This window comes from Pistacia vera, unplaced genomic scaffold (genome assembly GCF_008641045.1).
Source record: "Pistacia vera cultivar Batoury unplaced genomic scaffold, PisVer_v2 Contig256, whole genome shotgun sequence".
In the NCBI taxonomy this organism is placed as follows: Eukaryota; Viridiplantae; Streptophyta; class Magnoliopsida; order Sapindales; family Anacardiaceae; genus Pistacia; species Pistacia vera.
The window spans coordinates 16,335-158,419 of NW_022196064.1; the positions used below are offsets into that span (position 1 = coordinate 16,335).

At 35.8% G+C, this 142,085-nt stretch overlaps 16 protein-coding genes and 2 pseudogenes across 24 annotated transcripts in view; 14 read left to right on the forward strand and 4 right to left on the reverse strand.

Annotated features, from left to right (window-relative positions):
• LOC116132586 overlaps positions 1–416 on the reverse strand; it is a 4,239-nt gene extending 3,823 nt beyond the window's left edge. Inside the window, exon 1 of the mRNA XM_031418247.1 lies at positions 134–416. Coding sequence (XP_031274107.1) covers positions 134–391 — 258 coding nt within the window. The 5' untranslated portion in view covers positions 392–416. The remainder of the gene's footprint in view (positions 1–133) is intronic.
• A 7,894-nt stretch (positions 417–8,310) lies between these two features.
• Positions 8,311–19,840, forward strand: LOC116132604 (nodal modulator 1). The gene is made up of 27 exons (XM_031418266.1): positions 8,311–8,491; positions 8,746–8,811; positions 8,978–9,064; positions 9,965–10,021; positions 10,139–10,203; positions 10,324–10,493; positions 10,574–10,635; positions 10,794–10,877; positions 11,210–11,369; positions 12,130–12,245; positions 12,557–12,685; positions 13,198–13,269; positions 13,426–13,521; positions 13,616–13,693; positions 14,130–14,258; positions 14,739–14,921; positions 15,111–15,314; positions 15,419–15,532; positions 15,649–15,899; positions 16,052–16,097; positions 16,189–16,437; positions 17,036–17,266; positions 17,576–17,667; positions 18,190–18,418; positions 18,667–19,023; positions 19,266–19,339; positions 19,455–19,840. Exons 1-27 carry the CDS (start codon positions 8,393–8,395, stop codon positions 19,558–19,560), a joined length of 3,606 nt encoding a protein of 1,201 aa, XP_031274126.1. The 5' UTR covers positions 8,311–8,392; the 3' UTR covers positions 19,561–19,840.
• A 2,056-nt stretch (positions 19,841–21,896) lies between these two features.
• Positions 21,897–26,149, forward strand: LOC116132605 (pentatricopeptide repeat-containing protein At2g31400, chloroplastic). The gene is made up of 4 exons (XM_031418267.1): positions 21,897–24,111; positions 25,048–25,264; positions 25,385–25,569; positions 25,649–26,149. The coding sequence occupies exons 1-4, from the start codon at positions 22,145–22,147 to the stop codon at positions 25,911–25,913; spliced, it is 2,634 nt and encodes an 877-aa protein (XP_031274127.1). The 5' UTR covers positions 21,897–22,144; the 3' UTR covers positions 25,914–26,149.
• Positions 26,150–27,475: 1,326 nt separating this feature from the next.
• LOC116132617 (glycine-rich cell wall structural protein-like) lies at positions 27,476–29,159 on the forward strand. Its single transcript, XM_031418281.1, has one exon. The coding sequence runs from the start codon at positions 27,642–27,644 to the stop codon at positions 28,911–28,913; it is 1,272 nt and encodes a 423-aa protein (XP_031274141.1). The 5' UTR covers positions 27,476–27,641; the 3' UTR covers positions 28,914–29,159.
• A 389-nt stretch (positions 29,160–29,548) lies between these two features.
• On the reverse strand, positions 29,549–31,049 carry LOC116132611 (probable pectinesterase 66). Its single transcript, XM_031418274.1, has 5 exons — positions 30,814–31,049; positions 30,549–30,708; positions 30,194–30,409; positions 29,854–30,101; positions 29,549–29,711 (listed from the first exon to the last, which is right to left on the reverse strand). Exons 1-5 carry the CDS (start codon positions 31,047–31,049, stop codon positions 29,549–29,551), a joined length of 1,023 nt encoding a protein of 340 aa, XP_031274134.1.
• Positions 31,050–33,620: 2,571 nt separating this feature from the next.
• On the forward strand, positions 33,621–37,103 carry LOC116132615 (stachyose synthase). The gene is made up of 4 exons (XM_031418279.1): positions 33,621–35,504; positions 35,606–35,783; positions 35,891–36,258; positions 36,345–37,103. Exons 1-4 carry the CDS (start codon positions 34,026–34,028, stop codon positions 36,918–36,920), a joined length of 2,601 nt encoding a protein of 866 aa, XP_031274139.1. The 5' UTR covers positions 33,621–34,025; the 3' UTR covers positions 36,921–37,103.
• Positions 37,104–45,833: 8,730 nt separating this feature from the next.
• LOC116132585 (transcription factor UPBEAT1-like) lies at positions 45,834–46,478 on the forward strand. Its single transcript, XM_031418246.1, has one exon. It carries the CDS (start codon positions 45,914–45,916, stop codon positions 46,316–46,318), a length of 405 nt encoding a protein of 134 aa, XP_031274106.1. The 5' UTR covers positions 45,834–45,913; the 3' UTR covers positions 46,319–46,478.
• Positions 46,479–53,053: 6,575 nt separating this feature from the next.
• LOC116132608 (WRKY transcription factor 23-like) lies at positions 53,054–54,704 on the forward strand. Its single transcript, XM_031418271.1, has 3 exons — positions 53,054–53,597; positions 53,830–53,973; positions 54,111–54,704. Exons 1-3 carry the CDS (start codon positions 53,227–53,229, stop codon positions 54,499–54,501), a joined length of 906 nt encoding a protein of 301 aa, XP_031274131.1. The 5' UTR covers positions 53,054–53,226; the 3' UTR covers positions 54,502–54,704.
• A 1,333-nt stretch (positions 54,705–56,037) lies between these two features.
• On the reverse strand, positions 56,038–63,790 carry LOC116132589 (flowering time control protein FCA-like). Its single transcript, XM_031418249.1, has 13 exons — positions 63,509–63,790; positions 63,097–63,167; positions 62,864–62,942; positions 62,380–62,462; positions 62,238–62,289; positions 61,258–61,325; positions 60,488–60,624; positions 59,465–59,554; positions 59,034–59,370; positions 58,229–58,396; positions 57,956–58,129; positions 56,927–56,992; positions 56,038–56,447 (listed from the first exon to the last, which is right to left on the reverse strand). Exons 1-12 carry the CDS (start codon positions 63,738–63,740, stop codon positions 56,930–56,932), a joined length of 1,554 nt encoding a protein of 517 aa, XP_031274109.1. The 5' UTR covers positions 63,741–63,790; the 3' UTR covers positions 56,038–56,447; positions 56,927–56,929.
• A 9,204-nt stretch (positions 63,791–72,994) lies between these two features.
• LOC116132607 lies at positions 72,995–91,211 on the forward strand. 3 transcript variants are annotated; one of them, XM_031418268.1, is made up of 8 exons: positions 72,995–73,070; positions 86,898–86,929; positions 87,594–87,929; positions 88,519–88,966; positions 89,127–89,132; positions 89,356–89,654; positions 90,257–90,616; positions 90,923–91,211. In XM_031418268.1, the coding sequence occupies exons 3-7, from the start codon at positions 87,627–87,629 to the stop codon at positions 90,602–90,604; spliced, it is 1,404 nt and encodes a 467-aa protein (XP_031274128.1). In that variant the 5' UTR covers positions 72,995–73,070; positions 86,898–86,929; positions 87,594–87,626; the 3' UTR covers positions 90,605–90,616; positions 90,923–91,211. The 3 variants fall into 3 exon arrangements, with proteins under 3 accessions (XP_031274128.1, XP_031274130.1, XP_031274129.1); XM_031418269.1 differs by having other exon boundaries at positions 73,004–73,070; positions 87,599–87,929; XM_031418270.1 differs by lacking the exon at positions 89,127–89,132.
• A 2,141-nt stretch (positions 91,212–93,352) lies between these two features.
• On the forward strand, positions 93,353–96,486 carry LOC116132584. Its single transcript, XM_031418245.1, has 4 exons — positions 93,353–93,503; positions 94,199–94,894; positions 95,846–95,990; positions 96,154–96,486. Exons 2-4 carry the CDS (start codon positions 94,345–94,347, stop codon positions 96,212–96,214), a joined length of 756 nt encoding a protein of 251 aa, XP_031274105.1. The 5' UTR covers positions 93,353–93,503; positions 94,199–94,344; the 3' UTR covers positions 96,215–96,486.
• An 11,663-nt stretch (positions 96,487–108,149) lies between these two features.
• On the forward strand, positions 108,150–115,737 carry LOC116132590 (probable glycerol-3-phosphate acyltransferase 3). The gene is made up of 2 exons (XM_031418250.1): positions 108,150–108,457; positions 115,146–115,737. The coding sequence occupies exons 1-2, from the start codon at positions 108,150–108,152 to the stop codon at positions 115,735–115,737; spliced, it is 900 nt and encodes a 299-aa protein (XP_031274110.1).
• A 1,696-nt stretch (positions 115,738–117,433) lies between these two features.
• On the forward strand, positions 117,434–119,477 carry LOC116132588 (probable glycerol-3-phosphate acyltransferase 3). The gene is made up of 2 exons (XM_031418248.1): positions 117,434–118,120; positions 118,402–119,477. The coding sequence occupies exons 1-2, from the start codon at positions 117,434–117,436 to the stop codon at positions 119,284–119,286; spliced, it is 1,572 nt and encodes a 523-aa protein (XP_031274108.1). The 3' UTR covers positions 119,287–119,477.
• Positions 119,478–121,941: 2,464 nt separating this feature from the next.
• Positions 121,942–125,815, forward strand: LOC116132600 (probable pre-mRNA-splicing factor ATP-dependent RNA helicase DEAH2). 4 transcript variants are annotated; one of them, XM_031418259.1, is made up of 7 exons: positions 121,942–122,267; positions 122,716–122,918; positions 123,056–124,140; positions 124,550–124,675; positions 124,772–125,010; positions 125,187–125,305; positions 125,482–125,815. In XM_031418259.1, exons 1-7 carry the CDS (start codon positions 121,983–121,985, stop codon positions 125,597–125,599), a joined length of 2,175 nt encoding a protein of 724 aa, XP_031274119.1. In that variant the 5' UTR covers positions 121,942–121,982; the 3' UTR covers positions 125,600–125,815. The 4 variants fall into 4 exon arrangements, 2 of the variants coding, with proteins under 2 accessions (XP_031274119.1, XP_031274121.1); XR_004128434.1 differs by lacking the exons at positions 125,187–125,305; positions 125,482–125,815 and having other exon boundaries at positions 124,438–124,675; positions 124,772–124,913; XR_004128435.1 differs by lacking the exons at positions 125,187–125,305; positions 125,482–125,815 and having other exon boundaries at positions 124,456–124,675; positions 124,772–124,913.
• An 81-nt stretch (positions 125,816–125,896) lies between these two features.
• On the reverse strand, positions 125,897–126,837 carry LOC116132603 (pentatricopeptide repeat-containing protein At4g02750-like). The gene has a single exon (XM_031418265.1). It carries the CDS (start codon positions 126,598–126,600, stop codon positions 126,028–126,030), a length of 573 nt encoding a protein of 190 aa, XP_031274125.1. The 5' UTR covers positions 126,601–126,837; the 3' UTR covers positions 125,897–126,027.
• Positions 126,838–135,933: 9,096 nt separating this feature from the next.
• On the forward strand, positions 135,934–137,827 carry LOC116132591 (annotated as a pseudogene).
• A 2,613-nt stretch (positions 137,828–140,440) lies between these two features.
• LOC116132599 (probable pre-mRNA-splicing factor ATP-dependent RNA helicase DEAH2) overlaps positions 140,441–142,085 on the forward strand; it is a 22,651-nt gene continuing 21,006 nt past the window's right edge. For 3 of the 4 annotated variants that reach the window (XR_004128432.1, XR_004128433.1, XM_031418258.1), the window contains exon 1: positions 140,441–140,462. The gene's annotated coding sequence lies outside the window, so the exon portion shown is untranslated. The remainder of the gene's footprint in view (positions 140,463–142,085) is intronic. The other variant, XM_031418257.1, reaches the window with a different exon arrangement.
• Positions 140,601–142,085, forward strand: part of LOC116132592 — a 2,113-nt pseudogene continuing 628 nt past the window's right edge.

Here is a 142,085-nt window from a genome sequence, read left to right on the forward strand (position 1 = left end):
CGAAATTAAATGGTTAAATCCGTTCAAAATTGATTGAACATGCGTTAGCATATCATGAAACTAGGAAAGGGAACATTAAACAAACACTTCTACTACATGAATGTGTTATGGTTTGGATAGAACAAAAGTATACCTTAACGGTCATTTTTCCACCTTTGTACTCGTGGTCATCGTCAGGGTCAAGAGCCGGTAGAAGAGAGAATTCGAAGCCATCAATGTCTTTCCAATCATCGGCGTGACCATCAAGCGTGACAAGTCCTGGCTTGAACTCGGCCTGGACTCGGATCTCAGAGTCAGAATCGCAACTCCACTCACCTGATTCTTCGTGCGAGTTAACCCATCCGATGAACACCGAGCTTAATACTAAAAGTACTAGCGAGACTCGAAGCATAGTAAAGCACGAAATTTCCAAGCTTGTTTTCTTTCAGTTGCGTTGTTTGTTCTCTTATTTAGTCTGCATTTCTTAGCCGACTCAGAATAAATTCGAACTTGACTTTTATTTATGTAGTACAATGGTTTCTGTCTTTGTGATGTTGTAATTAGCAGAAGATAGTACAATAACTACTATTCTTCTGCACGAAACATTCAAATATTTAGTCTAAATAATACAAATGGTGGACCCAACGTATAACGGGTCTTGGACCCGACAACAGCTTATCGATGTGAATGCTTATTTTATCAATAATGATATGTTTACTCACGAATTTATTAACCATCTATAATCTTCGTAAATATAAATATTGTATAAGTGCTATATATATAATACGAATACCATATATAATTTTAATAAAGATTAATTTATAATATAAAATATAATATGAGTACCATATATATAATACGAGTACTATATATAATTTTAACAAAGATAAAAAAAATGGTTAGTAAGTTGTGAGTAAGTATATATCACTCATCTAATAAACGAAGATGTGTCACGTGATCTTATTATCGGATAAAAAAATATGTTTCTACTGAATAGATGTGTTTGTTTGAAACCAGATCTATTTTTCCAATACTAAAATTAAAATATAATTTTTATGTATTGAAATAATTGAATTATCATTTCGCGCGCTTAAACATCTAAGACTGAATATCCTCTTTTTATTATCGTATTTATTAGGGGTGTTAAAACTAGTTAACTAATTTTGTAAACTGAATCGATTTTTCGGTTCAAGAATTTTAAACCAAAACCAAACCAGTTTAATTTATATTTATACATTTTTATAATAAACAGATATTTTTATTTTATTTTTAATTTATAATTTTTATAATTAATCGATTAGTAAAATTAGTTTTGGTTAATCGGTTTCCATATTCTTTCATATCGATAATCAAACCGAAAAATCGGTTCGTTTCAATTTTTGCATTTTTTTTTTTTAACGCCCCTATATTTACTAAATTTCTTTAAGCAGAAATGAATCTAAGACTAATACGTATATGCAGCTGTTTAACTTTCATATTGCTGCCTTTATTCGACCAATCACAGGTTGTATAATATAAGTACACCTTGCATATCCAATAACTTCATATCCAGTTACCAAGAGATGTTATTAGTTGTTGGCTGCATTAATTAATTAGGATGTGATTAGCAAGAGATTTATTGAAGCATGGATTAATTAAAACATCCCACCTCAGAAAAATCAAATCCATCAACATCCAAAGTGAAATAATAAAGAATATCCAAAGTTACCATCTCTGTATGTTATAAGTTAAATTAAAGTAATGTACTATTTGTTAAAACTTTACATATGACTTTATTTATTTTTTTAGATTTATCACGTAATTATATTTGATGATACATAATCTTTATCGATTTATTAAGGATAAAATAAATATGGTGAATGTTATTTTTGCGCTTTGATTTAATTATCCGATACTAAATCGTATCTCAAAATTAATTAAGGTTTCCTTTAGAAAAACCTCTACTGCATTGCTCTTTTTTTTTTTCTTTAGAAAACCACTTAAAAGATGTTTTTTTTTCTTTTGATAAGTTAAGATATGATATTTTAGATAAAACTTTCTTCTATTTTTACCATCTCAATTTTCATGTTTTCGCTCTTGCAATTTTAGTACCAAGGTGACTTTAGCACAAAATCCACGTGACTCTAGAAGACTAGAGTAACTAGAATTTTTATTTTTTTACAAATTATTCTCTCAATTAGCGTTAAAAAATAAATATCAAAATTTCTTTAAACTAACAAATAAATAACCTAATTATATTTTATTAACAAAATTAAAAAACAAAATATATTGTTTTTAAAAATAAATAATGAATGTATATAAGAATTTTTTTAATTTTCTAAAAATAAAAATGAAAAAAAATAGATTTTTTTTACTCTAGAGTTGATTAAACTCTACTGACTTGAGTAATAAAATGGTTTTTCTTAACTGCTGGAGTGAATAAGGTAAAAATGGAAAGAAATTATATGAAAAGTCTTAATTACCAAGTCAATTAAAAATAAATCAAATTTCAATTTGACTTTTTTTTTAAAGTTTTTAAGTAATTATGTTTTTTTTTTTCCTCAGACAATACAACTCTTTTTAAATTTGTTCCCCCTTTTTTTTTTTTTTTAATGAGGTCCTAAATCGTATTGATTATTATATTTTCATATTGCATTATTACAATACTTTTTTTCCTGATATAATATCAATATTAATTGGATCTTGTTGTGCGTGATTTTTTCACCAAGCTCGGGATATCGCAAGGATATAGCTCGACTCGGTATCAGTTCGATTTCACCGGTTATCTGACCCAGCATAAGCTCGTCGACATTCAGTTCGACCCAGCACAAGTTAGTCGACATTCAGTTCGACCTAGCACAAGTTAGTCGCAAACAACCCAAATGATCACTCAATCAATTCCCAAATAACTTCAGATCCCAGATATTGTAGAGAATACTAGATCAACAGCAATCTCTACGCAATCATAGCGCCCAATCACGAGAATATCGGAATTGTATTTCGAATCAATTGTAATCCATTTATTTTCGCTCTTTCATTTTTACAAATCTTATATATAAACCCCCTACAACAAAAGGGGTTACAAAATTTTCATTATAACTCTAATTGTAAGCTCTTACAACAAATACAAACACAATGAACGTAGACTCAAAAGTTTATCTCGTCGAACCACTTTAAAAATCTCTTTGTTATTTACATTATTGCATTCATTTTTTTTCATCGTTGATTACCCGTAATCACGCCCATATCGGTTATGATCCTGCCAAGGTCGATCAGATCACTCTAGTTGGTGCAGATTTCTATATCAACATTTTGGCGCTAGAAGGAGGGCGCCCTCCATCAACATCTCAAGTATTCCGACGAACAGTCACAACACCCAACCCAATCTAGGCGTACAATGGTGCACACCATATCAAAGACTATAACGCCCCACTTGAGGTACGTAGCTAACGTTTCTTCCTTTGCTCTTATTTGAGTTGGTTTATTAGTATTATTGTTTGGTTGGCCTTTGATTGAGTGTTATGTTGAACTTTTGCCTTGAATTGGTTAAAATAAAGGAAGTTTTGTGTTCCAGGCTTCGCCGGGGCGAAGAAGAATCTTCGCTGCGACGAAGAAGTGTTGTAGCCACGGGAAAGCTGCTGGACAGTTTTGCTGTGGCGACAGAGGATTCCTCGCCGCGGCGACGTGCCAACCAAAATGTTTGTTAAGTTTTAGATATTTTCTTCCCTAAGGGCAATTTGACCAATCTACCCCTAATTAGCAGGAAAAGTGGGGAGTAAAATGTAAGGAATTTTCATGGAGAATATGTTGTTATGGGGGTGTGTTTGTAATGAATCAAAGGATATAGATAGAATTCCCAAAGAAGAGTAAGGGCAAAATGGGAATGCTTGTGTATAAATTTCATTAAAAGGAATTAAGTCATTGCAAACCCTTCATTCTTCTTCTCCATCGCCACTCTCCTCTCTTGCTTCCTCTCAATTTCTCTTTCTTTTGATCAAGGAGTTTTAAAGGGCTTTTGGAGTGATTTGGGGTAGAAAATCAACCTAAGGCATCCTAAGGTAAGGATTCTTGCTTTGGTTGTGAAGCTTTGTGAGTTTTTGTATATATTGAATATTGAGGGTTTTTGTTCTTTTGTTTAAGAGTAGAGAAAAAGTCAAGCAAACCAAGTGAAAGGAAGAGTTAGTGAAATCTCTCCATAACAAGGTAAGTAAACCCCAACCCAAGTTGAGATTTGGGAATTTTCTTGATTAGGGTTTTGATAGCACTTATGTATGTATGTTATATACATGTTATATGCCATGTTATTGAGGCTTAAATAGAGATTTCTAGTGCTTTGTGATTGTTTATACATTGCAAATATAAGAAGTGAGATGTGGGTTGGAAAGGTAGTTTGAGATGGAATTGAAGGATATTGAGGAATCCTTTTTGGAAGTGTCTTTCTTTGGCAGGATTTATGGCTATGTGAGGGGGTTTCTCCCCATTTTGGATGGTTAGAGAAAGACTTAGAATTATTGCTATAGTAGAGTTTTATTATGCACTTGAGTTGTTTGATGAAATGCCTAATAGAGGTTTGAGTATGAGTAGTGAACCTTAATTCTTGCAACATTGCATGTTGGCATTTCATAAGTGCATTAGTGGAGATGAACCATCCATAGGCATTAATTGTGCATTGAGAAGTGACCTAAGAAAGAGTAGGAAACTTTGTGTATGCACTTGCTCTATGAGTAGAGAACTTTGTGGATGCAACTACTCTAAGGGTAGAGAGAATGAGAAGTGCTAGAATAGAGTGAATGAGAAGAGTATTAGAAATGGGTGGATGCTTTGTGATCATCACCCGACAGTTATGAGAATCGGGTTGATGCTTTGTGATCACCACCCGAATAGCCATTAGAAATGGGTTGATGCTTTGTGATCATCACCCGATAGTTATTAGAAACGGGTGGATGCTTTGTGACCATCACCCGGTTAGTTATTAGAAAAGGGGTTGATGCTTTGTGATCATCACCCGATATTTATTAGAGATGGGTTGATGCTTTGTGATCATCACCCGACAGTTATTAGGAACGGGTTAATGCTTGGTGATCGTTACCCGAAAGTCATGAGGAACGGGTAGGTGCTATGTGGTCTCCACCCAATAGTTACGAAAACCGGGTAGGTGCTTCGTGATCCCCACTCGGTAGTCACTAAGAACGGGTTGGTGCTGTGTGAATTCCACCCGATAGTCATGAAGAGTGAGATGGTGCTGTGTGAACGCCATCCGGCCATACCTCCGGTAAGATGAGGCCATGACGTTTAGTAGGAAACAACAGAAAGTGTGAGGAAAGAATTAAGAGTAATACATACGGGGATAGACAGATAGAGGGTTTTACTTACTGAGCATTATTTTGTGCTCACCCCGTTATTTTCCTTTGTGGATGCAGGATCTAGGTGATGATGCAGTCGGAGGGGCGTCGGCAAGCGAGGAGCAATAGCTACACTGTTTCCCCTGTTTTTGTCTTTTAAAATGGCTTTTTTGTAAATGATGCTATTTGTGTATAAAAGACGTATTACTTATAATAAAAAGAAACGTTTTGGGCCCATTTTCTATTGTTATTATGCATGCATTGTACTAGTTTACAGTAGTTGTTACAAAGACCACCATCGGAAACCTTGAAAATATGGAAACCACCCACCAAGAAGTGTAACAGGACGTCGTTGGATATCAATTGCCCATGTCGCCAATTGAACACGTCACAAACCACCAGGGGGCAAGGACATCAAACCCTGAGAATAGCCAGCTGGTGGAAATGATCAGAATAATGGTTGCACAGGTGGTATAACAAAACGTGGCTGAGTTGAGGAACCAGCAACCAACTGCCCATAATCTCAACTAGCCACGCTTCACCAACACCACCCCAACAGATATGAATTCTGCAGGTGGTCGATCTGCTTTGTCGATGTTGAGAGGCGACCAACACCCCTTACATTGCAAAGTGCACTCCATTCACAAGCGTGAATCCCGCGGGCAGACTAACCCCGGAAGGCAATTGCTAGGGGAAAGCGAAGACAACGGACACCCCTGAGCGCTCAACGAAATCCCCAGCGTCAGCGTGCTGGTATTAACCGACGCCCAAGACAAGATCGATATTCGTAGGCTTGCGAGATGAGCCAAGTGCATCAATCTGGCAATTATCGACGTTTCGGTTATAACCGACGTCACGAGCAACACATTGACAAGCATGGTAGCACTTATTAGCCCAGTCATCATGACTCGACCTCACGCATCAACGCGCACACTGGAGGGACCTCGCAAGCAACAGATTTGCGAACTCATTTGCTCAAAGTGAGGCTGAATAGAGCCCACTAGGGCAACCACAACGAAGACTTAGATCGCGTGCAGAAAATGCTCAACAATCTGAGAGCCCTCTAAAATGGCACGACAGAGGAAATAGTAAGTTCCCCCTTCACAGAGGAAGTTCGCCAGACCCCGCTTCCACAAGAATTCAAGGCGTTGGAGAGCAAGTTTGATGGGAGAAGGGACCCTAGAGATCACCTCGACAACTTCAATGACCTGATGGAGCTACACCAAGTCAATGACTTAGCAAAATGTCAATGCTTCGCAGTCACATTGGTAGGGGACGCCAAGAGGTGATATAAGAGGCTCAAGACGAACTCCATCAACTCTTGGCAATAATTCTCCTCGCTGTATGTGCCACACTACGAAAACACATGACCTACTCAAGGTCCCGGCGGCTACCACGTTAAACCCTCCTTAAAGCCAAGACTGTCGGAGACGTATCTAAAAACCCTAAAACGCTCAATAGGCCACTACAGTGACCACCCTTTGACGCGAAAACCAGAAAAACAGGAAAAGAAAGGGAAAAAAACCTTACCATAGTGAGAGAAGCGTAGAGGATCGCCGTGATAACGATAAAACAACAAAGGAATGCACAAAAATGCCAGAAAACTTTCATGGACTGAATGAGGATTTTGACGACTTCGCCACCTTTTATAGTAGCTTGCATGGGACATGAAAGGGCAGGGTTTGATCGCAGCCGTTGAGTTGTAGTGAATCTTGACCCTTCATTCGTTGAGCAATCTCAGCCTTTAGGCGTGGCCACGTGTTTACCATCTGCTGGGGGCAACAAATCGTCAAACTGTTACACTGATAACTGTCGCCACACGTCGCCTCGACTTCACGCATGGACAGCTACAGTCTCCCACGTGCAACGAAACGTGACTGACAAAGGTTGTCGCATTTAATGCAACATGACCGCATAGAAATTACATGTTTGCCCTAACTTTTGATATTCTAAGTTTGACAGGTGTCATTGGAAGTAAACAAGTGTGAAGCACGTCGATCGGACATGAGCTCGACCAAACCCACATCCAAGGACCAGTTATCATTCCGAGCTTGGCATCAAATCGGGTAGTAATATTCGAAGCTCAGAACGAGCCTCGAACACTGCGGGGCAGATGTTGTGTATGATTTTTCCACCAAGCTCAAGATATCGCGAGGATATAGCTCGACCCGGTATCAGCTCGATTTCACCGGTTGTCTGACCTAGCATAAGCTCGTTGACATTCAGCTTGACCCAGCACAAACTAGTCACGAACAACTCGAATGATCACTCAATCAATTCCCGATAACTTCAGATCCCAGATATTGCAGGGAAGACTAGGTCAACAGTAATCTCTGCTCAATCACAGTGCCCAATTACGAGAATATCGGAATTGCATTTCGAATCAATTGTAATCCCTTTATTTTCACTATTTCCTTTCTACAAATCTTGTATATAAATCCCCTACAACGATGGAAAATGAGTTATAAAATTTTCATATAACTCTAATTGTAAGCTCTCACAACAAATACAAACACAATAGACGTAAGTTCTAGAGTTTATCTCGTCGAACCACTTTAAAAATATATTTGTTATTTACATTATTGCATTCATTGTTTTTCATCGCTAATTACCTGTAATCACGCATATATTGATTTTGATCCCGTCAAAGTCGATCGAATCACTCTAGTTAGTGTAGAGTGATGTATCAATAGATCTAAATAACATTATCTATTTAGCAAATATCATCAATCGGCTCAAAGTTCATGATCATCGTATTGAAACTATTGCTTGCCTGTCTCCATAACTTTATTATAATGATAATTAATTGTCGAGCATCCGCCTGTACCGTTATACCCGACCCGACCCGAACCATCCAGCCCGTCTTATTATTTGTTCGGAGTCTTCGGACTATGCTTAGGTGAGACTCGGGCGCAAGCTCATTCAAAACCCATGTAAAGCCTTTAATTAAAACAAACAAGCCAAGACGAGAGTAGTGCCTTTACCGAGTGATTATTTTATAAATCTTATGTAAAGCACTGGATCCGCTCTCTCACCAATTCATAACACTCTTGTCAAGCAACAAACATCACTTCGCAAAGAAAACTCAAGAAATGAAGATCAGGGACGTTCTAATATATTCCCTGATCGTCATTTACACTATCTCAGCCGTCTCCGCTGATTCGATTCACGGTTGTGGTGGCTTCGTCGAGGTGAATCTTTACCCTAATTGCGTCCTCCACTTGTTCTGCACATTGTTATCAAGAATACGCAAGAAAGGCAATCAAGAATCTTTAACCAAGATTCTTGGAGTGGAAATTGTTAATTCACATCTTTTTGGTTTACTGAAGCTTAATTAAACCGAACAAGAGACTGCGGATCTAACTTTCTTGATCTCATTTTTTAATTTTATTTATGTTCACTGTACGGACCACTACTCTTCTAATCAAGAATTGCTGTTTTATAGGCGAGTTCGTCACTGATAAAGTCGAGGAAGGCGACTGATTCAAGGTTGGATTATTCTCGTGTCACTGTAAGTATCACTACTGTTTATTACTAATCAAATGTTATCTATTGAATTTCCGATTCTACTCCGTGTAGAAGAATCTTGAAACTCTTCTACAGGAATCTTGAAACTCTACAACATGGATCTTGAAACTCATTGTTAGGATATGATAATCTGTCTTTTCAATCTTTAGGTTGAACTACGCACGGTTGATGGATTGGTGAAGGACAGTACGCAGTGTGCTCCCAATGGTTATTACTTCATTCCCGTGTATGATAAGGTATTTTTCAACAATGTTTATTCTTGCATTAATGGATGGAGCGATGTTATTTAAGTAATTATTGTTTCGCCATGGTCTTTTTCAAACAAGCTTTTGAACACAATAGAACGACTAGTCTGCCTTGCAGATTGTAAAGTATGAGTTTAACACCAATAGTTGGTTAAGTGGTAAAGTTTTCGACAAAGAGGTCCATGGTTCAGATCCCTTTGTGCCACCTGCTTAGGACATGGTATCCCACAAGTTATCTAATTACCGAGGTTGTAGTATGGACCTATTGAGCATGTTTGAAAGTTCAAAGGATTTCTAGGTATTAAAGAAAAAAATAAATCAGAATACAAATTCATTAGGTTGTTTTAGCATGGTTCTTTCGGACATAAATGAGTGTACTTTCAGATTTTCCACTCATCCAAATTGGTTGGTTTGTAATTTGAATTGGGAGGGATTATTGTAAGTTTGCATTTCACTTACTGGAAGATGCTGGTTAATATCTCTTGCTGTCCATGTGCGGTTTTTCAGGAGCCTTTCACTTGTGTTCTCTTTGATTGCGTATAATCTTTGAGCATCTGTTTTGTAAATATTGGAGTCTGACTTAACACAATCAAGTGCCTCCTACAATCTTGCTATGCTATGGCAAGAAGATTTGCGAATTGCACGGGTAGTTTATGTGAAATGATATTTTGTAAATGCAATATGCTTGATTTCATGAGCTTATTTTGTGGTTTAGATCTGCTTTGTTTATCTTTATCATGCTTTGGCTTACAGCTCTGTAAACTTTGCTCTTGATTTATTGAAATTTCCTTTTTAAAACTTAACAGGCATATCTGCTTTATGTTTGTGTGACACATCCAGTTTCTGCTTATATTGCTTGGTTCACCTGATCACTTCTATTTCTATTTGCAGGGTTCATTTGTAATTAAAGTCAATGGACCAGAAGGATGGTCATGGGACCCAGATAAAGTTAGTAATTTCATTGATATTTACGCAAACTTCTTATGCATTGTGCTTCTCTTCTGACACATCTTTTATATTATTTAATTTGCTTGATTTTTAACCCCACAGAAAATTAATTTGTAGGTGCCAGTCACTGTTGATGATACTGGTTGCAATGGTAACGAAGACATTAATTTTCGTTTCACAGGGTTCGTTAAGCATTATTCATAATTTGATCTCAGTTTCATTTTATGTTCAACTGGAGTTCAGTGCTCATGCTCATGCCAGATATATTTGTAATTCACTGTTCACATGTTTATGTATTGTAGCTTTACCATCTCTGGTAGAGTTGTGGGAGCTGTTGGTGGAGAGAGCTGTTTGGTAAAAGATGGTGGTCCTTCAAATGTGAATGTTGAACTTCTCTCTCATGATGGTGATCTCATATCATCAGCTGTAACATCATCTGGAGGCAGTTACTTGTTCAAAAATATTATTCCTGGTATAAAGGGCCTGTGTTGTTATTTTTGGCACACACGGCCGTACACATATTCTAACAACAACATGGCTCTTTTGGTGCAGGAAAATACAAACTACATGCGTCACATCCTGATTTGAGAGTTGAAGTTAGAGGTTCCACGGAGGTTGGATGCTATGTTTCAGTTTTATTTTTCCCTTTTGGGCATTTAAACCACTTCTTCTTCTTCCTTCTCTCCTTTGCCACTCATAAATTTGCATGCCATGTTTTTTCTGGTAAATATACAGAATTTTGAAATTGAATCATATGTACATGTTCTTGCAGGTGCAACTGGGGTTTGAAAATGGTGTAGTTGATGATATTTTCTTTGTCCCTGGGTATGACATTCGTGGGTTTGTTGTTGCTCAGGTATTTGGAGGCAGCAGTTGCATGAAACTGCATTTTTATCTGTATTTCTTATAAGTTTTGTTTGAATTTTTGCTTATTTTTAATGTATTCTTATATATGAACACCTTTCTCCTTTATTTTTAATATGGTAATTCTCTTTGGAGATAGGTCATTTTTTGGTAAATGATTTAAGAATATAATTTTTATCATCAATTCCTATATATTCTGCATAGAAAGTTTTATTTATTCAAATTTGGAATTGTTAAGTTTGGTTATAGACCAATTGTCATCTGAAAATGTGTTATGTTGTGGTTTTTATTGATAACTGGATGCCACTTTTATTGTCCTGATAGGGAAATCCAATCTTGGGAGTTCATTTATATTTATATTCAGATGATGTCGTTGAGGTAGACTGTCCCCTAGGTTCTGGTAATTCCTCGGGACAAAGAAAAGCTCTCTGTCATGCCATATCTGATGCAGATGGAAAGTTCACCTTTAAATCAATACCTTGCGGTAATTCTATTCCTAATGTTAATTCTGTTTATGCTGTTTATATAATAACAAGCAAGTTAAAAATGCATTCTGGAAAGCTTTGAATTGCTTCAAATTTAGTCATTTTGGTCACTGTTGAATTTGTTTCATTTACATCCGTGCTTCCAGTGTCTTGCATCACATTATTTTTTCTTTGCTTGAACTAGTTCTAGCGTAAACTGTCTTTAGCAAAAGGTGCAGAAGTTTAACTGTTTCTTTTTTCTGGTTTGGCAAATATAAAGAGGATAGAGATGATGTCCATGAATGAAAATGTTTTAGTTTTCTGACGAGACATTAAGAACTTGAATAGGTTTTTTGTTGTTTTGGGATTCAGGGTTCCTGTAACTCAGAGCTTTAAGTCACATTGTTTTATTTTTTAGCTGCTTGACTTTCTCATATGCTATTGAAGGAACGTGAATTAAATTGAAAACAATATGTGATCTTCATATCTAACATAATTACAGAATCTGATGTTTCCATGGATGAAAAGAAATAATAAAGATTAAAGCAACTTATAACATCCTGGATTAGATGGTTAGATTCACATTTATGTTCAATGGATGTTTTTATTTCCCACTTATGGAACCATCTACTTTATTACCGTTTCTGTAGGTGACACACCAAAATTAGCTGGATTCATATATTTTTTTAAGCAGAAATTAAATGGGAGCATTATCTTGCATATTGGCAATTATTTTGTGTTTCTATTGATTTATTGCCTTATGATGTTGATTACTTACAGGAGTTTACGAACTTGTACCCTACTACAAGGGTGAGAATACCGTATTTGATGTTTCTCCTTCTCGCATCTCAGTTTCTGTTAAGCATCAACATGTAACTGTTCCTGAAAAGTGCCAGGTAAGATGGTTAATTGCTCATATGAAGGATTCATAATGTGCATTCTTCTTACATGAGCCTGTTTCTATCTGGTTAGTCCTTGTATGCTACTGCTTGGTATGAGTTAGTCATCCATCTTATGATATTGGAATGTGGATATCGTAAATTGTGCCCTAAGCGTGGAATTTCTTATATCTTTGATGGGGAGCCACTTTTTTCCTTCTCTTTTTAAATTCTTCAGCATTATTGACAATGTTTTTTAGTCCTTAATTCCACCTGATTATATGAATTAAATCAGTTATGTATTTTTTTGTTCTTTTAAATTTTTGAAGGTCACAGGATTTTCTGTTGGAGGTCGCGTAGTTGATGAAAATGACATGGGAGTGGAGGGAGTTAAAATATTAGTTGATGGTCATGAGAGGTCTATCACGGACAAGGAAGGCTATTACAAGCTTGATCAGGTACTGTGGATAATGCTTGATGATTAATTTGCTTATGTGGTAATAAGATGGACTTTGTGTAATAATTATTCATGATTAGTTTTGATTTACCTTTTCTTTAGGCCACAATTTGTTTATTTATAGAACTGGGGATACTAGATGTGTGTTTTATCCAGTCAAAACATCAAATTTGCCGTTTCTTATCTGCTCTCAGTTGTTTGTTTGGTAATTTTTTTTTGAAATCAAATTGAAGTTTGCCTGATGGAAGAGCATAAGTTATTTATTTCAGTTTGTTCTTGACTGATTTTAGTTAGATTCTACTGTAGTTTGTGGAACAAATGCAAACTCTGGATATAAGTCTTATCCTTGGTTTATTTTATTGTATCTCACTTTCATAAAGAGTGACTGTTTGTTTGCTTTTTGCAAAGAAAAGTTAGAAATGGTCACTGAGACCAGATCAGTATGGTTGTATTATTGTTTTTTAATTCTATAGAGTTTGCCTTGTATGTTGCTAAGGTGTTGAATATTTTTAGGTTACATCAAATCACTATACAATAGAGGCTGTGAAGGAGCACTATAAGTTCAACAAATTGAAGGACTACATGGTAAACGTCTCTGAATGCCCTTCATCTCTGTATTTTGGAAATTTGACATGGTTATTCTCTTTTTAATGATTCAAAGGGCCAATAATCATTTCCATTGTCAATTTAAGAATACGTTACTTGTTTTTTTTTCCCCTATTCTAACTGTTTGTTTGTCAGGTTTTGCCAAATATGGCCTCAGTTGCTGATATAAAAGCCATTTCCTATAATGTTTGTGGTGTAGTTCAGATGGTTAATCCTGGTCACAAGGTTAAGGTAAATCTTGTTCTAACATTTGACTTGCATGTTATTTGCTAATCAATACTATGATAAGAATAAGTTAATACTTTTTGCCACATTAAAATTCCAGGTAGCACTGGCACATGGCCCAGAGAAAGTCAAACCTCAAGTGAAACAAACTGATGAAAATGGAAATTTTTGCTTTGAGGTATGTTGCACCAAACAATAATTTTGCACCTTTGGTTATTGAATTACATGATTGCTTGTTATCTGATTGTGTTATTTGCATTTGATAAATCTGTTGGAAAGTGTAGATCAAAGGTGTAATTCTATGTTTAATTACTATAGATAGATGAGGTTCTAGTTTGGCAGCTTTCACCTTGCAAACTAAACGGCAGGCAACTTTGAGTTTGAGGGTTTTCTCCTGTTTTCACTTAAGCATCTTGCGTTTTGTTTGTGCTGCAGTTCTGTGAATTAAATGTCTTTGTAGCCTGAAATCTGGATATGTTTAAGTTTAATATATGATAAATTTACTGGTCTATTCAATCTTACATGGAAAACATCATTAAGTACTTTTAAGTTTATTATTTGATGAGTCACGTCTCTCTCTCTCTCTCTCTTTTGGTATCTTCAATATGGTTCAGGTTTCATCAGGTGAATATCGCTTATCTGCTCTGGATACTACACCTGAGAGCGCTTCAGGACTTCTATTTTTGCCACCTTATGTTGATATTGCAGTCAAAAGTCCAATAGTAAATATTGAATTTTCTCAGGTAATATTTCACACAATTCATAAGTGTTACCTTTTCATTTTATTTATTGGAAGTCAATTTGTTATATTGGATAATCCATCTTAGATGCTCAGGTTCCGCCACTACATTAGGCATTGCAACTTGGCATAAGGGTTATTCTGGCTAATTCTTTAGGTTATAAAAATTGCCAAGCATTATATAGATGGAGATAATGTATAATTACTTTAAATGATAACCAAATCAATAACTTGGGATTTAGATCTTCTCTTTTTGAAGAAAAATTCGAAGCTGTAAATAGGCTTTTTTAGTATCTATTCTACTTTTCCTTTATTTTATTTTATTTTTTTAATATCACTGAAATCAGCATGGGTGATGGAAGGACCTTTTTGTTTTATCATTAAAAACATCATGGGTAATGGAAGGACCTTATATGCTTAAAAATACTGTTCAGTAAGTGTTGGTAATACTTTTTACTGATGCCTTCTTTTGTGCATTATTAAGGCACTGGTGAATGTCCTTGGTACTGTGGCTTGCAAGGAGAGATGTGGTCCGCTTGTGACTGTTACTCTCATGAGATTGGGTCAAAAACAAAATGAAGAGAAAGATAGAAAGACTGTCAGTTTGACTGATGATAGCAATCAATTTCTCTTTCGGGATATTCTTCCAGGAAAATACAGGCTTGAGGTACAGTTGTTGTTGCTGTTGGTTTTTTTTTTTTTTTTGTCTTCTACATTATTAGTTCTACAAATAAATAAATTATGTTGAGATGCCATTTTATTTATGTATTTTCCAATTGCTGCTAATTCTTACGTGCGCTTTGAAGTTTTTGGAATTTGCTGATGCCATGTCCTTTAATGTTGGTTGTCTTTTAAGGTCAAACATACTTCTTCTGAAGCTACATTCAGAAAAGATAATTGGTGCTGGGAGCAGAGCTCCATTGATGTGGATGTTGGCGCTGAAGATGTTAAAGGTGTTGAATTTGTTCAAAAAGGTTATTGGGTTAATGTAATCTCCTCCCACAATGTAGATGCTTACATGAGTCAACCTGATGGCTCACCTGTTACTTTGAAAATTAAGGTAGTTTCTCTGTTCATTAAGAATTCCCATGTGGAAATTGACATGATCATCAGAATTTTATGTCTCATCATGTGAATTCTTACCACTTTCTATATGAGATGCAGAAAGGTTCACAGCATATATGTGTGGAATCTCCTGGAGTGCATGAACTTCACTTTGTTAATTCTTGTGTATTCTTTGGAAATTCAGTAACGAAGATTGATACCACAAACCCATTAGTAAGAATACATACGGTTTTCGTTCTCTTCTTTTGACATGGATATTACTTTCATTATCTTTTGTTTTCAGTTCTTCTGATATTCTTTTTATCACATCATTTGTTTTATTTCTGAAGCCTATCTATCTAAAAGGGGAGAAATATCAACTTAAAGGACAGATCAGTGTGGAGTCAACCTCAACTGATGGTGGATGTGTGTTACCTGAGAATGTCATTGTGAATATTTTCAATAGTGACGTTATTTTAGTTGATAAAACTACAGCTGTACTCACATCCAATGCAAATGATCAAACAAGCAATGTTGTGTATGAGTATTCTGTGTGGGCTAATCTTGGAGAAAAACTCACATTTGTTCCGTTGGACCCAAGGTACATGCCTCTAGATCTTTTTTCAGTTTTTCTTTACTGTGAAATTAATGTCATTATGGTTTCTATATATCTTGATGCTAGGATACTCGTTGAAAGCACTTCAATGTTGCAACTTACTAAACTTTATTATCTTTAACTGTCATGCATTGCAGGAATAGTGAGGAAAGGATACTTTTGTTTTATCCTAGACAACATCATGTAAGCATTATTGATGGAATCCATGTGCAAAATCTGTATTGCAATTTGTATTCAAACTTGATTTCATAGTTCTCTTTCTTTTCTTTATTAGGTCTCAGTGACAAATGATGGGTGTCAAGCTCCAATCCCTCCATTCACCGGCCGACCAGGGTTGTACTTAGAAGGATCAGTTTCTCCGCCTCTCTCTGATGTGCATGTAAGGATTGTTGCTGCACAAGATAGCCAAATTGCTCCACTGAAGAAAGGTGATTTAGTTCTTGAAACTAGCACTGGGGAAGATGGTTCCTTTGTTGGGGGCCCTCTCTATGACGATATAACTTACAGCATTGAGGCTACAAAGGTCTGAAACACATCTTTTTGCGTTGTCACTGTAGTGATATGAATCATGTTAAGCTACTAAAGAGGTTCAAATGACATGCTTTCAGTGATTATCTTAATTGCTGATGCTATTGAATTATATTTTCTTAATTAAAAGGCAGTGCATCTATTAATGTCTCAATTCTTTTCGCCTTTTTTATTTTTTTTCGTTTAGATTCTTATTATTCTTCCAAATTTGCTACTTATGTGATTAATAAAATGATTTATTGTCATTAATCTGTGTATCTAAGTTTCCTATCAAAAAAAAAAAAAAAAAAAGGAATTAATGATTTATTGTCATTCTAGAAGAGGTCCATCACTTGGTAAACAAGTTAAATGTTTTTTTATTGTCTGACTTGGTGCTTTCTAGGTTATTATCTATGTATACGTCACATCTTGCATGCCTTATATTTAGTTTGTGGTGTTTTTTGATCACTAAATTAACTAATTTAGAGGACAGTTTAAAGCAAGAACCACTAAATTTGTTATTTAACTGGACAATTTGAAGTACAGGGTATGCTTAATTTTTCCTTGTTTGTGATCATTGCCAAATTCCTTGATGTTTCTCTTAATTTGTGCAGCCTGGCTATCATCTGAAACAAGTAGGTTCAAATTCCTTTTCATGTCAGAAACTTGGACAAATTTCTGTACGCATATATTCTAAAGATGATGCTGAAGAACCTATCCCTTCTGTGCTATTATCATTGAGTGGCGATGATGGTTATAGGAATAACTCGGTATCTGGGGCTGGCGGACTCTTTCTCTTTGATAACTTATTTCCTGGAAATTTCTACCTGCGTCCTCTGCTGAAGGTACTCTATAACATGGGCTGTCTTAATGACATTACATCCACTCCCCCCTTCCCTGAAACCTCTATATTTTCACCCTGTTATTTTCAGTTTGATGATCTGCTGGCATTCATTAGGATAATTTGTTATTAAAATTGAAGTTGGGTGAATCCATGAAACCATGAGTTAGTTTGCTCTTTCTTTAGGATTTATTATTTTGTCTTTGACAGCATAAAACTATATGTCACAAGTCTAACTTCAGATGTGATACAATGTATTTATGTTTTTAGTAAATGCTGAAGCTATTGTCAACTACCTCATCCATTTTTGTAGGAGTATGCTTTCTCACCTCCTGCACAGGCAATAGAACTTGGTTCGGGGGAGTCCAAAGAACTAATTTTCCAGGCGACTCGCGTTGCTTACAGGTCTTTTATGGTCTCATTTCCTTGCATTTATCATTTCTTTTGTTTATTTTTATGAAAAACTAATAATTTTGCCCTAGAACTAATTTATGCTAAACTACTAGATGCTTTGTCTGATTAAGAAGTCTGATATTTCCTGTCTGATAAATCTAATTTAAATATACTTGAACTCCATTTCAAGTTGAATTAGGATCTGTATATTGACCTTGCATCTTATCTTATCCATTGCTGGTATTAAATGCAGTTTGCTAAATTTGTAACTTAAATTATGTTCCCATGATTTTCTTGACATTGTTTCTTTTTTCTCTTATTGAAAAACTACTGAAACCAGAATGATCTGTTAGTTGATTTTTAATTGTAAGCAGGATTTAAATATGGTTGTAGACTGAGGGTAATCAATGGTTGCTTTAAGTTATTGAAAGTGAACTTTGAATGATGTATAAAATATATTATGACTTGCTGTGAGGCTTTCATTCACATTAATGTCTTGTTGTGATGGTCTAAGATGGTTAAATATCTTTTCAGTGCTACGGGTTTGATATCCCTGTTGTCTGGCCAGCCTAAAGAGGGTGTGTCGGTTGAAGCACGGTCAGAATCAAAAGGCTACTATGAGGAGACTGTGACAGATTCATCTGGAAATTATCGTCTGAGAGGATTGCATCCTGATACAACTTATGTTATTAAAGTAGTCAAAAAGGATGGGCTGGGCAGCACTAAAATTGAGCGTGCATCTCCTGAATCTGTTACTGTTAAGGTTAATTTTCATGTCATTGCCTGGTTTTAGTTGTATGTGTGTGTGTCCGCCTCTCATTCTTGTGATTAATACATATGTAGTCAGTTATTTAAAAATGAAAAAAGAGAGAAGGGGCTGGGCTGGGCTGGGCTGGGCTGTACTAGGTATCATTTTGTAGTGGGTTTTTTTGGGGATAGGTACTATGTATCATTTTGTTGGTATGCCATGCAATATGTGATCTCTCATTTGCTTGTTTGTTGGTTTTGTAGGTCGGATCTGGGGATACCAAGGGATTGGACTTTCTGGTCTTTGAACAGCCAGAGAAGACTATTTTAAGTGGCCATGTGGAAGGAACTAAAATGGAAGAACTACGTTCACATCTTCTGGTGGAAATCAAGTCAGCTATTGACACATCTAAGGTTGAGTCTGTCTTTCCACTGCCACTATCCAACTTCTTCCAGGTGAAGGACTTGCCTAAGGGTAAGCATCTTCTGCAGCTAAAATCTAGTCTGCCATCAAGCATCCATAAATTTGAATCAGAGGTTATTGAAGTTGACCTGGAGAAAAATTCCCAAATTCATGTGGGTCCACTCAGATACACTGTTAAAGAGGATCATCTTAAACAGGTTTGTTTCATTTTGTTGATAAATGAGTAAGTTTATTTGAACAAAATCTTGCATCTGATAGAAGTAATGAGCTGGAGATTATTTTGCTCTCACCAATATCAAATCTGTTGTTGGTTCATGTCCTTTGGCCTTTTGGAATCTCTTTTGTTTTGAACTTATATATAAAATCCATGAACCGATCTAGCTGGAGTAGATTAGTTACCCCCTTTTCTAACCTTTCTCTTCATTTTCCATGCCTATAGGAATTAACTCCTGCACCGGTATTGCCCCTCATTGTTGGAGTTTCAGTAATTGCACTTTTTATCAGTATCCCAAGGTAAGTTGAATGCAAACTCTATAATCTTTTTGGCTGGTTTATGACATCGCTCTTATGGAATGATGGACTCAAATTGTTATTACATTTTCCTTTTTATTGTATGCCTCATTTGAAGATTGAAGGATCTATATCAATCCACAATGGGAATACCAACACCAGGATTTACTGTGACCGCTAAAAAGGAAGCACGAAGGCCAGTTGTGAGAAAGAAGACATACTGAAAAAATCGTTGTGCACCATCGGGTACAAGTGTTAAAATCAAGTTCTCCATTCAGTTTTGAGAGTTTTTGGCGAATCACGAGCTAACATGAAAGCATTAGCATCTTCACGTAGGAACTGGATTTCTTTCAATGTAGAATTTCAAAGGATTCATATATTCAGTAGAAATAACTAGCAACGGCTGCAGATTTAAATTGTACAATAAATTCTCAATCAGGCAATGAAGTCATGACGGTTGGCACACCGTGAGTGACAAAGTTCTGTTGAATGTTTTCACCAAAATATCCGGAGGCGTTGATGAGTCTATTATTTATAGATCTTTAAGTGAATACTAGTATAACTGGGTACTGTTAATGTTATGGCCCTACAAGAAATTCAATGAGCTCTATTAATTCCTTGGCTAGTATTGACTTGAGAACGCCTTTAGTAATGTTACAATTAGCTATCATGCTATGATTACATGAACGGAGCAGAACTCGAGAAGTTTTATTGCATAACATTTAGTTTTTAGATATTCGAAAAATAATATGTATCTTCCCAAATTATGTTATATTCTAATTTCTATACTTATAATAGATGACCTTCAGTAATGACATTGAAATTAATAGGAATCAGGGTTTTTGTGTCTTTTGAGACAAGATTCGCTGGTTAAATAGAAAAAGGCAACGAGTGATGGTGAATGAGAGTGTACGTGATACAAGGAGTGGTACATAGAATATTATTTTATTTTCCTTGTGTGATTACAGCTTACTATCTATTCTTTTTATTTCGTAAGAAGCTGGTGAGCGGGATACAAATCCCTCCTTTTCGATACTTACTCTCATATTTTGCTTGTCCCAAGAAAGAATCTTAACTAATCCAACGACCATAAATTCAAAGTACTGAGAAACTTGGCCTTCAAGATTCCTAAACTAGCCAAAATAAATTCACAATTTTCCATCTTTTGGGAATGGCCCAACGCCTGCACAACGAACCATTGCATCATAATTTTTGAGTTTGTGACATAAATCTTATATTAAAATGGGAGAACGACATGTTCGCACCCAAGGTTTAGAAAAACGATACTTTTTCACCTTTCAAGTTTAAAAATGACACTTTCTCACCCTTCGTTAAGTTCTATTATGTTTTTTGTTAATATTTTATTGAAAAGACGAAAATATTCTTAAGTATTTTACTTTATAAATTTTTTGTTATTTTTTAATTAGCAAAAAATTCAAATATTAAAAATTCAAAAAAGAAAAAATGGTTAACCCCACCTAAAAAGTTAGGAGTAATGCTATAAAATTGATTAAAGTTAAATAATCTTAATATTTATTTATAATGTCATCAATATCACATCACTATTATTTATAATATTTTTCATTTTTACTAATTAACATAAAAAATCAATATTCTTAATTAATTAAATAAATATAGGAAAAAATGTATCTTTATACTTGGACTAATAAATAATCGAATAAAGACTTTGAATTAACTAAGTTCAATTTATAATAAACTAATTAAGAAATAAATTATTTAAGGGTATTTTCGTATTTTTAATCAAATATTAACTGAAAATACTAACCGAACCTAACGAAGGGTGGGAAAGTGTCATTTTGAAACTTGACAGGTGGGAAAGTGTCGTTTCATCAAACCTTGGGTGGGAAAATGTCGTTCTCCCTATTAAAATAGATTAAAAAAATCAATAGTGAAATGTCATCTTTTAAAACAAATGTTAAAACTTAAAATGCGAATGGAATAGCTCATAAATCTATTTATAGATTGTACTCTGCTACATATATTAAAAATATAATTTTTACAAAGTGATATGATGAACAAATTTTATATGAATATTGAATGGTACTAAATTAATGTAAAATTTAAATTATTAGTTATTGAAATATTAATTCTCTATGCTCTAGTATCTTACGAATAAAAAGCAAGCATATACCTTTTCTCTTTGTAAATTCAGGTGTTGAATTGTCACTATTCAATATTAATTAAAATGAAAAGGTTTAGACGTACAGCCTTTCCGTGGAAACAGCACAACTGATATACTCACCGCTTGGTGACAACAATTCGGCAGTTATCCAATCAAAAGTCAAGACAAAAATATCTAATCCATAAAATCTCGTTTTGTACTTTGTTGCCGGTTAATCTGACCGTTCATTACACATACAAAATTTTACTACGATGGCTTGGTGATCCTGTGAATCTATTATCTGCATCTGATTAATCCAAGTAAGCAATTAGTGGGTCCAAGAGTTGTGGACGGTTGTGATGTGAATGGAGCGATTGGAAGGCCGAAATTGTACAAAAAGGTCAAAAAAAGGTGAAGATTCCAATGTCTGAACTAATACCTCACCAACTCAGCTAAGATTTCACTGTACACAAAACTCTCCCTCCTCTCTCCAAATCTTATCTATTCAACTTCACCTGCTCTCTATCTCTGTCGCTCTCTCACTCAAAGGTCTCCTAAACTATGGCCTCCTCATCTCCATCTCTTCCCTCCCTAGCCAAATTCTACCAAAACCCCTTTTGACCTCCCCCAACACGCTATCGTTTCGTATCTATTTCTGTAAACAGACATATTTATTCTGTTTCTGAATGGCGTCAACGCCGCCACACTGCTCAATCACGGCTACAAAGCCCTACCAAAATCACCCCTACCCACAAAACCAACTGAAAAACAATCATCATAGACAAACCCATCACCAGAATCCTCAGCCTCACTGGACCACTCATAAGGTCTCCCTCACCAAACCCCCTCTCTCTCCCTCACCACGCAATGCTCCAAAACCGGCTGCTACCTCCACTACCACCACCCAAAACCCAAAACCATTTCATTCGCTCTCTCCTCTCCCCTCTTCAAAGTCCGAACTTGCTCCTAATTTTTCCGGCCGCCGATCCACCCGTTTTGTATCAAAAATGCACTTTGGGCGCCCCAAAATCAATATGAGCACCCGCCATACATCCGTCGCTGAAGAAGCCCTTCAACACGCGATTCACTATGCTAAGGATGACATGTCTCTTGATAGTGTACTTCTAAACTTCGAGACTAAGCTTTGTGGTTCTGATGATTACACGTTCTTGCTTCGAGAGCTTGGAAATAGAGGTGAGTGGTCAAAGGCTATTCACTGTTTTGACTTTGCTATCAAAAGAGAGAGAAAAAAGAATGAACAAGGAAAATTAGCAAGTGCGATGATTAGTATTCTTGGTAGGTTAGGAAAAGTTGATCTTGCTAAGAATATTTTCGAAACTGCTTTAAACGGGGGTTACGGTAACACCGTTTACGCGTTTTCTGCTTTAATTAGTGCTTATGGGAGAAGTGGTTATTGTGATGAGGCTATTAGAGTGTTTGATTCTATGAAAAAATTTAATTTAAAGCCGAATTTAGTCACTTACAATGCTGTGATTGACGCGTGTGGCAAAGGGGGTGTGGAATTTAAGCGTGTGTTGGAAATTTTTGATGATATGTTGAAAAACGGGGTGCAGCCGGATCGAATCACTTTTAATTCATTGCTTGCAGTTTGTAGCAGAGGGGGGCTATGGGAGGCAGCAAGAAATTTGTTTAGTGAGATGGTCAATAGAGGAATTGATCAGGATATTTTCACATATAATACGTTATTAGATGCTGTTTGTAAAGGCGGGCAAATGGATTTGGCTTTTGAGATTATGGCTGAAATGCCCGCCAAGAATATAATGCCTAATGTTGTAACTTATAGTACTATGATTGATGGGTATGCAAAGGCTAGTAGATTAGATGATGCACTCAATTTGTTTAATGAAATGAAGTTTTTGGGAATCACTTTGGATAGGGTTTCATATAATACTGTGCTTTCAATATATGCGAAGCTTGGTAGGTTTGAAGAGGTTATGGATATTTGTAAGGAAATGGAGAGCTCTGGGATTAGGAAGGATGTTGTAACTTTCAATGCACTCTTGGGTGGGTACGGGAAGCAATGGAAATATGATGAAGTTAGAAGAGTTTTTGCGGAGATGAAAGCGGCCCGTGTATCACCTAATTTATTGACTTATTCAACCCTGATTGATGTCTATTCAAAAGGTGGTTTGTATAAGGAGGCAATGGAATTATTCAGAGAGTTCAAGCAGGCAGGACTAAAGGCTGATGTGGTGCTTTATAGTGCACTTATAGATGCCTTGTGTAAGAACGGGTTGGTGGAATCAGCGGTATCATTGCTTGATGAGATGACAAAGGAAGGGATTAGGCCTAATGTTGTCACCTACAATTGTATAATCGATGCCTTTGGTCGGTCTGCAATTGCAGAATGTCCAGTTGAGGATGGTGATAGAGACATTGAGTTGAAAAAGGAATCTTCAAATTTAAATAAAGTGCTTACCATGGATGATAAGGAAGGTCAACTGGTGGGAAGGGCAGATAACCAAATCATACAGTTTTTTGGGCAGCTTGCTGCTGAGAAAGCTGGTCAAGCAAAGAAGGAGAACAGATGTAGACAGGAAATCTTGTGCATTTTGAGTGTCTTTCAGAAGATGCATGAACTGGAAATTAAGCCAAATGTTGTCACATTTTCAGCCATTTTAAATGCTTGCAGGTATAATTCTATATCTGCTTATTACCATCTTTAACTAAATTGACAACCTTGTGATTTGATGCTTGTTGAAAATTTTGATCTTGGAGGAACTATCTTAGAGTTTTATCACTTGGTTGTTAACATAAAAGAATTTAAGCTTCTGAAGCATTGCTTTAGGCAGCCCAGCCGTATGAGGATGTCGGAGGATCTTTGACTTTATATTTGAAACATCCTATTTTAAACTAACAGCATATTTTTCTGCTGTGGAATTTGATGGCAGCATCATGACATCTCCAATATCTAATAGCTAATTGAAATATGATTGGAAATAAGATACTACTGATGAGAAAATATCGCATGGCTCCCTGGAATTTCAGACGTAGGGTTTTTACATTCTTATCAGATTTCAAGATTATAGAAATTGGTGTGATTCCAGTGTCTTTGTCACTAATGTAATGTTGCCAGTTGTTTATGTTACTAGTATCTTGCTCATATGTTAAATATACAGAATCCCAAAGGAACACTGTGATAGCTGAACTTTTAGTTTTTGCACAGGAATGAAAGAACCCATAGTACTAATTTCCCGAAGACTGTGAGGCTAACTTTTTGTCTTCTTCCTCGCACATGATTATGCTCACCTCACCAATCTTCCATCTGCAGCGAAAAACAAAGGAACTTGCTAAATTTCTACCTATAAATATCTGTTATTTCTAAAATTGAGTGAGTTGAATTATGGATCCCTGTTGAGGGAATTCAGTCAAAGTTCCATGAATTAGTAATAAGAAATCAGTGTTCAAAATTAAGTGGTGGCTTCCTTTAATCTGATCTTAAAGCAGTGAAGAAAAGAATTTATATGTTGCTTGTTTCCTGTCAATATTTTCCTTTCATCTTGTCTATATATAGATCTTTGTTGAAAACTTGAGACTAATTTTATTTACTCACTGTCTTTGCATACAGTCGTTGTAATTCATTTGAAGATGCATCAATGTTATTGGAGGAGCTCCGATTATTTGATAATCAGGTCTATGGTGTGGCACATGGACTTCTCATGGGCTGTAGAGAAAATGTTTGGGTTCAAGCCCTGTCCCTCTTTGATGAAGTAAAGCAAATGGACTCTTCAACTGCTTCTGCCTTTTATAATGCTTTGACTGACATGCTATGGCACTTTGGTCAGGTTAGCTTCACTATAACTGCCAAGTTAAAGTACTTTGTTTGGTTGTTTGTGCAATTGAATAACACTATGTTTGTCGGGCTAGAAAAATGTGCTTGTTTAAGTTTTGTCTTTTGTTGACAGAAACGAGGAGCTCAGCTTGTTGTGCTTGAAGGTAAACGTCGGCAAGTATGGGAAAATGTGTGGTCTGATTCATGCTTAGATTTGCATCTTATGTCTTCTGGTGCTGCTCGAGCAATGGTTCATGCATGGTTGCTAAACATTCGTGCAGTTGTGTTTGAAGGCCACGAGTTGCCAAAACTGTTAAGGTACTAAATTGTTTGCATTTGTATTTGCCGTTGCTAAGTGCATGTGTTAAAATTTTATTTCAATCTCTTCTTTGTTTAGCATCTTGACTGGATGGGGCAAACACAGCAAAGTTGTTGGTGATGGTGCAGTAAGGCGAGCTATTGAGGGTCTTCTTACTGGCATGGGTGCACCTTTTTGGGTTGCCAGGTGCAACTTGGGTAGATTTATATCAACAGGACCCATGGTTGCGGCCTGGCTAAGAGAATCTGGCACAATGAAGGTGCTTGTTCTCCATGATGACCGAACTCATTCAGAAAATTCAAGGTTTGATAAAATCCCCGATCTGCAAACTCTTCCTTTGTAGTTGTTTGTAACGTTTACTTTTCCTTTTCATGTTTTCCCCAACATGTTTATAAAAGCATCAGAATTTTAACACATACAGTTTCTCTCTCTCTCTCTCTCTCTCTCTCTTATAGCACAGATGATTCTAGTTTATAATTTGTTAGCTTTTGCTCTGCAAGTACTGCAGTGTTCTATCAGAAGAAATCTTATTGCCGCTAAAGACGACCATAATAGGACGATATGCTATCGATATTTACATCTGATTTTTGCTTTCTCGATCACTCCATGGCAAATTATACCAGTGAACCATGGTATTTCCAAAAGTGTTTTTCTGCAGAGTTCCTTATTGAATTCCAATTTGCGATTTTTCGCTTTATTTAGCAATCATGGATTAATATATATATATATATATCACCACAAAAAGCCTCAATAGGTTTATGCAATTATCAAGATCACATTTGACGTTTGGACGTAACAGTAAGTTCTTTGTATTGGAATGCTGTAGCACAATGCTATCAGCATAGAATAATAAACCGTTTCGGATTTAATTATTTTCAAAGACCGCGCGTAAATAATACCAGGTAAAGATTAGGTAAAGAAGGAAATTGAAAGAGAAGAAGACGTTGTACATTCATTTAACTGATAAATTTTGATATTTTAACCGTTAGATGCTAATTTCAAATTAATTATTTAATTTTATTATGTTTATGTCAAGGTACGTCACGATGGACTCTTCTGAATAAGAATCGTTAATAAAAAAATTAAAAAAAAGTCATTTTATCCTTTAAATTCATCTTGTAAATGGCTTCACTATCGACTGCCTAAATGACTAAATCCTTATAAGTTCGAGGATGGAATGATTACCCCGATCCAAAACAACCTTTGGCGTTATTTCTATTTCTGTTCATTATTTTTTTTTTCATTCCACCATGGCAATATGATAATCTCAGTAAGTCAGTGCGAACCACTAGCTTTAGAAGACTGGCCCAATTCCAAGGAATTTTGACTAGGCCCAATTCAACATTTACCCAATAAAGGTACAAACTAAGCCCAGTAGACCAGTGAACACTAAACATCTTCACGTAATAAAATGTTGTGCTGTATTTCTCTCATTCCCGAAACGAACAAAAATGACACTCATTATTGCCAAATAGTGTGGCTGCGCAATAAACTTTTCCCCCATTTTTTCTCAGTGCCTACTGTTTACCTACCCAAAGAGGTGGGTTGAAGTTTATCACACAAATGGTTCGTGCGCTTCCTTTTACTTCAACTGGAAAACCCGTAATAGAAGCACGTATAATCCACTGACTCACTACAGAACCGTAATGGAGTTAAAAAGATAATCCTGAGATCTAGTCTTCTAGACATATAGGTGCTTCGAGAATTGCCTTCAACTTTTTGGATTGTCATGAGTACAGGAGCTCATATGACACTTCCACGTAGGTTTTCTTTGGGCTGGAAAATGACCGAGCATTATGTTGAGAGTTGCAGATTAGTTACAGGTGTTACCGGCCATGGTCTTTCCTATAAAGAGAAGTAGTTGAAGATTAATCACAGACGTACACGGGGATGAAGCATTGTGCTTTGAACCATACCATTATATATTTATCATTATTCATGATTAAGACCACAGTAATCCTTCCCTATAAATATTGTTTTCATCGGTTATCATTAGCAGCAGTCGCAGCGTTGTATTGTTGAACTTGATCATTGTGTTGCTACTTTTGCCTACGTCGTTCTTGAGAGAAACATGGGAAAGTTTGTAGAAACTTCCATGACATTAGTCATTTTGATTGTAATTGTCGGACTAACACAAGGACGACGAATTGATGAAAAGAACACCGTTATTCATAAAGGCCGGGGTGGTGGTATTGGACGGAGTACCACTGTTGCTAATGCTGATGGTATTGAAAGCAACAAAGTTGGTTGTAGAGGTGCTGGTGGTGCAGGAGCTAGTGGCGGTGTTGGAGGAGGAGTTGGAGGAGGTGGAAGTGGGGGCGTGAGGGCAGGTGGAGGAGTTGGTGGTGGTGCAGGAGCTAGTGGCGATGTTGGCGGAGGAGTTGGTGGTGGTGCAGGAGCTAGTGGCGGTGTTGGCGGAGGAGTTGGTGGTGGTGCAGGAGCTAGTGGTGGCGTTGGAGGAGGAGTTGGTGGTGGTGCAGGAGCTAGTGGTGGCGTTGGAGGAGGAGTTGGTGGTGGCGTAGGAGCTAGTGGTGGTGTTGGTGGTGGTGCAGGAGCTAGTGGTGGCGTTGGAGGAGCAGTTGGTGGTGGTGCAGGAGCTAGTGGTGGCGTTGGGGGAGGAGTTGGAGGAGGTGGAAGTGGAGGTGTGAGGGTAGGCGGTGGTGCAGGAGCCAGCGGTGGCGTTGGGGGAGTAGTTGGCGGTGGTGCAGGAGCTAGCGGTGGCGTTGGGGGAGGAGTTGGCGGTGGTGCCGGAGCTAGTGGTGGCGTTGGGGGAGGAGTTGGTGGTGGTGCAGGAGCTAGTGGTGGCGTTGGTGGAGGAGTTAGTGGTGGTGCAGGAGCTAGTGGAGGAGTTAGTGGTGGCATTGGGGGAGGAGTTGGTGATGGTGCAGGAGCTAGTGGTGGCGTTGGGGGAGGAGTCAGTGGTGGTGCAGGAGCTAGTGGTGGCGTTGGGGTAGGAGTTGGTGGTGGTGCAGGAGCTAGTGGAGGAGTTAGTGGTGGCGTTGGGGGAGGAGTTAGTGGTGGCGCAGGAGCTAGTGGTGGCGTTGGAGGAGGAGTTAGTGGTGGCGCAGGAGCTAGTGGTGGCGTTGGTGGAGGAGTTAGTGGTGGTGCAGGAGCTAGTGGTGGTGTTGGAGGAGGAGTTGGTGGTGGTGCAGGAGCTAGTGGTGGCGTTGGGGGAGGAGTTAGAGGAGGTGCAAGTGGCAGTGTGAGGGCAGGTGGAGGAGCTAGTGGCGGTGTTGGGGGAGGAGTTGGTGGTGGAGCAGGAGCTAGTGGTGGTGTTGGCGGAGGAGTTGGTGGTGGTGCAGGAGCTAGTGGTGGTGTTGGCGGAGGAGTTGGTAGAGGTTAATGTGGGGGTGTGAGGGCAGGTGGTGGTGTCAGAGCTGTTGCTAGTGTTGGTGGTGCTGTAGGAGCTAATGGCAGTGGTGCATGATAGATTTTAATATGCTTTTATTCGAGGAAATCCTTTGTATTGTACACCATATAATACATATTCTACGATAAATATTTGAATAATGATAGATCTTATCAGTTGACATGTATAAGTTAGAAATATATAGATAAATGTTTGAATAATGATACATGTTATCGGTTGACATGTGTATATATATATATATATATATATATTCAGATATTTGAGAGTTGCATTTACTATTCGACATTAATTTGTGGTCTTATATTTTCATCTTAGATATTATAAATCGGTATTTCATTATATTACGTCCATTTATAAGTTCTGAAGTTACAATTGTTGATGCATATTGAGCAAACTCATTGGTCTTGGTTCAGCGTTTACAACGCAACGTTGCATATCACAGAACACGCCACTACGTCTTTCCGCAATTCCATAAGTTTGGAAAGTTTATTACAATAATGCAACACTTAACCATTTAATTTAAACTTTGATTATTAATACCATATGATAAAATGACAATTTTTATAATAATTCACATTCCTATAATAATAATAATAATAATAAATCTGTTAGTTCTCTGGGGATTTGGCAATCCACCCATCTTGGTCTACGTATGAAATTGTTTCAAACTGGCTCATATTAACAGCAGAAGGTTTCTTTTCCCATGGCACGCGCTTGGAAGTGTCTGCACCAGCTCCTCTGCAACCTGCTTCCACATATTCAATATTTTCTCTGCAATTGTAAATTAAGTGTCAATAATAACATTTTTCCAGGATTTTCAGGCTACCCCTTAATTTGGAAAAAAAAATAAAAAATTATGTAAATATACATTTGATAAATTATATTATTATATAAAGATATATAGAAGTCTTACTCATGGCTAACGTAGGACCAAGCATCCCAACCTTCTGGTATCACTACATCTGACAGCATTGAGTTAATAATGATAACCCTTGAATATTCTCCGTAAGCTCTCCCAAGATAAGCTTTACCAGACCCAGTAAATACACAGGCTTTAAACACAAAGCCAGAGGGATCGCTCGAGGAGTTCCTCCCCTGTGCTATTATATAGCCATAACCTATTCTGGACCATATTCCTACTGTAACATTTATCACACATTTCTGCAAATCACAGAAAGAATATTAATTGAAGTTACAAGTATATTTAGTATAGTACTAGAAAATTTAAAAGACGAGCCAGCTGGCATGCACACCTCATACATAGATTGGCCATTGCCAAAGATGAAATCTATTGCACCTCCAATGTGACATTGGTAGAAGTAATGGCGTCCTGTTGAGTCCCACAATGTATCTTGCAGCCCAACAAAAACACAGCGATAGAAAGCTGACTTATCCCCATATATTCTGGCTGCCACAGCTTGTTTAATCGGGGTGTTCTCTATGCTTAATGAAGGTACATTATAGGTATTCTATTAAGAAAAGAATAAAACCTACGTTTAACCAAGCAGGTTATAATTTAGAAATTTATTTATGTATATATACAGATCTAAGGTTATGCATGCTGAATATTATTAATTTAGCAGAAAATATATTTAAGGGAAACTATACCTTGAACGTAATGCCTTCAGCAACGATGTTGTTCGGAAATGAAGTGAAAGTAGCGCTAGTATCTGTGCTTTCATGGTCACCCCATTCAATGCGAGTTAATTTGTTGCCGGCTCCTTGAAGGAAAATGCAAGATTTTTCCACTGGGATTGTAACTTTCTCCCTGCACATACACAAAAAAGAAAAAAACATTATGACAAATTTTATAATTCAGATTCAATAAGTTCATTTGAATGTGTAAGCATGTATATAAAATAAGTTTTATTACTTATATATTCCAGGATAAATTTGGATGCGTATCCAGTGAATGTTGCCAGAAGTAACGAATTCAATGGCTTTCTGAATTTTTGTGAAGTTTTCTCTACCAGAAAGAGATACAGTAATGGTGTACGCGACTTTATGGGAACTGGCTTGTTCATTTAGTTTACAATCCAAAGCTATGCATGCATTAGATGAATATAATAGCAACATTACAAACAATGATAATCGTTGAAGACGCTTCATTTTGTGTTTAGTTTTATAAGCCTTTTAAGAGAATGGTTTCTTAGAAAAAAATCTACTTTGTGAGATATATATATATTATCTATATATTATTAGTATGTTTGGTTGCAAAATAAAAGAAATCAGGTGTAAAAGTATGGTATTTAGCCAGATTGTATTACCATAGATGATTGGTGTTTCATACATTAAATAATGTACATGTTTATTCAAGTTTCAGTAATGTCAAATTTTCATTTTATTTAGAATTTAAAGTACAATTTTTTCATTCTGAAACAGAAAGATAGGCAGTGTAAGAAGTAAAGTACTGTTTATTACACACACTCGAGAGCCCGTAGCAACAAAATGTAATTGATTATTGGTATAATGAACACGATGAGTGCATTAGAATGTATCTGATAGGCTACTTACTGCCAAATTGAATTTATCAAATTCTCATGATTTATTTTATTTTTCTGAAAATGCCTAAGATTTTTGGGTGCATGTATAGAGATTTCATTTTCACTAAGAAAAAAAAAAAAAACGTTTTGATATCCTATCGAAAAAAAAAAAAAAAAAAAAGGCAGATTCTCTTCTTTTTTTGCAATTGGATCAAGAAAGGCTCATTACTTTAAACAGCAAAAGCCCACTTTTTCGTTGCTGAAACAGACAGTATAAACAAGACAAAATGAAGAGAATCTGAGTCCCATACCAAATTGAAATTACGTTACTTCGTACAAATATTAACATCGGAAATAAGTCGAGTTAACAAATTTTTTCCAATGACAACACTTTCTTATCTATACAATTTTAAAATACTATTTTATTATTTAAATTTATATTCTAAAACAAACTCGATATAAACTATTAAATTTTTTAAAAAAAGAAGACCGATAAAACTCTTAGTAATTAAGATTAATCAGAATTTGATTTGGGAGGAACGACTATACAAACCCTAATCATTTGATTGCTGACGATTGACGGAATCAATAGTGATAGAATTTGAGAGGTTTTAATGAGTAATAATAAGAAAAGAGAATGATGATAGTATGGAGTCGCAACGATATCGAAATTAAAAATAGAATACAAATTTAAATAATAAGATTATATTTTAAAAATTTGAGTAAAAAAATAATATTAAACTATTATTTGAGTGGAAAAAAGTGTTTACTCAAATAACTCCGATAAAAAGGCCCCAAAAGATTTATAGTGTTTTTGTTTCCTCGTAATCAGATAAAAGCAAATGTCGCCAGATTAAATGGATGATTCTAGAAGCACCATTATCTTACTCAACAAGTATAATAATATTTGTGAGGTTTTGAGTTCCCGTCCAGTAGGCCCAAATTAATTAAAATTGAATTGGGTCCAATAACCCACTTTTATTAAGTTTCAATTTCATGTGTGATCTACAGTATATATATTGTCCAAATTGGAAGATGAAGAATCATAAAAAAGATTCTATTAATTTATGGTGTGCCTTCTTTAATACTTTAGCTCTATTATTTCTGACCAAGTCTAGCATTAAGAGAAAAAACAACAGTTGTAAATACGGATCTGACTTCAACAAATAAAGAATTAGAACTAGCAACTTCCTAAACTTCCAGATCAATCCACCACCGTCCACCAATCTTCAAGAGGACCCATCAACAATCGACCATTAGTAACCTCTTTCCTTTTTTATTACAATTTCAAATTTAGAAGAAATTTATTTTTCCTGCCTTTTACATTTGGTTCAATTTATATTTTCATAACTCTCGAATATTAATCTTTTTGTTAAGATTAAGATAGGAAAGGGTTAGCTATTCACAACTTGAATTCCACAAGAAAGTTATTGGGTCTTAGCCGACCAAACCAGAAGATTAGTAAATTCCTAACTAAAAACATCTCCCACCACATTACTAATGGTTGTTGGTATAGAAAGAGAAATAAAAATAAATAAATCCATATCAAAGTTAGCTAGCTAGTTTCGACCCACTCACCAATCCCACTTAATTTTTAGAACGAGAAACACCATGAAAATAAATATTTGGATTATCACAAAAATCCATGAATACCGTGGCTTTCAAGTCAAATTAAATAAAAATAACATATAAAGTGTAAGCTCAATCAGAACTTTCCAGTTTCATAATCTGTACCGTATCATCAGGATTCATGTTTCAAACACTCTGTGTATCCCACACGAGCTGAAATTGAATATTCTACCGAGATCTCTGCTGAAATAAATATACAATATTGGTATATGCAAAGAGCCAAATACATGCGTATTGCCATGCATGGATTTTTTAAATGGTAACTATAATCAATCTCATCTTTTAACTCTCTTAAGCGTTTGTATGATGTAAGAATAACTTCCATGGAAACGACTAGTCGATTGCCTTACTTTTTTATGTAAAAGTTGTCGGCAAATAGAAGAAAGAAAGAAAGGAGAAAGCATAAAGTACACAGAGACAAGAGACAATTACCAACAGCAGCCGCCCAAACTTCTTATCTGGATAGCTTACTTGATTCTATTTTTTATTCTATTTTTTGGCGCCCCCACCTGAGTTTCCTCTATAAATGTATGCATGGTTTACCCGTTTCCTCCGTGCAAACCAAACAAACATCTCTTTGATATTATTCTGCTTAACTTCGTTTCAGCCCTTTTGTTCTAGCCAGTGTTATAATTATCCCCTCTTCAGTGCGAATCAGTATATCTAGAATTATTCCTTCTTATTCTGCTTACATATATTCTAAGAGTTATTTTCTGTGATCTACTTTTGTTAAGTGTATCATAAATTGCAATTCCAGAACCCCGAATATCATCTTATTTTAATATATTTGCTTATCACGCCGTATATTTCCTAATCTCTCTGTATCTCAAGATTCATTTTCCAAAGCAGTGTTTCTCAGAGCTTTTTAAAAACCCATTAGGCTTGGATATTTTTCATCTTGAGGTCTTTTTTCTTGTCATATCTTTAGTTGTTTCTCCGTTGTACCTCTGTTCTTTCTCTGTTTTCCTCTGTTATGGCTCCTCCAAATGATCCAGCCAAACCTCTATTTGTCAAACTCGGGTCCAACAGTTCGGAGAAATACTGGAACTTGTCTAATGGCAACCTTAATGTCAAAGGTTTCCCGGTTCTTTCTGACGTTCCTTGCAATGTCACTTTCAGTCCCTTTTCGTCAATCTGCAAAACTTCTAACGCTCCACTTTCCTTACTCCAACGAGTACAGGCCCACTCTCACAAGGGCGGGTTCTTGGGATTCAAATCACAGGAACCGTCCGATAGGTTGATGAACTCCCTGGGTAGATTTAGTGGTAGGAATTTCTTGAGTATCTTTAGGTTCAAAACATGGTGGTCTACCCAGTGGGTTGGGACTTCTGGTTCTGATTTGCAGATGGAAACCCAATGGGTACTCTTAGATGTCCCTGAAATAAGGTCTTATGTCATGATCATACCCATCATTGATGGCAGTTTTAGGTCTGCTTTTCATCCTGGAAAGGATGGTCATGTTATGATTTGTGCTGAGAGTGGTTCTACTCTAGTGAAAGCATCAAAATTTGATGCTATCGCTTATGTTCATGTGTCAGATAATCCTTACAATATCATGAAAGAGGCTTATAGTGCTCTCAGGGTCCATCTCAATACTTTCAGGCTCTTGGAAGAGAAACAAGTGCCTTCTCTTGTTGACAAATTCGGTTGGTGCACTTGGGATGCATTCTACTTAACGGTAGAACCCGCCGGTGTCTGGCACGGAGTGAAAGAATTCGCTGAGGGTGGTCTCTCGCCAAGGTTTCTCATCATCGATGATGGCTGGCAAAGTATCAATCGTGATGATGAAGACCCGAAGCAGGACTCAAAAAATCTTGTTCTGGGCGGTGAACAAATGACCGCCAGGTTGCACAGGCTTGATGAAGGCGAGAAGTTTAGAAAATACAAGGGCGGTTCCTTGTTGAGTTCCAACGCTCCTTCATTTAATCCAAACAAGCCAAAGATGTTGATTGCAAAAGCTATTGAACTGGAGCATGCTAACAAGAATCGTGACAAGGCTATCCAATCTGGAGTAAATGATCTGTCCGAATATGATTCAAAAATTAAAAAGTTGCAAGGAGAACTAGAGAAGCTGTTTGGTGGAGAAGAGAGCAGCAGTCCTGCCAAGGAAGGCTGTGGAAGTTGTTCTTGCAAGGATAAGAATAACGGATTGAAGGCTTTTACAAGAGATTTGAGAACAAAGTTCAAAGGTTTGGATGATATTTGGGTTTGGCACGCTCTTTGTGGTGCTTGGGGTGGTGTTAGGCCACGAACTACTCATCTAAATTCAAAGATAACTCGTTGCAAAGTTTCTCCCGGACTTGATGGGACAATGACTGATCTTGCTGTGGTCAAAATCATTGAAGGTGGGATTGGGCTTGTTCCTCCTTCCCAAGCCCATGATTTTTATAACTCTATGCACTCCTCCCTCGCCGAGTCGGGCATTACCGGGATCAAAGTTGATGTCATTCACGTAACCACCCCCTTTATATTCTATATTTACTTTATTTTTACGTATACAATTCGATATTGAACTCTCCAATTAATCATTTTATTATTGAATTATGAATCCAGACTCTTGAATATGTTTCTGAAGAATACGGAGGCCGGGTTCAGCTTGCGAAGGCTTATTACAATGGACTTTCAGATTCCCTGGTAAACAACTTCAAAGGAACTGGAATCATCTCTAGCATGCAACAGTGCAATGACTTTTTCTTCCTTGGAACACACCAGATATCTATGGGAAGAGTTGGTAAAAAATTCTTAACCAAATAAATGTTTTGGTCTATATTTCTAATCATTTTCACGGAACAAATTTCTTTTCCTGAACCATGGTGATTAATTAATTGATTTGTATAGGTGATGATTTCTGGTTCCAAGATCCAAATGGGGATCCAAATGGAGTGTATTGGCTGCAAGGTGTTCATATGATCCACTGTTCCTACAACAGCTTGTGGATGGGCCAATTCATACAGCCTGATTGGGATATGTTCCAATCTGATCATTGTTGTGCTAAATTTCACGCTGGTTCAAGGGCCATCTGTGGCGGTCCTGTGTACGTGAGTGACTCAGTGGGTGGTCATAATTTCGATCTCCTCAAACAACTTGTTTACCCTGATGGTACCATTCCCAAGTGCCAATACTCTGCCCTCCCAACCCGTGACTGTCTTTTCAAGAACCCACTGTTTGACCATAAGACCATTCTCAAGATTTGGAACTTCAACAAGGTATTTGCACTTCTTTCACTAATTCTTTGATTATTTCTTTATTATGATGGAAGAAAATAACACTCATTTTGATACATATTTTACAGTATGGAGGAGTGATTGGAGCTTTTAACTGTCAAGGAGCTGGATGGGACGGCAAAGAACAGAGGTTCAAGGGCTATCCAGAGTGCTATAAACCAGTTTCAGGCTCTGTGCATGTAACTGACATCGAATGGGACCAAAAGTCAGAAGCTGCACATATGGGTGAGGCTGAAGAGTATATAGTCTATCTCAACCAGGCTGAGAAACTACTCTCTATGACCCCCAACTCTGATGCAATTCAAATAACTATCCAACCATCCACATTTGAGCTTTTCAGCTTTGTACCAATTAAGAAGCTTGGTGCCAGCATCAAATTTGCTCCAATTGGGCTAATTAACTTGTTCAATAGTGGAGGGACAATTAAAGAATTGGAATATTTTGAGTCTGGAGCTGATATCAGTGTTAAGATTGAAGTGAAAGGGGAAGGAAATTTCTTAGCCTATTCAAGTGAATCCCCAAAGAAATGTTTCTTGAATGGTGCCGAGGTATCTTGTGTGTGGTCAACTGATGGCAAACTGACCTTGAATCTTCCTTGGATTGAAGAGGCTGGTGGCATTTCGGATGTGGCTATTTTCTTTTGAAATAAGGACTAGCAGTTTACTTTAAAATTTCATCATGGTGTGGAATATGGAGTGCTCTAGCATTGAGTACTTCTCAATTATGTTGATTTCAGTTATTTGTCAAGAAACTTTATTGCTCAATATAGAGCTTTTTAAAGGTGTAATTCTTGCCTAAATTAACTAAAAACAGTGTTTTACATTTGATTTCTTTCCTCAAATCAAGATAAAATTTGTTGTTCTGTAAAGTAGGCGTTCACTTGCGCATCTAATCCTAAGTAATTTGCTTGCACCCACTTGTCTGGCCTCTATTTAGGGCAAATCTCTATAAAATCAAGCAAAGATGTTCTTGGATGCAGGAGACTGTAAATGGACATGAATTGGGACAACCTTCATATGCTTTACATAAATCTTTCTGATTTGTTATATTCGGCGGGTTCAGTTTTTAGTAAAACAAAACAAAATTAGTATTTTCTCTAGCATGTGCTTGAACAGAGTGAAATGATCTTACGTTAAGACAATTAAAAGGAAAGGAAGTTTGTCTTTAACTAAAGCTAAATGTTGGCGTCATATCAAACCACTGCTTTACAACGGAAAGTCAGGAATTTACATGAAATCCTGTTCAACTAATGATGACTAGTTAGAACTTCAAAAGAGTTACAGATCCAGAATTCGGGTTATCTGCAGTGAACATGCTAGAGAAATCCTGCAACCACAAGGTTCTAACCTTTATTTTTCTAAAACATAGACAGTTACTGCTGATGATACTTGATAGGATGTTGTTTGATCTTTCGTTGACGTGTATTTTTCTTTCTGTTCCAGCACTCTTTCAGTTCACCTTCGACCAATTTAAAAGAATCCATAATTCAGTTACAAAATTTGGCCGCTTATATTGAATTATTGAAGGGGATGAGTTAATAGATGATATGATTCTGAAACGATTAACAGCTTTGCTGGTAGTTGCAGGATGTTTGAGCTCTTAACAGTCAACTCAGAAGTCAGAGGTGGCAGAGCTAAAGAAAGCGTATGACCATTTGGTGACCTAAATCATCTAACCCTTTTGTTTAGTAATTCAACGGTAGGTTTCAATGGATGATTTGATTTTTATGTGCTCTGATTTAGAAGTTTGGATCAAAACCACAGAGGATAACACTTGGCAGGAGGTCGCTGACCCTAAAAGGAAATTAAAATGGATTTTTTTTATATAATGTTTAGTAATAAGAGATTTAGGTAAAGTCAAGAAGAATGCTATTGCAGTTGCTTCTAACTTCCACCAGAGTGATAAGAATAAATATGTTATTGATTATCTGCTTAGCTTTAATATATTTAAGGGAAAATGAGATATTTAACTTTGAATAATAAATTATTTAACAGACCAAAAAGAAGATAAATGAAAAAAGTGGTTCCGGCTGTTGCTTCCTGTCTTCTCAGTTCTACTAATCTTCTGAATTTGAAATAAAAAATTAAGAAAAGTGCTCATTTTAATGACCCACAGAAACTTCTAATTTCCAGCCATATGGCAGTGTGTGAGTTGGGACGTGTGGCTCCAGCGTAGTTGATATAGACGTTGAAACAAGATGCATAAACCTGCCAAACCCTGAGATATAAACACACCAATTCAACGGACAAGGACTACTAACCCATCATTTTCACAAGATCAGATATTAACTTAATTAATTCTTATCTATTTAATGTTTAGGTTTCTTCAGGAAGAAGATATCAGTTATCATACAACAACACCTGTAAACTGGAAGTGGACCATAGTGTACCAAATCAAGAATTGGATAAAACTACTCCCTGTCGTCTTGTACCCCTCCAATTACCAGGACAACATAAATGGCTTCATCAATGAGAGATGTTACCAAGGAAGAAAGAGACATTGTATTAGATAATGTTTTGCTTGCGAAAACGCATTCAAGCATTTCAACAGAATTTATCCGATTCTTTTTGGTCGGCCCAATGGTAACAGAGATCGGCTTCCATCAATCAAGGGAAAAGCAAATATTCACGAAAAGTAAGTCATGTTGCATTAACAACTGCAATTAACTAACAACTAACTGTCTTTCAACGATATTATGTGTCGAGCTCAAAGTTTGACTCCATGAAAATTCAGATAACAATCCAATTATATGTATTATTTTAATTTTTTAAATATTTTTAATAAATCTTATCAAAGTTAAAAATTGCAAAAAATAAAAATAAAAAATAGAAATTAATTTTTTTTTGTAATTTTATACAATCTTTTATAACTATATTCTAAACCCTTTTTTTTCTAATTTCTTTTATTTTTAAAAATTACAAAAAAAAAAATTGCATTTAAGCTACAAACTAAATTGAGAAAGCTAGGTCCCACTTCCCAGTACAATGGGTAAAGGCCTTCTACTCGTCCTTTTTCCCGTTGGTCTGGAGCCCATCTAAAAATATATACGGAGCTTTCTTTTATGGTTCGATATTGGATTGCTTGCCACTTGCAAAGTAAGCCCACAGTAAAGTGAGAGAAGTTGGACCGAATTCTTATATTAAAGTGGACCTGTATGTTTGGATTGTAAATGAGAGTGGAACAGAAACCTTACCATCATCACTTCTGGCATTCTGAAGTAAGAATAGTAAGGGTACGAATGTTCTGCAGTTTTCCTTCAATTTCAAATCTTCAAATGATGGATTCCCTTCTTAGCTTTCTAGATTATGATGGCACCGTGCCACCATACTGCAGTTCAGGCTTCCAATACATTCGCCTCCAAGTTTCAATCTGAAGATTGAAATTGGATCCCTCCAGTCCAGCTACATAACTAGAACCCTATGTTGATGCAATAAAGCGACATCGTGGCAGTGTCAACTGGCGAAACCATCAGTTTTTGTTCTACTCATTTACACACGGTGTACTTTATAGAATTAATATTTTAACGTATAATTTACCGCTAAATATGATTGGAGTTTTATAAGATTCACAATGATCTCATTTTTAGCAGATGGCAAATTCAAGAATCAAGACCATCATATTCATTAAGCAATAATAGTGTCCCGTGCTGTAATCGTATTTCAACTTCAAAATATTTTATTGATTCTTTAATATTGATTTAAGGACGATAGTATCCATATAGATTTACCATTACTCCAACTTAATGAGTCGAATAGGTCAATTCAACACAGTAATTTGTTTCCAATTAGTATTCTGAGTCTTTTCCTTTCGCTCTAATTTGCATTTCTTTTCTAATTCAGTGTTCTAGTCTGATCATGATTCTAATTTATTTTCTCATCAGAATTTGTCTTTCATTTGCTTTTCTATTAGATTATGATTCAAATTTATTCATACTTAGGTAACAGTCATCGCGAATAACTCCCACCTCTAATTGGAGTTGGAGTTTTACTAAAACTATAAACCCAAATCCTCCTAATTTAACCGTCTGGTGAATTAAGTTTCATCAAATCAGATACTCATGGCTAACTTCGGGGAGATTGAAGAGATAATTGACTCAGTTGAGAAAGAGTTTAAAAGTTAAAGAACTTCGATAAGAAGCTATGTCCTCCCTTTGATCATCACTTCATTGACTATAGAACTAAACCCATTGATCCCATTGATCCACAAAGCACACTAGCCGGAAAGATCCGGAAAGAATGGAAAGTTTTAGAGACTTCCCTCTCAAGTTCAATAATTTTTGTCAGACCTTATGAAGAAAGAAATAATCTCATGAGAGCTGCAATAGCTGGTTTGGAAGGTACCCCTTATTGTCATGGTCTGTTCTTCTTTGACATACTCATTCCCAGCAGATATCCAGCCCAGCCTCCAGAAATCTTCTTTTATTCTTATAACTTCGATTTCAACCCACATCTCAACAGTAGTGGTAAAAGGCTCTCACTCGACCTCTTATGGAATTCACGTAAAGAACAGATGTGGGACCAAAGCAACCTGACATATTGCAAGTGCTTGTCACAATTCAACAAGAAGTTTTGAATGGCAAACCTTATTCAGTTATTCTGACGAGTCGAAGTCAAATATGCAAAGGAAATCCGACAAGAGTAACAAAGCGGTTTTCATGCTCAACTGTGAGGCCATGCTTCATACACTTCAGATTCCACCTAGGCATTTTGAAGATCTTGTGCACGGGCATTTCAGAAAGCGGGCTCACCCAATTCTTCTGATTTATAAGAAACAGATAAATGCAAGTAATGATAAAGTTATGAACCAATTATTCTTACGACTTTTTAAGGCATTTGAATGGAATGGAACTTATTGTCGCCACCATTATAATACAGCAATAAAGGAAGAGGAGTGTTCAGGGCCTTCAGAAGAGAAACTTAAAAATACTAGTTTTATCAAGAACTTGAAGAAATTCCTGGAACTAAGCTGAAATTAGTTGTGTTCATCAACAACTGAGGTGCAGTTAGTAATTCCTAATGATCTATTTAGAATTTTTTTTAACTGCTTCAAATCCTTTTAGTCGTGATTTGACCTCAAAATTGGAGTACTCAGTGCAGCCTAGACTGACTTATATGAATCCTGTATTTTTCTTTCTACTTCGATGTGAATGTCACAAATTTCTACATTTTTCTCATTAGTAGATGAATCAAACTTTCTTGTAGATGTTTTGCTGGCCTTCAATTTCACTAGTGGTATCAACATTAATGTTGAAACATGAAACTCAGACAAAATCACGTATCCCATTATGAGAACATTATAGGTTTTTGCTTAAACACATTAGTATACTTAAGTTCAATTCTTAAAGATTTAGAGTGATCTGTCAAAGTTATATATTTTTCCTTGGAAAATAAGTTCAATCCAAAATCCTGTCAGCTACTTAATAAACAAATTATGGTAAAATCACAATCTAACCCAGAACAACACACTGTTGTGACACTACATAAATAATTATAGTTACATGATGGATTTCGATGCTTGAAGGTTAAACATAGATAAACGAAACTGCACATCAATCAATTTGATTACCAATCCAATGTTTTTTTTTAAACAATCAAGCACAAAAACAGAGGATTCAAATCAGAATGAAACAGAAAAGTCTCCGTCCTCTCACCTCGCCTGCTACAACCATTCAGCCTCCTCAAGACAGAAAAATTAAGATGAAATGGCGCCGACGGAAAGAAAGCAGAAATCTTGAAATGGAAAAAGAAAAGACAGATCACGAGTTTGTGCGTGAATCTAACACTATCCGCAGTTAGAATCCAGAAATGGTGAAAAATAAAGGCTATATTAAATTCACGCACAAACCTGAAATATGCCTCTTCTTCGTATGGTCGATGTTTAACAGATAAGAAATACGAGGACAGGATATGGCGGTTTTATGACTACGGAAAGAACTAGCTTCATTAGCATACCCTAATTTAAGTGCAGCATACGCCGGTGAATCACGTTGTCGCAGTGGTCCGTACGATCGGCACGCATGTGGACGTGAGAGTCAGAAAGAGGACATACTGGAGTGAGAATGACGCGCTTATTAATGAGGATATTACTATACCCTATTAATGAATTTCAATTTGTTTTCTGATTAAGTTATCACCATTATTTTATAAAAATCATAACTATAAAAACAAGAACTCAAGTACAGTATTAATGTTACCAAAGTTTTTAAGTTATTTTAAAATATCAATTAGAAAAATGAAAGATAATATAATAATCTTTTATGAGTAATGCTAGTTTTACAAAGACACATACAAATGGGGCATACAAAGACAATCTCCACTCTTGATTTTCATAATTTATCTCCCTCTCTCTCTTTTTTTCCGTTTTTTCTTTGTTTTTTTTTCTTGCTGATGTCACTTTGTAACCCTCTTTGTATGAGTCTTTGTAAGGATACCATTTTTCATCTTTTATTGAAGTTTTGTTAAAATAACTGCTCTGTAAATTAATATATACCCTTAAATTTTAATAATTTTTTTTGAAGCAATGTGTATTAAATTAGTAAAATTCGTATATATACATACAAAATTTAATTTTCTTACATTTTTAAAAGCTTTGTTTTAACCGTCCAAGATTTGAAAATGTCTAAGAGTAAAAACAAGGGCCTAAACTATCACTGAGTGGTTTGATGGTAAAAGAGCAAAAGAATATTCTATGAGTTCTTAAGTTCTGAGTCCCCTTAGACACTAACAGGGATAATCATTCAAACTTTTATTCGATTGACAATTCCAGTATTTCGGAGGATTAATTGAAGTGTGAGCAAGTTAACCTACATCCCGGTGATTAAAAAAAAAAAAAAAAAAAAAAAGGATCTATCTGAATATTATGATGGGTTGTGCTTAGTTTCACAACCTTGTGCTTATAAATTAATACTCCATCTGTTTCACAATAATAATCGTTTTAGGCTTATGCACAATTTTAATAAAGTAATTTTCTCTCTCCTACTCCATTTTTTATTGACTCCTTCCTCTGAAAGTGTAAGTGAGAAATTTTTTGTTTTTCTACTATCTAAAAGTGTTAAAGTGTACTACTCTGAGAAGGGGTTAGAGATAGAGAAAGAGAGAGAGGAGACAAGGGCAAGAGAAAAAGTGGAAGAGGGGAGACAGGGTCATTCCTGGAGAAAGAGAGAGGTTTGAATAACTTTTTGGTTAAACATATTTTATTTTGGAAAAAAAAAAAAAAAAGCTTAAAATAATCTGAAAGGTAGGGAGTATTAATCTTCAATGCATGAACAATTTAACCACATCGTCAGTATTGTCAATAATGAATCAACTTTTTGGAGTGTGAATGTTAGCCACATCAGCTTCTTCAATCCATTCTCAGCAAGATAACTTGGGGCTTTTCACTGGGCTTAATTCCTAAATATTGCAGTCCAAGGAAAGTCCGGCCCAATTGGTTGGACCACCTGGTCTCTCTCAATTTGATGAGCAGCAGAGAACATGTAAGAAAATGATTATTCGCATGTGAACACGTCATTATGCACATGAAGATTAGGAACCCACTTTTGATGAGCCATGTTTGCACGCACATGCCACATCATCCATTTCCCCTTTTCTGTTTGTAAAGTAATAATATGCATCATAGCGATGCAACAAATATTTGCTAAATTTATTTTGTTAAAATTAGAAATGAAAGAATTTAATTAAAGCCACCAGCTTATTCCATATCTATAACTATGCACATGGAGAACGTGCAATCCTTGATATCACCTAATGCGTGCTCTTAACTTTTTAATGGCCCACGATGCTCACAACAACTTATTAGGGTTTCCTAGCTATACATTCACATATGATCATTTCATGACACGTGCTAATCTTGGTCCAATGGGGGACACTTCATATGCTAATAATGACCCACGTCAAAAGTAATAAGGATTGAGGCTAGTTTTATGTTTAAGTGAAGTATTCATTCGAAACTTTAACACAAAGCGCCTCAATATTGAGCCAAAACGCTAAGCCTAAATTACGTAGAGTAGATTACAGGAATGAAAATATAGATTTAAACGTTTGAAAAGAATATATTTTTAATAAATGATCAATAATTAGTGAAGGGATCCATGTGCGATAGCCGTCATGAAATTTGTTTGTTTTGCAATCTAATAGGCTTTATCTACAAGTTTAAAGATACTAAAATGGGTATATGCACCAACAAGAGGATGACAAGGAGAGAACATCTCACATTTCCCACCTACTTGTCCATTAAGTACAGCACAAATAATAGGTGTCAACTGTCGAGCTCGAGAGCACAAAATCCATTATAAAAACATAAACCCTAATCGACATTTACCCACGATTCCATGTTTAACACCATGCGTTTTTTATTATAAGGCTTCAATATTATTGCTTGGCCAGCAAAAATCTGTTAATTTCTTCTATTATCTGGTATATGGGTGTAGGCATAACAAGTGCACGTGCATGCATGTTCTTTAGTTAGTTCCTCATCTTAACAAGGTTGGGATTACACCTTGATTAGTTATCAGTCTGCAGAATCTGCATATGCAAGTAACTGTAACTGTGACAAAATATCGTTACTATGTAACTGTGATCGGTTTATCATATAATAATGATTTTGAGAGATGAAGGTAATTATTTAGAGCATGATTTTCAACTCAAATGAAAAGAGAGAATGTCGTAGTAGTTCTACCAGTTGAAAATTTAAGGTTTATTCTTAATTAATGTGACATGAATTAATATTGCTACGCTTGCTGCCTGAAAACAAGGAAAGAAGAAGATTCCATAATCCATATACACTGAGAATATAGTATCGGCGGCGAATATGCATGAGTCTTTGTCTGTAAGGTTGTCTCTAAAATCAGATGAACTACGTGATGTACTTTTGAACCAAACATGTTAAAACATGATTATAGATACTTCGTATGAAAACGTTCATCATTTGATGGAAAATAGGGTTCATAAATGTCAGAAGAAAATCTAGTTTATCCCAACATAAGAATCTAATATGTCTACTTTTATTGAAACTAATATTGACAAGTAACAATCTGCAAGCACGATAATTTGTTTTATATAGCTTAGAAAAAGGTTTCCTGTTTGGAAACATTAGCTAACCACCATGATCAAAAGCTCTAAATTAAGTTTATTTATATTTGGCAGTGTCATGTTTAATTGAGCTGGAATGAGGAAATTAAGGACCCTCAATTCAGATTATCAATGCATTGAATTTGGAAAGTAGAGAGGAATAATCCAGGGTGTTTTGATGAGAAAAGAGGTGTTAAGGTGGTGGTTTGGGAGGTTGGGGTGGTGGTGAAGAATCATGTGGATGCATGTGCATTGAGTTGGAGAACATGCTCAAGCCAATGCCCAAAATCCTTGGGTACACTTGGCCTTCTCTTATTCATTTGCCCCATCCTCTTGGAGGCCTTCTCTGAAATTGTATTGTGTGGTCCCTACGTTTTTGCTGCCTTAAAATAATTTGCATTATCCTTATTGGCTACCAACCCAGCTCCCAAAATTACCATATAAAAGCACCAACTTGTGTCATTTATACTACAAAGTCTTTCTCTTGGCAACCCAATTCAGAGGTGTATGCTCAAAAAGTTTGTCGAGAGAAGCTAGTCTATTCTTTTTCTGAAAAATATTTTCAAAGTATGGGAGTTTCACAAGCCCTTCTTAATTCTTTTGATTTGAAGAGTATCATTCAAGGAAATGAAGAAGTGTCCAAGACGTCAAGTGAGTCTTTGTGGAACAAAGTTTTGGAAGCTCGATCCAAGAGAAGGTGGATTGTAAGGAAACAAAGGAAAAATGGAGGACACGTCAGAACCAGGAAGCCCAGAAGGATTTTGATGAAGAAGAAAGCACGTCTGGAGGGTTCTAGAAGGTCCGCTAACGGGATCCAACGGAGGGTCAAGACCCTGAAGAAGCTAATTCCAAAGAGCGAGTCCACGGGGTTAGATGGGCTATTCAGAGAGACGGCTGATTACATTTTGGCTTTAGAAATGAGAGTAAAAGTCATGCAGATTATGGTTAAGGTATTGGGAGGTTCAGAGGAGTGAACCTATCCATTTGTAAAGGATGATACCATTTTTTTTTTTATTATCATTTGTGATTCATTGTCATATATAGGTTCTTGTTGGTAAGTTCAGCTGTATGTGTTGATTCTGTCTAGATTTAACCATAGATTGGTCGTTCTATTGTGTGAAGAATGAGTTTGAGATGGACAAGTGAATTGCTTGATTCACTATTATTTCCAAGATTTATTTTACTTACAGTATTTCAATAACTTATATAGCTTATTTCTTGTCTTTTCACCTATCTTCATGGGCTTCATCCATTAATATGTTGAGAAAACACTTTTAGTTATGAAATTTCTGGATTACTAAAACGGTAAAAATAACGTTAACGTTAGGATATTGTATCTACCTCAGAAATTGTAATTTTCGTTTGGAAAGCAAATTTTGGCATCACGGATAGCCTTTCACAGTCTTAATTCAGGTTATTAATTGAATGTGATTGATAGACGTAGGACTTAATTTAGTCACGGAACGAATTCTCATATTATGTGATAAATTATGATAATTTGGTAACTGTGAATTCATTGTAATTCTTGAACCGTGGCAGCTGTTTCAAAACCGGCAGATTTCGGTCGGCTTGTTTCTTCCGACCCAACTCCTTCAAAAATGTATTGACTTTCAATTATCACCATGGCTGAGTTACAAGCCTACTCTCTATCTCAGTTACTTCTGGTTGACATTTATTATTTAATTATTAGCAGTCAGTCATTAACGTAATCTAAGTTAAGTTTTTCAAGCTTTTCATTAAACCTAATAAAATTGGTTGTCAAACTTACTAAATTAGTGGTCGATTGGCTGTCACATTTTTCCTCTGTCGGTTGTCAGACTTGTGACTCTCTTGGATAGGGATGGGCATAAACCCGGCCCGCGGGGACCCACCCTGTCCTGGTCCGAACGGGATAGAGTTTTCCCAAATCATTCAGGATTTGGGTCGAGATCGAACCCAAAATTAGTTCCAAAATTCGGGGACACACCAGGCCCATGATAGATCTTGCCCCGCCCCCGTTTTGTCCTCGGTCCGAAATCCCCGACCTGTCCCGTGTATATATATATATATATTAAAGAGTCAATCATATATATTATATATACCTATATTGATTTTAATATTTGAAAATCATTTATATATTATACAATAACAAATTATAATTGTGTAAGTATTTTATGAAACCATATACAAATAGGTAACAAATAAAATTATATTAAATATAATAAATCATTATAAATATAAGTTATATATATACACACACATATATAATTTATATGTATTATACATTATATATGGTATTTAAGTATAAAGTATATAACATATATATGTTATCTACTATACATAATATGCTATTATCTATAATAATATGTTAATACATAATATATATGTTATCTATGTGTAATATATCATTTGGTGTTTTGATTGATTATAATAGATCAATAAATCATTATAAATTTAACTTCTTTTTTGATGATATGTTATAATTTAGAGAAAATGGTAATAAGGACAAAAAAAAACATAAAACCCTCAAACGGGAAATGGACTTTATTCGGGGATTCCCCGAATTCCCTTAATGGGCCGAGATCGAGGAATCTCCTTTAGCTTTTGGGGCCTCAGAGATAGAGGTCCCCTGCCCGTGCTCATCTCTACTCTTGTAGACTACAAACTTCTCTAAGCTATTGTACATTATGGTACGGAAGTGGGCCGATAAAATTTAAAACCGTTTTGAGTTTAGGCTCCTTGGGCCTATATAAAAGCCCTTTTGGACTCAGTCGATTTTAGCCCAATGAGACTGTATTAGGTCGAAATGGATTTGGGCTGCAGAGTTTCAGTTCAGCATTGGGAAATTTTATGTCTTGAATTGAAACCACAATGAATTTCCTGACGTGGATAAATTCACATCGTAGAAAATTGAACTCAGAAAGCAGCAATAATTATCCTCTAATACATGTGCTGTAATACAAAACTGTTTTTTCTTTCTCGGATTAAATAAAAAATATTGGTTAATTCTTCGTTTGAACGTTACACATTTGTTTTTAAGCGAGAAAACAGGGAAAAAAGAAACATGGTGGACCCAGGAGATTTACCCCATAAAAGATTTTGCTGGACGGCGGAAGTGAATGGTAAAGGCGTCGACAGCATCAACTGTTTCAAGATTTGGAACATTTCCAATACCGAAAGTGGGGCATAGAATTATCTTAGCTTTAACACAGAATCACAAGTCAACTAATCAAAACTATTATAATGGTGTCTCTGTTTAGCACCGCATTGGTTCTCCGATTGATAACCTTCTTGAAAAATCCAAGTATGTCGCTCAAGAATTGATTCAATTGAATCATTATTTGTTACATATGGTAGAAACTATATACGTATGAAACTGAGTGATCGGTTGCGTGCAAGTTTGGTATTTCATAATGATACAATTGACCATGTTTAAAATTGTGTAAAGGCGAAAATATTGAAACATTGCAACAGATACTACTTCGGCTAAGATATTCCAATTTGAGAAAGAAAGGTGTCGGCACCACCAACCGATTAAATTGGTGGGAAGTGGGAACCCTGCAATTTGTGGTGAGCTCTGGGCCTAAATGGTTAATACGTTTCCACCAAATGATGGCTGACCAGCGTATGGGCTGTTGTGCTTTTGCTTTGCAAAATGGAATGCACTGCCTTTTATACTCACTAGTCACCATAAACTTCAAAGGGGACAGCCGAAAGCTCTAGTAGTACAACCTAGTTACATAAATATATAACAGTAAAACCAGTAACTCTTTATATTCAATGTATTCTATTTCCATTTTTCAAATTTTCTCGCATTCTTAGATATCAAACTTTTTTGTCTGTTAACTTGTTTCTTGTGCGGGTTAAACCTTTCTAACTTTTTTAATAATACAGATTTAAACCAAAAACTCTCTCTAGTGGTTTATTTCACAATCTTAAGTAGTTAATACCCACTAATAAATTATCTAATTTCTTTTTAATAAAAAATAAAATGAAATGAAAGGGCTGAAATAGCACCAGTAATATACTAAAATGCCCCATTAGAAAGAAACTGGGTAAACAGACATTCCAAATCTCTATTTGTAATTGACCTCTTCTAAGTAAAATATTTAGAGCCTGTATGGTTATGTTTCTTTACTGATGGAAATAGTTTTTTCAATCTTATAAGCACTTTTATATTTTTTTAAGGTTATTTGGATGCATTTCAAAATTGCTTTTTGGGTTATAAAAGAGCTATATTATGGCTTTTTAAAGAAATTAAATTTTGAACCTTTCTCGTAAACTCTTTTTAAACTTATTAAAAATGTTGAAATTTCAAAAATATCTTTGTTTAATCTCTTAAATTTCTTTTGATCTATTATTATATATCAAAACCCTTTTTAGTAAATTAATATTAAAAAGCCTTTTTACATTTTTTTTAGCCAAAACAATTAACAATATGTTCATAAAAACCTCTAATAACCTCTTTCTTTTTTCAATAAACTCTTTATTGTTAAACTTTATTCGAAGAAGTTGTATTTTAATACTATCATATTGTGCATGGTTTAACAAATATTTTTGGTTTTGACTTGTTCATGTGCAGGTAGTTCACATCCCAAGATTTCGGGTCAATATATTTATCGATTGATAATTACCAGAGCTTACAATGCTCACGGGTAAGGTATGTCAGTGAGTACAATTAAACTAGTCAACCTTCTAGAAAGTCTTATCTTCTGTCTGAAAGAGAGAGATCGAATTGTGATTTGTGAAGGGCTTGACTTCATTTATTAAAATTGATTTCGTTATCTTGAGGATAAGTTTATGAATTCAAGTAGGTGACTTTTAAATTAAAAGTAAGGGGTTAGGTGTGTTAACAAAATCTTGAAAATAAATCACGAGCCAACACCTAGATTAATTTTACCTTATGGATGTCCTACCAATAATGGAGGGTCTACCCAGAGAATTTCGTACGTATCGGCGGTATCTTTAGTAAAATCTAACGCAGATGGCAATGAGCCAAGCTTGGTAAAAGAATAAAACATAAGTTTGTCAGGATTAAATAAAAATCCAGTCAAAATTCAACCATTTCGGCTGACAACAAAACAAAGAGTCAATTTCATGTATCTGGAGACCAACGCATTTAAGAGAGAAAACTATTAATTAGGCAAAAAATGAAGAACAAAAATGGCTAGTTTTAATAACCAGTCTGATGATGCAGATATAGTAAAGGCGTAAAGGGTAGAGCCATAATTATAGATCGGACGTGGTGTCTGTAACAGGAATAATAATTAGCGGAGACTCACTGACCGTAGTCAAAATATTGGCTCGAGTTCCAAAAGTAGGGTGGTAATGGAAAATGGGGACTCACCGGCGGAACAAAACAAAAAACCTTTTAAATAATTATCACAATTTTTGTTTGTCTCTTTTTGAGCTCCCAAACGTATCCAAGAAGCAACAATATTAGTCAAATCAAACAATCGTATACTAATACTTTATTTGTAAATATTTAATCACTACAGCCTCCACTAACATGCAGAGGAAGATGATTAATAATAGAATAATGTAAAGAACAGAAGATCCTGAGAGCGTGTATCAGAAGCAAACCCTAGAATATTCCAAAACCGCGTTGTTAAACCTTTACCTATCTTCATCAGTCTTCTTCAGTCCTGCACTCTCTTATCTCAAATGAGTGGACTCCAGTAACCAAAAATCATTAACCATGTTATTCCTGCATCTCATGTATATTGCTTCTGTCATTGAAAGAGCAAGAAACTGTGAGATTTCATCACAAATTGATCATCATGATGTGATCATGTAGGTCTAGATTGACAAAAAGGTATTTAACTTTTAAATATGTAAAAGATGATTATTGATGAACGTAAGATCCCCAAAAAAAATTATGGATGCTATAATGAGTGAATTATGATCTCATATTGAGTTAGTTTAAAATCATAATCCTATTTAGAGAAATTGTTTTTATATTTGTAGGTTGGAGATTGAACTGTTAAGATCTGGGAAATCTCTTTAGTTGTAATGTAACTAGACAAGGCATGATTCTCATTAGAGCCAAACTCACGGCATAGATAGGGGCACGTACTTGTGATGTCATGTGCACAAAAAAGATGACCGTTTGATCATACACGTGAATGGTGCCGGTGTGTGTGTGGGACCCAATAAAGTATAAAGAAAATAAATATAATAACACGTGTGAGAAAAGGAAAGTGTAATTGCATCGATCATGTGAGGGGATGGGATGGAGACAACGGGCCGTGTATCGTGGCAAGGTTTGGCTGAGGCTAATTACATTGATTCTGGGTAATCTGTGGTTTGGATTTTGCTTGGCATATCTTTTTAGTGTCGCCAAACTCTTGTCTCTTCAGTTTGTAATCAACAATTTAATTAAAACTAGTGCATATAGTCCTGCTTCTGTGGGTATCTTTTGCTTTTCAATTCTGCAAATGACAATGATTTTCAACTTATTTTATCATATTTTGTTATATTTCTTTTTCATATTAGATTGACAACCCATAAACATCTCAATTCCTCAATTAAATCTGTATATCATGTACGGAATTATATGTGATAGTTTGATTTTATATACTAGCATGAAAATAACCATTAGTTGTACAAAATTTTATTCTTTAAGCTGCAGGCCTCCATTTTAAATGACCAACAATCATAATCGTCAATCAGCTGGACAGCTGGTACCACGTAAAATCGTCAATTAGAATTTTTTAATGGATATTAATATAGTATAGGAATTGGAGAGAAAGGGAGAGGGATTAATTAAATATTTTCACTATAAATTAAAAGCGAGAAACCAAATTATTGAGGCTACACGCAAATTATGCCAGCGTGCGATTCATGTCTCTTGGTTAACCACACGTGCGTCAACTTTTCCATACGATTTTCACCGCAATGTTATCTCCACCGATCTTTTTTTCTCCTTTTTCTTTTTTATTTTTCTCTCTACAAATAGAAAGAAGAAAGCATCCATTGAATTGAATCATCTCATTTCACACCTTTAATTTGAATCTTATTCCAACTTCAGGTTCATTGTTTTCCATCGCCTAGCCTATAATTGCCCTTTTATTTTGTTTATCAATTAAAGATCCCTACCCCTCCAATTCCAAATTAAGTTCATCCACTCACTAATCTTAATCCATGCATTTTTATACATTACGTACCCACAGTTTGAATCATTCAAAGTTTCAAACACAAAATTATTTAATTTATGCTATCTACACCTATTTAATTTATGCTCTATATATATATATATATAAAATACATGATTTAGTGCAATTTAGTCCCCACATAATTTAATCTGGAGTCCATTAAATATATAATCGGCTCTGAAGATATCGTGATTCTATATAATTAAAAAAAAGAAAAGTTAAAGAATAAAAAGAAAAGCTAGCGAATATCTTATGAGGATTCATTAACTCCCATGCACACACGACACGAGCGGCTTACAAATTGAAAACCTTTTACGCCGTAAGAATCTCACGTGTACCCCAACTCCGTTCACACTAGAAACTACTTAACGGGTCAAACCATACGTATGAAAGCGTCGACCACTGTATCCGATTGCCACTGAACAATCTGAACTCATGCATTAAGTTTCCCACCGGTACTGTTCATTTCCGTACAGAAATGTTGACCTACAATTACCGGTAAAGTTTTGTTGCCACAGTGCCACTTGCCCAACCCTTCAATTGCCAAGTCTCTTTTGCTTCTATACTAATCTCCCTCACTCTCTCTCTCTCTCTCTCTCTCTCTCTCTCCCCGAACCTACCTTATAAACCAGATCAAACCCTACCATTCTCTCTTTATTCAGCCATTCATAAACCTCACTCTCTCTCTTTCTATCTTTTTTCTCTTCTTTAAGTTCTGTTGATGAAGAGCTTACACTTATAATTAATCCATGGAGAGCAAGGAAGCTAAGGATATTGTCGGAGCCTCATCATTTCCTGATCATCTATCAAGTAGTTTTCCGTTACAAGGCATATTTGACTTCTATGAGGGAGATAAGAACTCATTAGGGTTTATGGAGCTACTGGGTATTCAGGACTTTGGTTCTTCCTCATTTGATACAGATACGGTACCTTTACCGTCCACGGTACCATCCTCATCTCCTAATCCAACTCTTGTTAATAAGGTGGAATCTTCCGAGTTGTTGAATCAACCTGCCACCCCTAACTCTTCCTCTATTTCATCGGCATCGAGTGAGGCTGCGAATGATGAACAATTAAAAGTGGAAGAACAGGAAGAAGATCAACAAAAGTCCAAAAAACTGTGAGTTTTTGTACTGTTTCTCATGCTGATATTGCACTTTAAAGAAAGCCTTTTGAGAATTTTTCAAGTGAGAAAAATGGTTTTCTTTCGGTGTTATGTGTATCTTATTTTCGTTTCTCAAATTTTAAAGAGAAGCACATTTGGTTATAAGGGTTATAAACTATGTGGGGCTTTTGTGATATGTGATTTGAAGATGTAAATTTTGTTTGGTTTTTTGTGTTTGTGGGGCTAGGTTGAAACCCAAGAAGACAAATCAGAAACGACAGAGGGAGCCGAGATTCGCGTTCATGACAAAGAGCGAGGTTGATCATCTGGAAGATGGATACAGATGGAGAAAGTACGGTCAAAAAGCTGTGAAGGACAGCCCCTTTCCTAGGTACTAACTTCTATGTTAACTCATTTTACAATCTTCTATTTTGAATGGTATATTGATTTAGATCAAAATTAGGTAGCTTTTTAGACCAAGTATTGATGGGGTTTGCATTATCTTGTTTGTGGTGGATTTACTTAAAGGAGTTACTATCGTTGCACCAGCGCATCGTGTAATGTGAAGAAAAGAGTAGAGAGATCTTTTAGTGATCCAAGCATTGTGGTGACGACTTATGAGGGGCAACATTCCCATCCAAGCCCGCTCTTACCGCGTCCAAGCCTTGTCGGAGTTCCTCCGGGGAACGGTACTACCTTTGGTATGCCAATGCAGGGAGCATTATCTAATTATCAACATCTTCAACAATCCTTTCTTAATAACTTCTTACCTATGAATTTCGGTTGTAATGGTCCCTCAACAAATGCTGCTGCTTTTCTTCATGATCGGCGTCTATGCGGCGTCCCTGGGCCTTCCTTGCTCAAAGATCATGGGCTTCTTCAGGACATTCTCCCTTCACATATGCTAAAGGAAGATTAATTAGATGATTAGTATATTATTACTGCTATGTAGTTCTCTTACTGACTTTTTTATAAGGTGTAGATTGTAATCCAATAGCCAATGTGTGTAATCTTCTGGTTGAAAGCAAAGCATAGCTCATCTTTTTTACGAAGGAACTCACTGCACCTTATTCTCAAACCCTTAAGAATATCTTTGTAACAAGTGGTTTTTGATTTTATGCAGAGATTAGTTTCTTTCTTTCTTTCTTTGGGTAAATTTTGTTTTCCCTTTTATAAACTTTTTTGTGGTTTGGAGATCGTCGGGATTAATAAATCAGAGTTGGGGCCAACTCCTTTGTCTTATTTCTTTGTTTTTGTCGCCCAAGGAATATGCATTGATTTACTGAGCACCAGAGTCAAGATTTTTAAGGGCTAGGGTTTCCCTCCAAAGAACAATTATTAAGAGCTATCCTTGTCTGGGAATCCACAAAACCAATTCTTTTCTTAAGAAAGGGTCTCTAATTGGGAAAATTTGGTGAGGTGAAATTAATATGCTGTCTGTAGATAGATATGATAGGGAGAGGGAGAGGGATACAATGTGGAAGAATAACAGACCCACTGACTTAAATGCCAGTTCTTTCTCTTGCGTATAAAAACTGCTACCCATTCTTTGACTGAAGAATGGTGGAAATGGTAAAAATTAAAGAAACAATTCAAACCAGGAACATAAAATGCACAGATTTTAGCAGCTGAATGGCCATAGAAACGGTGACACGTAAAATAGTTATTGCTGGGAATACCAATTGGTTGCTCACTCGCAGTAATGAAACCCAAAACTGCTCTCGTTGTTTACGACGTTCAAAGACAAGCTGCTTTAATCTTTTATGCTTGTCGATGAAATTCTTCCAAGTCAACAAATGACGCTGCATCTCAACAATTTGTTCCTTACCGTTCGTTCATACATCCAAGGAGTAGTTTAATATAATATAAATATTTACGTTGACCAAAACTAAATACGATATAACTTGTTGGGAACAAACTAAACAACTGTTACTTAATCAGAAGCTAGGAAAACCAAGTTTCAAAATTTAAACTAGTCTCTGATCATTATTCTCCAAATGAAGGAAAATATATCGCATTAAGCAAATGTACTTTTTTCTTTCTATCAAGACAAGTGATGAATGCGGGCGACCCTCAGCTATTTATCGTAATTAAGCTGCAGCGACATCTCCTCAATCACAGATTTCAAACAACAGGCAGGCCCTTCGTGTTCAGAAAATCTCATGTTTTCTTCTTTAGTTCACACCCAGCAATCATGGAACTGCTTAAAGCAGGTTCGTCTGGAATAGCATACCGTGTGTTTTTAATCTAACTTGGTCGGGCCTCTTTATATACATATACATTGGTGTAAGTATAACTTAATATTCTGCATCCAGCAGGAAAAGATTTGTAAGATAAACTCAAGAAACTGAACTAAACATCGACTTTTACATTCCGAGGTTTTTTAAATCTACCAAAACCTGCACAAGTAAACATCAAAAATCATTTACACAATAATGTCGTTTGCAACTTGCAAGTCCATCATATCATATCACATCTGAAGCAATTAAAAATAGTCATATCACATGATATAATTCTTTATTTACAAATTTTCCTACTTTTAAAATTAAACAGGAAGAATTGTTGACCTGCTTATAAATTTTAGTAACATGGAACAGAGCCTCCATTCATCTACAAAGGTAACTAACCCACTAGCATCAAACATATTTCAAGCTAATAAAAAACCTAAAATCGTTATATTGTACACCTCACAAAATGGAGAACATAAACTCCGGTGAGCCTAAATCACTTATCCTCAAAATAATCAGTTGCAAATCAATGGCAGCTTCAATAATCCACCTGAGTCTGATATGCGTGCTCTTTTACAGCCCATGCTGTAGTTCTTAAGTTAGTATGTTTTACATGGCTTGTTTTACCAGGAATTAACTGCAAATCGAATGGAGAAAAATCTCTTTAATTAGTGATAATTTACAGGTATATAATAAATAGGGGCGGTACATATTTTATGTAACAACAAAGTTAAATGAAAGAGGATAACTGAAGTAGGGCCTGGAAAATATTTCACATATGCTCTAAGAATTCAATCCGATATAGACCCAAAAAAAAAAAAAAAAAAAAAAAGCCGGTACCGATAGACTCCTGAATGGCAAAGAGTGATTAAACTAAAAACTTGGATAACCAATCATTTATGTAATACGTGTATGCAGATTTGACTAACATAATTATATCTTTCCAGATTAAACAATGCAATTTATGATTATAATTAAATTTCTTAAATATGATTAACATAAAAAATTCAAATCCAAGATCAAGCAATCCACATTCACTGTAACAACAACAATAACATATAGGACAAAACTTTAGTCCTGAGTGGAAATAAATTACAAATGTTTAACAATTATTACCTGTTAAACGCAGGTTGGATCAATTACTGGACTTGCTTCGGACTTTACTTGCAGATGATCCAGTTCCTGAAGAATCATAGCAAACATTAATTAAGCTACACAGAATCCCCAAGTAGTCAAAGAAAGTAGCAATTTTTTATACCTGGTCTTAATAAAGATGTTAAAACAGGTAATTAAAGAGCATATGCACCTATCTACAGATATCCATAAATATATCCACTTTTCTACTGTAATAAACAGTTACTGCACATAGACAGGCTCTAATCTCCGTTTGAGAACATGATCATACCAAACCATTATTTTAAACAATCCACAGGCAGTTCAACCAGTTGTGAATAGTTCACAGTTAATACAAAAAATATTGCAAAATTAAAAGATTAATCAATTCATTATTCTAATTTACATGATTTATGGGAACTATATGTCAGGCTATGCACATTTCAATAATCTACCAATAATTAGTATGCACATGAAATTTCTAGTTCATCAATCAGCATGGAAGGCTCAAATTAACTCATGTAAGTGCAGACTTCCAAATAGAGAACAAAAATACGAATTTGAATCCCTGAAAAATGCACGCAATCTAGGCATTAAAACTTGCAGTAGATTAGACAAATCAACAAAGGTTACTTTCTCAATGAACTTCTTTATGTGCTATCAAGCTTCCACAGTAGTAGATCCATTTCATAACATGTAAACAAAATCACCTGGTTAATAGAAAACAATATCTTCAAATCAAAAGATATTTACCCATAAAATTAAGTATCAAAACCTACTCTTCTCATTTTTGCTAGGCAACTCACTTGGTAGTTTCCAGTTTGCATAAGGTGCTCAGCACAATTTGCTAAAATTTCAGCACTATCAGAAATGTATAACTAAAACCATATAATTGTCCCAATCCAAATCGGAACGTCCAAGTCACTTTCTAACTATCGTATCCATGCCTTTGAACGGAAATACCATAAGCATGACTAATAATGCAACAGAATTTGCTCCGTAAACATAAAAGGAAAAGAAATTATTTCTCACAGATGCAGAGATGGAAGGTTGTTGGAGTTGAATTTTCTGATGGAAGTGATGTGACTGAAGCTGCACTTCTTGGGTTTGATCAACTTCTTGGGTCAAAAGCAGGCTTGAATTTTGCAGCTTTTGCTGCTTCTGCAACTTTTGCTCATATAATACATATTCCTCAGGCTTATCCCACTGTTGGTCATTTAAAATAAAATTAAAAAATCAACCACACCCCAAGTAACAAACCACAATAAAAGGGTGCAAGAAAGTTAACAAAGGAAGAAAACTTACTTTACTTTCACAAGTCTCACAGTTGTAATAGTACTTGTATCCATCAGGGCAAGTGTGTTCACTCCAATCACATTCAAGAGAAGCTTCTGTATGTGGACTTGGAGGTACTGCAGGAACTGTTGCCGTGCAAGCACTTGTCTGAGGAGTGTTTCCAGTCCTTGGAGACTGCTGCAGCAAAGTAAAACATTGACAAAGGTATTAGTAGCTCTAAACACCCACATAAATCAATTTAAACTTTCATATAATGAAAAAAGAAAATGATGAGTAATGAACAAAAAGATGGATTTAAGAAGCCATTTCAATAAGTAATTTATTTAGGAATTTAGATGTTTAAAACTTGTTTTAGATTTTTATGTTTCCTTACGTGAGTAGGACTTAATTAGGGCTTGGCCCATACATAAGACTTTAAGTTGTTTTGTAAGAAGAATTGGCTTAAAATTGAAAATGATAAATGTTGGCTTTTCCTCTCAACTTTCTCTAATTCCTCCTATTTTCTCCCATTACTTATTCTTCTAGTTTTCTCCTCTTTCTTCCTCTCACTTTTTGTTCTATCAGTCCTACCAGTAAGTTCAAGCATTACTGGCCCAGTTGCACTAAAACATCAATGTCAAAATGATCAATGTTGGCTTTTCTTTTAGTTCCTCGTATTTTCTTCCATTAATTTTTCTTCTTGTTCTTCCCCTCTCTCACTTTCTGTTCTATCAGTCCTATAAGTTCAAGCATTACCAGCCACACTGCATTAAAACATCAAGGTGTCAAACGAAATGGATAACTGGCATTGCTTACATATCAATCAATGCAGTACCTCAAGCCTGGTAACCTGGGAATTTTGCTGCTGCTCTAAATTTTGAGTTAACAGATGTCTCGGATGCAACTCTTTTTGGATCTCAGAGACCATTTGCTGAGATGACTGAGAACTTTGCTGCAGAGGGTGCACCTGTTGCAATGCCACCTGAGAAAACTGTGAAGGCGCTTGCAGCAGAGAAGAGTGTAATTGTTGTGTGACACTTAGGGCAGCAGCTTCTTGGTTTGCCAAGTGCGAAACAGCTTGTGGCTGTGAATTTGTGGACATATTTAGCAAGGGATATGATACATTAGGGGCTACATGGCCTCCAATTGAATCACCAAGATTGGGTGCTGGCCTAGAACAAGTAAACAAACGAAACACCAAATTAACTAATTATATAAGACATGAAACTGACCAGGCAACGAGATGAATGGCAACAAAAATTATACCTAACCGGTTCTTGAGGATTGAGACCAAAACTTGGACTACCAAATGCATAACTGCCCCTGGAGAGTGAGTGAGAGAGAGAGAAAGGCAGTCAAAAAAATTGGCATAACGGAGTCAAACCTTGATTTACAACCGCTAAGCTTCCAATTTCATACGTATGAAGTCAATATTGAGCTTAAGCAATTTTTTCCCCAAAATAATAATCAAAAGTTAGGTCAAGATTTGATTTCAGCAAATATATATTCATATTGGAAAACACAACTGGGATGTAACAAGGCAGACTCAAATTCTTTCTGACCTAACTAAAGAAAAACCACCAAAAAAATATCACCCAAAACAAGAATTAACTTATTNATCATGGATGAAACAAATATCTTTCTCTCTCTCTCTTTATATATATATATAAACAAATTTTATTTATGGGAGTAAAAACAGGAACAAGAACTGAGGCAAATAGATGGTCTTTGATGCATGAGACAATATCATGGATGAAACAAATATCTTTCTCTCTCTCTCTTTATATATATATATAAACAAATTTTATTTATGGGAGTAAAAACAGGAACAAGAACTGAGGCAAATAGATGGTCTTTGATGCATGAGACAATATCATGGATGAAACAAATATCTTTCTCTCTCTCTCTTTATATATATATATAAACAAATTTTATTTATGGGAGTAAAAACAGGAACAAGAACTGAGGCAAATAGATGGTCTTTGATGCATGAGACAATATCATGGATGAAACAAATATCTTTCTCTCTCTCTCTTTATATATATATATAAACAAATTTTATTTATGGGAGTAAAAACAGGAACAAGAACTGAGGCAAATAGATGGTCTTTGATGCATGAGACAATATCATGGATGAAACAAATATCTTTCTCTCTCTCTCTCTCTTTATATATATATATATATATATATATATATATATATTGCTCCGTGGTTTTTATTTCATCCTTCTAGTAAAGCATACAAGACTGCTAGGGAAGAGGTGCAGAGTGATAATACATTCTGATTTACATGAAACACAAGATTAAACTATCCTTGAAATTAAGTGAAGACATAAAACAAATCAAGAAAGTAGACAAACCACGACTTTGCCTCATCTCATCACGAACAACGTAAATATCTTCAACATGCCCATAAGAGGAAAATATCTGACATAGAAAATAGCCATATATAACTCATAAATGCTTAGAGAGAAAATATAACCAACATTAATTCTGCAAGGCTCACATGCACTGCACACTTTTTGTTCTATGACAAGTACTTTATTCAGTCCTAAGTGTGCAGTAAGGTCAATTCTCTCCTGAAATGATTTATATGCAAACCATTCTTCACCATAAAACAAAAAGTCTAAATTAACTTTGTGTTCATTGCGAACTTTTTTATTTCTGATTCAGTTATAAATACTTATTCCAGAGACAAACATTTAGACCTAATCATGTGCAACATGGCCCATTTCCTAACTGGAAAAGATTTTGTATGCAAACCATTGTTAAACATAGACAAAAAGCCTACGGTTGATTGCTACTATTATTCACGACTTGAACACTGAATTTCAAATCTCAATGATTCTATTGCCATTGAAATCTTCTTTTCATCCCATTCAATGGGTGGTCTACACATGTAAAGGCAATATTTGTCACTTTTACTGTCATGCATACTGCCTGTGACCTATGTACTCTGGCATGTCTGCATATATTGTAATGAAAGTCAGTAAAACCGGGGATAGCAATTAGTTTATTAACTTAGGGACACACATAAATGCTCATGGACAAGAAGCATACTTCCTCTATTTCCTTTTTTGAAGCTTGTTTGCTCAGGCTGCCTACATACAACTTGTCCGGTGGAGCCACTACAATAGCACAAATTAAAAAGTTGACTAGATAAGAACAAATGATAGATATATCATAAAGTAAACATGGAATCTTGAAGTTTTGACGACACAGATGAGCAAAAAAGATGACCTAGAAGCATGGTGCAGAAACAAAATATGGCAGATACAATTTTCCCTCAGAAACAAAGTGACTAATTGCTATTTAGGCCAAATAGCAATCACACATTGTAACAACTCAAACCAGAAGAAGAAAACAAAAATAAAGATATCCAGAGGATATAAGCTACCCTTAGCAGGTGCAACATTAAATGTCAACTGAATTATACTTATATTCCCATTACAATTTAATGAGGTGATGCCAAACTTTCCATGAGCACAGTAAAACAACTTCTGTACTCCCTTCTTAATCACAAAGCCAACAACTAGATGGTCCTAATTCTTAAGAAAAAGCACATCAGCTAAAAGATATTCTATAATTTCCACTGTGTGAAGAAAAATGCTTCTATTTAATAAGTTACAAATATTTTTTTCAGAGGTTTACAAATATAAGCACAGCGCAAACTGCATCCAGTGTACCACTAACCAAGAAGTGTCTAGCTTGCAATCTATTTTCAATAACAAGCAGCATAAATGATTTTAACTTTTGGAGTACTTCTAAGTCATATTCAACTAACTCCACAGATTAGTTTCATCATGTAAGCAGAGAAAGAATCCTTTTCACTTGAATAAGCCTACATGTATAGTAGAGTCCTCTAGCTCTACAGCAAAAGGATAGTAAAATACTGACCAGCATGGGCACAAAAATTGGTCTTGCAAATTTCTCTAAACAGATCTCTTATATATTTAACAGGCAACTGAGAGTTTGACAATTTTAGTCAGAATGTTAAATTCTGAATTAATATACTTGCATATTTAATAACAAACACTTACCAAGGCGTTCTCGTTCTCCATCAGCATATCTGACTTTAATCGCAGCCTGCTCCTGGAAGAAGTAAATTTATTTATTATTACAACATGGAAATGATAGCGTCCAGAGGATTTTAGTTAATATCTTAACAGCTAAATAACTCACCCCAGGAAAAATATACTGGTTGTTTAGAGCTCTAATAGCCCTGTCAGCCTCTTCAAATGTCATATACTTCACAAAGCAATATCCTGTTTGTGATCCACATCCATTTAATTACCAAAAGTACTTCAAGATCATATGCAATGTCAGCAAGATGTTCATTGTAGTACAAACATGTTCTAGGACATAGGGACACGCAAAAAAAGCGTGAAAAAACCAAAATACACAACTAATGATGCTTTAGAACGCACATGAGTATGAATTAGAATAACAATACTCAATTTTTAGAAATCTTGAGCTCTACAAGACTACAACAAATTAAACTCTAAAAGAGTGCATCAAGGTGCAAAAGTAAGAACTCTCAGCTATGCAAACATTAACAAGTCATCCAACGAATTAACATGTAAGATGGATTGTGCAGTTCAGAATTTCAGAAAAATAATACTATTATGAATTAAAATCAAATCAAATTGTTCAATATGGTGCATACCTTGTTGCTGACCAGATCTCTTATCCCTAGGCAGAATAACCTCAACAATATTTCCATGTTCTCCAAACAAGGAGCGGATCTGACATAAAGAAGCATATCTAAAAGTTGAATAGGGTTAATAGATGTAAATAAAAGAGAAGCAATACCGGAAGGTTGTCTACAAGTAAATAGTTAAAGCGTGTACAGATGAACAATCTTACGACACACTGATCACTGCCTATTAAACAACTTACATCTTCTTCAGTTGCTGTTCTTGAAACTGGTGCAACATAAAGTTTTGCAGGAATGACACCATCAACATGATCTAAGAAGCATAAGGTGAAAGAAAAAATATACACCTTAAGTAATCATGACATATACATTCGAAATTTCAGATTCTAGATTGAAAGAATTAACACTGAACCTCCAATCGAAAAAAAAAAATTAACACTGAACCACTTGTGAAAAATGAAGCCATTATAATTTTAAAAAGATATAAAGATAAAATCCCTAGTAGGTAGCTTTATTTTACTCAACGTAAGATCCTAAAAATCCCTGAGAGTTAATTAATTTATGGTTTACTTAACGTAAGTGATTGGGATAAGGTTGTTTAATTTATCAAGAGAAAATTTCATGGCCTAAAGGATAAAATAAAAAGGATAATACCTGTATGAGGAAAGCCTCTCTTCCGACCAGAAAATGGCGTAGGCTGACCACCAAAAAAATGGCAAGGGTCGCCGTTCATTTGGTCGAATTGCTGGTAGCGTCGGCGGTGCTGGTGGTTGTCGGATAAATTAGGTCTATGATCATCAGAGAACCAAGAACAACAATTGCCAGGATGTGAATTGCGATTCGCCTCTGGTTGATCACCGAAACGTTCGCCTCTATGCCTCTCCATTTCAAAACCCTAAAGCCAAAATTTAGCGAGTCAAAAATAAACAAGTTGAAATAAAGCGCGAGAGGAAAAACAGTTATGTAAGGGTAGAAGAGTAAATAAAAATATGGGGAACCCAAGGTTTTCCCTGATGACAAAGTGGTGACAAAGTGGTACCAAAATGTTTGAAAAAAGATAAATAGATACTTTCCGTCCTATATTGATTCATGTTTTGTAATAGTGAAAAGACTGGAATGCCTTTTCAAATTTGATATTTTAGTTTTTTATTAATTTATTACTAGTCAACTTATTCAACTACATAAATACCCACATCATTATGGTGAATTACATTATGCCCTCATGTTATTATGAGTCAGTGAAATGACCATTTTGTCCCTATGAGTTTGTAAAAAATGAGACATAACAAATGACCAATTCATCCATGTTTTGGTAGCAGCAATATAAATATACTCATTTGTGGTTGAAAATTGAAAATTTTCATAATTTAAAAGAAAACATTCATACAAAAAAAAAACTAACCAGTTTAAACAGAAATTCAAAATAAAGCATTCATAATTAACATGAATTCAGTATCAATTAAGTTTTCATGGTTTAAACAGAAACCATGAATTCAGTACATGAAAATGTGTATAGGGAAGATATATAACTGAAACTTCAAACTTCAAATCAGGTTTGAAAAACTAGGCAGTTTTCATATGCACACCAATAGCTACAAAAATAGGCACAAAATTGTCCTCTTCTCCATCCTGCAAATCCACAAATGCACACCCATAACTGTAAAAGCAGGCACAAAATTATCGAAAGACACCTTTTGAGGGGTGGGCCATTGTTAAGAACAATGATATTATTAATTATTCAAGGAAATTTCAACCAAGATTGCTTAATGCTTGATTTTTATACGCATAGAAAAAGAAAAGGGAACAAAAGATGTATACTTGAATCAACTTAGATGTAGTTCTACTGATTTATAATGAATAATGAAGCACAAATTTTACATTTTCAGGAAATTTTTCCAAGCCATCAATGAAAATGTGAAGTCAGATTTACTCAATTGATTAGGCATACAATATGCTCATGTCAAAATATGAATTAACCCTAACAAAATAAAATCAAAAATCAAAGAAGAGCATTGGGCTTCTATCATTTGACGAAACCAAGTGGTCATCAAAATCATATTATTAGATATATATAAAATTAAAAAGTCACTCCTAAATCCTGATGCTAGTTTGAAACCAAATAACAATTTAATCATCTATGACACCAGTACCAAATCTATATTTCCAATGTAATAAACTGTAGATACATACTCTTGTCTCGTACAAACATCATCATTGCAAATCCACTACAATGGGACTGTATCATGCAAACTGGATTCTTTTAAAAGAGACATGAGAATACTGAAAATTTTGTAAAGATAAAATCATGTTCCAGCATTCTACTACAATTAAACCAACGGCGGGGGTTTGAATAGAGAGACTAATCCTTCCTCAGTTCCATGTATTCACAGTGAAGACCTTCTTGATTTAGGACAAAATTTCCAACAATTTTTGTTTTTTTGAAAGAAACAAAAACTACAAGAAAAATTCAAATGTGATACCCTTCTAATACTCAACCCCAAACAATGAAATAATAGTAACCCTTTTAGACAATAACCCACACAATAAGAGCAATCAACAACTAATAAACTAGAGCAATCAGCCAAGAAACCCAGAAAAATATAGCAACCAGCAACCAATAAATCACCCAACCAGCAAGCCAATACAAGGATAATAAACAACAAAATGCAGCCTAATGACACAGATAAAGAGCAGTAAAGCAAAACTAAGACAAAAAGAGATAAAAACAATGCTAGACTTTGAATATCCTCCTTATTTTCCACTCTTCACTTTTTTGAATATCCTCCCCGACTCCTTTTTATCCTATTCAGGATCTCTCCATAACAGAATTCCCAATGTCCCACATAATCCTTCCTTAACATTCACATGCCTAGGAACACTTTTGCCCAATTGCAAATAATCCTCTACTACCAATTCCAACACATCAGGTGTTTCAGCAGATTCCCATAATTCAACTGCTAATAATCTTGTACATGAACATATCACATTGCAGCTAAGTAATAATACACACCTATTTTTTTTAGTTGTTGTGTTGGAGGTTCAAGTGGCAAAAAAGCATTTAGTTGACCAAGCAACATGTTCGAAACAATGGGTTAGAGTAGGATAATCAAAGTACAGAAAAAATAAGTGACAGAAACAAAAACAACCTACTGCTACAACAAACAAAAGAACTTTCCCATTACATTATGGACTTGGTTTACCTATTAAGAGAAGTAAGAATAACGTTAGCGAAGGGAAAAAGTAATTGACATAAATATTATATAGTTTAAAATAGTTGTAAGCACCCCTTGAATTTGAAGTTTGGGACAAGTTTGCTGCAAATCAAGCTCATGAAAAGGGTGCAGTCATTATGGGCACAAAGGTTCGTTGCAAATGAAAAAATAGAAATCAGTATTAAAAGAAAAAATATCATGAAATTGACATTTTTTATATTACTTTCAGCTTCTTCCTTTTATCTGCATTTGCTGGATTTTTTTTGCAGGACCTTTTGTTATGCCCCAAGACACTACACCTAAGTGTAAAGACCTTTTTAGATTTCGGCTCTTCATTTGAATATCTCCTTCTTGATTTCAGAGGTTTGCTAGCCTTGGGCTACCTGTATGGTGGCCAATTATATTCATTATTGACCTCTGGCCAACTGGCCTTGTCGGGGACAAGTTGGACCATGTATGCATAAGTTTGCAGGTACATTGGAGTTCTAAGCTTCTAATCAACATAATGTTCATAGTGGGAAATGTTCTTGTGTAGCAAACAGGCAACTATCAGGAATTCCTTGTGTTCATGTTGTTTTACATGAGTTTACATTCTCATCATCTACAACAAACTCTTCAGATCCAGGGTACCGAACTTTGACATTTCTAGCTGCCTCAATCATCTTGTTTATCTTTCTGTGAATCACTGGTGGAAAAGGTGTAATCCACTATGTACCGGCTTTGAATCTGCATTGTAACTGCTTCGTTACCTACGTCGGTAAAGTTCCAATGGACTTAGTATAGGAAGTTCTCTGTCTTTACCAAGCTATGAGTTGAAGCACTCACTCAAGTTGTTAGTTATGTGATCTGACTTTGTTATTGTGTCAAACACATGTCTGGACCATTAGTCTGGTTCATTTTCAAGCAACCATTTGTATACACCCTCATCTACATCCTTCACACTACCTATGACCTTAACAAAATCCGGTCTATTTGCAGTCTTACTCACAGCCCAAAACAATTTCCTCATGTGAACCCTGGAAATTTTTTTTCTGAAGTTTGCGTACACATGTCAAGCACAAAATCGACTCCTTGCATTTGGCCACTTTACTTGTAATGCATATAGAACACCCTTTTGCCTGTCACTCATGAATGTAACATGCTCTAAATCACCCAAAAAATCATGCAATAGTCCAAGGAAAAAGCCCCACGAGTCATTATTCTCCACCTCATAAACACATATTGCCAAAAGGAATATCCCACTGTTTGCATCCGTAGAGACTACCGATAGAAGTACCCCATCATAGTGACATTTCAAATGACACTCGTCAATTCTTATGAAATGCCTACACCCCTCCAAAATTCCTCTTTTCTGAGCAGCAAAACTTACAAAAAATCTCTTGAATCTAGACTTTGTGGGACTTTTTCTCTAATTGTAAGACTGTTTGGGTCTTCTTCTTTAACCAACCTAAGTTCTATCATGAATCGCTAGTTGGTAACCTGAAGAATGTGGTTGTACTTGAACAACCAGGCAAAAGACTCAGCATGTTGTTTTTGGGTCATTCCAGTGGTCAATCTCCTAGCCCTATACAACTTCCTTTTATGTATCTCCAAAAAATGCACCCTTCCTAATTCAACATCTAAGGGCTTAACACAACTCCCCTTGTGTGACCGAATGAATCCCCCCATTTTCTCGGCAATCCATAAGGCAAAGACATCCGGGTTGTTATATACTCTAAGGCATGTGTGGTTGGTTTCATATTTCCTAATTTGCCACGATTGTTTGTCAACCATTAAGGCTGCATATAGAAAGAATGGGCAACCCTCTTCTTTACATGCCACTTTGATCCTCTTCTTGTCATTATGTACCATTCTCACTGTGAACCCTCTCTGAATTATGTAGTCCTTGAAAATTCCACTAAAATTGATTTTATTTCTAAACACTTGCCCCACCTCAAATTTAATTTTCCCATCTGCCCCATGCTGAAACTCACTTGCCTTCATATGCCTACTCATCCTACTCACTGGAACCTCATCCTCACTAGACCCCCCATGCAATCGTCACTGTTTTTCTCATAATCAGATAGATGCCCCTAAGTTTTAGCCTCTTCCTCTCCCCCATTATCACTAGTTTCAGCCATTTCCTTTCTCCCATTACCTCTATCATTATCACCAGCCTCACCATCAAAATTCCCAGCTGCAACAACAAATCCATCACTGCTTTCATCATCATTGGAGGCATCACTCCAATGGAAGTCATCATCAAAATACTTTTCGGGGGTAATTTCTGTTTGAGTGTCATTGGGTTTAGTATGGTTGGGTTCTGGCAAAGGTTGCAATGGTTCCACACACTATATAGGTAAAGCTTCAACATACAACCTAATGTCCTTTAACCCCTTAGACCCATATTGCTGGAAAAGGAATGCCACATCTTCATCACTATCTATTAAACGTTTCTCCCACGACAATGGTAAAGTAGCCTCCACTTTAAACTTCTCATCAAGATGAAGCTGAATTGCCTCATTCGCTTCTAGAACACATTTTTTCATATCCTTTATCAAAACTATGTAGCTAAATTCATTAGGGCCCACATTCTGCATCTCACAATCAATACCAAACAACTAAAACTTCAAATTAAACAGTTGTCGCTTCATCCTGCAACCCAAAAGTATCCAAACAAACAAACAAAAAACCTTAAAAACAACCAAACATGCAAAACCAAGAACATTCATTACACACTGCTACATACAATAAGATCGGTACGTGACGTTGTTAACCGGGTGGTCAACATGTAAACTTACAGTCCTCTGCACATACAGAGTACTCTTTCCCGCTAGTAGCAGTGCACACCTAGTTTTCCAGCCGATATACCATACCTCATTAACAAAATGTAGTATCAAACATCACAAATGAAGAACAAACCCTAAACCAAACAAACAAATGAAGGACATCATATAATTAACTCTATTGATAACAAACCCTAAACCAAACAAACAAACAAAAACCAAGAAAAACAAACAAACAAACAAACAAACAAAAAACTTTAAAAACAACCAAACATGCAAGTAAAATAAGAAAAAACCGAAGAACAAATATAAGCTTACATCCTTTAAATAAGTTATTGTTAAGAGTTAGATTGAGAATGCTAATTGAGTCTAAATGAAGGCACACGTGGTTCAATGATCATGCATGTAACCTTTACCTTACCTCTTAAAGTAGAAAGAATCGTCTTTGACCATCGAAGCTCTATAACATGGATAAAAAGTTGATAGCTCTTCTTCAACTCAAAGTGTACAACATCCACAATTTTGTTTTAACTTAATTTAATAGTTGAAATAATAAAATATCTGAGCAATAACATGGCATAAATTGAGAAACTAGTTATCATTAAAGCGGTTGAGTAACTAGGATTTGATGTCCACCTCTTCCTCTCTCTCTCTCTCTCTCTCTCTCTCTCTTTATACTTTTGATTGGTATGTTTTATCCACTAACAATCTTTCTCATTATTCTTCTCGTTTATTATGTATTTGTTTCTGCCTTTACAAGCTCAGTCTATGGCTGTTTGGTCTTTTTCATTGTCTTTTGGGATTGCAACAACTCTCTTATGATTTCCTTTCTTCTTCACTTGTTCTTTGCTATTGGTTTAAACAACAATTTTTTTTTTTTTTTCATTTTCTTCTGGATTTGAACATTTTTATTGCTAAAATGTTACCGCACGACCTTAAACCAACCAAACAAACAAAAAACTTTAAAAACAACCAAACATGCAAGTAAGAAAAACCAAGAACAAATAAGAAAAACTAAAAACTTAGAAGTGCACTAAAATAAGAAAAAACCGAAGAACAAACAAGAAAACCAAGAAGAAACTTTCGGCTAACCCTTTCGATTTTCGTTGTTCGGTCATCGTCGACGATTTATACCGTTAATAACGCCGACCTTAGTTCAGTCGTTCTCCAGCTTCGTCATTACCCCACGATTCTCTCCTCAGACGTCGTCGATCGTCTTCGTTTAGAATTCGTTGCCGTTCAGTGAACTCACTCTGCCACCAATTGTCGGTTTCAACTCCTCCATTGTTGCCGATTTCCATTTCACTATCGTTGCTGATGGTCTCCAAATGATGGCAACAACTTCCTTCAAAAACTCCTTTAGAGAGTTAGAGACAAACGAGAAGGAAACGAAGAGGCAAAACTTTTGGTTTATTTGGTTTTTTTTGCATAGTCAACCTAATGGGACATGTGTCCATAAATCAAGGTGATAATTTAAAAGTTAAAAGTTTGACGATGGTACAAAATTATTGTATTGCCCTTTATAAAACGAAAATCACTAATAGCACAGGACATAAAGTACCTGTTTGTTGTTTTCAAACCTCTTGGTACCAATTTTTCGTTGCGGCAAAACTTCTGTACTTGTAAGTTGTTCGGCCATAAAAATGTTAACCCTTGATGCAAAATGAAAATTTGAAAAATTACCATTGAGATAAACATTTATAATTATTATTTTGGAAGATTACATGAATCTGCTACAAGTTTGTTGAAAAGACAAATATCCTAGCACATTTTTAGAAAATAACAACTTACCCATTTGTTAAATATTGATATGTGCAAATTCGAGCATCTTCAAAGGATTCTTTATATAACCCAAACTCTTTATTATATATAGTTTATTCATATAAACAAGAGTTCAACATACTCTTTATTCTTTAAATATAAATTAAAGAATGAGTTTGACTCTCTACGAGTCAAATTTCACTCTCTATCTTAATTTTAAATAATAAATTGCAAGTTTCTATGTATTTTATTTATGATTTATCTCTCTTATTAAGTTTTCTTCTTGGAAAAACATATTTTCTCTCCTAAAATTTAAATAGTTTATTGGATTTGAATAAAAATTTTGTTCTTTATGTTTAAAAATCAATGGAAATGTTTTTTACTTATATGAAATATATGCTCTAAAATAAAGAGCACCATTGAAGATGTTCTTATACGAATATCCTATCCCTTCTTGAAAGAAAAATAAAAATTCTTACAAGAAAGTGATTCGCCCCGCACCCAACCCCAACCTGTAAAACAATTAATAAAATCAACATGTTACATGAACATGGGCTGAAGAGAAAATGTCAAAATTCTAGAATCCGAAATCAATAACCCAAATTAACATAAAAACAACTGTTAAAAAATCTCATGTGGCTGGTAACCCACAGCTAGGTTCTTACAATAAATGACTCAAAGAAGCACTGAGTTGTGACTTGGTGATAACTAGTTGATTGTCTTCAAATTTATTAGACTAGTTGTTGTCGTTGGGTATTTTTTTCCTACGAGAGAATTGAAGGGTGATTTAACTTGTTCTCGTTGATGTCAAAATTTTAATCTTAAATGATTTATTTCTCATATAATTATTGACATGTAAATGAATTGATAATTGGATAAATTATATTAAAAAGCAACCAAATAGGATGATAAATCATGTTGAGATATGGATTTTGAATTATCCATGCGAAATGTTGCGTATGACATTATTGAATTACTTTTAAATTGTTTTTGTAGTATAAATAATTTTGGTTTAGTATAATATTGTGTCTTTCAAGCAAATATCCCATGCTTTGCTTTAAAATGATGTAATGTTTTTTTAAATATTCACATATGTAAATTATTTTAGTAGTTTGTTTATAAGTTAAACACACAAAAAAAATCATATAATTGAACATAAATAAATAATAATATAATAGAACTAACTAGAGAAACATTGGTTTATAATGAGTTGAAAAAATTGGAATTCCTTACAGATAAGTAACCTCTTAAAATGTCCTAAGAGGGCGTTTGGTTGGAGGTTATGTGGGATTACTGGGGTTAAGTCATCTTATATTACTTGATTACCATGTTTGGTTGTCAAGTAGTATAAGATACCGGTACTTTTCAAATACCAATAGTGGTTACCATTGGTAATATTGAAGTTAATCTGATTACCTCAATTTTCTTAGGTATTCTAAGATTACCAGAGTTATCTTTTTTTGTTACAATTTTATCCCTTATTAATAAAATTTTAGGACAATAATGCCCTTATTTTTAAATTTATTTACATGAATATGACTTTTATTATTTCACTTAAATTAATTAACTTTTTGGACAAAATTACCCTTGAATTCAAAACAAATTGCAGCCCACCCAAGCCACCACCCCCACCCACCTACCGCCGCGGCCGTCATCAAAAAGGCACACGGCATGCTGAAAATGGCCGACGTGCGTCGATATGACCATTTTCGACTAGATATTTGGCTGGAAATGGCCAGATTCGTCAATCTGGCTGTTGACTACCAGATCGACGGATCTGGCCATTGACTGCCTGATCCATCATCGATCTGGCTATCGACGACCAGATATGTCACGTGTGGCCATTTCCAGCTAGATCTGTCACGTCTAGCCATTTTCGGCCAGATATTTGGCTAGAAATGGTCTTACGGCGCATGGAGGCCATTTCTTGCCTTTCGTGAGGCGTTACCTTGCCGGCTGCTGGCGGCCTGCGGTGGTTGCCAGCGGGCGGCAGTGGCTGGGTTGGTGGGGGTGCTTGGTTGATTTTCCAAACTTTTTATTATGAGGTTGTTTTTGCTAAGTTTTTAAATATAGGAGGGTTATAATAATCCAAATAATAATCAATATTAAAAAATAATATTTAATTAGAAGATAATTCAGTAATTTACATAACATACCCATTAATTGAGTAATGCTACAGTTACCGAAGGATGCGCACCGAATTCGTGCATTGAATGACATGACGCAATCCTGACCATTGATTCATTATAGGTTAATATTAATCAACGGTCAAGATTTTGCTACGTCATTCGGTGCATAGATTCGTTGTGTAATTTTCGATACTTCTATCATTCTCTAAAAAAAAGTAATTTTCTAAACTTAATATCTAAAAAGAACATTACCCAAAAAGGTACTGAAATAAAGCAAATATGAAAAAATAATAAACGGAGCAAATTGAGAATAAACCAGCCCTAGCTTCTGCCTTCTCGACTTCACTCTGTCTCATCCCATTTGAATATCTCCTTCTTGATTTCGAGGTTTGCTACTTGGGCTCCTGTATGGTGGCCAATATATTCATTATTGACCTCTAGCCACTGGCTTGTCGGGGACAAGGTGGACCATGTATGCATAAGTTTGAGGTACATTGGATTCTGCTTCTATCAACAAATGTTCATAGTGGGAAATGTTCTTGTGTAGCAAACAGGCAACTATCAGGAATTCCCTGTGTTCCATCACATGTTGTTTTACATGAGTTTTACATTCTCATCATTACAACAAACTCTTCAATCCAGGGTACCGACTTTGACATTTCTGCTGCCTCAATCATCTTGTTTATCTTTCTGTGAACATGGTGGAAGGTGTAATCCACTATGTACCGGCTTGAATCTCATTGTAACGCTTCTTTACCCTACTCTAAGTCCAGTGGACTTAGTATAGGAAGTTCTCTTCTTTACCAAGCATGAGTTGAAGCACTCACTGTTGTTAGTTAGTGATCTGACTTTGTTATTGTGTCAAACCATGTCTGGACCATTGTCGGTTTATTTTCAAGCAACCATTTTATCACCCTCATCTACATCTTACACTACCATGCCTTAACAAAATCGTTTTTTGCATCTTACTCACGCCAAAACAATTTCCTCATGTGAACCCTGGAATTTTTTTTCTGAAGTTTGCGTACACATGTCAGCACAAAATCGACTCCTTGCATTTGGCCATTACTTTAATGCTATAGAAACCCTTCCCTGTCACTCATGAATGTACATGCTCAAATCACCCAAAAAATCATGCAATAGTCCAAGGAAAAAGCCCCAGAGTCATTATTCTCCACCTCATAAACACGTATTGCCAAAAGGAATATCCCACTGTTTCATCGTAGAGACTCCGATAGATACCCCACATAGTGACATTTCAAATGACACCTCAATTCTTATGAAATGCCTACACCCTTCCAAAATTCCTCTTTTCTGAGAGCAAAACTTACAAAAAATCTCTTGAATCTAGACTTTGTGGACTTTTTCTCTAATTGTAAGACTGTTTGGGTCTTCTTCTTTAACCAACCTAAGTTCTATCATGGATCGCTGTTGGTACCTGAAGAATGTAGTTGTACTTGAACAACCAGGCAAAAGCTAGCATGTTGTTTTTGGGTCATTCATGCAATCTCTAGCCCTATACAACTTCCTTTTATGTATCTCAAAAAATGCACCCTTCCTAATTCACATCTAAGGGCTTAACACAACTCCCCTTGTGTGACCGAATGAATCCCCCCATTTTCTCGCAATCCATGAGGCAAAGACTCGGGTTGTTATATACTTCAGGCATGTGTGGTTGGTTTCATATTTCCTAATTTGCCAGATTGTTTGTCAACCATTAAGGCTCATATAAAAGAATGGCACCCTTTCTTTCACAGCCACTTTGATCCTCTTCTGTCATTATGCCATCTCACTGTGAACCCTCTCTGAATTATGTAGTCCTTGAAAATCCACTAAAATTGATTTTATTTCTAAACACTTGCCCCACCTCAAATTTAATTTTCCATCGCCCCATGCTGAAACTCACTTGCCTTCATATGCCTACTCATCCTACTCACTGGACCTCATCCTCACTAGACCCCCTATGAATCGCACTGTTTTTCTCATAATCAGATAGATGCCCCTAGTTTAGCCCTCCTCTCCCCCATTATCACTAGCTTTAGCCATTTCCTTCTCCATTACCTCTCATTATCACCAGCCTCACCATCAAAATTCACAGCTGCACAACAAATCATACTGCTTTCATCATTGGAGCATCACTCCAATGGAAGTCATCTCAAATACTTTCAGGGTAATTTCTGTTTGAGTGTCTTGGTTTAGTATGGTTGGGTTCTAGCAAAGGTTGCAATGTTCCACACACTATATAGGTAAAGCTTCACATACAACCTAATGTCCTTTAACCCCTGACCATATTGCTGGAAAAGGAATGCCACATCTTCATCACTTCTATTAAACGTTTCTCCCCCCGACAATGGTAAAGTAGCCTCCACTAAACTTCTCATCAAGATGAAGCTAATGCCCATTCGCTTCTAAACACTTTTTTTTCATATCCTTTATCAACATATGTAGCTAAATTCATAGGCCCACATTTGCATCTCACAATCAATACCAAACAACTAAAACTTCAAATTAAACAGTTGGTGCTTCATCCTGCAACCCAAAGTATCCAACAAACAAACAAAAAACCTTAAAAACAACCAAACATGCAAAACCAACATTCATTCACACTGCTAATACAATGAGATTGGTATGCGTTGTTAACGGGTGGTCAACTGTAAACTTACAGCCTCTGCACATACGAGTACTCTTTCCACTAGTAGCAGTGCAACCTAGTTTTCAGCGATATACCATACCTCTTAACAAAATGTAGTACAAACATCACAAATGAGAACAAACCCTAAACCAAACAAACAAATGAAGGACATCATATAATTAATCTATTAGAACAAACCCTAAACCAAACAACAACAAAAACCAGAAAAACAAACAAAAAACAAACAAACAAAAAACTTTAAAAACAACCAAACATGCAATGAAATAAGAAAAAACCGAAGAAACAATATAAGCTTACATCCCTTAAATAAGTTTATGTTAAGTTAGATTGAGAATGCTAATTAGTCTAAATGAACACACGTGGTTCAATGATCTGCATTAACCTTTACCTACCTCTTAAAGTAGAAAGAATCGTCTTGACCATCGAAGCTCATAACTGGATAAAAGTTGAGCTTTTCTTCAACTCAAAGTGTACAACATCACAATTTTGTTTTAACTTAATTTAATGTTGAAATATAAAATATCTGACGATAACATGACATAAATTGAGAAACAGTTATCTTAAGCGTTGAGTAACTAGGATTGATGCACCTCTCTCTCTCTCTCTATATCTTTTGATGTGGTAGTTTTATCCACTAAACATCTTTCTCATTCTTCTCTCGTTTATTAGTTATTTGTTTCTGCCTTTACAAGCTCAGTTATGGTGTTTGGTCTTTTTCTTGTCTTTTGGGATTGCAACAACTCTCTTATATTCCTTTCTTCTTCACTTGTTCTTGCTATTGGTTTAAAAACTATTTTTTTTTTCATTTCTTCTGAATTTGACTATTTTTATTGCTAAAATGTTACCCCACACCTAAACCAACCAAACAAACAAAAAACTTTAAAAACAACCAAACATGCAAGTAAGAAAAACCAAGAACAAATAAGAAACTAAAAACTTAGAATGCACTAAAATAAGAAAAAACCGAAAACAAACAAGAAAACCAAGAAGAAACTTTCGGCTAACCCTTTGATTTTGTTGTTCGGTCATGTCGACGATTTATACCGTTAATAACACCGACCTTAGTTCAGTCGTTCTCCACTTTCGTCTACCCCACGATTCTCTCCTCAGACGTCGTCGATCGTCTTGTTTAGTTCGTTGCCGTTCAGTGAACTCACTCTGCCACATGTCGTTTCACTCCTCCTATTTGCGTTTCCATTTCACTATCGTGCGATGGTCTCCAAATGATGGCAACAACTTCTTAAAACTCTTTCAGAGAGTTAGAGACAACAAGGAAACGAAGAGGAAAACTTTTGGTTTTTTTGGTTTTTTTGCAAGTCAACCTAATGGGACATGTGTCCAAATCAAGGTGATAATTTAAAGTTAAAAGTTTGACAGTAAAATTATTATTGCCCTTTATAAAACAAAATCACAATAGACAGACAAGTACCGGCAAACTGTACATTCTGATTGTACTTGTAAGTTGTTCGCCATAAAAATGTTAACCTGATGCAAAATGAAAATTTGAAATAACCATTGAGATAAACATTTATAATTATTATTTGGAAGATACATGAATCTGCTACAAGTTTGTTGAAAGACTTATTCAATTCTATAAATACCCACATCATTATGGTGAATAATGATTATGCCCTCATGCTATTATGAGTTAGTGAAATGACCATTTTGCCCCTATGAGTTTGTAAAAAATGAGATACAACAAATGACCAATTCATCCCTGTTTTGGTAGCAACAATATAAATATACTCATTTGTGGCTGAAAATTGAAATTTTTCATAATTTAAAAGAAAACATTCATACAAAAAAACTAAGCAGTTTAAACAGAAATTTAAAATAAAGCATTCATAATTAACATGAATTCAATACATGATATTCAGTATCAATTAAATTTTCAAGGTCTAAATATAAACCATGAATTCAGTACATGAAAATGTGTATAGGGAAGGGAAGATATACAACTGAAACTTCAAACTTCAAATCAGGTTTGAAAAAATTGCCCATATGCACACCTATAGCTGCAAAAACAGGCACAAAATTGTTCTCTTCTCCATCCTGCAAATCCACAAATGCACACCCATAACTGCAAAAACAGGCAAAAAATTGTCAAAAGACACCTTTTGAGGGGTGGATCATTGTTAAGAACAATGATATTACTAATTATTCAAGGAAATTTCAACCAATATTGCTCAATGCTTGATTTTTATACGCATAGAAAAAGAAAAGGGAACAGAAGATGTATATTTGAATCAACTTAGATGTAGTTCTACTGATTTATAATGAATAATGAAGCACAAATTTTACATTTTCAGAAAAATTTTCCAAGCCATCAATGAAAATGTGAATTCAGATTTACTCTATTGATTAGGCATACAATATGCTCATATCAAAATATGAATTAACCCTAACAAAATAAAATCAAAAATCAAAGAAGAGCATGCATCATGCCTACGAGGGCTTCTATCATTTGACGAAACCAGGTGGTCATCAAAATATTATATATATAATTAAAAAGGCACTCCTAAATCCTGATGCTAGTTTGAAACCAAATAGCAATTTAATCATCTATGACACCATTACCAAATCTATATTTCCAATGTAATAAAATGTAGATACATGCTCCTGTCTAGTACAAAAATCATCATTGCAAATCCACTACAATGGGACTGCATCATGCAAACTGGATTCCTTAAAAAGAAAAACCACAATGACATGAGAATACTGAAAATTTTGTAAAGATAAAATCATGTTCCAGCATTCTACTACAATTAAACCAGCGGCAGGGGTTTGAATAGAGAGACTAATCCTTCCTCAGTTCCATGTATTCACAGTGAAGGCCTTCTTGATTTAGGACAACAATTTCCAACAATTTTTTATTTTTTTTGAAAGAAACAGAAACTACAAAAAAAAATGATGTGATACCCTTCTAATACTCAACCCCAAACAATGAAATAGTAGTAACCCTTTTAGACAAGAACTCACACAATAATAGCAATCAACAACCAATAAACCAGAGCAATCATCCAAGAAACCCAAAAAAATATAGCAACCAATAAATCAGCCAACCAGCAAGCCAATACAAGGATAATAAACAACAAAATGCAACCCAATGACACAAATAAAGAGCAACAAAGCAAAACTAAGACAAAAAGAGATAAAAACAATGCTAGACTTCGAATATCCTCCCCTATTTTCCACTCTTCACTTTTTTGAATATCCTTCCCGACTCCTTTTTATCCTATTCAGGATCTCTCTATAACAGAATTCCCACTGTCCCACATAATTCTTCCTTAACATTCACATGCCTAGGAACACTTTTGCCCAACTGCAAATAATCCTCTACTACCAATTCCAACACATCAGATGTTTCATCAGATTCCCATAATTCAACTGCTAATAATCTTGCACATGAACATATCACATTATAGTTAAGTAATAATATACACCTATTCTTTTTAGTTGTTGTGTTGGAGATCCAAGTGGCAAAAAAACATTTAGTTGACCAAGCAACATGTTCGAAACACTGAACAAAGTATAGAAACAATGGGTTAGAGTAGGATAATCAAAGTACAAAAAAAATAAGTGACAGAAACAAAAACAACCTACTGCTACAACAAACAAAAGAACTTCCCCATTGCATTATGGACTTGGTTTACCTATTAAGAGAAGTAAGAATAACGTTAGTGAAGGTAAAAAGCAATTGACATAAATATTATATGGTTTAAAATGGTTGTAAGTACTCCTTGAATTTGAAGTTTGGGACAAGTTTGCTGCAAATCAAGCTCTTAAAAAGGGTGCAGTCATTATGGGCACAAAGGTTCGCTGTAAATGAAAAAATAGAAATCAGTATTAAAAGAAAAAATATCATGAAATTGACATTTTTTGTATTACTTTCAGCTTCTTCCTTTTATCTGCATTTGTTGGATTTTTTTTGCAAGAACTTTTGTTATGCCCCAGGACACTATAGACACTACACCTAAGTGTAAAGACCTTTTTAGATTTCGACTCTTCATTTGGATCTCTCCTTCTTGATTTCGGAGGTTTGCTAAACTTGGGCTGCCTGTATGGTGGCCAAATATATTCATTATTGACCTCTAGCCAGCTGGTCTTGTCGGGGACAAGGTGGACCATGTATGCATAAGTTTGTAGGTACATTGGAATTCTAAGCTTCTTATCAACATAATGTTCATAGTGGGAAATGTTCTTGTGTAGCAAACAGACAATAGCATGAACACAAGGAATTCCCGATAGTTGCCAAATTCCACAATCACACAGTTGCTTACCCAAAACCAGAACATGAGTTTTACATGGGTTTACATTCTCATCATTTACAACAAACTCTTCAAATCCAGGGTACCGGACTTTGACATTTCTAGCTGCCTCAATCATCTTGTTTATCTTTCTGTGAACCATTGGTGGGAGAGGTGTAATCCACTATGTACCGGCTTTGAATCTACATTGTAACCGCTTCGTTACCCTACATCAATAAAGTTCCAGTGGACTTAGTATAGGAAGTTCCCTCTCTTTACCAAGCCATGAGTTGAAGCACTCACTTATGTTGTTAGATATGTGATCTGACTTTGTTATTGTGTCAAACGCATGTCTGGACCATTGGTCCGGTTTATTTTCAAGCAACCATTTATATGCACCCTCATCTACATCTTTGACACTACCCATGGCCTTAACAAAATCTGGTTTGTTTGCAATCTTACTCACTGCCCAATACAATTTCCTCATGTGAACCCTGGGAATTTTTTTTCTGAAGTTTGCGTACACATGTCGAGCACAAAATCGACTCCTTGCATTTGGCCATTCTACTTCTAATGCATATAGAATACCCTTCTGCCTGTCACTCATGAATGTAACATGCTCAAAATCACCCAAAAAATCATGCAATAGTCCAAGGAAGAAGCCCCATGAGTCATTATTCTCCACCTTACAAACACGTATTGCCAAAAGGAATATCCCACTGTTTTCATCTGTAGAGACTGCCGATAGAAGTACCCCACCATAGTGACATTTCAAATGACACCCATCAATTCTTATGAAATGCCTACACCCTTCCAAAATTCCTCTTTTCTGAGTAGCAAAACTTACAAAAAATCTCTTGAATCTAGACTTTGTGAGACTTTTTCTCTAATTGTAAGACTGTTTGGGTCTTCTTCTTTAACCAACCTAAGTTCTATCATGGATCGCTGGTTGGTGACCTGAAGAATGTAGTTGTACTTGAACAACCAGGCAAAAGACTTAGCATGTTGTTTTTGGGTCATTCAAATTGCCAACCTCCTAGCCCTATACAACTTCCTTTTATGTATCTTCAAAAAATGCACCCTTCCTAATTCAGCATCTAAGGGCTTAACACAACTCCCCTTGTGTGACCGAATGAATCCCCCCATTTTCTCGGCAATCCATGAGGCAAAGACATTCGGGTTGTTATATACTTTCAGGCATGTGTGGTTGGTTTCATATTTCCTAATTTGCCATGATTGTTTGTCAACCATTAAGGCTCCATATAAAAAGAATGGGCAACCCTTTTCTTTACACGCCACTTTGATCCTCCGGTTGTCATTATGCACCCTTCTCACTGTGAACCCTCTCTGAATTATGTAGTCCTTGAAAATTCCACTAAAATTGATTTTATTTCTAAACACTTGCCCCACCTCAAATTTAATTTTTCCATCCGCCCCATGCTGAAACTCACTTGCCTTCATATGCCTACTCATCCTACTCACTGCAACCTCATCCTCACTAGACCCCCTATGAAATCGACACTGTTTTTCTCATAATCAGATAGATGCCCCCTAGTTTCAGCCCCCTCCTCTCCCTCATTATCACTAGCTTTAGCCATTTCCTCTCTCCAATTACCTCCATCATTATCACCAGCCTCACCATCAAAATTCACAGCTGCACCAACAAATTCATTACTGCTTTCATTGTCATTGGAGGCATCACTCCAATGGAAGTCATCCTCACAATACTCTTCAGGGGTAATTTCTGTTTGAGTGTCGTTAGGTTTAGTATGGTTGGGTTCTAGCAAAGGTTGCAATAGTTCCACACACTATATAGGTAAAGCTTCAACATACAACCTAATGTCCTTTAACCCCTCGGACCTATATTGCTGGAAAAGGAATGCCACATCCTCATCACTATCTATTAAACGTTTCTCCCCCGACAATGGTAAAGTAGCCTCCACCCTAAACTTCTCATCAAGATGAAGCTAAACTGCCACATTCGCTTCTGCAACACATTTTTTCATATCCTTTATCAACACTATGTAGCTAAATTCATCAAGGCCCACATTATGCATCTCACAATCAATACCAAACAACTAAAACTTCAAATTAAACAGTTGTGGCTTCATCCTGCAACCCAAAAGTATCCAAACAAACAAACAAAAAACCTTAAAAACAACCAAACATGCAAAACCAAGAACATTCATTACACACTGCTATATACAATGAGATTGGTATGTGGCGTTGTTAATCGGGTGGTCAACCTGTAAACTTACAGGCCTCTGCACATACTGAGTACTCTTTCCTACTAGTAGCAGTGCATACCTAGTTTTCTAGCTGATATACCATACCTCATTAACAAAATGTAGTACCAAACATCACAAATGAAGAACAAACCCTAAACCAAACACACAAATGAAGGACATCATATAATTAAGTCTATTAAGAACAAACCCTAAACCAAACAAACAAACAAAGACCAAGAAAACCAAGAAAAACAAACAAACAAAAAACTTTAAAAACAACCAAACATGCAAGTAAAATAAGAAAAAACCGAAGAACAAATATAAGCTTACATCCCTTAAATAAGTTATTGTTAAGAGTTAGATTGAGAATGCTAATTAAGTCTAAATGACGACACACGTGGTTCAATGATCCTGCATGTAACCTTTACCTCACCTCTTAAAGTAGAAAGAATCGTCTCTGACCATCGAAGCTCCATAACATGGATAAAAAGTTGACAGCTCTTCTTCAACTCAAAGTGTACAACATCTACAATTTTGTTTTAACTTAATTTAATAGTTGAAATAATAAAATATCTGAGCGATAACATGACATAAATTGAGAAACCAGTTATCGTTGAAGCAGTTGAGTAACTAGGATTTGATGTCCACCTCTCTCTCTCTCTATACTTTTGATTGGTATGTTTTATCCACTAACAATCTTTCTCATTCTTCTTCTCGTTTATTATGTATTTGTTTCTGCCTTTACAAGCTCAGTTTATGGTTGTTTGGTCTTTTTCCTTGTCTTTTGGGATTGCAACAACTCTCTTATAATTTCCTTTCTTCTTCACTTGTTCTCTGCTATTGGTTTAAGCAACTATTTTTTTTTTCACTTTCTTCTGAATTTGACTATTTTTATTGCTAAAATGTTACCCCATGACCCTAAACCAAACAAACAAACAAAAAACTTTAAAAACAACCAAACATGCAAGTAAGAAAAACCAAGAACAAATAAGAAAAACTAAAAACTTAGAAATGCACTAAAATAAGAAAAAACCGAAGAACAAACAAGAAAACCGAGAAGAAACTTTCGGCTAACCCTTTGATTTTTGTTGTTCGGTCATTGTCGACGATTTATACCGTTAATAACACCGACCTTAGTTCAGTCGTTCTCCACCTTCGTCGTTACCCCACGATTCTCTCCCTCAGACGTCGTCGATCGTCTTTGTTTAGGGTTCGTTGCCGTTCAGTGAACTCACTCTGCCACTATTGTCGATTTAAACTCCTCCACTATTGCTGGTTTCCGTTTCACTATCGTCACCGATGGTCTCCAAATGATGGCAACAACTTCATTAAAAAACTCATTCAGAGAGTTAGAGACAAACGAGAAGGAAACGAAGAGGTAAAACTTTTGGTTTTTTTGCAAAGTCAACCTAATAGGACACGTGTCCATAAATCAAGGTGATAATTTAAAAGTTAAAAGTTTCAAGACAGTACAAAATTACTATATTGCCCTTTATGAAACAAAAATCACTAACAGTATAGGACAGAAAGTACCATATTCTGTACTTGTAAGTTGTTCGACCATAAAAATGTTAACCCTTGATGCAAAATGAAAATTTGAAAAATCACCGTTGAGATAAACATTTATAATTATTATTTTGGAAGATCACATGAATATGCTACAAGTTTGATGAAAAGACAAATATCCTAGCACAGTTTTAGAAAATAACAACTTATCCATTTGTTAAATATTGATCTGTGCAAATTAGAGCATCTCCAAAATATTCTTTATATGACCCAAACTCTTTATTATAAAGAGTTTATCCATAGAAACAAAAGTCCAACAGACTCTTTATTCTTTAAATATAAATTAAATAGTGAGTTTGGCTCTCCACAAGGCAAATTTCACTCTCTATCCTAATTTTAAATAATAAATTGCAAGTTTCTATATATTTTATTTATGATTTATTTCTCTTATTAAGTTTTCTTCTTGGAAAAACACATTCTCTCTCCTAAAATTTAAAGAATTTAAAGAGTCTATTGGATTTGAATAAAAATTTTGTTCTTTATATCTAAAAATCAATAAAGATGTTATTTAATTATATGAAAGATACTCTTTAAAATAAAGAGCACCATGGAGATGCTCTTATATAAATATCCTACCCGTTCTTGAAAGAAAAATAAAAATTCTTACAGGAAAGTGATTCGCCTCGCACCCAACCCCAACCTGTAAAACAATTAATAAAATCAACATGTTACATGACATGGGTTGAAGAGAAAATGTCGAAATTCTAGAATCCGAAATCAATAACAAAAATTAAAATAAAAACAACCGTTAAAAAATCTCATGTGGCTAGTAACCCATAGCTAGGTTCTTACAATAAAGGCCGAACGACTTACGCATACCCAAGGTTTGCTGAAACGATAAGTTGGTACCCAAAAGGTTTTGAAACGACAAACAGGTACCTTCCATCATGTGCTGTTAGTGATTTCTGTTTGTTCATAGTGAAAAAACTAAAATGCCCTTAAAAGTTTGATATTTTAGTTTTTTATAAATTTCTAAAAAAACCCCTAGGTTTGCTAATTTAACTAAACACTCCTGTATATGAAAAGTTTGTTAAATAACAAAAACACCCCCACACCCGCAGTGCCAGATTCCAGCCACCACCGCCGGAATCTGGCCTGAAAATTGCGTTACGACACAGACCCGTCGGATCTGTGTCGTAACGTGTCGATCTGGCCTTCGAGGCAGCAGATGGAGTTTTGCGGCCTCGACGTGTCGATTTGGCCTTTTCCGAAAAAGGCCAGATCTACATCTAGATCTGGTCGTCGTGGTCGCAAAACTCCATCTGCGACGTCGACAGCCAGATCAGCCACGGATCTGGCCGAAAAAGGCCAGATTGACGCGTTACGACACAGATCCGATGGGGTCTGTGTCGTAACGCAATTTTCGGCCACTGGCACTGCAGGTGTGGGGGTGTTTTTTGTCATTTAACAAACTTTTTATATATTGGAGGTGTTTAGTTAAATTAGCAAACCTAGGGGGTTTTTTAGAAATTTATAAAAAAACTAAAATATCAAACTTTTAAGGGCATTTTAGTCTTTTAACTATGAACAAACATAAATCACTAATAGCACATGACGGAAGGTATCTGTTTGTCATTTCAAAATTTTTTGGGTACCAACTTGTTGTTTCAGCAAACCTTGGGTCTGCACAACTCTTTTGGCCTACAATAAGTGACTCAAAGAGGCACTGAGTTGTGACTTGGTGATAACTAGTTGATTGTCTTCAAATTTATCAGACACAAGTTATTTTCGTTGGGTATTTTTTTCCTACGAGAGAATTGAAGGGTGATTTAACTTGTTCTCGTTGATGTCAAAATTTTAATCTTAAATGATTTATTTCTCATATAATTATGGACATGTAAATGAGTTGATAATTGGATAAATTATATTAAAAAGCAACCAAATAGGATGATAAATCATGTTGAGATATGGATTTTGAATTATCCATGTGAAATGTTGCGAATGACATTATTGAATTACTTTTAAATTGTTTTTGTAATATAAATAATTTTGGTTTAGTATAATATTGGGTCTTTCAAGCAAATATCCCATGCTTTGCTTTAAAATGATGTAATGTTGTTTTAAATATTCACATATGTAAATTATTTTAGTAGTTTGTTTATAAGTTAAACACACAAAAAAAAAAATCATATAATTGAATATAAATAAATAATAATATAATAGAACTAACTAGAGAAACATTGGTTTATAATGAGTTGAAAAAGGGGACGTTTGGTTGGGGGTAATGTGGGATTACTGGGGTTAAGTCATCTTATATTACTTGAATACCGTGTTTGGTTATCAAGTGTCAAGTAATATAAGATACCGGTAATTTTCAAATATCAATAGTGGTTACTATTGATAATATTGGAGGTAATTTGATTACCTCAATTTTCTTAGGTATTCTAAGATTACTAAGATTATCTTTTTTTGTTACAATTCTATCCCTTATTAATAAAATTTTAGGACAATAATGCCCTGATTTTTAAATTTATTTACATGAATATGACTTTTAATATTTCACCCAAATTAATTAACTTTTTGGACAAAATTACCCTTGAATTCAAAACAAATTGTAACCCACCCAAGCCACCACCCCCACCCACCTGTCGCCGCCTGTTGCCGGCAACCACCGCCGTGGCCAGCCATGACCATCGTCGAAACGGCGCACGACAGGCAGAAAATGGCCGACGTGCGTCGATATGGGCATTTTCGGCTAGATTGGCCGTTGACTGCCAGATCGACGGATCTGACCGTTGACGACCGAATCCATCATCAATTTGGCCGTCGACGGCTAGATCTGTCACATCTGGCCAGATCTGTCATATTTGGCTATTTCTGGCCAGATCTTTGGTCGGAAATGACCTTACAGCGCACAGAGACCATTTTTTGCCTTTCGTGTGCCGTTAGGTTGCTGGTGGCTTGAGTTGGTTGCCGGCGGACGACAGTGGCTGGGTTGGTGGGGGTGCTTAGTTGATTTTCTAAACTTTTTATTATGGGGTTGTTTTTGCTAAGTTTTTAAATGCAGGAGGGTTATAATAATCAAAATAATAGTCAATATTAAAAAATAATATTTAATTAGAGGACAATTCAATAATTTAAATAACATACCTATTAATTTATTTCTCCTAACTAAACATATTAATATAACATATCTATCAATTAACCAAACATATTTTCCTAAATATTTTTAATAATCTTCAAGGTAATCTAACTTTATAGTAATATAACATTCCCTATATCAAACGCGCTCTAAAGCATAAATAAAAGCTCACGTACATGGCTGCACCAACACGGGAGTTCAGAAAAAATGCGCACGTCATAAGAGGACCACATGAAACATTTGTAAAGAGTATCAGGGGCAAAAAAGTAATTTTCTAAAGTGAATATCTACAATGAACATTACCCAAAAAGGTGGACTTTATTTCGTTTATACTTTTTTATTATTTGCCTCGTTTAACTCTTATTTGGTCGGGATCGAAGACGGAAGAGCTGAAGTGAGAATCTCATTCGCCGCACGACCCGTCCTTTTCAGGTATCGATTTCTTCTTATCTTATCGTCTGATTTATTTCTTGTGAACAAGTCTTTTGTTTACAATTCCTTCTGTACTATGATTTCAATTTTGTTCATCATTCATGGAATTTAATAATAGTCCGTCTCGAACAAGTGAATTATTCATTTCTTTGTTCCGAAATTGGTTGTAATTTGAGTTTGATACAATCAATCATCATAATTAACCATGTAATTTTTGGTTTCCATTCTCTGTCTATGGAGTTTAAAAAAAAAAACAAAAAACAAATGATTAATGGGCGTAATCTATACAAGGGTGGGCTTTGCATATAACAAATTTTATGTTAGTGTATTATGTTTGCTTTTGTAATATATTGTTTCGTATTACTTTATTCCCTTATGTTGCGAAAACATTTTGTATTCCCAATTCCGTATATTAAGTCTGCTTTTAGTTTAAAAAGGTTATACAACTGCTGAAATTTTATGCTATTTTTTTTTTTATATGGCATTTATAGTATTTCAGTTGATTTTACACCGGTAATTTTAATAAATAAATTTAGGTGCTTGTTTTGATTGGACATGCTTAAATTTTAACCATTTATGTGTTTTATGTTGTCTTCCCATTTGTTGTGCATCAGTTTGTTCAATTCCGTTCTGGATCTTGATTAGATAAGATTTATGCTGGTAGTGCAGGAGTCATACTTAGTTAACTTTATTTTGCATGGCAAAAAGACCGGATCCAGATGATGATGATGATTTTAGTGAACTGTACAAGGAATATACTGGCCCACCAGGAACCACAGTTGCCAGTTCTGTAGAGAGGGCAAAACCAAGCAAGCGTTCTCATGCAGGTTCAGATGAGGAAGAGGAGTCACGTGACCCAAATGCTGTCCCGACTGATTTCACTAGCAGAGAAGCTAAGGTTTGGGAGGCTAAATCAAAAGCTACTGAAAGGAATTGGAAGAAAAGGAAAGAAGAAGAAATGATTTGCAAAATATGTGGAGAATCAGGTCACTTTACTCAGGTATTGGTGTCATTTACCTGAAAATGACTGGTAGATGTATCTGATACAAAAATTTGTATATTAGCTTCATACATAGAAGCATACATACGTACACTGCACGTTTATATATTTAGACTGGTTGTTTCCTGTATTAGCTACAAATTGCTTTTAGTTATTGATAGTTTGATGGAATGTGCTTAATGTTTTTCATACTTTTTATGATTGGCACAGTTTTCATTCTTACATCCTAGCTTCCTACTTTATTTTCAGGTTCACATTAGCCTATACCAGGCCAACTTGGACCTAAGTAAAATTGCATTTGTGCCTGCCTGCAAGTTAATTATTTTGTTTTAGTGAACCTGTTTTTAAGATGCTGAAGTTTTTCTTTATTTTAGTCTGTCTTAAATTTGGTTCAATCAATATGGATTCTCCTCTCCACCACCTCTTTCAACCCCAACATTGAACATCTTTTTCCCAGTGACAACAGAGACATGCATTCAGAATGGTGGTGGGGGAGATTTTCGTTTTTCTTACCAATATTATTTTTTGAGAACTTTCTTTTTTGACTTTTCTTTTCTATTCAATCCTATGTCACCTGGTACATATATAGGGGTGCCCCTCTACTCTCGGAGCAAATCGCAAGTCTCAAGATTTTTTTGAAAGGGTACCTGCTAGAGAAAAGCATGTCAAAGCTCTTTTCACAGAGAAAGTTATACAAAGGATTGAAAAGGACATCGGTTGCAAAATTAAAATGGAGGAGAAATTTATAATTGTCAGTGGCAAGGATAGGTTAATTCTGGCAAAAGGTGTAGATGCAGTGCACAAAGTTATTAAGGAGGAGGGTGACCAGAGAGGTTCATCTAATTCTCACAGGAGCAGGTCTAGGTCACCTGAACGAAATCCTGTTGGTACACAGTTGCGACGCTCTGAATCCCAAAGGTCTCATCCGAGTTCACATAATGCATCACAGTTTCACCAGCGGTTTGGTAGGCAAGATAAGGTTGTAGAAGACCGTGTTCGTGAAGATCTTCAGAAATTTTCAAGGGGTTCTCCACAAGGTAGGGACAGCATAGGGTATCTTTACGGCATCCATAGAAAGCTGGTAATTCCATGCTCGTAGCTTGTTAGGTCCCTGGAGTCATTTTATGTGACTTATAACAATTAGTTCCCAACTTTGAATTCTTAATGATTCTGCTTGTCGCTTATCATTTGTTGCAGCAAGAGGTAAGTTCTTATGTTCAAGCATTATGTGTTCGAATCTGAAGTACTTTCGTGAGTGGGTCTGAATTGATCGGATTGTCTCCAAAACGAAATTATTTACTGAAAGCATATCTGGATTGCAACGGATCGATTCACTATGTGAATATAAGATAGTATGTCTAGTTAAAGATACCATCTATGTTAGCATCTCGAATCAAGTGCTTAACATTATGTTCATTTCATGAAGCTTATGGTAATGATGGAGCTAGAAGTCGTTCAAGCCATTCTAAATCTCCTCGTGGTCCCCCTTATGCTGGCAACTTGTATAATTCATATGATGGTCATAATCAGAGCATGGTTGGTTATAGGAATGATGGATGGGATACTGAGAGACGGGGATCTGATATGCATTCCACCAGTCAGATGGAACACCCTACCTTTTTGCAGACATTAGAAGATTTAGAGGTGGAGTATAAGAGGGAAGCAATGGAACTTGGGAGAATTCGGGACAAGGAAGAAGATGAAGAGAATTTTAAGCATCGTGAGGTATGTATGTTATTAAGTTCAGTGTAATGCATGCTTCTTGTGATAATTGCCTCAACCGAAAATCCTAGCTCTTAAGTATTTTGTATTTTATGTTCACCTGAAACTGCTGGATATGTTGGCTCTAATTCATGTGTAGTCAAAGGACTCTGTTAGACACAATCTGAGTGAGTTGTCATTCTCTTGGTGTTAGGCATATTCCATGTAGGTTTACTATTGGAAGGATAGACTCAGAAGTGAGTTAGCATTTTATATTTATTTCCTCAAATTATCAGGTGATGCTGGTTCTTTGACTCTTTGTTCCCCCCATCTCCTTGTCCTCTTTAATTTTTGTTTTTGTTCTTGTTTACTAAGGGCTATATTCACAAAGTCTTGGGTCCAATGTTAGGCATGACCATGTAGCTAATATATTCAGTATTGATAAACCATTGTCTGTAAACTTTTTTTTTTTTTTTTTTTTTCATATAAAGATGTATTCTTCCCCTATATAAAACTGCTGTTATGAGGTCTTCCGCATTCATGAAAAACAAAGATTCAAGCCCTCTGGCTGTTTGCAGTATGAACTAGGAACACAATTAATTTGCTTGTGATGTTATGTATTTCAGACTATGAGGGAGATGACAGAGAATTACACTAAGAAACTGACTCATCTAAGAGGCATGCATGCAAAACAGTGGGAGGATTTTCTTCAACTTGATGCCCAAAGGCGTCAACAGCAAGTGCGGGAACAAATGTCTATCTCAGGTTTTGGTGGTTATAAGCAGCATAACTATTCCAGCTATGATGGTTCCTCAACCAATCCTCACTATGCTGGGGCCAGTGTACCTATGGATTCAAGGGGCAGGTATACAAACCCAATGGAAGATTATCATCCTTCAAGGTCTCATGACAACTATGGTGGGTTTCAACGTCAGAGACGTGAAGACTTCGGGAAATCTTACAATCGATACTAATTTGCCATACAGGTATTTAGCGCTAGCTGTCTCACTTTTTAATTGAATAGAGAATAGAAAATTTTAATCTTTGGCATTTTATTTTGTTTTCCACTAAATTTTAAATTTCAAAATCTCTGTTTCTTAAATTTAATGGTAAGTTTTCACAACACGTGAGACATGTTTCTGTCTTAAAACTGGTACTGCGAGTTTGCAACTTTGAGGAGGATGAATGATTGTATAGCTTTTTGTTTGGGCGTGGGTGATTTTTGTGGGCATTACAGATTTTGTTTTGCTTTTTCTTCATTAACTGAAAATTTCGTCTTTAAAAATTTTCAGGTTCCACAAAATCTGGGTTGGAGTAATCACCAGGGGAAGCTGAATGGCTAAGTAGGTTATTTGGACTTGGGAAGGAACAATGTTTCACTAGGAATGTTTTGTTCAGTTGGTTCCATCTCAATCTGGTAGCTCAGTATTCTTCAGAACTTTGTTGTAAGGATGTGAGATAATTTTTGGTTACGGTTAGTGCCTATTTACTGGTATTTGGAAATTACCAACTGCTGAATAGTTGATATTTGTTTGTTTCTTGACAAATTTTTTGAGTAAAATTAGAAGTGTTTCTTTTGATGTTTGTCTGTCACAATATTCTGTGTCTCAACGTAGGATTTGTATTGTCAAGGTGGATTGTACCATTCAGAAGCTTTGTGGTACATCAATTTGTCTGAGAAATGGACATTGAGGCAGCTGGTTGGTCTTGCCATTAAACATCCTGGCGCTTTTAGTTCATATAAAAAAAATCGATTTGGTGAAATTTCTTGTCAGGTTGGTGCCTACAATGGATTATCAAATGCGTTACGGTACAGGAAGCTTTATGTTGGATTGGTATTAGTTTGGTTTTCGATACGTTTATTCGGTGGCTTGGTTGTGCTAACTTTTTAAGAGAAAATGATTTCGTTAAACATCAGACTTACGGGTGGGACTAGGGCTAGCACCTAGTGTGATTATTAATGGAAAGTTTCTATTTTGGCAAAAAATTGTTTGGGCCTGTTCCAATTAGCCCCGGAGCACCTGGAACTAAGTATTATATTAATCGTTATCAATTATGAATCACTAGATTGATATAGAGGGTTAATTTAATGGGCTGTGATGTGGTCGGTCAAGGTAAAGATGGCCTTTCTGTTCAATGAGTGGACAAATCCGGTTTTTAAAGCTGGCAAGTGGCAACTGTATCTCGAAGTTGTTTCCTATTTACTTTAGTTTAGTAGTCTAATAAATGCAACCTTATGACCTTCTAGTTCTACTTACTATAACTATAAATTAAAAAAGCGAAAATAAGGGAAAACGAGCTCACAACTCACAAGAGCTAGAGGTCGAGAAATGGAAAGCACTCGTTCTGTTCCGCAAAAACATAGACACAACAATCACAGCAAATGCTACTGTAGTGGAAAACTGGCTTCTCAATATTCAATCAGAAACGTAAATGGAGGTCACATCCTATGAAGCTATTAAGCAACAAAATTGTCACCAGACACAAAGTGTCTTATTCTGCTGCTAACTGATATGGACTACATTCCCAAGTTGATTAAGAAATTTTTCAGTGATTCTAATGTTGTTTTCGTAGGAATTGAGGCTGAGAAGATTTCTTTAAAGCTTACAAATGAGTACGGAGTTTATATGAATAAGATCACCGATGTCCGCACCTTATCTTGGCAAAGTTACATTTTCCACTTAGCCTGGTTTGAAATCTCTTGCTTATCGGTTGGTGCAGCTTCGAATGTGGAAACTAAAGGATGTTTGCCTACTTATTAGTAAGTTGCAATCAAGAGTTCCAATGTGTAAACCAAAGGATCTTTTCTGATCACTGGAAGCGGTTTGAATATATGATCTAAGTTGTGACAGGAGCTAATCATATTTACTAGTTATTACGTTAATTAATATCTAACATAACGTTTTTGGCTCTGCTACAAATTGAAGTACTATCTGTTCATGTTTTTTCAAATCCATTTGGTCTAATGTACCTTAGTTGTTAACTAGGTAGACAAAAGAAACCATATGATATGTACCAGCCGTCTAAAACTCGGTTTGCAATCTTAGGGCCGTGAATCCAGCTGCATTCTATCAAATAATAAAAATGTTAATACACCCAGGATATATAATTAATGTGTTAATTATTAATCTATACCCTTGAAAGAAAATTTGATCGTTTCAACTTTCAAAATTTGTAAGACTAAATTGTTGGGCATATAATAGACTGTTCAAGACAAACATCCATTTAGGAACATGATGGCACTGGCACATAATGTACATATTAATATATTATAGGGGATGAAGCCCCCACTATTATACTTATATATAAACATAAATTGCACTTTATCCGTTTAGCATATGCTCACAAAATATTGTTAGGGCATCTATTCATGGACAAATACATGTATAATGGAGATGGGACATTCATGGGCTGAATTACTGCCTTAGTAAGAAAACTCGCCTTTTCGCTAAACTTAGGGTGGGAAAAATGTTGTTTACTCTTCTATTTATTGTTTTATGTTTTTATTTGATTGTTAAATTTCTCCAGATAAAAGCCAAAAATCTCCAAAATTAGTCCAATTTTTTAATTCTTTGTCAGATAATATTCAAACTGAGTCCTTGACACGTCTTTGTAATCACTGGCTACTGCCAGTTGTCGTCCTTAAAAAGGATGACACGTTCAATCTCTCTTTTACCGTTGTTCTCCATTTTCATGTATATATATTACCATATTTCTATTATTATATCCTTTCTTTGAATAGATATATATTGAAAAAGCATCTTTTCAAACATGATCAATTAAGATAGAAAGCTCTTTCGAATGAGGGATAGCTGTCATCTTCCTTTCGTACCCATCGATTTGAGGGCCTTCCTTGCCTGACTAAGTTAGCAGGTACATTCTCTGTTTTTTTTTTTTTTAATTAAGAATTATGTAATTTAATTGTTTTTTTTTTTTTTTTAGCTTATTGTTGGTTGAATTTTTTTATTTGTGGCATCGTGACCGTGTAATTGTTTGCGATTTTTGAAATTCTGCTTTTGTTTTCTACATTTTCGACGCTGCATTACCAAATGTGAGGGTTTCCTTTTCGTCCCCTTTTTGTTTCATAGGAAAAAAAATTTGTTTGTTTTCAGTTGTTAAGTTTTTTTGGTCATTCTTGGTTTGGGTTGTACTTTCTTCTGTTTGTATTGAAGAACTCGGATACGTTTTGCCATTTGGTTTTTACTTTGGTGCTGTTGTTTTTAGAAGTGCAGGATTTTGTTGATTGTTTGAGGTGTAGCTTGTGTGGTCAAAGATTCAAAATTTATTGGGGGTTTAGTCCTAAATTGTGAAAATTCAAGGATACATGTTATGATTAAGAATTACAGAGACAGAAGCACTTATTTAATCAATTATAAATGAGAATAGTGCTGACAATCTGTGTTTCTTGGATAAACTTATTCTTCTGAGTTGAGAATTTATGGTTTGCAGTTTGGTTAATTTGTTTCCTCTCAGTTAAGCTGTGTTTTGATTAAGGGTTATATCATTTGATCTTGAACACTTTGTTTACTTTAAACTTTAAAGTGACAAGGGTTTTTCGTTTACATTAGGTTTGTGACATTGGTACTGAGATTTGTTAAAGGTTAAGGGAAATTTGACGTTATGTGAAGGGAAGGATCGGTCTATGGTTTGCAGTAGATCTTTGTATATTAATCAAATTAAAGGTGAGAGGAGCTATTATAGAGATTTACCTTGAATGGATCTTTTTGCTTCAAAAGAAAGGGATCTCGAAGCAGATTTTGAAAGTGGTGAGACAACAAGTGAGGAGGATAGAACAAAGGATCCAGTTTCAGCAAATAGACAAACAAATATAATTTTCAATTGGATTTGGACTGGGCAATTTAGCTCTGATGGATCTGTCCATGGTAAATGTGGCAACTTGTATAGCAATTCATCAAAATTTGGTGAGGCTGCGGGTGAAAATGTGGAGTTGTTGATTGACAAGAATTCAGAAGAGGGTAGTGACAATGCGGGCAATTTGGAGAAGAAGTGTGTGGAAGGGAAGCGTAAGAAGACCAACGCTAGAAAGCCTCCCAAGCCACCGCGACCTCCTAAAGGTCCAACACTAGATGCTGCTGACCAGAAGTTGGTGAGGGAGATTGCTGACCTTGCCATGAGAAAGCGTGCCAGGAGTGAACGAATCAAAGCATTGAAAAGAATGAAAGCAGCCAAGGCTTCAGCTTCGAATAGTACTGTATTTGCCATGATCATCACGCTAATCTTCTGTCTTATTATTGTCTTTCAAGGTATTGTAGCATTTAAGAGTCTAATTGATCCATATCATCTCTTTTGTTGTCTGATTTGCCATTCATGTTTCCAGGATTTGATTTATTTGCTTGTAGGCTAGATTCAATTGACACTCGAGACTTCCAAAATAGACCATTGATGAGAATTTGCCATGGGTTTTTCATTGTACAATTAAGCTTTTGTACTCTGTCTTAATGCTAGGGTAGTAAAGATCAAATGTGAAGCCTTTTTTTTTTTTTTCCGAAGTATGCAACATGGTGAAGCTACTATTTTTCTAGTCTCTCTTTTCAGGTTAAAGTCTTGTGTTTCTATGCATTACATCATTGATTGCTTATGACACTTGCATTTCATGCTTCTTGCTCACTATGTGACCATGGCACTCACATAAACTGTAGCTTTCACACTTTTTAAATTAAACATATATGTTCTTTACAACAATATCTAAGGAATGTGTTTACCAGAAATGGAGCATCTATTTGATGGGAATACTGTCTTCTACATTAAATTGAATTATCCGTGTTTCATGTTGAATAACTGATCGAATGTTTTTATTTCTGCGAACAAAATTAGTTGCTGAACAGAGTAAATTACCTGCGGAAAGTTTTTATTTAATATGCACCGTGGACTTCAGTGATCAGTACCAATGTACTTCAAGATTCTTTACCTTTTTGTCCCAACCATACCTCACTTTATGCTTACTGTGCCTTCACATGCTATGGAATTCAATGCAAAATTACTTCATTTCAACCGCTTTTTCTAGCAACTTTTAACCTTTACTAGAAAAATGATCTTCAGGTTTAAACTATGGTGTCTCTTCTTAAGAAGTTTCTTCTGTCTGTGCATAATCAATATGCCACTTGTCTCTTTAAATCTTTGAGTGTGCGTATGTGTGTCCCTGCTTGTTGATTGTGTACATATGTATCTTTACATTGTGGAAACTATGATCACAGGATTGTGCTCCGGAAGCAGTATCAGTTTGAGCATGATGGGGTCTCCTGCGCCGGCAGTCACTGCAACTGAAAGCTTGATTTCTGTTCAGTTTTACAAGAGCTTCTCTGCCTATGAAAGAGATGGGCCTGGCTCCAGTTCTCCCAAGTGGGTTATCTTTTTACCTTTATTATTGTTTTCTCACTTGTCTAGTGAAAGAATTGTCAATTCTTTTTCATGCATTTGATTGCATATAAGACTCCAATGAGACCAATGTGCTCTTCTCTCTCTCAATTTCTATTGCTAATGTGCTGTGGACATGGTGATGCAGTTTGGCAGAAGGGAAGGTTTCCAGTTCACCTGCCAAGGAAGAATTGAGTAAAGTTGCCTGACGAGAGTGAAAAGTAATTGAAGATGCGAATTCTTGGTGCTTCCCTTATCATGGTAGTTCATTCAGATGATTTTTTGACCCCTTGTAACTGATGCTGAATCGGCAACTAACCACTCTGATTGCTGTAAATGTGTATAGACCACTAATCTTCTGTAGATTTCTGTTTATGTTTACCTTTTGTACAATTGTCTCTAATCTGAACAGAAGTTTAGTTTGTACAAAGAATTAATCTGTAGTTTTAAAATGTGGATGAATTTATCATATGATTTGCTTATTCATGGCGCTATATGAGTTTTCCTCCATTTTGTTAGTATTCCTTTCTTCCTTTTATAGAAAAAATCCTGTTGCATTTGATTGCAGGATCTCTGTCAGCATCACATTGTACATTTCTTAAAAGTAAATTTCCTCACCACGCTATTGTGGGGACATGAATCAACGTCTACGGTCTGATACTAAGGTCCAGAATGATACAGAACTAAAACATTTCAGAAGTTTAATGAAAGGTTGTCTTAGGTTCTAGACTTCTAGTTATAGCTTAATTAAACCAATGAAGTTGTCCGGAACAAAAATTTGCATCTAACAAAGTGACAGATAGAATCAGCTTTTAAGCCATCGTCCATGGGCCCTGTTACTTATCACAGTTTGATATTGGAAATTAGTCCCATCAGTCAACATGCGGAAAAAGTTCGAAGCTACTCGTGAGTCATACAATATAAATTGTTCGAAAACCTCTGGTCTGAAGCTTAACGAATATTTAGAATTCAGGGATCCTCCGTTAACGGCTTCTCTCTCTCTCGATAAAATGTTAATTAACGGACCAACTTCGTATGCTAGTTAAGGTACCTAGCCATTTTGGGCTTCTTGACATTGCGTCGACCTTCTGGGCTGTTACACTCACTTAATTTATTTGGTTACAAATTAAATTGACAATATTCCTGGTTTGCAGGTCCGTAGACTGGAATTCTGGCATCATGGTGTCAGGTCAATATATAATCTATCGTATGATTTTCTTGAATATGGTTAAAAAGAAAGAAAATAAAAAAAGATTTAATAGTTTTTGTGAGTTCTTTGTGTTAACACCTCATTAAAAGACTAAAAAAAGTAAGTAACATTAAGTTGTTATATATCGCTAGATATAAAAACATTTACAAGGAAAAAATAAAAGAATTAATTACAGAAAATATCCTATAATTATGAAAGAAATAATATTCTATAATTAAGAAGATTGACACTATCAATCTCTTAATTATAGGATATTATAGCACTACCCCTCAAGTTGAAGTATGGATATCACACATGCCTAACTTATCTAAAGCATCATCAAACGCATTGTTGGCTACGGCTTTGGTAAGAATATCGGTTAGTTGGTCTTTAGACTTCGCAAAAGGAAATATAATGATCCCAACTTCTAGTTTCTCCTTAATGAAGTGTCTATCAATTTCCACATGCTTTGTTCAATTGTGTTGAACTGAATTGTGGGCAATCTCTATAGCTAAAGTGTTATCACAATAGAACTTCATTGCATCTTGAGAGTCAAGCCCCAAATCTCTTAGAAATTGACCTTGCTACTACCAGTTGCTTTTTGCTCCTCCAAGTCACAAGGTTTCCGCCTACAACAGTAAAGTATCCTGAAGTAGATCTTTTGTTATCAGTTGAACCAGTCCAATCTGCATCAATATAACCTTCTACCTTCAGATGATTATGCTTAGGGAAAAGTAACTCTTTACCTGGAGCAGACTTCAAATACCTAAATATATGTTTCACGACATCCATGTGAGGTTTATGAGGATCATGCATACACTGGCTCACTACACATACTAAATAAGTAATATTTGGCCTATTATGGGACAAATAACTCAATTTTCCAACAAGTCTCTGGTACCTTGCCTTATTAGTAGAAGTTGTATCCAAACAATGAAACATCTTATGGTTTTGTTCAAAAAGAGTATTCAAAGGCTTACATCCAAGCATACCTATTTCAGTTAACAAATCAAGAATCTATTTTCGTTGAGATAAGAAAATACCATTTTTTGATCTGGCTACCTCAATCCCAAGAAAGTACTTCAAGTCACTAAGTTGTTTCATTTCAAACTTTGAGGCCAAGTGCCATTATAAGTTCTCAATTTCATCTTGATCATCAACTGTCACCACCATATCATCAACATAGATAATCAAAGCAGTAATTCTACCCATTCGGTGCTTTAAAAACAAAGTGTGATTTGATTGCTTTGTTATAGCCGAAGTTCTTCATAGACTTGGTGAATTTGCCGAACCAAGCTCTTGGAGATTGTTTTAAACCATACAATGCCTTCTAGTTAGCACACCTTTGTTACATTTGAGTATTTCTCTATACCTAAAGGAAGATCCATATACACTTCTTTTGTAAGATTCTCATGCAAGAAAGCATTTTTTACATCAAATTGAAGAAGTGGTCAATCTCGATTAACTGTAAACAAGAAGAGCACTCTAGCTGTGTTAAGCTTGGCAACTGGTGCAAAAAAAGTGTCTTGAAAGTTAATCCCATAAGATTGCGTATACCCTTTTGCAACTAACTGAGCTTTGTACCTTTCAATGGTCTCATCCACCTTATGCTTGACTGCAACTACCCATCTACACCCCACGCTCTTCTTTCCCTTCGGTAAAGGCACAAGTTCTTAAGTAGCATTCTTTTCAAGTGTTGCCATTTCTTTAGCCATGACTTGGGTCCATCTAGCATCTGTTAAAGCTTCTTGCACTTTACTAGGAATAGAGATAGACGATAACTGTAGCACATAAGATGCATATGACTTGGACAATTTTTTCGAAGACATGTCATCACTAATGGGATATCTAACTTTGGATTTAGGATTAGACTCATATTTAATGGGTGGTATACCATGGTTATAACGTGCTGGAAGACGATATTGAGACAATTGGGATTCAAAATTAACATCATCAACAATCATAGAATTAGGATTAATAGGTACCTTTGAATGAGTCTAAGGAGAAGATTGACCCAGTGGTTGTGTTGGTTTGTTAGGAGATATTGTACTATCATGGAAAGAATCATCTTCGGAGTTTAGAGTTGTTTGTTCAACAATTGGGAACATTTCCCCTTCGTTAGGTTGATCGGTGGTATCACTTTCTAGTTGTTTGGAACAAATCCGAGACGAAGTCTTCATCCGTAAAATCCTCGGTCACGCGGTTTTCTTCCTTCGGTTCTTTTGGTTGTTTGAGAAAGATCTAAGACAAAGAATTTCCCCCCCTGAAGTGGTAAACTAGTCATTGGTGTCTTGTAGACAAGCTCTTTCTCATGAAAAACAACATTCATGGAAACATAAAATCTTCGAGAAGATAGATCATAACACTTGTAACCCTTTTGATTGATCCCATATCCCACAAAAACACACTTCATTGCACGAGACTCAAGTTTAGTTCATTGATGTGGATTCAAGTGGACATAACCACACATTCGAAAATTCGAGGAGCCAAAAGTACCACCAATGAAATTTGTGGTCATGTGGGTTATGCGTTTGGAGCAAGATAATAGTAGTTCCTGATAACCAACATGACCACAAATGTCACACAAGCCAAACTGCCGAAGCAACAGCAACAGGCCACACAATCGCCAAACACTTCATAGACATCAAGGAAACACACATTGCACAGACTACAACATCTACAAAAACACCTTTAAACAGTAACCTAAAAAAAATATGTTAGTAAAAGTACTATTACACCAAAACAGAAGGCAAAATTTCCAACCATTTATTAGCATAAATATTCCATAATTACTCCAATCTGCAATTTCCTTTACACTATTAATTGGTTTGATATTAAATAGAGAGAAGAGACACTAACCATAGCCAAGGAGCACAGATTGCCAAAAACTGAAACAAAAAAAAATACACAAATCTTAGAAGACTAAATTCCATTGAAGCGAGTATGCATATTCCTTTAGAAAACCATTAATTTAGTACTATAACATACATCAATGGAGTTGTTGCCAGTTGCCCTGCACTTACCCACTTGGAAGTAAATGTGGCAGTCGAAAAAACTATACTCTTGACAAGGAACTCAACCGTGCTACTCGTGGACTAAATGATAGCAGAGAGGTGATAGTGAGAAAGGTCGGCTTGGCTACATCGGCAAAATTGATATTTTTCCAATATCACAAAATAGGGGAAAAAGAAGTTAGATGCCAAGGAATTCGTGTATAAAACTTCCTTCTTTCCAATAATAAGAGACATTAAAAATAGAAACTCATAAAAGAAAAGCACAATACTAGCTCCCAACAACCTCAGACTTACAACATTCTGTTCGGTTTGTTCTTGCCCAAATACATATTTTATTGCTTAAGTGGCTGAAGCTAATTTCTGTTTTATTCCCCCAATTTTAGATTGTTAATATCATTCAATGCATCTTCAAGCATCTTAGCTCTCTCATCACAAGCATTCCTTTGCTGTGTAACTGTTTGGACCTCTACCTCCAGAGCTTCGCATCTCTCTGCTAAAGCTAGAATAATAGTTGATGATGAGCTAGAGCTACCCATGCTTAGCCCACCGCTGCACTTTTTCGCTCTCATATCCTTGACATACATCATATCACCACAACCCTAATAATTGAAAGTAAAAGTGAGTCAACTTCAATCATGCAGGAAAAAAACCAAAAATATTGTTAATATTATAATTAACATCGGCATCATTTGATTCTCATTGCCTCGTACAAATGATAGTAATGCTTACTGTACAAAAATAATAGTGTTTTCCAATGGTCTTCCTTTTATTTGAAACCATAAGGTTCTGCACAAGATTCACAAAGGAAGGATGAGTTTCTTCAGAAAAAGATAAAAAAATGTCAATGTTACATATTTAGTCTATAAACATATTGTGGTAAGAAAGAGAATGAAGAATGAGTCTCACTCCTTCCAACCAGTTTCTTTCTTCTATAAATGTTTCAAAAGTAGTGACAACATCATAACTTGAATAGATAGAACAATGCACAACATTTGAAACTCCTTGAACTTGAGATTTGCATTCATCCCAACTTTTATATATGTCAGGCTCAAGCCTAACATAAACTACGTAAAGTTTACTCATCTGCAAAAAAAAAAAAAAAAAAAAAAAAAAAAAAAAAAAAAAAAAGATTGAACAGGTACAACAAAATAAAGGAAAGAAAAAACAAACCTAGGCTCATGGTTGACATTTTTTGTGGAAAAACTGAAAAAGATTGGAAAGGAAATAGATACTTCTCATCTTTAAAGTTCCATAATAGTCAAAAGATTTACCTTTTAACCGCAATAGTGATAAATTTCATAAAAATGCAGGTTAAGTTCCATGCTAATGTTATTCTAGATAACCAATTTAATGAAATCCACACAACTCTATCAATCAGAATAATGACAAAAGCCAATATTGCTAGCGAATACAAGAAGTCGATATTAAAGTGTAAAATAGCCAGACTTAAAATGTGGAGTATGGATTTGTAATTGAAGAAAAACTAGAAATGTGAAAGCTGAAGTTTTCAGAAGGAAATGATGGATGGGTTAAAAGTGTAAACAATCACATAGGCAGACAGTTGTGGGAATTCAAACCAGAGGTTGGAACACCTGAAGAAAAAGCAGAAGTTGAAAAACTTCGAAATCACTTCACCAAAAACCTTTCTTTGTCTATTTAGAAATAGCATTATATATGGTCAACCCACCATCTTCACGCCACTCTCACCCATCATCTCAGTTTTATAGACACAATACATTACAATTCTACAACCCCCATTCAATGAATGTTAACTCCTCTTTAATGGCATTCAACATCACATTATGATATTTTAATTGAATTTGGTAATATATATTTGTGTTTCGGAGTTGAAAGCAACATTGTTGTCATAAATTTTATAATAAAATTTGTAATAAGTTTGATAATTACCACAGACGACCGGAGACGACCACAGCAAAAGGTGAAGCAGTGAAGAAGACGACCAAAGACGAATGTGACAGTGTCTGGCAGTAGAGATGTCATCGGCGACAACGTCACGTGATCTCCTTTGCGATGTGATTTGTAAAGATCTAATTTGTGAAACGGGTTTTTTTTGAAGTAGGGATTTGCAGGATGTGTTCTTCAATTTCAGATTTGTGATTTTTTAACTTTGATTTGTGAATTGAGACACGAAGACGACGTGAATCTGGATTCTAGAGTGTGTCTGTTGATTTTGCGATTTTAGGGATTTAAGAAAAATCCCCAAATGGAGTTTTAGGTTATATGAGTTAAGGGGTGCAATTGTCATTTTTTAAACTTGAAAACAACCTATGATCCCCAGAACTCTGAAAAATCGTAAAAAACCCCTTTCGGCTCATTGAAGCTCACAAGCTGAGCCACACTCGGATCGAACTTGGCTCAACTTGTTTCACGAGTTGCTCAAGCTCGAATTCTGCTTGCCTTGCTATGAGCCAAATTCGAGTTTTTTGCGAGCCGAGCCCTAGTGGGTCGCAAACGACTCAACTCTCATACCTAAATGGACTCGTACCCTATATTGTTTGGATAATGCTAAGCTTACAAAGAATCCCTTACAAAGTGTCATGGCATGTTCCACTTTAGCAATCACATCACTTACATGCCACGTCACTTCTCCCCCCCCCCCCCAAAAAAAAAAAAAAAATTCAAAAACTCTAAATTCAAAATTTTGCAAAACCCTAAATCAATTCTGATTTCCCAATATTAAAACCCTCCATGTTTTCTCTGAAAATATTCTTCACCTCCGTGGCTGCCACAACCACCACCTCTACCACCATCAACGCCATTATCGCCTCTAAAATTCTATAGTCTGTGGATGATATATTGAAATTCAGAACTGGTAATGATGAGTTATAGTAACATATAATATTGAAATTTTAGTTGAGCTTGAAACTGACCATTTTCTGCTTTATATCATATGGATGGAGCTTATTTCTAAAATACGAAATCCTTTTATTATGGAGTACAATGATTCTTGGGTAGAAAAGGTATGCTATTCTTGTATTATTTAATTAAATTCTAAACATCCATATGAGGCTTTATTTTTTATGTTGTTCTTTCCTTCCTATGTGACTTTACAGTAATTTTATCATTAGATTTTTTATGAGATTGAGCATGTTGTTTACCTAAAATTTGTATTGATTAGTCAAAAAATAAAACGCTCAAAAAATAGTCATCGATTCACCTACAATCAAGATCCACTACCAGCTAAAAAACTGAGTAAAACGGGGTATCGAGCCTATATGACTTTGTGGTCATTTTATCATCAGATTTTTAATTAGATCAAACATGTTGTTTACCTAACCTCAGTATTGATTAGACGAAAAAGAAAAAGCTACAAAAATAGTCCTCGATTCGCTCACAATCGAGATCCATTATTGGCTAAAAAACTGAGTAAAACAGGGTATCAGGCTTATACGGCTTTTTGCTCATTTTATCGTCAGATTTGGGAGAAGATCGAGTATGCTGTTTACCTAACATTAGTATTGATTAGACAAAAAACAAAATGCTCCAAAAATAGTCCTCGATTCACCCACAATCGAGATCTATTACCGGCTAAAAAAACTGAGTAAAACGAGGTATCGAGCCTATGCGGCTTTTTGCTCTCAATTATGATTTCCCAAAATTAAAACTCTCCATGGCTACCACAACCACATACTCTAAAATTTTTCCTCTAAAAATATTCTTCACCTCCATGGCTGCCATAACCACCACCTCTACCACCATCGGCGTCGTTATCGCCTCTAAAATTCTATAGTCTGTTGATAATATATTGAAATTCAGAACTGGTAATGATGAGTTCTAGTGATAGATAATATTGAAATTGAACTTGATTAAAGTAAATCCATTGACAGTTGGTTGTCTTGTGTCTTTGATTTAAAAATTTTTGTTGAGCTTGAAACTGACCATTTTTTGCTTCATATCATATGGATAGAGCTTATTTCTAAATTACGAAATTCTATTTTTGTGGTCATTTTATCATCAGATTTTCAATGAGATCGAGCATGTTGTTTACCTAACCTCAGTGTTGATTACACAGAAAAGAAAATGCGCTAAAAATAATCCTCGATTCACCCAAGAATCTTTGTACTCCACAATAAAAGGATTTCTTGCCCTTTGGATGCCAATCTGAATATCCATGGATTCGAAAACATGTATCCACTATATGACCAATACCATACAGTGAGTACACTTCTGATCCTTCTTTGAGGTAGACATTTTCCTAGAGGCCATTACAGCCCATTTTCCAATTTTTCCTCCAAGCATAGCATCTTGGTGATTAGCTTCTGCACAAATCATAGCATAAACAACTTGTAAATCTGGAAGTGGTTTGGTAACAAGTACGCGACCTCAAACACCATCTAACTGAGGGTCAACACCAGCCAAAAACATATACACATATTGGGAATTAACCTTAGTCGTATATTTCACAATATCATTGGCACACTCCATGGTACAGTCATCAATATCATCAAGTTCCTGCCATATTTTTTATAGTTTGCCAAAATAAGAAATAACAGAACCTTCATTCAGGTGGATAGAAATTTCCTCGCAGTGTAGTTGATAGACTTTTGATGCATCCTGATCGACCAAATATGTCTGTTTGGCAGCCTCCCATATTTCGTTCGTCGTAGCCAACCGAAGGTATTAGAGCATGAGACACAGCAGACTGCAGGAAAGACACCATATATTGATGTAGGATAATTTTAGCTAGTTTGTTATTGTTGTGCTGGACAAAAGGGTATTAATGTATTTTTACTTTATTAGTTTGTTAGAAGATTCCTTTATGCAATTGTATATATATTGTCCATGTAAAAGCTGTAAATAGTGAAAACAGATTCAGAGAACAATTTTCTCTCCCTTCCTCTGCTTTTTCTCTGCATTTTTCCCTTTTTCCTTCCTTTTGTCACATGGTATCAGAGCTCCCTTTGATCCTAAGCCTACGCCATGACCTCTGACTCTAAAAATGCAAACCCTAAAACACCTCACAATTCGTCATCTATCGAAAGGCTTCTCAATTTTTCAGATCATTTCAACCCTTTTCGTATTGACAGTGGTGACAACCCCGCTGCTGCACTTGTTTCAGATTTATTGACTGCTGACAACTATGTCAGTTGGTCTCGTGCTGTGAGTTGCGCCCTTCGAGCCAAGAACAAGATTGGCTTCATCAACGGGACTCTTTCCAAACCAACTGATGTTGTTGACCCATTTTTGGAAGCTTGGAAATGATGCAACGACTTAGTCGTCTCTTGGCTCCAAAATTCCGTAAGTAGCTCTGTCAAAACTAGCCTTGCCTTGGTTGATGATTCCAGGGTTCTCTGACTTGAGCTTCAAGATCGTTTTACCCAACAAAATGGTCCCCGCATATTTCAACTTAAACGAGATCTTGCTAATCTCTCTCAAGGTTAGGATTCTGTTAGCCTTTATTTTGGTTGCCTGAAATGTTTATGGGATGAATTGGCTATTATGACCCTTTACCTACTTGTGATTGTGGCAAGCTGAAGATTATCCATTAGCGATATGAACGAGACTATGTTATACAATTTTTTATGGGCTTATCTGACTTTTATTCCTCTTTTAGAGATCAGATTATGCTTCTTGAACCATTACCCCCCCTCTCAATTGAGTTTTCTTTATGATTCAACAACAGGAGCGTCAACATCAAATGCAATCCAAAGACACCAGCTCGGCCATGGCCTCCATGTCTGTTGCCCAACCATCCCCTCATCATCTCAGCAAATCCAACATCTCTGATATGATTCCTTGTTCCTCTCAAACACACAAATCCATTCCTTCACACACCACTCCTTGGATAATTGATACAGGAGCAACATATCACATGATCTATTGTCCTTCCTATTTTACCTCTGTCACAGCCACAATTTCTTCCTTGGTTAAGTTACCAAATGGTGCAGATGTCCTTGTCACTCACATTGGTGTTGTCCACTTAACAGATAAATTGGTGCCGACAAACGTTCTTCGTGTTCCTTCTTTTCATTTCAATTTGATTTCTGCCAAAAAGCTTGCTCTTCATTCTTCATGCTGTCTTATTTTCTTTTCCACTTCATGCTTTGTACAAGACTTAGCATCTTGGACAACGATTGGGATGGGTGAAGTGAGAGGTGGTCTCTATCACTTGCTACTATTTGGTGTGTCACCCTCAGCTTTGGTTGATGTTCTACCGGCCTTCCTTCACAAAGACCAGCTCATTAGTGGTTTTGTTACTTGTCCAAATCCAATTTTTGATCTATGGCATTGTCGTCTTGGACATATGTCATTCTCTAGATTACTTTTAATTGATGATCCTCTTGTAAGATAGAATTTCCATTCTATTAATCAATCAACTTATTGTGTTTGTCCTTTAGCCAAACAACATCGTCTTCCTTTCTCTATTTCCACATCTAAATCTTTGCATGCTTATGACATTGTTCACTGTGACATTTGGGGCCCAAACTCCACTATCGCAGTTGATGGTTCCAGATTTTTTCTCACTCTCGTGGATGATTTTTCAAGGACCACATGGGTCTATTGGCTTCCAACTAAGTCCATTGTGAGAACTTGTATTGAGAGCTTTTTTAACCTGATTGAAACACAATTTCAGACAAAAATAAAAATGTTTAGAAGTGATAATGGCAAGGAATTTCTCATGAAAGAATTTTTCACCTCCAAGGGTATTATTCATCAAACAAGTTGTGTTGAGACACCTCAACAAAATGGGATAGTTGAACGTAAACATCAACATATCATGAATGTAGCTCGTGCATTAAAATTTCAATCACATATCCCTCTCAAATATTGGAGTGACCTCATCCTAACTGCTGTCTACATAATAAATAGAACCCCCATCCCTTTACTCCATAATTAGACCCCTTAAGAAATCCTTTTTCATAAGCCTTCTACCTACCATCACATGAGAGTTTTCGATTGCCTTAGTTTTGCTTCCACCTTATCCCATGGAAGAACGAAGTTTGACATGAGAGGGAGAAGATGTGTCTTTTTGGGTTACCCTTTTGGAGTGAAAGGTTACAAATTGCTAGATTTAGAAACTGAGCAAATATTTCTCTCTCGTGATGTTGTGTTTCATGAAAGTATTTTTCCCTTCAATACAAGTCTCACCACCATTAATTCCCCTCATACATCCTCTGTTCCCCTTCTTATTCCCACTCCTTTTACTATTCCATCACAAATCCTTCCTGTTTTCCCCTCTAATTCTTATTCTTCTCAGCATCCAATCATGCAAAACTCTTCACCACCATGTCCGGCAACCTTTCCTGCTGATGCTACACCTTCCACTGCACCTTCTAACCATTCTTCCCTTTCCTCTCCATCACCACCACCACCACCACCTCCTCCTCCTCCTCTTCTTCGCAGGTCAACCAGAACTCGGAGTGCACCTAAGTACTTGCAGGACTTTCATTGTGATCAGACCTCTCTCACTTCCTCACCTCAGTTTTTGACCAGGCAGCAAGGTCCCCTACTAGGTACACCTTTCCCTTTAGCTAATACTTTGTCTTATCATAGTTTTTCTCCTGCTTATCGTGCCTTTTCCACTACTATTTCCACCCATCTTGAACCTCATACCTATAAACAAGCACTAAAACATCCAGGCTGGTGTCAAGCCATGGACACAGAATTGGCAGCTTTAGAAGCAAACAATATACTTGGGAACTTATAGACTTACCCCCTTGCAAAGTGCCGATTGATTGTAAATATGTTTACAAAGTAAAATATAATTCTAATGGGTCAGTTAAGAGGTTAAAGGCCTGCTTAGTAGTCAAGGGTTACACCCAACTTGAGGGGGTAGACTATCATGAGACATTCTTAACTGTTGTTAAGTTGGTGACCGTGAGATGTCTATTGGCAATTGCTTCAATAAAAGGTTGGCATTTACATCAATTTGATGTAAATAATGCCTTTTTACATGGGGATCTAACTGAGGAAATATACATGAGAAAACCTCCCAGCTATACCAAAGGGACACCTACCCAAGTCTATAAGTTACTCAAGAGTTTATATGGCCTTAAACAAGCTTCGAGGCAATGGTACTCTAAATTCTCTACATCTCTTATTGATTCTGGTTTTTCTCTATCAAAGGCTGACTATAGCCTTTTCACCAAGGAATTAAATGGTTCATTCACAACTGTGCTTGTATATGTCGACGATATCCTTGTTGCCAGCAATAACATTAATTTTGTGAACCAGTTGAAGTCTTTTTTGGCTAGCAAATTCAAAATTAAGGACCTCGGTTCTTTGAGGTATTTTCTTGGTATTGAAATTGCAAGGTCTTCAAAAGGCATCCATTTGTGCCAAAGAAAATACACTTTGGATATTTTGGCAGATTCTGGAAGTTTGGGTAGCAAACCAACTAAGGTTCCTATGGAACAAAATCTGAAATTGACTCAAACTGCTGGCACCCTTTTATCTAACCCGAGTGTATATAGAAGATTAGTTGGTCGTCTTTTATACCTCACCATCTCTCTGCCTTTCATCTACTATAGTGTTCAAACATTGAGCCAATTCATGGCTCAACCCACTAATATGCATTTACTAGCTGCCAAAAAAATTTTGAAATACCGCAAGGCTACACCTGGTTAGGGACTACTTCTCTCTAGCTCATCCTCTCTTCAACTTGCTGCATATTGTGACTCAGATTGGGCCTCTTGCCCCGACACTAGTCTTTCAGTAATTGGCTACTGAATCTTTCTAGGTCCCTCCTTGATTTCTTGGAAATCTAAGAAGCAATCCATCGTCTCTCTTTCATCTATCTAGGCATAGTATCGATCCATGGCAGCTACCTGCTCTGAGCTTACTTGGCTGCGTTTCATTCTCTTTACACTCCAAGTACCTCATCCTCAACCTACCTTATTGCATTGTAATAACCAAGCTGCCATTCACATTGCTGCAAACCTTGTTTTCCATGAGAGAACTAAACATATCAAGCTCGATTGTCACTTGATTCATGACAAAATTCAAGACGGAAGTGTCTCTACTTGATATGTTCCTAGCAACCTCCAGTTGGCTGATCTTCTAACAAAGGCTCTGCCCTCCACTATTCTTCATCATCACTTATCCAAGATGGGAGTTCTCAGCCTCCACTCTCCATCTTGTGGGGGGAGCATGAGACACAACAAACTGCAGGAAAGACACCATATATTGATGTAGGATAATTTTAGCTAGTTTGTTATTGTAACGCCCCACTTGAGGTATGTAGTTAAATTATTGTTGCATTGCTTGAATGTTTATTGATTTGTTCTCATTTGAGCTTGCATGTTGTTATTTTTGGTTGGTTGGCCCTTAGTTGAATTTTGTTAAAGTTATTTTGAGAAAAATGTGAAGAAAATCCCTTAAACTTTCATTAGGGGTAAAATGGTCTTTTCACTCAAAATTAGTTGAAAAATTGGGGAGTGAAAAGAGATAGAATTTCATGGAGAATGTAATAAAAATGAGGGTATTATTGTAATTGACTAAAGGACATAGATGGAATTTCCAAGAAAGAGCAAGGGCAAAATGGGAATGATTGTATGTAAGTTGAGCTAAAAAGGGTTTAAATGTTGAAAGCCCTTCATTCTTCACCATCTCCACCGCCATTCTCATTCCCTAATTTCTCTCAATCCTCCACTCAATCTTCCAAGAATTTCTAAGGATTTTTGGGGTAGTTTTTAGTAGAGATTTAATCTAAAGCATCCTAAGGTAAGGATTCTTGCTTTAGATGAGAATTTGCTTATGATTTGTTAAAGTCTTATGTTGTTATTGTTTAAAGTTGTAGATAGAAGACAAGATACAAAAGGGAAGGAGAAGTGCTAGAGAAGCCATTTACCCATAAGGTAAGTAAATCCAACCCAAGTTAAGGTTCAAGCAATCAAATGATTGATATGCATGCTTATGTTTATGAGCTTGAGATTGATTGTTGAGAATGATATTATTGATGAGTTGATGGCTTTTGATGAGAAGATTTAAGCCATGAGAAGTAGAAATGAAGTTGTGGTAACCAAGTGAAGTTTGGTTACATTTAGAAAGAATTTAAGTAGAATATTTGAAGTGTTTTTCTTGGCCATGTTTAGATTTATTGTGGAGGAGTTTTGCTCCATGAATGAATGGTTAAAGAAAGAAGTAGAGATGTAGCAAAAATAGAATTAAAGTATGCATGCATTATGTTTGATGAAAAGCCTAAGTGAAAACTGCCCTGTCACAGCCGTAACCTTCTGAGTTATTTTTGGGCATCTTACAGATTGAATTGGGTTGAGACCAAAACATAAAAGTTGTAGCCCTGTCTCTAAGCTTTAAAAGGAGACCAAAATCGTAGCAATTTGATATGTCTAACTCAAGTTATGCCTTCTTGAGTGTGACCTGTGCAGAATGACTATCTTGATGTAACATTGCATTTGTGCATTTCATGAGTGCATTAATGAGCATGAATCATCCATATGCATTAATTATGCATTAGAGAAAGAGTATAGAACTTTGAGTGTGAGCTTTATTAAGAGAAAAGAGAGAAAAAGAGAATAGAGTAGGTTGTGCGATGGGAAACCCATGAGTAATGGGTAGAGTATTCCCGCATGTACGCCGCATTGAGAGAGCGGCATGAGTATGAGAGAGAGAAGTGGTGTAGCCCGTGAGAGTGCATGTGGATGAGGGCTATACCCGAGAGTACCCGAGAGAGAGATTATATACTCACATGGCCAAGGCTTCCGAATCCATGCATAACCAAGTCTAATCGGCTAAGAAAGAGTAGAAGTCACGGAGAGCAGGAGCGAGTCCCAACCGTGCCCCCGGTAAGATGGGGCTGTGACTTACTAAAGAGAGTTAGTAGAAAATAGTTCTAAGAAAGAGAAACAGAGAGAGAGAGAAACAGAAAGAGAAAACAGAGAGAAGTATAAAAGAGAGAGTAAATGAGAATTGTAAGGAAAGACTTAGAGAGAGAGAGTTACGGGGATAGATGACTAGAGGGTTTACTTACTGAGCATTATTTGTGCTCACCCCGTTGTCTTTCTATGTTTTTAAAGGATTTAGGTGAGGACACGGTCGAATGGACGTCGGCACGCGAGGAGGAATGGCTACACTGTCTACATAGTTTTTGTTTATGATACTAATTTTGTATAAAGAATGTATATGTTTAATAAAAGAAAAATTTGGGTTCAACTACGTACTTATGTTATTATCCATGTATTTTATTATGTATATTTTTATGAGTATTTGAGTAAGAAGTAGTTATTACAGTTATTGTTGTGCTGTTCAAAAGGGTATTAATGTATTTTTACTTTATTAGCTTGTTAGAAGATTCCTTTATGCAATTGTATATATATTGTCCATGTAAAAGCTGCAAATAGTGAAAACAGATTCAGAGAACAATTTTCTCTCCCTTCCTCTGCGTTTTCTCTGCACTTTTCCCCTTTTTCCTCCCTTTTGTTACAATCTACGTTTTCTCTGCATTTTTTTCCTTTTCCTTCCTTTTGTCACAGAAGGAAGAGAGATCTGATGTCCTTTGTCATTGCATCAAGGAGCCAAGATTTGACCAATAGTTTTCATCTTCTCGTGCTTCATATTCCTCCGAACGAACATCTTTTGGTGCAGCCTTAGTACCCGAAATAAAACCCCAACATTTCCTCCCACGGATCTTATTTTGAGCATTCAAAGACCACTCAACATAATTGGTACCCTCAAGTCATTCCGAACTGATTAGAGAATAAGTTTCTTACATATGGAATCCAGCTGATATAGTAGTAGATTCATTCTTCTTTAGAGAATCATTACTACTTTCTTCTAAATCACCCATAGAAAGATATAAAAAATTTCGCAGCGGATTGATATGAAAGAAACAACAATTGTGAACACAAGACCAATCTTCAATTCCTAGGGTAAAGAAGAAGAGATTGAAGTAGGCTCTGATACCATGTCAATAAACACAATTGTGGAACAATTTTCTAATATATTTCATTCATTGTAATTTTACAATACATAGGCTAGATACAAGAACATTTACAATGAAAAAAATAAAAGAATTAATTACAGAAAATATCCTATAATTATGAAAGAAATAATATCCTATAATTAAGAACATTGACCAGATCAATCTATTAATTATATGATATTCTAGTTATGTGTAGCACATATGAGTATTGTGATAAGTGATCACTTGTTTTATCACTACCAACGCTTTACAAACAATTACGAGCAGCAATCAGTCCATTACAATCTTTCCAGTCACTTTAATTAATGCTTGAAATGGTAAGATCCACAATCCCATCCTGCAAGTACATACTACAGCATCTCTTGGTTCATTTATTGTTAATGGGATCAAATTAAACTACGTGAAAGTAAGCTTCATTTAAGGGAATACAAAATCTAGATTCTGTCTACTTTCTGAAATTTTCCATCGCGAACTCTTCTTTTCACACATTTTGGTTTGACGTTAATCATCAACATGCATGCATGCATGACCTTGTGGAGCATTGAACATTAATTTTGTTTCATATACATGTTTGGACAACAACAATGGTGTAGTCTCTTTTTCAATGGTCCATTATTATCAGTATTTTCATTTTAGTAATATCCCTAAACAGCCCATCTCCAGGATTATGAATGGACAATATATCGATCTTTTGGCAATAGAAAGACTCGATCTCTACCCTCCATTGGAGCAAATCTTTTATAATAAAGGCAGCATGGCATTTGGGGCCCAATCACCATATCTCCTTTCTAAATTCTTCTTGCTATTTCTGTTATACCACACACAACCACATGAGCGCTCCCCGTCCGGGAGATTAATTCAAAAGCGTGGTCGGCTGAAGACTTTTGAGGGTATTTTTTTAATATGGATCTAGTATTAAGCGTTTGATGTTATGTGATACATATCTTTGAACCAACAACAGTGGACTTTTGTTAGGGCTAGGCACCTTTTGAAAACCAAATTAGGAGTGAAAATGAAAGTTTTGATTGGGGACGTTATAAATAGGGCGATTCAATGGCAGTATTATTGAATTACCATATTCACCGTGTCCGACCATGTAGATGTAGTATAGTATTATTATGTACACATTTGCGTGCAACTCTACAGAATAAACGCGCTTAATATTCGCAAGGGAATGGTCAAATACTGAAAATTTCAAACATTTAATACCCAAGTCCAAGTCCAAGTTAACAGTTATCCTCTCCTATGTCATGAATCCGGAAGTATCCTTTCTCCTTTCAGTGTAGCTTTCATCTCCTATGGGCCTCCCATGTCGGCTCAAGCCACATTTGCAGTCTTTTGCCGATATATAGTTATCAACCTATCTATAATATTAAACATCTTTTTTTTGTTGAAAATAACTCTTAACTGCTTGATTAGTGTATTTGCATCCATGGTTTAGTCTTTTTAAGCTGATGTAAAAGTAAAACAACTTGAATGGGAATTGCTTATTTATTAGGAAGCTCATCCTCTGCGTCAACCCTTGGCTCTTTCATCGAACGGCTAATGTAAACACTAAACATATCGAAACCAACTGGCATGATCACTTATTTCTTATTATCAAACGGATTGAAGAGCCATTAATGGGCCTTCCCTGTCATTAATGGAGTCAAAAGCAGTGGACCGAAAAGTTTAGAGGGCATGTACGTTCTAATACGCAGTTGGCGTCTGTTAATGGGTACCCACTAAACCCTGGATCCCGAGATTAGTCTCTTCTAATTAAGCCCTTGTCTATTTAACGTCTTAGTTGAGATTATAAATTATATAATATTATTGCAGAATCTGCAAATTTATGTAGACATAACTGATCTTGGCTTAATTGGTAACAGACATACCCTTATGCTACTTAATTATGGAAGAAACTTGTATGATTTTCAATTACACAAAGTTTCTTGATAATTGATATATGTGTTTTTGATTAATTATCAGATGTATGCAAAAAATATAAATGAAATCAATTTATATTCAAAAGTTCATATATTTGTTAGCACTGATTTGGAAAATCAATTATTGAATGTTTAAGTTTGATCACTTCAAATGTCCACCAGCTGTCCACCTAGTTAGTCCATCGATCAGAGACACAGTCAAATCCTTGAGCCTTTACGCTTGCAGTGCACAGCAGTGGTCAGCGTGGGACTAGTGGGACTATGCCAACCGTTGCGAAATTAGGTTTGAACCATAATGGCGACCCGCGACAGGACAGGCATATTGAAATATATATCATTTAAATCTCATAACTACAATTAATTAGATAATTTATCTTCTTAACTTTTTTATTATTTTTTGCATAATAATTCATTCCTCAACACCACCAAGTGCACAAGTAGTAAATATGTACACAAGTTTTAGAATTACCTTTTTCATCTTGTAGATACATGCACAAAAGAGACACAAAAAAGGCACTTTTTTTTTTAGTAGATGAGGGGCGTTGGACAGAGATTATGAACTAGATTATATGTCAAGTAGTAATCGGTTCCATTAATGGGCTGGGTAATGCTGAATAATCCTTTGTATAAACAGGTAGAGTCATCGCCGGTTGAGCCAAATTGTTGCCCATATGCATGTCCACAAGTTGGATGTTAATCGTGGGAGAACTACAACACCTTCAATGTCATTAACACTAATTGGTTCACGTCATTTGACAAAGTCAAACTTTAGCATTCATTTCATGTTGAAAAAGTTGAATTAGTAAACGTGTTCTTAATCATTTGGAACCGTGTGAGCGTCCAAAAAAGTTGAAATCACATGGAGTTCGTACCAACCTGGCACTGAATAAGGGATAAAAGAGTAAGAGACTAGGCATGCTTGTAATAATTATGAAATGTGAGGGCATTCTTGAATCGAACATGCATAAAAACGCAAAAGTTCTGCATATATCATTCTGTCTGCTAAAACTCGTACTGAGAACAAGGCGAAGGCGCAAATATGTCTTTGAAGTTTTCTTTTTTCGAAACCCTCTTCTTTTTTTTCTATCGAATTCTCTTCAAACATTTTAGGAACTCAAAAAGTCTCCACAGAGCTGTCAGCAACAACTATAGCAAATTTCAAAGGTACAATTCTCTTGCTCACAGATCAGACCTTTCAAACCAAATTTTGATCTTCGATGTTGAAGGAGCTTTATTGAAATCCTCATCATTGTTCCCTTATTTTATGCTTGTGGCTTTTGAAGCTGGAGGTCTTTTCAGGGCTTTTATTCTACTCGTTTCATATCCATTTATTTGTTTAGTTGGTGAAGAGATGGGCTTGAAAATAATGGTCATGATCTGCTTCTTTGCGATTAAACAAGACAACTTCAGAGTTGGAACAGCTGTTCTGCCAAAGTTCTTCTTGGAGAATGTTGGGTTGGAAATCTATGAGGTGGTGAAAAGAGGAGGCAAAAAGGTCGGCGTAAGTAATATACCTAAAGTAATGATTGATAGTTTCTTGAGAGATTATTTGGAGATAGATGTTGTAGTTGGACGAGAGCTAAAGGTTTTCTGTGGGTACTTTGTTGGACTCATGGAAGAGAGAAAGAAAGAAAAGCTTGTTTTACAGGAGAACAATAGTGATGTTATCGGCATTACTNAGTTATCCTCTCCTATGTCATGAATCCGGAAGTATCCTTTCTCCTTTCAGTGTAGCTTTCATCTCCTATGGGCCTCCCATGTCGGCTCAAGCCACATTTGCAGTCTTTTGCCGATATATAGTTATCAACCTATCTATAATATTAAACATCTTTTTTTTGTTGAAAATAACTCTTAACTGCTTGATTAGTGTATTTGCATCCATGGTTTAGTCTTTTTAAGCTGATGTAAAAGTAAAACAACTTGAATGGGAATTGCTTATTTATTAGGAAGCTCATCCTCTGCGTCAACCCTTGGCTCTTTCATCGAACGGCTAATGTAAACACTAAACATATCGAAACCAACTGGCATGATCACTTATTTCTTATTATCAAACGGATTGAAGAGCCATTAATGGGCCTTCCCTGTCATTAATGGAGTCAAAAGCAGTGGACCGAAAAGTTTAGAGGGCATGTACGTTCTAATACGCAGTTGGCGTCTGTTAATGGGTACCCACTAAACCCTGGATCCCGAGATTAGTCTCTTCTAATTAAGCCCTTGTCTATTTAACGTCTTAGTTGAGATTATAAATTATATAATATTATTGCAGAATCTGCAAATTTATGTAGACATAACTGATCTTGGCTTAATTGGTAACAGACATACCCTTATGCTACTTAATTATGGAAGAAACTTGTATGATTTTCAATTACACAAAGTTTCTTGATAATTGATATATGTGTTTTTGATTAATTATCAGATGTATGCAAAAAATATAAATGAAATCAATTTATATTCAAAAGTTCATATATTTGTTAGCACTGATTTGGAAAATCAATTATTGAATGTTTAAGTTTGATCACTTCAAATGTCCACCAGCTGTCCACCTAGTTAGTCCATCGATCAGAGACACAGTCAAATCCTTGAGCCTTTACGCTTGCAGTGCACAGCAGTGGTCAGCGTGGGACTAGTGGGACTATGCCAACCGTTGCGAAATTAGGTTTGAACCATAATGGCGACCCGCGACAGGACAGGCATATTGAAATATATATCATTTAAATCTCATAACTACAATTAATTAGATAATTTATCTTCTTAACTTTTTTATTATTTTTTGCATAATAATTCATTCCTCAACACCACCAAGTGCACAAGTAGTAAATATGTACACAAGTTTTAGAATTACCTTTTTCATCTTGTAGATACATGCACAAAAGAGACACAAAAAAGGCACTTTTTTTTTTAGTAGATGAGGGGCGTTGGACAGAGATTATGAACTAGATTATATGTCAAGTAGTAATCGGTTCCATTAATGGGCTGGGTAATGCTGAATAATCCTTTGTATAAACAGGTAGAGTCATCGCCGGTTGAGCCAAATTGTTGCCCATATGCATGTCCACAAGTTGGATGTTAATCGTGGGAGAACTACAACACCTTCAATGTCATTAACACTAATTGGTTCACGTCATTTGACAAAGTCAAACTTTAGCATTCATTTCATGTTGAAAAAGTTGAATTAGTAAACGTGTTCTTAATCATTTGGAACCGTGTGAGCGTCCAAAAAAGTTGAAATCACATGGAGTTCGTACCAACCTGGCACTGAATAAGGGATAAAAGAGTTAGAGACTAGGCATGCTTGTAATAATTATGAAATGTGAGGGCATTCTTGAATCGATCATGTATAAAAGCGCAAAAGTTCTGTCTGCTAAAACTCGTACTGAGAACAAGGCGAAGGCGCAAATATGTCTTTGAAGTTTTCTTTTTTCGAAACCCTCTTCTTTTTTTTCTATCGAATTCTCTTCAAACATTTTAGGAACTCAAAAGGTCTCCACAGAACTGTCAGCAACAACTATAGTAAATTTCAAAGGTACAATTCTCTTGCTCACAGATCAGACCTTTCAAACCAAATTTTGATCTTCGATGTTGAAGGAGCTTTATTGAAATCCTCATCATTGTTCCCTTATTTTATGCTTGTGGCTTTTGAAGCTGGAGGTCTTTTCAGGGCTTTTATTCTACTCGTTTCATATCCATTTATTTGTTTAGTTGGTGAAGAGATGGGCTTGAAAATAATGGTCATGATCTGCTTCTTTGCGATTAAACAAGACAACTTCAGAGTTGGAACAGCTGTTCTGCCAAAGTTCTTCTTGGAGAATGTTGGGTTGGAAATCTATGAGGTGGTGAAAAGAGGAGGCAAAAAGGTCGGCGTAAGTAATATACCTAAAGTAATGATTGATAGTTTCTTGAGAGATTATTTGGAGATAGATGTTGTAGTTGGACGAGAGCTAAAGGTTTTCTGTGGGTACTTTGTTGGACTCATGGAAGAGAGAAAGAAAGAAAAGCTTGTTTTACAGGAGAACAATAGTGATGTTATCGGCATTACTCGCTTCAACAAGTCCCTTGATGGACATAAGTTGTTCCTTCAGTGTAAGGTGAGTTTTTTTATCTATATATCTTTTTGGAAATGAATCCACTTCATGTTCTTCATCAAAATGAAAAGTACAAAGAGTACTAAAAAACAGTTGAAGATGTTTCCGTACTTTCGTCTGACATTTAGTTTAAGTCAACATTGTCCTTATCTTATATAGATTGACAACTTTACTTTTACAAAACAATAATCAAGATTCCGTTTTTGATATCAACTAAAATACTGTGTAAAACTGTACTTTTAAGAATCCACTTTCTGATGCTTTTGTTTTCGTTATTGTAACAGGAGATTTACATGGTGAGAAGAACTGACAAGAGGAGCTGGCAACAGCTACCAACAGATAAATACCCAAAACCGCTCATTTTCCATGATGGTAGACTGGCTTTTAGTCCAACCGTGTTGGCTACGGTCGCCATGTTCATGTGGATTCCATTTGGTTTCATTCTTGCTATCTTCAGGGCTGTTGTTGCCTTAACTCTTCCCTTCGATATTTCCATCCCCATATTAATCTTTTCAGGGTTATTCCTTTCCGTAGATCAACCAAATAGTTCCCACTCATCGCCCAACCCCAACTCAAAGCATCTCCTTTATGTTTGTAATCATAGAACATTACTAGACCCTTTATATCTTTCTTTTACATTAAAGAAAAACTTTACAGCAGTCACTTACAGTCTAAGCAGAATGTCAGAGATCTTGGCACCAATCAAAACCGTCCGATTAACAAGAAACCGGGATCAAGATGCAAAAATGATGGAAAGGCTATTAAAACAAGGGGACCTGGTAGTTTGCCCAGAAGGGACCACATGTAGAGAACCATATCTCTTAAGATTTAGCCCGTTGTTTGCAGAGATGAGTGATAACATAGTTCCTGTAGCTTGTAACAGTCACGTTACAATGTTTTATGGAACAACTGCAGGTGGGCTCAAGTGCCTTGATCCACTTTTCTTTCTCTTGAACCCATCTCCAAGTTACACTGTGCAGTTGCTTGATTGTGTATCCGGACTGTCCAAGTGTGTTAATGATGAAAAATCAAGATTCGGTGTGGCCAATCATGTGCAAAGTCAGCTCGCCAATGCATTAGGCTTTGAACCTACCAAGCTTACAAGGAGAGATAAGTACCAGATTCTGGCAGGTAATGACGGGATAGCTTGCACAAGTAAAAAACCCTAAGTCCATACCGTGCCTTGTAAAATTACCACCGCAGCCAAGTTGTAACGTGACTTGTATCAAATTCTTAATGACAGTATATATGGTCTTCTTTGTACCCTTTGGTTTCTTTTAGATAAGTAGGCAAAAACAAAATCATACATTTTTCTTTTTTAATAAGTGATTACCAGTTGTAACTTGTAATATATTTTGAATCTCCTTTTTTTTATTAATTTAATTATTATCTATTTCTTTTTGTTGTTGTTGTTGTTGATCTAGTAATGCATGGTATATGTATACTAAATTTATTGTTCTGGATTGAATAAAGTGCTTAAATAGACCAACTTCTTGATTTTTTTTGTCATATTCTATATCAACAGTTTATCGTAATTAGAGATTAAGAAATTGATTGTTATATAATTTTGTTTTGCTCAAAGTTAAAGCACTTCTCGTCATAAAAATCGAGGAATCAATATTCAACGACCATATTAAATGAGGCTGAGGCAAGGGGCCAGCAGGCCATACTTTCTCTAGATAGATGATAGAGGTTTCCCCGAAATTAAGGGCCAAGTACAGTAACTCTACCTCGTAGAAAGTAGAAACTAATAGTGTTTTAAGCTTATAGCATACAGTCGTTCGTTGGGTATAAATTGTGATTTCATTATTTACTTATAAGATTGAATATTGGAAGAATAAAATTATATATGTGATAAGTGATAAAAATACCATCAACATAAATTAAAAATTATGATTATATATTTAAATAAAGAATTTAATACTATATTTTTAAATTCATTGTTTTTGTTTTAATAATAGATAATCTACCTAAAAAAAATGCTCTCTTTGTTTTTTTATAAATGTTGTTTTGATGGTATAAATTTTTTTTTTCAAATTAAATGAGGATGATTTGTCTCTGACCCACATCTCCATTCTTCACTTTTTTTCATGACCCACGTCTCCTCTGTCTCTCTCTTATCTTATTTCCTCCCCTCATCTCTTCTCTTCCAATAGGAAAAAGAAAATGATTATATATTAAATTATTTAAATAATTCACTTACGAGCTGTAAAACCAGGGGAAAAAAATCAAATTGGAGAGAGAAACTTAAAACATCATTTATATTGAAACAAGGGAGTATTAAATTTAATGACCGGTCAACGTCAACTCTCATCATTAAACAAATGTCAACATTTACAAATACTCGTTTTATTAATACTAAATTATAAAATAATAAATCTATAAAACAAAAGATAGAAAATTTAAATACAACAAAAGGTCAAAATAATAATTTCATTACTTGTGTTTCTATGGCTCAATTTCAATAATTGATGTGAGTCTGTCTAATATAACATGTCTTTATTTTTTATTTATGTTGCTAACAGCAAACTTATTAACTAGACATAGCAGACTCGTGATTGTTTAAACATTTTAATCAGATGCATTTCTGATTTTCGAAATATTAGCTAAACTGCATCATGATTCATGTTATATTTCTAATCTAGGTATGGATTGAAGCAATTCTTGTATTGACTTTTATTAGCTACCCTTTGGGTGCAAGTTTGACCTTGAACAAACTCAATAGAGAGTCAGAAAAATGGTAAGTGAATTTGTAGATACTAGCTTCATGTATTCACAGGTTTTGCCATGTGAACTGTCTGAAATGAATTTATTGTACCTAACATAAAATAATATAATATATGATTGAATGATCATGAATTTGTTCGAATACCATTCAAATTAAGCTTACCCATATGAACAACAAAATTTGTATATACTATTTATTGGGACCTCCCAACCAACAGATTAGCTGGTTTATGGCAATTTTTCATGTGCCAATATAATTGTATATCCCAGTGTTGTCTGAATCAAACATGCCAGCTCTGCTGCCCACTCCTCACTTGCAGTACTTCATAATTGCCTAAAAGATTCTCCCTTTTTCGAAAACCTGAATACCACCATTCCGAATGTCAATCACCATAAATAGTGTACACAACACAGGATCATGGTGGCCTGCTGCTAGCTAATTCTACTTGGCCCACTCATAAACTTGTCTTTATATGCATACATATTTATTATTTATTTAAAACGCTTGTGTTGACTTGTCTCTGGAACATAACCTTTCACATGTCTTATAATTCTTTTGATAGAGCTGTAATTACCTTTACAAACAAAAATTGGTTAATACCTAAGCTAACTATTTTACTCAATTTATCAGTTCAATTAATGGTCACAATCTGTGAACCAATCAGATTGGAAAAACGTCTCTTGATTTATTAAAAATATGGTGTTAAGTTAAGCATTTGTTAACAATACTGGGATCTTGCCAAAATTTAAAGGTGAAAACCGTGATCTCATAATATATGTACAATTGGACTCACTAAGCATAAAATGGCCCAATTAAAATTTCCTTATAGGCCCATATAAGGAAATTTTAATTGGGCTTGTCAAGTATGTCCATTAACCCATGACATTGTGAGGCTGTCGGTTGAGACTTGAGACTCAAGAGAGGTCCCCAGAATAATAAATATAAAAAACGGGGACAAATCAGTAAATCTGGAAAATTCCTCTCCGTCATTCTTTAAACCGCTCCTGCTACATAATTTAACCTAGCCTCCCTTCACAATCTCCTTTCTAGGATTTTTTTTTCTTTTTTTTAAAAAAAAAAAAAAAAAAACTATATCTTCACTCGAGTTCTAAGCAGTTGGGTGTCATAAGGGTTTGGATGGGAACGGAGAGGAAGAGGAAGGTGAGCTTGTTTGATGTGGTAGACGAGACATCGGTCTCAGCGAAGTTAGCCAAATCAAACGGTGCTGGAGCCACGATGAACAATAACAATAGTTTGATTAATCGATGGAATGGGAAGCCTTACTCGCAGAGGTATTACGAGATACTGGAGAAGCGTGCAACTTTGCCCGTCTGGCATCAGAAGGAGGATTTTTTGCAGGTCTTGAAAGCCAATCAAGTTCTGATATTGGTCGGTGAGACTGGTAGTGGGAAAACTACTCAGGTTAGTCTGGAATTTTTTTCCACAAAACGACACGGAACAATACCGACAAATGATGTTTTAGCTAATGCTTTCTTTTACTTTCACTTGATGTTCGTTTAATGTTTTGGATTATGATTTGATACTTATAAGTTATTAATTTATTTGATGTATCAATGGTAACTTCTATATTTAATGAAATACCGTCTATTGAAGCAGCATAGGGGATAAACATCTTTACTTTTGAGTTACATATATACCTTTAACTAGTTATTTCATGCATTGGCAAATGTTGTAGACCTCATATTTATCCATGAGCTTTAGGAAGCAAAAAATATTTAGAGTTTGGGATACTTTTACAAAATTGCAAATGTGCAGTGTTGGAAGCTATTCATGTGAATTTGAACATATTTGAAATAATATTAAATGAAGTTGTTTGAGTGGCTAAGTTAGAATTGTTTCTTCGCTACAGATTCCTCAGTTTGTATTGGAAGCTGTTGATATAGAAACCCCTGATAGACGTAGGAAGATGATGGTTGCGTGCACCCAGCCTCGTAGAGTGGCTGCAATGTCTGTTTCTCGGCGTGTTGCAGAAGAAATGGATGTAGCTATTGGAGAAGAGGTTGGTTATAGCATCCGTTTTGAAGATGTCAGCAGTGCAAGAACAGTTTTGAAGTAAGTTCTTTGTACCCACACAAGTCCTTTTATATTTGTGGTGCTGTTTAACTTAATTGTCTTCTACTTTTCATTTTTTAGGGGAACTTTTACTGGTGTGGCAATTTTATTTATGTTTTTGCTGTTTTGCTTGGCAGGTATCTAACAGATGGTATGCTTTTAAGAGAGGCAATGACTGATCCGCTTTTGGAACGATACAAAGTAATTATTCTTGATGAGGCTCATGAAAGGACGTTGGCCACAGATGTGCTATTTGGTCTTTTGAAAGAAGTGTTGAAAAATAGGCCTGATCTGAAACTAGTTGTCATGAGTGCAACTCTTGAGGCTGAAAAGTTCCAGGGTTATTTTAATAGTGCACCACTCATGAAGGTTCCTGGTAGGCTTCATCCAGTGGAAATTTTCTATACTCAGGAACCGGAGAGGGACTATCTGGAGGCAGCTATTCGAACAGTTGTGCAGATACACATGTGTGAACCTCCAGGGGACATACTTGTTTTTCTAACTGGAGAGGAGGAAATTGAAGATGCATGCCGCAAAATATCTAAGGAGGTTGCTAATTTGGGTGACCAAGTGGGCCCTGTAAAAGCAGTGCCTCTGTATTCCACTCTTCCTCCAGCTATGCAGCAGAAAATATTTGAACCTGCTCCACCTCCACTTAAAGAAGGGGGACCTCCTGGAAGGAAGATTGTAGTCTCTACAAACATCGCAGAAACTTCTTTGACCATAGATGGAATAGTTTATGTGATTGATCCAGGGTTTGCTAAACAAAAGGTTTATAATCCACGAGTGCGCGTGGAGTCCTTATTGGTATCTCCAATATCAAAAGCAAGTGCACATCAGCGATCTGGGCGTGCTGGAAGAACTCAACCGGGTAAATGTTTTCGTCTCTACACTGAGAAAAGTTTCAATAATGATCTTCAGCCACAGACCTATCCAGAAATATTGCGATCAAACCTAGCAAATACAGTGCTTACCTTGAAGAAACTGGGCATAGATGACCTGGTACATTTTGATTTTATGGACCCCCCTGCTCCTGAGACACTGATGCGAGCATTAGAAGTGTTAAATTACTTGGGAGCACTTGATGATGATGGATACTTGACAGATCTTGGGGAAAAGATGAGTGAATTTCCATTAGATCCTCAGATGTCAAAGATGCTTGTTGAGAGTCCAAGATACAACTGCTCGAATGAAATTCTTTCAGTTTCTGCCATGCTTTCAGGTATTGTTGCTTTTCATTCTTCTTATTTTGCGTCTGTCTTGAGTCTGGTCTTTAAAAGGTTAGGAGGTGCTGCTAGGATGCCTCATCCTTGAAAGCATCTCTATCTGTCCAGCATGTGTGCAGACACTGGCTCTGCATGATGTTAGATTTTTAACTGCTTTCATGTGTATCTAGATATACATGCTTGCAGTTAAATATGTTGAGTGTCTAGTTAGGTTGTCATCAGCAACTGTCTTGTCTGGGATCCATGCCCCCGGTTGGCATGCACCATAGGATTCTAAGTAAGTGCTGATGCAGATAGTTGCAGTTTCTCAGTATTCTCTCATGAAGCAAATGGTGTCGTCCGCCTCTATGCATCTGCTGACCTACCGTGGGCCTCTTCTGTGATAACCAAATATTCTTTCTTTAGTACCCAATTGCTTTGTCCGGCCTAGGGAGGCTCAGAAGGCTGCAGATGAAGCAAAAGCTAGGTTTGGGCACATCGACGGGGATCACCTGACGCTCTTAAACGTATACCATGCTTACAAGCAAAACAGTAAGTACTTTTTTTATTTGTTCTCTTTTTCTTAATGAGTTTATTATCCGTATATTAGATGCTAATTTTGCTTTTTTATTTGTAAATGGGTTGCAGACGAGGATCCATCTTGGTGCTATGAAAATTTTGTCAATCACAGGGCATTGAAGGCTGCTGATAATGTTAGACAACAGCTGGTTCGCATCATGTCACGGTTCAACCTCAAGTTATGCAGCACTGATTTTAATAGCCGGGACTACTATGTCAACATCAGAAAGGCTATGCTATCTGGATATTTCATGCAAGTAGCTCACCTGGAACGCACTGGACACTATTTGACAGTTAAAGATAACCATGTATGTGTTTTTTTTTTTCAGTAAATTATTTAATAAATGTTGCACATTTAGAGTTTGGTCCTTTTTATTTGTTTTCTTTATTAATCTTTGCTTTTCACACTGATTCCATGTTTATTTTTATTTTAGGATATGGTAATAATGTATTAAAAAGTTGTTTTCCATTTCGCACTTTTCAGGTGGTACATTTGCATCCATCAAATTGCCTGGATCACAAGCCAGAGTGGGTCATCTATAATGAATATGTTCTTACCAGTCGGAATTTTATCCGTACAGTTACGGATGTTCGTGGTGAATGGTGAGTTTTGTGTTGTTAACCGTGTTATTGGTCCTTCCCTTGTCCTGGTCATTGATTTTTGCCAAATCTTATGACTCATTCCATTTGAAACTTATAAACTATTTTAATAAATAAATCGAGTTTGGTGATAGTTTATGATGATGTCGCTCAATAAGCAAAATCTGTTTTGACTGCAGGCTAATTGATATAGCACCACACTACTACGATCTTACAAACTTTCCCCAATGTGAGGCCAAACGTGTTCTTGAGAAGCTTTACAGGAAGCGGGAGAAGGAGAGGGAGAACCGAAAATGAAAGTATGAATATTATTGTATTCCAAGATGAGATGGGAGTCGTGTTTTGAGAGCTATATAATATATTAATTATATGACCTGTAGAAGAACTTGTTAAATTCTATGTACCATTTCCTACAATTGGGAGATCCTACTGACCTTTTCATTTGTAGAATCAGCCCTTCAGTTTGTTTTTTGGGATATGATTGGAGTTCAATTGTTTTTCATCATTTGGTTATGACTCAGCTCATTATGTTCTGTGGTTCAGTGATTTATTCGCCTCTATATTTATAAAAAAAGAATATTCGGGACATGCATGAGAAAGTAAGACTTCATTACTTTGGTAATTTTATTACAAGCACCAATAGAATGCAAGTAAAAAGTATGACTTCGCAAATAGTAGATGCGATGTCGCATTCTCCTTGGAATGGAGCAGTGCGCATTGGTGTTCTACATTTCAAGAAAAGGAGATTCGACCCAACTACCTGCCTTCTGCTTGCGAACGCGCTTCTCATTCAGCATTTTTCTCAACTTAACAACAATATTCCATGCCCCGTTTTCACCATGAATCCTGGTCAGCATTGAATACACTGCAGGGTGGTCTTTTTCAAGTCGGGAAATTCCCTCTGCAGCCAACTCCCCCAGCTTTATATTTGAATGAAGGCCACAACCTCCAAGTAATGCACCCCAAATTACCACGTCACCCTCAAATGGCATTTCTTTTATCAATTTCTCTGCTTTGTCCAGTTGACCAGCTCTGCCATAGAGGTCCACCATACAAGCATAATGCTCTGCCTCAGCTTGGATTCCATGCTTTGTCTCCATGGAATCAAAGTGTTTTTCACCTTCTTCAACTAAACCTCCATGTCCACATGCAGATAACAAATTAACAAATGTAACTTCATCTGGCTTAACACCCATTTTTTTCATTCTCTCAAACTCCTCCAATGCTCTTTTTCCAAGCCCATGCCTGCCATAACCTCCTATCATTGAATTCCATGATGGCAAATTCTTCCTCTGCATCGACTCGAAAACATAGAATGCTGCATCTATGTCCCCACATTTTGCTTACATATCAACAAGCGATGTAGACAAAATCACGTCCTCCGGGATACCAAACTTCATAATGCTTGAATGAACTTGCTGTCCCACAAGAAGAGAACAACAACCTGCACAAGCATCCAACACACTTGAATACGTAAACTTATTAGGCATTGTATCCGATTTCACCATCAAGACAAACAGCTTCAATGCATCAACAAATCTTTCACTTTGTACATACCCCATAGCCACATATCGAAAATCGAGGAGCCAAGAGTACCACCATGACATTGTGGTCATGTTGGGTATGCACAACAACATTAGAGCAAGTTAATAGCAGTTCCTGATAACCAACATGACCACAAATGTCACACAGCCAAACTGCCGAAGCAACAGCAACAGGCGACACTCATTGACATCAAGGAAAACACACGCACAGACTACAACATTTACAAAAACACCTTTAAACAGTAACCTAAAAAAAAGTATGTTAGTAAAAGTACTATTACACCACAAACAAAAGGCAGAATTTCCAACCATTTATAGCATAAATATTCCATTATTACTCCAATCTTAATTGATAACCATCGGTTCCTTTTTGTTTCCTCACTGGAGATAACTATCTACACCAATCATTTAGATGAGCTTTTTTCATTTTGCAAGACAAATTGTGTGACATTTGTGGTCATATTGGTTATGCACAACAACATTTGGAGCAAAATAATAGCAGTTCCTGATAATTCCAACATGACCACAAATGTCACATAGGCCAAACTGCAGAAGCCATAGCAACAGGCACACAATCGCCAAACACTCCGTGGGCATCAAGGAACACACACTGCACAAACTACAACATCTACAAAAACACCTTTAAACAATAACTAAAAAAAGTGGTTAGTAAAAGTACTATACCCAAAACAGAAGGCAGAATTTCCAACCATTTTTAGCATAACTATTCCATAGTTACTCCAATCTGCAATTTCCTTTACACCATTAATTGGGTTGATATTAAATAGAGAGAAGAGAGACTAACCATAGCCAAGGAGCTCAGATTGTCAAAAACTGAAAACAAAACAAAATATACAAATCTTAGAAGACTAAATTACATTGAAGCAATGGTGCATATTCCTTTAGAAAACGATTAATTTAGTACTATAACATACATCAATGGAGTCGTTGCCGGTTGCCCTGCACTTACCACTTGGAAGTAAATGTGGCAGTCGAAAAAACATACTTTGACAAGGAACTCAACCGTGCAACTCGGGGTGCAAATGACAGTAGAGAGGGATACGCGAGAAAGGTCGGCTTGGCTACATCGGCGAAATTGATATTTTTCCAATATCACAAAATAGGGGAAAAAGAAGTTAGATGCCAAGGAATTCGTGTATAAATTCCTTCTTTCCAATAATAAGAGACATTAAAAATAGAAACTCATAAAAGAAAAGCACAATAATGACTCCCAACACCTCAGACTTACAACATTCTGTTTGGTTTGTTCTTGCCCAAATACATATTTTATTGCTTAGGTGGTTGAAGCTAATTTCTGTTTTATTCCCCCAATTTTAGCTTGTTAATATCATTCAATGCATCTTCAAGCATCTTAGCTCTCTCATCACAGTATCCCTTTGCTGTGAACTGTTTGGACCGTACCTCCAAAGCTTCGCATCTCTCTGCTAAAGCTAGAAAATAGTGATGGAGCTAAAGCTACCCATGCCAGCCCACCCGCTACACTTTTTTCTCTCATATCCTTGACATACGTCATATCACCACAACCCTAATAATTGAAAGTAAAAGTGAATCAAATTCAATCATGCAGGAAAAAAAACAAAAATATTGTTAATATATATTAACATCCGTATCATTTGATTCTCATTTCCTCGTACAAATGATAGTAATGCTTACTGTACAAAAATAATAGTGTTTTTCCAATGGTCTTCCTTTATTTTAAACCATAAGGCTCTACTTTTCCACAAGATTCACAAAGGAGAGGATGCGTTTTCACACAAAAGATAAAAAAAATGTCAATCTTAACATATTAGTCATAAGCATATTGTGGTAAGGAAGAGAATGAAGAGATGAGTCTTACTCCTTCCAACCATTTCTTTCTTCTATAAATGCTTCAAAAGTAACGACAACATCATAATTTAAATAGATAGAACAATGCACAACATTTGAAACTCCTTGAACTTGAGATTTGCATTCATCCCAACTTTTTATATGTCAGCCTCACGCCTAACATAAACTACGTAAAGTTTACCCATCTGCACAAAAAAAAAAAAAAAAAAAAAAAAAAAAAAAAAAAAAAGAGAGAGATTGAACAGGCGCAACAAAATAAGGGAAAGAAAAAACAAAACATAGGCTCATGGGTGACATTTTTTAAAGTTGACATTTTTGTGGAAAAAACGAAAAAGATTGGAAAGAAAATAGATACTTCTCATCTTTAAAGTTCCATAGTAGTCAAAAGATTTACCTTTTAACCGCAATAGTGATAAATTTCATAAAAATGCAGGTTAAGTTCCATGTTAATGTTATTCTAGATAACCAATTTAATGAAATCCACACAACTCTATCAATCAGATAATGACAAAAGCCAATATTGCTAGCTAATACAAGAAGACAATAATAAAGTGTAAAATAGCCAGACTTAAAATGTAGAGTATGGATTTGTAATTGAAGAAAAACTAGAAATGTGAAAGCTGAAGTTTTAGAAGAAAAATGATGGATGGGTTAAAGTGTAAACAATCAGATAGGCAGACAGTTGTGGAATTCAAACCAGAGGTTGGAACACACTGAAGAAAAAGAAGAAGTTGAAAAACTTTGGAATCACTTCACCAAAAACCTTCTTTGTCTATTCAGTAAACAACAATTATATATGGTCAACCCACCATCTCACGCCACTCTCACCATCATCTCAGTTTTATAGACACAATACATTGCAATTCTACAACCCCATTCAATGAATGTTAACTCCTCTTTAATGGCATTAAACATCACATTATGATATTTTAATTGAATTTGGTAATATTTATGTGTGTGTGTGTGGGTGTGTTGTGTGTGTGTGTGGGTGTGTGTGTGTTTCGGAGTTGAAAGCAACATTGTGTCATAAATTTTATAATAAAATTTGTAATAAGTTTGATAATTACCACAGACGACAGGAGACAGAACATAGAAAAAAAGGTGAAGCGGTGAAGGAGACGACCAAAGACGAAGGTGGACGGCGTTTGGCAGCAGAGACATCATCAGCGCTCCTTTGCGATTGATTTGTGAAGATCTAGTTTGTGAAATGGGTTTTTTTTTAAGTAGGGATTTGCAGGATGTGTTCTTCAGTTTCTGATTTATGATTTTTAACTTTGATTGTGAATGAGACACAGTGATGGCGTGAATCTAGATTCAAAGTGTGTCTGTTGATTTCGAAATTTAGGGATTTAAGAAAAATCCCCAAATGGAGTTTTAGGTTATATGAGTTAAGGGGTGCAATTGTCTATTTTTAAACTTGAAAACAACTATGACCCCCAGAACTCTGAAAAATCACAAAAAACCCCTTTTAGCTTGTTGAAGCTCACGAGCCGAGCCACACCGGATCGAACTTGGCTCAGCTTGTTTCATGAGTTGCTCGAGCTTGAATTCTGCTTGAGTTGCTGTAAGCCGAATTCGAGTTTTTTGCAAGCAAGCCCAAGTGGGTCGCAAGCGACTTAAATCTCATACTAAATGGACCCGTACCCTATATTATTGGATAATTAGGCTTACAAGACCTTACAAAGAATCCCTTACAAAGTGGACATGGCATGTTCCACTTCAACAAACACATCACTTATATGCCACGTCACTTTCCCTCGAAATTAAAAAAAAAAATTCAAGAACTCTAAATTCAAAATTTTCAAAAACTAAATCAATTTTGATTTCCCAAAATTAAAACCCTCCATGGCTGCCACAACCACGCCTCTAAAATTTTTTCTCTGAAAATATTCTCACCTCCGTGACTGCCACAACCACCACCTCTACCACCATCAGCGCCATTATCGCCTCTAAAATTCTATGTATGTGGATGTATATTGAAATTCAGAACTGGTAATGATGAGTTCTAGTGACATATAATTTAAATTACTGATTAAAGTAAATCCATTAACAGTTGGTATTCTTGATTTTTTTATCGGAAATTTTAGTTGAGCTTGAAAATGACCCTTTTTTGCTTTATATCATATGGATGGAGCTCATTTCTAAAATGTGAAATCCTTTATTGTGGAGTATTAAGATTCTTGGTAGAAAAGGTATGTTGTTTGTATTATTTAATTAAATTCTAAACATCCATACGAGGCTTTATTTTTTATGTTGTTCTTTCCTCCTATGTGACTTTGTGGTCATTTATCATCAGATTTTTGATGAGATTGAGCATGTTGTTACCTAACATTTGGATTGATTAGTCGAAAAATAAAACGCTAAAAAAATAGTCCTCGATTCACCCAAATCAAGATCCATTACCAGCTAAAAAACTGAGTAAAACGGGGGGTACGAGCCTATGTGATTTTGTGGTCATTTATCATCAGATTTTAATTAGATCAAGCATATTGTTTACCTAACTCATTATTGATTAGACGAAAAAGAAAAGCTTCAAAAATAGTCCTCGATTCGCCACAATCGAGATCCATTATTGGCTAAAAAACTAAGTAAAACGGGATATCAGGCTTATGCGGCTTTTTGCTCGTTTTATTGTCAGATTTGGGAAAAAATCGAGTATGCTGTTTACCTAACATTAGTATTGATTAGACAGAAAACAAAAACGCCCAAAAATAGTCCTTGATTCACCACAATAGAGATCCATTACCGGTTAAAAAAACTGAGTAAAACGAGGTATCGAGCCTATGCAACTTTTTGCTCTCAATTATGATTTCCCAAAATTAAAAACTCTCCATGGCTACCACAACCACAACTCTAAAATTTTTCCTCTAAAAATATTCTTCACCTCCATGGCTGCCACAACCACTCTCTACCACCATTGGCGCCGTTATCGCCTCAAAAATTATGTAGTCGGTGATAATATATTGAAATTCAGAATGGTAATGATGAGTTATAGTGACAGATAATATTGAAATTGATCTTGATTAAAGTAAATCCATTGGTAGTTGGTTGTCTTGTATCTTTGATTTAAAAATTAGTTGAGCTTGAAGCTGACCCTTTTCTGCTTCATATCATATGGATGGAGCTTATTTCTAAAATACGAAATTCTTTTTGTGGTCAATTTATCATCAAATTTCGATGAGATCGAGCATGCAGTTACCTAAACTCAATGTGATTACACAGAAAAGAAAATGCGCAAAAAATAATTCTCGATTCACCCAAGAATCTTTTACTCCACAATAAAAGGATTTCTTGCCCTTTGGATGCCAATCTGAATATCCATGGATTCGAAAACATGTATCCACTATATGACCAGTACCATTACAGTGAGTACACTTCTGATCCTTCTTTGAGGTAGACATTTTCCTAAAGGCCATTACAACCCCTTCTCCAATTTTGCCTCCAAGCACAGCATCTTGGTGATTAGCTTCTGCACAAACCATAGCATAAACAACTTGTAAATCTAGAAGTGGTTAGTAGCAAGTACGCGACCTCAAAACCCATCTAACTGAGGGTCAACACCAGAAAAACATATACACATGTTGGGAGTAGTATTTTCACAATATCATTGGCACACTCCATGGTACAAATCATCTATATCATCAAGTTCCTGCCATATTTCCGTAGTTTGCCAAAATAAGAAATAATAGAACCTTCATTCAGGCGGACAAAAATTTCCTGGCAGTGTAGTTGATAGACTTTTGATGCATCCTGGTCAACCAAATATGTCCGTTTGGCAGCCTCCCATATTTCCTTCGTCGTAGCCAACGAAGGAAGAGAGATCTGATGTCCTTTGTCATTGCATCAAGGAGCCGAGATTTGACCAAGTAGTTTTCATCTTCCATGCTTCATATTCCTCCGAACGAACATCTTTTGGTGCAACCTTAGTACCCGAAATAAAAACCCAACATTTCCTCCACGGATCTTATTTTGAGCGATTAAAGACCACTCAACATAATTGGTACCTCAAGTCATTTCGAAGTGATTACAGAATAAGTTTCCTACATATGGAATTCAGCTGATATAGCAGTAGATTCATTCTTCTTAAAGAATCATTACTACTTTCTTCTAAATCACCATAGAAAGTATAAAAAATTTGCAACAGGCTGATATGAATAGAAACAACAATTGTGAACACAAGACCAAGCTTCAATTCCTAGGGTAAAGAAGAAGAGATGAAGGAGGCTCTGATACATGTCAATAAACACAATTGTGGAACAATTTTTTGATGATTTCATTCATTGTAATTCTACAATATATAGGCTAGATACAAGAACATTTACAATGAAGAAATAAAAGAATTAATTATAGAAAATATCCTATAATTATGAAAGAAATAAATCATATAATTAAGAACACTGACCATATCAGTCTATTAATTATAGGATATTCTAGATATGTGTAGCACAATGAGTATTGTGATAAGTGATCATTGTTTAGGATATCTAGAAGTGTAGCAATATGAGTATTGTGATAAGTGATAATTGTTTTATCACTACCAACGCTTTACAAACATTACAAGCAGCAATCAGTCCATCACAATCTTCCAGTCACTTTAATTAATGCTTGAAATGGTAAGATCCACAATCCCATCCTGCAAGTACATACTACAGCATCTCTTGGTTCATTATTGTTAATGGGATCAAATTAAACTACGTGAAAGTAAGCTTCAAATACAAAATCTAGATTCTGTGTACTTTCTGAAAATTTCCGTCACGAACTCTTCTTTTCACGCATTTTGGTTTGACGTTAATCATCAACATGCATGCATGCATGACCTTGGGAGCATTGAACATTAATTTGTGTTTGGATAACAACAATGATAAGTCCCTTTTGAATGGTCCATATTATCAATATTTTCATTTTAGTAATATCCCTAAACAGTCCATCTCCAAGATTATGAATGGATGGACAATATATCGATCTTTTGGCAATAGAAAGACTCGATCTCTACCCTCCATTGGAGCAAATCTTTTATAATAAAGGCAGCATGGCATTTGGGGCCCAATCACCAAATCCCTTTCTAAATTCTTCTTGCTATTTCTGTTATACCACACACAACCAACGTGAGCGCTTCCGTCCGGGAGATTAATCCAAAAGCGTGTGGTCGGCTGAAGACTTTGAGGGTATTTTTTTAATATGGATCTAGTATTAAGCGTGTTGATGTTATGGATACATATATTGAACCAAAAACAGTGGACTTTTTAGGGCTAGGCACCTTTTGAAAACCAAATTAGGAGGGGAAAATGAAAGTTTGATGGGGACGTTATAAATAGGGCGATTCAATGGCAGTATTATTGAATTACCATATTCACCGTGTCCGACCATGTAGATGTAGTATAGTATTATTATGTACACATTTGCGTGCAACTCTACAGAATAAACGCGCTTATATCGCAAGGGAATGGTCAAATACTGAAAATTTCAAACATTTAATACACAAGTCCAAGTCCAAGTCAACAGTTATCCTCCTATATCATGAATCCAGGAGTATCCTTTCTCCCTCAGTGTAGCTTTCATCTCTAGGGCCTCCCATGTCGGCTCAAGCCACATTTGCAGTCTTTTGCCGATATATAGTTATCAACCTATCTATAATATTAAACATCTTTTTTTTGTTGAAAATAACTCTTAACTGTGATTAGGCATTTGCATCCATGGTTTAGTCTTTTTAAGCTGATGTAAAAGAAAACAACTTGAATGGGAATTGCTTATTTATTAGGAAGCTCATCCTCTGCGTCAACCCTTGGCTCTTTCATCGAACGGCTAATGTAAACACTAAAACATATCGAAACCAACTGGCATGATCACTTATTTCTTATTATCAAACGGATTGAAGAGCCATTAATGGCCTTCCCTGTCATTGATGGAATCAAAAGCTGTGGACCCAAGTTTAGAGGGAATTACGTTCTAATACGAAGTTGGCGCTGTTAATGGGTACGCACTACACCCTGGATCCCGAGATTAGTCTCTTCTAATTAAGCCCTTGTCTATTTAACGTCACGTCTAGTTGAGATTATAAATTATATAATATATGCAGAATCTGCAAATTTATGTAGACATAACTGATCCTGGCTTAATTGGTAACAGACATACCCTTATGCTACTTAATTATGAAGAAACTTGTGATTTTCAATTACACAAAGTTTCTTGATAATTGATATATGTGTTTTTGATTAATTATCAGATGTATGCAAAAAATATAAATGAAATCAATTATATTCAAAAGTTCATATTTGTTAGCACTGATTTGGAAAATCAATATTGAATGTTTAAGTTTGATCACTTCAAATGTCCACAGCTGTCCACCTAGTTAGTCCATCGATCAGAGACACAGTCAAATCCTTGAGCCTTTACGGCGCAGTGCACAGCAGTGGTCAGTGTAGGACCAGTGGGACTATGCCAACCGTTGCGAGATTAGCTTTGAACCATAATGGCGACCGCGACAGGACAGGCATATTGAAATATATATCATTTAAATCTCATAACTACAATTAATTAAATAATATCTTCTTAACTTGTTATTTTTTTTTTTGCGTAATAATTCATTCCTCAACACCACAAGTGCACAAGTAGTAATACCTTTCATTAATTTCTACATTACTTAGACATACAAAGTTGAGAAAAAAATGACAAGAGAGTATTGGCACCACTAATCAGCCGAATTACGGTCACATGTTTTAGCTTAATAAAATTATTTGATGCATATTATAGATTTTATTATATATTAAAGCCGTTAATATTACACAAGTTTTAGAAAATACCTTTTTCTTAGTAGATAAGGGGCGTTGGGCAGAGATTATGAACTAGATTATATGTCAAGTAGTAATCGGTTCCATTAATGGGGTGGGTAATGCTGAATAATCCTTGTATAAACAGGTAGAGGCATCGCCGGTGAGCCAAAATGTTGCCCATATGCATGTCCACAAGTTGGATGTAATCGTGGGAGAACTACAACACCTTCAATGTCATTAACACTAATTGGTTCACGTCATTTGACAAAGTCAAACTTTAGCATTCATTTCATGTTGAAAAAGGTGAATTAGTAAACGTGTTCTTAATCATTTGGAACCGTGTGAGCGTCCAAAAAAGTTGAAATCACATGGAGTTCGTACCAACCTGGCACTGAATAAGGGATAAAAGAGTTAGAGACTAGGCATGCTTGTAATAATTATGAAATGTGAGGGCATTCTTGAATCGATCATGTATAAAAGCGCAAAAGTTCTGTCTGCTAAAACTCGTACTGAGAACAAGGCGAAGGCGCAAATATGTCTTTGAAGTTTTTTTTTCGAAACCCTCTTCTTTTTTCTATCGAATTCTCTTCAAACATTTTAGGAACTCAAAAAGCTCCACAGAGCTGTCAGCAACAACATAGCAAATTTCAAAGGTACAATTCTCTGCTCACAGATCAGACCTTTCAAACCAAATTTGATCTTCGATGTTGAAGGAGCTTTATTGAAATCCTCATATTGTTCCCTATTTATGCTTGGCTTTTGAAGCTGGAGGTCTTTTCAGGGCTTTATTCTACTCGTTTCATATCATTTATTGTTTAGCTGGTGAAGAGATGGGCTTGAAAATAATGGTCATGATCTGCTTCTTTGCGATTAAACAAGACAACTTCAGAGGTGGAACAGCTGTTCTGCCAAAGTTTTTCTTGGAGAATGTTGGGTTGGAAATCTATGAGGTGGTGAAAAGAGGAGCAAAAAGGTCGCGCGTAAGTAATATACCTAAAGTAATGATTGATAGTTTCTTGAGAGATTATTTGGAGATAGATGTTGTAGTTGGACGAGGCTAAAGGTTTTCTGTGGGTACTTTGTTGGACTCATGGAAGAGAGAAAGAAAGAAAAGCTTGTTTTACAGGAGAACAATAGTGTGTTATCGGCATTACTCGCTTCAACAAGTCCCTTGATGGACATAAGTTGTTCCTTCAGTGTAAGGTGAGTTTTTTATCTATATATCTTTTTGGAAATTAATCCACTTCATGTTCTTCATCAAAATGAAAAGTACAAAGAGTACTAAAAAACAGTAGAAGATGTTTTCGTACTTTCGTCTGACATTTAGTTTAAGTCAACATTGCCTTATCTTATATAGATTGAAAATTTACTTTTACAAAAAAATAATCAAGATTCCGTTTTGATATCAACTAAAATACTGAGTAAAACTGCACTTTTAAGAATCCACTTTCTATGCTTTTGTTTCGTATTGTAACAGGAGATTATACGGTGAGAAGAACTGACAAGAGGAGCTGGCAACAGCTACCAAAGAGATAAATACCCAAAACCGCTCATTTCCATGATGGTAGACTGGCTTTTAGTCCAACCGTGTTGGCTACGGTGCCTGTTCATGTGGATTCCATTTGGTTTCATTCTTGCTATCTTCAGGGCTGTTGTTGCCTTAACTCTTCCCTTCAATATTTCCATCCCCATATTAATCTTTTCAGGGTTATTCCTTTCCGTAGATCAACCAAATAGTTCCCACTCATCGCCCAACCCAACTCAAAGCATCTCCTTTATGTTTGTAACATAGAACATTACTAGACCCTTTATATCTTTCTTTTACATTAAAGAAAAACTTACAGCAGTCACACAGTCTAAGCAGAATGTCAGAGATCTTGGCACCAATCAAAAACGTCGATTAACAAGAAACCGGGATCAAGATGCAAAAATGATGGAAAGGCTATTAAAAAAAGGGGACTGGTAGTTTGCCCAGAAGGGACCACATGTAGAGAACCATATCTCTTAAGATTTAGCCCGTTGTTTGCAGAGATGAGTGATAACATAGTTCCTGTAGCTGTAACAGTCACGTTACAAGTTTTATGGAACAACTGCAGGTGGGCTCAAGTGCCTTGATCCACTTTTCTTTCTTGAACCCATCTCCAAGTTACACTGTGCAGTTGCTTGATTGTGTATCCGGACTGTCCAAGTGTGTTAATGATGAAAAATCAAGATTCGGTGTGGCCAATCATGTGCAAAGTCAGCTCGCCCATGCATTAGGCTTTGAACTACCAAGCTTACAAGGAGAGATAAGTACCAGATTCTGGCAGGCAATGACGGGATAGCTTGCACAAGTAAAAAACCCTAAGTCCATACCGTGCCTTGTAAAATACCACCGCAGCCAAGTTGCAACGTGACTTGTATCAAATTCTTAATGACAGTATATATGGTCTTCTTTGTACCCTTTGGTTCTTTTAGATAAGTAGGCAAAAACAAAAACATAATTTTCTTTTTTAATAAGTGATTACCAGTTGTAACTTGTAATATATTTTGAATCTCCTTTTTTATTAATTTAATTATTATCTATTTCTTGTGTGTTGTTGTTGATCTAGTAATGCATGGTATATGTTACTAAATTTTTGTTCTGGATTGAATAAAGTGCTTAATAGACCAACTTCTGATTTTTTTGTCATATTCTATATCAACAGCTTATCGTAATTAGGATTAAGAAATGATTGATATATAATTTGGTTTGCTCAAAGTTAAAGCACTTCTCGTCAAAAATGAGGAATCAATATTCAACGGCCATATTAAATGAGGTTGAGGCAGGGGCCAGCAGGCGTACTTTCTCTAGATAGATGATAGAGGTTCCCCGAAATTAAGGGCAAGTACAGTAACTCTACCTCGTAGAAAGTAGAAACTAATAGCGTTTGAAGCTTATAGCATGCAGCGTTCATTGGGTATAAAATTGTTATTTCATTATACTTATAAGACTGAATATTGGGAGAATAAAATGAATATGTGATAAGTGATAAAAATGCCATCAACTAAATTAAAAATTATGATTAATTTAATTATTTAATAAAGAATTAATACTATATTTTAAATTCATTGTTTTTGTTTTAATATAGAATTCTACCAAAAAAATACTCTCTTGTTTTTTATAAATCTGTTTTGATGGTATAAATTTTTTTTCAAATTAAATGACGTGTTTGTCTTTCAACCACATCTCCAATCTCCACTTTTTTCCATGACCCACATCTCTCTTCTCTCTCTCCTCTCTCTTCTCCTCTCTATCTTAATTATTATATATATAATATTATATATAATATATCCTCTCTTTTAATAGGAGATAGAAAATGATAAAATATAAAAATTTTTTTAATTATTTAAATAATTCACTTATGTGTGCTGCAAAATCAAAGAAAAAAGTCAAATTGGAGAGGAGATTAAAAGTCATTTTATTGAAACGGAGAGAAGTATTAAATTTAATGACCAGTCAATGTCAACTCTCGTCATTGAACAAATGTCAACATTTACAAATACTCGTTATTAATACTAAATTATAAATAATAACATTGAAATAAAAATCATAAAACAAAAGATAGAAAATTTAAATACAACAAAAGGTCAAATAATATTTCATGGATTCCTCCGGGAATTAGATTCTTACAAAATTTGAGAAATCTTTTACTTGTGTTTCTATGGTTCAATTTCAATATTATGTGAGTCTGTCTAATATAACATGTCTTTATTTTTATTTAGTTGCTAACAGCAAACTTATTAACTAGACTAGCAGACTCGTGATTGTTTAAACATTTTAATCAGAGCATTTCTGATTTTCGAAATATTAGCTAAACTGTCATGATTCATGGTATTATTTCTAATGTGGAAGAATGAAGCAATTCTTGTATTGACTTTATTAGCTACCCTTGGTGCAAGTTGACCTGAAAACTCAATCACTTGCCGTAAGAAAGTCAGAAAAATGGTAAGTGAATATTGTAGACGTCATATACAGATACTAGCTTCATGTATTCACAGGTTTGCCATGTGACTGTCTGAAATGATTTAGTGACCTAACAAAAATATAAATATGATTGAATGATCATGAATTTGTTCGAATACCTAATAAGCTTACCCATATGAACAACAAAATTTGTATATACTATTTATTGGGACCTCCCAACCAACAGATTAGCTGGTTTATGGCAATTTTTCATGTGCCCATATAATTGTATATCCCAGTGTTGTCTGAAATCAAACATGCCAGCTGCTGCCCACATCCTCACTTGCAGTACTTCATAAGATTTTCCCATTTTCGAAAACCTGAATACCACCATTCCGAATGTCAATCACCAAATAGTGTACACAACACAGGATCATGGTGGCCTGCTGCTAGCTAATTCTACTTGGCCCACTCATAAACTTGTCTTTATATGCATACAATATATTATTTATTTAAAACGCTTGTGTTGTCTCTGGAACATAAACCTTTCACAAGTCTTATAATTCTTTGATAGAGCTGTAATTACTCTTACAAACAAATTGGGTAATACCTAAGCTAACTATTTTACTCAATTTACAGTTCAATTATGGTCACAATCTGTGGAACCAATCAGATTGAAAAACGTCTCTTGATTTATTAAAAATATGGTGTTAAGTTAAGCATTTGTTAACAATACTGGGATCTTGCCAAAATTTAAAGGTGAAAAACCGTGATCTCATAATATATTGACAATTGGATCACTAAGCATAAATGGGCCAATTAAAATTTCCTTATAGGCCCATATAAGGAAATTTAATTGGGCTTGTCAAGTATGTCCATTAACCATGACATTGTGAGGCTGTCGGTTGAGACTTGAGACTCAAGAGAAGTCCCAGAATAATAAATATAAAAAACGGGGACAAATCAGTAAATCTGGAAAATTCCTCTCCGTCATTCTTTAAACCGCTCCTGCTACATAATTTAACCCGCCTCCCTCACAATCTCCTTTCTAGGATTTTTTTTTTTTTTATTATATCTTCACTCGAGTTCTAAGCAGTTGGGTGTCATAAGGGTTTGGATGGGAACGGAGAGGAAGAGAGGTGAGCTTGTTTGATGTGGTAGACGAGCATCGGTCTCAGCGAAGTGTAGCCAAATCAAACGGTGCGGAGCCACGATGAACAATAACAATAGTTTGATTAATCGATGGAATGGGAAGCCTTACTCGCAGAGGTATTACGAGATACTGGAGAAGCGTGCAACTTTGCCCGTCTGGCATCAGAAGGAGGATTTTTGCAGGTCTTGAAAGCCAATCAAGTTCTGATATTGGTCGGTGAGACTGGTAGTGGGAAAACTACTCAGGTTAGTCTGGAATTTTTTTCCACAAAACGACACGGAACAATAACGACAAATAATGTTTTAGCTAATGCTTTCTTTTTTCACTGATGTTCGTTTAATGTTTTGGATTATGATTTGATACTTATAAGTTATTAATTTATTTGATGTATCAATGGTAACTTCTATATTTAATGAAAAGACCGTCTATTGAAGCAGCATAGGGGATAAACATCTTTACTTTTGAGTTACATATATACCTTTAACTAGTTATTTCATGCATTGGCAAATGTTGTAGACCTCATATTTATCCAGAGCTTTAGGAAGCAAAAAATATTTAGAGTTTGGGATACCTTTACAAAATTGCAAAAGTGCAGTGTTGGAAGCTATTTCATGCGAATTTGAACTATTTGAAATAATTTAAATGAAGTTGTTTGAGTGGCTAAGTTAGAATTGTTTTTCGCTACAGATTCCTCAGTTTGTATTGGAAGCTGTTTGATATAGAAACCCCTGATAGACGTAGGAAGATGATGGTTGCGTGCACCCAGCCTCGTAGGTGGCTGCAATGTCTGTTTTCCGGCGTGTTGCAGAAGAAATGGAGTAGCTATTGGAGAAGAGGTTGGTTATAGCATCCGTTTTGAGAGTCAGCAGTGCAAGAACAGTTTTGAAGTAAGTTCTTTGTACACACAAGTCCTTTTATATTTGTGGTGCTGTTAACTTAATTGTCTTCTACTTTTCATTTTTTAGGGGAACTTTACTGGTGTGGCAATTTTATTTAGTTTTTGCTGTTTTGCTTGGCAGGTATCTAACAGATGGTATGCTTTAAGAGAGGCAATGACTGATCGTTTTGGAACGATACAAAGTAATTTCTGATGAGGCTCATGAAAGGACATTGGCCACAGATGTGCTATTTGGTCTTTTGAAAGAAGTGTTGAAAAATAGGCCTGATCTGAAACTAGTTGTCATGAGTGCAAAATCTTGAGGCTGAAAAGTTCCAGGGTTATTTTAATAGTGCACCACTCATGAAGGTTCCTGGTAGGCTTCATCCAGTGGAAATTTTCTATACTCAGGAACCGGAGGAGGGACTATCTGGAGGCAGCTATTCGAACAGTTGTGCGATACACATGTGTGAACTCCAGGGGACATACTTGTTTTTCTAACTGGAGAGGAGGAAATTGAAGATGCATGCCGCAAAATATCTAAGGAGGTTGCTAATTTGGGTGACCAAGTGGGCCCTGTAAAAGCAGTGCCTCTGTATTCCACTCTTCCTCCAGCTATGCAGCAGAAAATTTGAACCTGCTCCACCTCCACTTAAAGAAGGGGGA

Coding starts and splice junctions, on each gene's coding strand:
- LOC116132604 (XM_031418266.1), top strand. CDS start 8,393: ATGAAGATCAGGGACGTTCTAATATATTCCCTGATCGTCATTTACACT. Junction 9,065..9,964: donor TCATTCCCGTGTATGATAAG/GTATTTTTCAAC, acceptor TTCTATTTGCAG/GGTTCATTTGTAATTAAAGT. Junction 12,686..13,197: donor GCTATTACAAGCTTGATCAG/GTACTGTGGATA, acceptor GAATATTTTTAG/GTTACATCAAATCACTATAC.
- LOC116132605 (XM_031418267.1), top strand. CDS start 22,145: ATGGCGTCAACGCCGCCACACTGCTCAATCACGGCTACAAAGCCCTAC. Junction 24,112..25,047: donor GCCATTTTAAATGCTTGCAG/GTATAATTCTAT, acceptor CTTTGCATACAG/TCGTTGTAATTCATTTGAAG. Junction 25,570..25,648: donor GAGTTGCCAAAACTGTTAAG/GTACTAAATTGT, acceptor TTCTTTGTTTAG/CATCTTGACTGGATGGGGCA.
- LOC116132617 (XM_031418281.1), top strand. CDS start 27,642: ATGGGAAAGTTTGTAGAAACTTCCATGACATTAGTCATTTTGATTGTA.
- LOC116132611 (XM_031418274.1), bottom strand. CDS start 31,049: ATGAAGCGTCTTCAACGATTATCATTGTTTGTAATGTTGCTATTATAT. Junction 30,709..30,813: donor ATTTATCCTGGAATATATAA/GTAATAAAACTT, acceptor GTGTATGTGCAG/GGAGAAAGTTACAATCCCAG. Junction 29,712..29,853: donor TGGTCCTACGTTAGCCATGA/GTAAGACTTCTA, acceptor TTACAATTGCAG/AGAAAATATTGAATATGTGG.
- LOC116132615 (XM_031418279.1), top strand. CDS start 34,026: ATGGCTCCTCCAAATGATCCAGCCAAACCTCTATTTGTCAAACTCGGG. Junction 35,505..35,605: donor TCAAAGTTGATGTCATTCAC/GTAACCACCCCC, acceptor TTATGAATCCAG/ACTCTTGAATATGTTTCTGA. Junction 36,259..36,344: donor AGATTTGGAACTTCAACAAG/GTATTTGCACTT, acceptor CATATTTTACAG/TATGGAGGAGTGATTGGAGC.
- LOC116132585 (XM_031418246.1), top strand. CDS start 45,914: ATGGGAGTTTCACAAGCCCTTCTTAATTCTTTTGATTTGAAGAGTATC.
- LOC116132608 (XM_031418271.1), top strand. CDS start 53,227: ATGGAGAGCAAGGAAGCTAAGGATATTGTCGGAGCCTCATCATTTCCT. Junction 53,598..53,829: donor CAACAAAAGTCCAAAAAACT/GTGAGTTTTTGT, acceptor TTGTGGGGCTAG/GTTGAAACCCAAGAAGACAA. Junction 53,974..54,110: donor AAGGACAGCCCCTTTCCTAG/GTACTAACTTCT, acceptor ATTTACTTAAAG/GAGTTACTATCGTTGCACCA.
- LOC116132589 (XM_031418249.1), bottom strand. CDS start 63,740: ATGGAGAGGCATAGAGGCGAACGTTTCGGTGATCAACCAGAGGCGAAT. Junction 62,290..62,379: donor ACCAGTATATTTTTCCTGGG/GTGAGTTATTTA, acceptor TACTTCTTCCAG/GAGCAGGCTGCGATTAAAGT. Junction 58,130..58,228: donor GTGAGACTTGTGAAAGTAAA/GTAAGTTTTCTT, acceptor AATGACCAACAG/TGGGATAAGCCTGAGGAATA.
- LOC116132607 (XM_031418268.1), top strand. CDS start 87,627: ATGGCAAAAAGACCGGATCCAGATGATGATGATGATTTTAGTGAACTG. Junction 87,930..88,518: donor AATCAGGTCACTTTACTCAG/GTATTGGTGTCA, acceptor GTACATATATAG/GGGTGCCCCTCTACTCTCGG. Junction 89,655..90,256: donor AGAATTTTAAGCATCGTGAG/GTATGTATGTTA, acceptor TATGTATTTCAG/ACTATGAGGGAGATGACAGA.
- LOC116132584 (XM_031418245.1), top strand. CDS start 94,345: ATGGATCTTTTTGCTTCAAAAGAAAGGGATCTCGAAGCAGATTTTGAA. Junction 94,895..95,845: donor TCTTATTATTGTCTTTCAAG/GTATTGTAGCAT, acceptor CTATGATCACAG/GATTGTGCTCCGGAAGCAGT. Junction 95,991..96,153: donor CCTGGCTCCAGTTCTCCCAA/GTGGGTTATCTT, acceptor ATGGTGATGCAG/TTTGGCAGAAGGGAAGGTTT.
- LOC116132588 (XM_031418248.1), top strand. CDS start 117,434: ATGTCTTTGAAGTTTTCTTTTTTCGAAACCCTCTTCTTTTTTTTCTAT. Junction 118,121..118,401: donor AGTTGTTCCTTCAGTGTAAG/GTGAGTTTTTTT, acceptor TTATTGTAACAG/GAGATTTACATGGTGAGAAG.
- LOC116132600 (XM_031418259.1), top strand. CDS start 121,983: ATGGGAACGGAGAGGAAGAGGAAGGTGAGCTTGTTTGATGTGGTAGAC. Junction 122,268..122,715: donor GTAGTGGGAAAACTACTCAG/GTTAGTCTGGAA, acceptor TCTTCGCTACAG/ATTCCTCAGTTTGTATTGGA. Junction 124,141..124,549: donor AGTTTCTGCCATGCTTTCAG/GTATTGTTGCTT, acceptor TTCTTTCTTTAG/TACCCAATTGCTTTGTCCGG.
- LOC116132603 (XM_031418265.1), bottom strand. CDS start 126,600: ATGCAGAGGAAGAATTTGCCATCATGGAATTCAATGATAGGAGGTTAT.